This window comes from Apteryx mantelli, chromosome Z (genome assembly GCF_036417845.1).
Source record: "Apteryx mantelli isolate bAptMan1 chromosome Z, bAptMan1.hap1, whole genome shotgun sequence".
Taxonomy (NCBI): Eukaryota; Metazoa; Chordata; class Aves; order Apterygiformes; family Apterygidae; genus Apteryx; species Apteryx mantelli.
Window position 1 is genome coordinate 38,840,497 of NC_090020.1, and position 121,966 is coordinate 38,962,462.

The 121,966-nt window shown below is 40.9% G+C and overlaps 1 protein-coding gene and 1 long non-coding RNA gene across 8 annotated transcripts; one reads left to right on the forward strand and one right to left on the reverse strand.

Moving 5' to 3' along the window:
* Positions 1 to 2,004: 2,004 nt before the first annotated feature.
* On the reverse strand, positions 2,005 to 22,992 carry LOC106485293 (uncharacterized). 2 transcript variants are annotated; one of them, XR_010886858.1, is made up of 5 exons: positions 22,714 to 22,992; positions 7,929 to 7,991; positions 5,869 to 6,015; positions 4,015 to 4,105; positions 2,005 to 2,075 (listed from the first exon to the last, which is right to left on the reverse strand). It is a non-coding gene; the product is annotated as an uncharacterized lncRNA (long non-coding RNA). The 2 variants fall into 2 exon arrangements; XR_010886859.1 differs by having other exon boundaries at positions 2,006 to 2,058.
* A 5,745-nt stretch (positions 22,993 to 28,737) lies between these two features.
* Positions 28,738 to 116,739, forward strand: MARCHF3 (membrane associated ring-CH-type finger 3). 6 transcript variants are annotated; one of them, XM_067315569.1, is made up of 7 exons: positions 28,738 to 28,823; positions 32,058 to 32,152; positions 32,936 to 32,982; positions 96,775 to 97,021; positions 98,210 to 98,417; positions 112,260 to 112,469; positions 116,312 to 116,739. In XM_067315569.1, exons 2-7 carry the CDS (start codon positions 32,115 to 32,117, stop codon positions 116,633 to 116,635), a joined length of 1,074 nt encoding a protein of 357 aa, XP_067171670.1. In that variant the 5' UTR covers positions 28,738 to 28,823; positions 32,058 to 32,114; the 3' UTR covers positions 116,636 to 116,739. The 6 variants fall into 6 exon arrangements, with proteins under 6 accessions (XP_067171670.1, XP_067171671.1, XP_067171676.1 ...); XM_067315570.1 differs by having other exon boundaries at positions 32,096 to 32,152; XM_067315575.1 differs by having other exon boundaries at positions 116,289 to 116,533.
* Positions 116,740 to 121,966: the final 5,227 nt, after the last annotated feature.

Genomic DNA, 121,966 nt, shown 5'->3' on the forward strand with positions numbered 1-121,966 from the left:
AAGGATTTAGTGCCTTCTTATTCTTTAAAGAAAGTGTGTTGTGGAACTACTTCTTTTAAATTGCAAATTTAGTTTAAGCTATTAGTCTTCCTCACTAGAAGGATGTTCTTCCAAGTTAATGCAAGCTGTATTTTCAGCTACATTTTCTGGCAGAGTTGGAAATTAAAAAAAAGAAAAAAGAAAAAAGAAAAAAGAAAAAAGAAAAAAGAAAAAAGAAAAAAGAAAAAAGAAAAAAGAAAAAAGAAAAAAGAAAAAAGAAAAAAGAAAAAAGAAAAAAGAAAAAAGAAAAAAGAAAAAAGAAAAAAGAAAAAAGAAAAAAGAAAAAAGTCTGGCCAGGCTAGAAAACCAGAAGTGGGAGATGCTGCCACATTCTTTCCAATGTAATTCCATAGCCTGAAGTCCAGTTATATGCAGTTGGTTATTTGTTACCAGCATTCTGCTTTAACTCAAATCCTGGATGCTTGTTTTCATTACGGAGCTGTGCATTCACAATTTTTAACACGGTGGAAATGCTGCCCACTGCCCTGAATGCAGCGCAGCAGAATGGCTGTATTGCAAAGGGTATGAGCAAATAGGATTGCACAGGACTCATGCAGACATTACCTGCAACCCTGAGACACTGCAGTTCTGTGTTCTGCACAGTCTCCTCTACTGCTGCACAAATGGATATTTAAGAGGAGAGAAATCAATAAGGTAATTGGATGCAGTCCTGCTAGCAAAATCCCTATGGTGTTGAGTGCAATACATCAGCCCCAGAAGCTTCGGTGTGTCTCAGACTGGAGAGAAACCACACAGAAGTTCAGTGTGCATTTACAGCTTTATTAGTCACCTTTGGGTTTTATTTATACATTTTTTTCTTTTTTATGATGTAGCCTACCCTCTCATCCCACTGGAAACTGAGCTACAAGCTTTACTTTCTTCCATACAAGAAAGGAAATGCCCTTCACTTTTTGAGAAGTGGTAATGTTTACTTTACTAATTATGAAGATCACTTTAAATTAAGTGAATATTAACTGATTTAGAAATGACAAACTATTTTTATATTTCAACATTTGAAAAATGCTGGAGCTGATGTGATGTCTGTTAATGTGTGTTATGTTAAGCATGTTACAGATCCACAACCAAAAGAGGCATGAAATAACAGGAGAGAAACACTTCCACTGTATTTTATTCTACAGTTCATTGTATTGTCTCAAGAGCAATGCAGCCACACCACACAGTGATGTGTTTAAGTAAATGTATCTGTAAGGAAATGCAAATCACAAGTTTTTGGTCAAAGGAGACACTTTCTGTGGGTCTTTCCAGGAAAAAGGAGACAAAGCTATGAAAAAGTAGCTTGAGGCACTTCCAGAGAAGATATCACTTCATAATCAACACTGCCGTCAAAAGTATCTAACAGAGATAATGTCAATGTTATTATCTGTGTGTTGACTTGTAGGTATAAAATGACCTGTACTTAGTAGCAAACGTTAAACTGAAGTTGCTCTACTCTGCCTTTGCAGGACACTGTTACAGTGGGGGTCTCCATACCTTCTTTCTCCTGGCCACACTCTCGATTATAGTTTAGAAGAAGCTAATATAAGGCTGTTCAAAGTATGTCTGAACTACATCTTTAAGTGTTGTGTAGATGTAAAACAGCTTAGGCACATCAGTATGGAGGTTTGCACAGGGCACTATTTCCAACGGGATGTAGTAGTCTAAGCAGAGCATCAGATGAAAATGAAAATTATTAGTATGCAAGCATATGTCCAGAGCTACCGGAGGTGTGTATGGAGGGCCCTGAACTGACTATGGAAAATGTTCCTAGATCACTGCCCAATGCAAAGAGATCAAGCAAAGCGACAAGCCTGAGCTAAGCCCAGGGTCAAACACTCACCTGACAAGAAAAACAGCACTTAACTGTTAAGGACTCCCCAAGTGCCCACATACTCCCAGGCTCATTTCATCACAGCCTTTTCCATAATTTAACCAAAAAGAGTACAACCAGAATTTTAAAAGTTACATGTCCTGGTCCTTTCAGCTGTATATCTTCTAAAATATGCTTCAAAGCAGGTATGCCTGTCTCATGTATAAGTCTAGGGGGAAAAAAAAAAAAAAAAAAGCTCTCATTTTGAGAGCAAGAATATTTCTTTAACATTTTGATACATACAGCATTTTGATACATACAGGGAAAGGATACTGATAAAGCCGTAGTTTCTATTCTCTGCAAGAGATTATGAACAGAATATTATTACTGATAAAGAAATACACTAATATTTATAAAAGTATTGTTATGGTGAAGCATATAGTAAAGGAGGAATGAGTCTACAGATAAAATTATATTCTGTTAAGCAGCTATTTACATTTTACTTTTGCAAGATACATTCTTTCCTCTTGAAATTTCTGAGGTGTAGTCTTCTACTGAGTAAAATTTTTGTGGAGCCATTTTTCAAATGAAGACAAGACTTTTTAAGCTACCAGAGTTTTAAGGAGTTTTTTTTACACCTTCAGAAGTTTTCAGTGCCATATACTATCCAAAAAGAAAAGCAAATTCTTTGTTTCTAACATTTCTAAAATGTTTCTGTGCTTTGCATGAACAGAGGTCCTGGTAAAACTTCCATCTCTTTCATTCAGCTCATCGTTACCTTTCCTAAAACCAAGGTTTGAGACTTGAATGATGGGCTATGCTCAACTCCAGCCACAAACTGTTATTTACAAGTATATAGACCTCTTCCAGTTGTAATGCATGGAATAGAACACAGTACTATTTATTTTTATAACAAAATTGGTGAGATGGTGATATATTACATAGCACAATATTTTTTCCATAGAATAACATGTTCAAAAAATAGCTGAGATTATGAAGAAAGCAGAAGTAATGCTTCTGCAGTTTTATTATTTATCAAGAAATTTTCAGACAGAACATCTAAGACAGAGTGAAGTTTATAGTATTGTTCCCATTTCTAAAACAATTGCTCGAAGGTTAGAACATGGCTGTTAGGCTTATATAAGAGATATATAAAAATCCAAAGTGATAATGTTCCTTCAAAAAGTAGGCTTATACATTAGACAGTTCAGGAAACTTCATTTAAGCTTTCAAACACACATACAGCAGCATAGCCAGCCTCTCAGTTAGATACCTCTTGCATGCTGCACAGCACAGAAAGCTATACATACTTGTAAATGATAAAATATCTTCTAAATTGAGATATAATACACCCTTTGAAAAGACCACATATCCTGCACACCATATTTTGAACATCTGGATTGTTTTTTTGAACTTCATTATCACCTTTGTACATTCAAAATTAAATAAAAGTGGGTTTGACCTAACACCTAAAAGCTCATCTATACCTTTTGCATCATTTTCAGACTTTTGTTAACGTTCAAGGAACCCATTTATACAAGGTCTTGAATTGCTGACAGCTCCATCCAGCACTGAACTACAGACAGGATCTAACACAGTTACTGAAATGTTATACTGCCAGATTTCAGAGGTTAACCCAAGGTTAATTTTAGAGGCCAAAATCACTTCTTCCTTTCACAAATCCACTTGAAAGGTAAAGACAATGTAATATTTCCATAATATCACTTCATTAAATTTCCTGCTATATAGTTCTACCATCCTAAAGGACTGGAGTTGGCTCCTAAGCCTTTGACAGAAAACCTAACAGCTCAAACCTGAAACACATTTTTGGTATCAGTAAGTATTGGTAATATGCACCTGTTAGTACTACTGATAAAAACACTAGGTATTTATTAGAATCTAAAAGATCATAAAAGATCATATTCATTAGGGCAAATTATTCCCCACTGAACTCTATAATGATGCAACTAAGCTGTTAGATATTCAGTGGAATCAGTTTAAAACAAGTTCAGGCATCTCTAGTCACTTGCCGCAGTCAGTTTTTTGCGTAAAAGGTTAATCTGATAGATAGCTGTCAAAGACGAAAAACAAAACATCCTCTCATTCATGCACATGTACACCCACCAACCTTCCTCTTTTCTCTGCCCTCTACCCCATTGTTTTCTTACTTTTGTCTGTCAAGCTGCTCTGGGATTTCTTGCTCCAGTACTGTTGTTATTGCCTTCATCGCAGTCACAACCTGACCATCGATTGCTTGCTCTGAAATGGTAGCACCATTTAAATATATCTGAGAAATAATGTTTGCAGACACTACTCAGTTCTTGTTTCACTATCTAAGGCAAAACCCAGAAACATGGGTGCAAAATTAGCATGCATTGGATGTGGGATAGGAAATAAGCACCTCAGGCATTTACACAATGTAAACACAACAATGAAAAGATATTGCAGGAAGTATTCACAGAATGACCTGGTTCTGAGGAATAAGTTTTAGATATGCCTTATTTTTACTTATACAACCAAAATTCCACCCAAACTCAGTCCAGTTAATACCCTTTATACTTTTCTGGGTGCTTTAAGCACACTTTACTCATCAAGACATACTACTATTGTTTGTATTGCATGACCAAGACCAGGTCTGTGGTTCTGGAACAGAATCCATTAACTAGGATTTCTGTTGTCTGAGCTCTGCAGAACATTGAAAATTTGGTGGCTAGCAAAACAGAGCCAAGTCATTGCTTCAAATTCTTCTCATTAAAGTACTTATCTCTAAAGTGATATCAAGATGGGCAAATCATTACATAAGGCTGGGAAAGACATTGCAGTGATTTTAAGGTTGGTTTACAAAGAATAAGTAAAACAATAGTGTAAAAACTCCAGAGTGCAAACAATGGCCTTCTTTGTCATTATGTCCTTGCCTCACAGTAGTGACAGCTGTGGCAGACTTTTGCCAAAATGCCATGGCTAACACAGACACTCAAAGGTGCCATGGAGATCTCCCCAACCCTGGTCACCTCAGCCAGCTGCCAATGTTCAGTAGGACTGATATGGGCAGTTGGGCAGAATTTGGTCTCACTGCAGCCCTCTGCACAAGCAGAAGTGTGATACATGGGGCCTCCAGAAACCGTACTCTGCACTTGCATATTATTCGGTATATAATGGATACTCAGTGGCTAGCAGGGACCTTATTCAGAACTGCACTTACGTGATACATACTAGATTTCTAAATACCAAGAGACTAGATTGGCAAAGCACTACTAGAGATCCAGATCAGTTTGGCTCAATATGATCCATTCAGTCGGTCATATACTGCTCAGGACTTTTCTGCTCTGCATGGACCTGGAAGATCTCAGTCATTGTTCATCATAGTCATGGCCAAGAACTACCAATGTCCATCAGTTTTCTATCACCTATAGGGCATGCAGAGGCCCACTCTCATCCACAGCCTCACAGCTGCGGCACAGATTGCTTTCTGTTTTCCATGTGGACACGCTCACATCGCACTGACAAGAGAGAGCCTAACACAGCAATGCGTTTCATGTGACCTGTGGTATTTTGTCAAGAGGAGAACATTCTGCACCAGCCTGAAAGAGTTTGAAGCCTATTAGTGAGTCAATTTTCTTTGAAGCAGCTTTGAATCCCCTTTGGCAGAGAAGAAACTTGAAAGCAGGAATTTCAAATCTTTCCCTACACCACTTTCTCATTAGCTCCCTCCTCTGCAAGCTGGTTTCTGTGGATCCCATTGAGAACACTACATTCAGATTTCTGGATTCCAGTAAAAGGAACAGATAGCTAAAAGTTAAGCATTTCAAAATACATATTTAAGTATTCAAGCCCTTTTGAATTTGTCCCTAAGCACCTACTGATATCAGAGAGGCAAAGCTAAAGCCATAGTGTGGGACAGCCTCTCAGAAAAAAAAGGATAAACATCTTTCCATACTTGCATGGTCATAAGTGTACACATGCACAGAACCACGCATATACATGCATGTATGTGCACATGCACACAAATATATTCTATTTACCCTCCTTGTCATCAGTTTGTGATGAACTGGCACATATAGTGTTTGTTGGCAAGACACAGGTGCAGGAAAAGAAAAGAAACATCTCCTTGTCCAGTTCTCCACAGCTTGGTACTTGAGATACGATGTCTTCTAAATGATCCATCATCTCTATCAGATTACACAAAGACAGATAAAATTATAAGGCATGTATTTTTTTTCTAGCTAGACTGTGTTTTTATATACCAGATCTAGTTCTAAACTCAAACGAGTGACTAAAGCTTTAGCAACCTGATATCCAAGCAGCACTACTACATGCTGTTATTTTCATATGAAAAATATGAGGATTTTTATATGTTAATATCTTTACTATGTTACATATTTTAAAATATATTGTTATAAAAGAAGATATTTGTATATAATACATTTATATATGTTTATATAGTTATATAATTCTAAAATACATAATATACTGAAAAGCATACAAAAATCTACATACTTACAATAATATTACACGTATCTGAAGACTATTACATGAGCTTCAGAATGATGGAAATTTGTTCTGAACCAATTAGTACTAGCTTATTCCAACAAAAGAATGCAGTTCATTACTTGAATGAACTTTTGAAAAAATAAGTTAGAATAAGTTATTAAATTAATTTCGGCCTTGTAATATCAATATAATAAAGCTAATACTAGTACTAACAATATTTAGCTTCCTTTACTATATACTATAATTAATGCTTGATTCAAGGCAAGATACGCGCTAGAATTTTTCGACAATTTCTTCTTGACAAACACACATGAATGTTTTGAAACCTGGAAAACTTTTAAAATTTATTTTAACTGTTTTTGTTCCACATTCACATACCCACATGGAAACAATCTTCATGGAGTGGTAGTTATGAATAGCAGTTCCTATTTTATGCTTCTCCTGATCTTTTGACACAACTCTCTGTGAACAGAAGAGGTTTGAAAGCTCCCAGTGTATAAACACGAGCCAGATTATTATTAGAAGCATACTAAAACATCAGACTCTTTCATTTCTACAGTTATTTAAAACAGCTCACTTTTTATTCAGCACAGCACCCCAGAGAAATCTGTGGCGCAAGTTTCCAGGGCAGTGGTGCGGTAGGCTCGGTAGAGGTTTCTGCCACCCAGCTGGGTGACGATTGCACAAGGCAAGGTCCTGAAGCTGCAAGCAGCCCCTGCAGAGACTTAACAGAGTTCACCTTTCCTGCAAGATCTAAAGCAGAGTCAGTGATTTCTTTGGCATCTGAATGTGTCCCTCAGTGAGTAGTTACAAGCAGAGCTATTATGCTTGGAGCTACTACTTTTCTCCTCCAGTCTGCCTCCTTAAAATACATAATGAGCTCAGAGCAGGCTTCACAGCTTTCTGTGAAAAATTAAAATCAGACACAATGTAGTGAAGGTCTAAGTTGGAGTCATATTCTTGCTCTGAATATACTCCATCTTGTACCTGGATAATCAAGGTTTCTAGACTAAAATCCTCCATCTTTCATGAGCTAAATTTATCTTCAGGTGTGTTATTACAACCAGCATGCAACAAAGAGAGGCAGGCAGAGTTTCTTGTAATATTTGAAACTTTAAAGAGCAAAGTCAAACACAATCCACAGGGTGCCGCTATTCTCACTGTGAAATAACCAATATTTTCTGGGTTTTACTTGCCTAATAAAGGGCAACAGGAAAATTCATAAATGATACACCTGGAAATACAGTTAGAAAAGGTAAGAAATTATTTTTTACTCTCATGACTCTCCTTGAGGAATTATGAGCTATGTTATGATTGCTCCACTGCAATCAAAATGATTAAAAAGAGGAAAGAAATTCAGTATAAAAGTAGTAACAATAAAAAGGGAATACAATGCCAAGGTACAGCAAGACAATTTCCAACTAATTCTTTGTTTCTTTTCACTCCATCATCACACAAAATTCTGACCAGATGCTTTAGTCTATGGTGTAGTTAGTTTGGGCTGTATATAGACAGGCTCTTACAATTTCAGAGTTAATCTCCTTAGATCATGGTGCTCCACCTGTTATGATACCATCCATGGACTTCTTACCTTAAAATCCATCTTGTCCTTCAATTACAAATACCTTCTGGCAGTCTTCTTGTCCTTCTGTATCTGTGAAGTATATGAACTTAAGCAGTTAATGGCTCTTTCCAGTGCTTGCTTCAAGACAAACTGGTCTGCACTGATTGGTTTAAAATCTATAATGAAATGGTCTTGGCAGAGATTAGCTCTTCCTGATCAATAGAAATTACTGATTCATTTGCTTTGTAATGAAAGGTGAAGGAACCTTGTTAAAGGAATTATAACACTTCACAGTTACTTCTTGTAATAACCCTGAAGTGCTTGCTGAAATGTTTGCTGACTTTATAATAGCTTACAGTGATAATCATCAAGAATTACAAATTCTTCTGTATTTTAGTAGCTACCTGGTTGAGAAGAATTTCATTCCTTCTCCATCAACTGCTGTAGAAACATGGCAAACAGAAGACAATCCTGCTTCAGCTAACTGCAGTACTAGGACCTAAATTCTTTGAATTTATTACTGCTGCTCACAATCCTTTATCTGCAGGTCTCTTATTTTCTAAAATAAAAACTGGAACCTATCTCCAATACCAATGCAGCTTTATTGAGATTCTGGCATCAGAATGGAAACCAGTGATCAGCACCTCCACATGGAAATACAAAGCCAACAACAAAGACAAATATAAAATTACATCAGTACAGATAGAGCATTGCGATATTTAATACCAAAATTGCTGCTTAGAAGGAATCACAGCATGCAGCAGAGAGAAATTAGCCTGAATAATATACCAAAAGCATCTATGTACAATCTAGTATAAAAAAATAAATGGTGGTAAATACTACAATAAGTAGAGAAGCATAAACCAATAAAATTCTTTTAGTCTTGTACTCATTCTTGTATAATCATCACCTTTACTAAATTCCCTCCTGTCTGCGTAACTAGACACAAATATCATTAGGAGCATTCAGGCTAATATAATATTTTCAGTATCATTCTATAATGTTAGCTAGGCATCCAAAGCTATGAAGTTGTTAGAGTACTTTTACTAATAATAATAATAACAAAAATCATAGTAACGCATTAGAGATTTTGTGTGCCAACAATTTCACTACAGAAAGTAATCAGGGCTTGGGATAATCATTAATTGGGAAAAATGTTATGCCACAGAACTAGAGTGCTTACTATACCAGCATATAAGCTCAAGAGATCACTAGAAAAGACGGTACGATATTCAGTAGATTTATTGTCTGGCTTTATAAGGGCAAGTTTGTACAGGCCTTAGGCTCATTGCTTAAGTTCGTAAAGAGCTTATGTGATAATTCTTACCATATGTTTACCATTATATAACTAGGAAGGAAAAAATAAATAAATAAGGGGGATCCTGTGAGCTTAATTTTGGGTCCCCAGCTTGGCACAGTTTTAAAGGGATCTAATTTTCAGACACACTAAAATAATGAAGATCACCCTTAGAAACCTCAGGTAGGTACTCAAAGATATTAATTCCCTTGGAAAATTCTAGAGAAGTTAAAGTTTAACACACACCTTCAAAATTAAAGCTGGTGAGAAAGGACTTCTATATTTGACCAAATTCTACTGCATTTATGTACTGTATCAATACATTACTCCAAAAAGTAGTTCTATTCTTTCAATAAAATTTGTTTTACAGAGAAACACAAACAGGCATGATTAGAAGTGGCAGAATGAAGCCCTAAAAATGTAATGTGAATCACATGATTAAACAACTATGGACCTCCACAGAATTCAGTAACTCCTCGCTGTGACAGGGCAAGTTTTGCCAATGGCTGGCATATTCAGCAGGATATCTCAGAGAACTGAACAAATTGATACAATAAGAGTACAAGTGACTAACTTAAATCAAAACTTAACTTTAACCTCCACCTCCCCCCCCAAATATGTTTAAGACATTATAAAAATATTCAAATCCATGGGTAGTATTTATTTTTAAATATTCAGTAACTAGTAATGAATTACTGTTGGTTATTTCTAACATGAGATATCCACAGGCTCCCTATGAACACCAGGCAGGTCAACAGAGTCAGAGCAATTACTGAAGACTACAGCTGCTTGAATGCAAAGATTGCAGAAAAGTTGGGAATAAAAGTAAAATTCACTAATATGTTGTCTTCAATTACTGTCAAAACCTTATGATGTCAAAACATTTTTTAGGCCTATCTATCTGATGAATTCAAGAGGGACAAATCTTGGATAGTTCATCAGGTGTGCAAATACATTTAAATTTTCACTTTGACTTATGATACTGTACATTGTTTTGGCACGGGCACAAATGCAAACTTGCTGATCACATGTCAGGGTGAGAAGACTCAACATGAAAGGAAAACTTTTAGAACAGTGGGACAGCTACCAACTTCTGTTACATTGCCTATACCATGTCAAGTACCCAGTTAATTTGTGTCTCAAGAACAGTCTTTTATCTTTTACCCTAAAATGACTTTTTTTTCCTCCAGACCATCGCTATCACCAAATGAAGTGCAGGTAAATTTGACATGTCAAAAGCAATTATAAAGATAGTGTACAAATTCTGAAGTAGTAGTAAGTAGGTCCTATATGTTACAATAGAAAAAACATTTAATCTCTTTGTAGTTGCCATTTGAAGGCTTTGTTTACAACTGCTTTCATGCAAATGGCTTGTTGTTGGCAGAAGAATAAAGCACCATAGTACCACCTCTTCTCTAATATTCAGTGTTAATTCATAAGCAGTGTTTATGGGAACTTTACGGAAGAGAGCTGGGAAGCACTGACAGTCTCTCCTCAACTGTTCTAGAGTTTGACAGCAAATGGTTAAATACACTTTAGGCACAAATAAAAGTTTAGAGACACATTCTCAGTTTGGATTTTTTTAAATGGATCCAAAATACATTTTTAAGGGAATTTAGCTGCCAGATGCTAAGAATTTAGCTTATAGGAACTGTTTTGCTTTGTTTTGTTTTCCAATAGGAAATAACCTGACCTAATTGGACCAAATTTCCCACAGGGATGGCAAGAGGCTCCCAAAATGCCTAATTTTAATTGCCAAAGCAGAGGAGTGTTAGAACTTTGCTAAAACTACTGTAATGTTGATAACACAGCTCAATGTATTTCTCAGTTATCTCATTCTCACAACTTTGAGCCATTTCTGTTAACAGTTTAAAAAGAAATGCAGTTTAACACACCCAGTGTGCAAAAAAGCTTTGTTCAAAGAGTTACAGTTTTGCATCCAGAATATTTTCTTTCATAATAGTTTTCAGAACTCCTCCAGTTTTAGTTTATATAACTACTGATGTGATAATGCTTACGTAAGGCCAAAACTTTACATCTTCTTTTAATTTGTCAACTGGTCCACTTTGTCCTTTAGATCGTAACTCTTAAGGCAGAGACCCTATATCTTAGTTTGTCTGAAACATCGTAATTTGTTTCAGATAGCTTCCACAAATAAAAATAACAGTTTCCAAAGGTGCTTTAGAAACAGGACAAGAAGAAACCCCATTCCTCTCTTCGGCAAAGTATTTCTGAGCCACATCACAATATCAAGAAGGAACAATGCATTTATTTTAGTTACTAGATACCAGAAGTCTTTTTCCGATTTTTCCTAAAATTTTGCTACAAAAAAGCCTGTTATAATTTCATGACCCTGTAGAGGTGCCCTTTGAATTTTTTATAAGTTATATGAGGATTTTTTATAAAGCAATAGTATTTTTTCAAGTTTTCAGGTGACAAAATCTTCCTCATTAAAGTAACCAAAATGCATACATACTGGTTATTGATTAAGTAATATTGTTATTGAACTGGTGATTTTAAGGATTTAAAAATAAGGATTCAAAGACTTTCAAGACTATTTTGTTGCCAGCTATTTAATTGTCCCATATTTCAGACACTGCTAATTTATAGCCAAAGTAAATGTCTGCAAGTCTGGTGTCATTCTTTGTCCATATTAGCACACTGTAATTATGATTAACCTAAGATTAATAATAAAAGTACTTAAAACTTTATATATCTTTATGGAAACCTGAAAAATACTAAAACATTCTGAGGCTCATTACAGTGAAGAATTGTTCATTAAAATGAAGTATTACACCTGCAAAAACTGATTGCTTATTTCAAAATCTTTGATTGATTTATACTGCCTGTCTGAAGAACCACAAACCCACTTTAAAAGAATCAGACCTGCACCAGTGATAGCCTTTGAATCATAGTGTATTGTTCTTTCCTGATAAACTGGAGGTCCTTGAACACATAATTAAATAGAAAATCTCAAGGCTCAATCCTCCCTACTTACAAGCACTCACCTTTGCTGAAACCAAAGGAACATCACAGTTTACCTTCAGAATGAGCTGAACTTGAAATATAAGGAAAATTTTTGAAAGAAACTGAATACTGCATCCCACTCACACCAGTTTAGTATTTACTTTTTCAGAACAAAGGAAGAAGTGACTACATTCAATCAGTAATACTGCAATTCAGTTTATCAGCATCACAGCAAATCCAGATTTGTTATTTCATTTGTTATTTCATTTCATTGATCTTGGATATATTGACTCCATGCAGTAGGTAGCCATGCAGTATTCTCGGTGCCTGACTATGACTTAAAATTACATAAAACAGCATGAACCCATCCTGTCGACACTTAACACTGATTTTCCAAAATACTACTCTTCCTCTGGTTAACAGGAAGATAATAACATAGGACCAGAGCTCTCCACCCCTCATTTTATCCAAAATTTCATCCAAAGGGATAAGTTTTGCAGCATGCCTGAGGGATTAATAAATTCCCTAAGTCAAGGAAGTCAAGAATTTTTCATGAGAAAGCTTTGATGGAGCTCCTTTTGTGTGTAGGGCTGATTCACCAAATCCCTATCTACATAGTCCCACTGAAGCCAAGGAAAGAGTTATACATTGCCTTTAAAACTTTCTGCCTGTTCTGCTCAGATAAAGCTAGCTTCTGCTTTGTGTTGCAGGACTGAAAATGAGTTACTTAATTATACTTCCCTACTTAGGAATCCTTTTACCTTATTCAGAACAATTTTTCTAATACCTTTTCCTCTCTTTCTCTGACAAAAAACAAATAAAATACAAAACACCATACTGAAAGAAAGTCTCCTAATTTAGCTGCAAGAAGCCTCTGCAGGTGTTCCCAAAAATCAGTTTTGTTGAGTATCTACTTTATTATTTAGATGCTTGTGCAGTGTGTAGTCACATTCCAGCTGTGCTTAGCATTATACTGACGCGTCAAGAGCATACCAACAGTTTTTCTTGGGGCTACAGGTTGCTTGGCCATGGGGTCTTTTCCTCTAGAATATGAAACAACAATTGAAAAAACATGGAAGAAAAGCACAGAAAATGAGGGAACATACATAAATAGCAGAGGTACCTACTGACTATGTGTCATGCACCCAGTGCATCTCTGAAATAATGAAAGCAGCTGTCTTCAGCACCAAAGTGTTTTCTCTAGAAAGTCTTTCTTATGAACTGTGTTATTGTCTTCAGCTAAGTTGAGAACGAGCTGTTGTGAAAATGTTACATTGTCAACACATGGATCCCTCTCTTGGCTGTCAGTGTACAACAATTAATATTAGTCAAACTAATATTGCTGAAGCATCTTAGCTGACCCAGTCAAGAGTCCAGGCTGACTCATATATAAAGATGCAATACAATGATGAACTCTGCTACAAAGATCTAACCTAAGTATAAGGCCAGAGATGAAGATGGATAGTCAGAGAAGCTTGGTTGGTCAATACGACTAAGCAGGCCATCATCGCAGGAAAGCAGAAACAAGAATAGATATCTTAAATTATAATAGAAATGAGAGACAACAGGTAAGCTTTGAGGGCTGTGCAAGTAAGGACATTTAACTTGCATTTGATATGACAGAGAAGTAAGAGTCCTGGGTGGAATGAAACTAGAGGGGTAACATGATGGAAGTGATCAGTTAAGAAAATGTTATTTACATTGAGAACAGATGCATATGAAACGAGACTGCATCTTGCCTCTTCTCAAGGCTGAAAAAAGGCTTTTGCAGTAACAAAGTTATAAGTTGGGGCTCCAGACAAGAATCTTTGCTGCAGACAGGAAAGGCAAGATCTAGGTAAAGCTCAGAAGTAACAACTGAAAGGGAGGACTGAGCTGAAGAGTTTGCCCAGTTCCTAGATCATAAGCACAATGGTGATATTCCACAAGGACAGAGAAAAAGGGTGGCAACAAAGAACCAAGAGAGACACTGATACTCTGTTTTAGCCCTGTAGAAGTAACAACAACACAACCAGGAAAAACTTAACAGGCCACATTTTCATTTGGACAGTAGAGACAGGTCCAGAGTAAAGGATTTTCAGATTAAAATGGGAGCTGAATTTGTGTGTGAGGATTAAATCACCCACACAGAAACAAGGTGTAGGGGAAGAAAGAGGTGCCCAAAGGTGTGTAGTGTAGGACCGTCCCTACCCTACCTGTTTTCAACCTCCTTCCACACACAAAAGTTGATCAGCAGTTGAAGAACCTAATGCTGAAGGAGCGATTAGAAAAAAAAAAAAAATTCTTTCTCCCCATACTCCCTCATGTCTAGCGAAAAACACACATCCTGCTGAATCTTACTCTTGGTTAATATTTTAACATGCTCACACTGAGTACCTGCAAGCTGTCCTTATAAGCTGCAGAATCTCCGATTTAACCTAATTGTTCAAATGTACAGAATTGAGTCAAATAAATACTGTGAAACTAGGGCAGATGGAAAGAATAGGAGGTTTTGATGTTACTAAGTTGATTAGGAATAGAACAAATAGCCTCTGATTGATGGCATCTATGCACAAATTATCATACAATTATTTTAACTGGGAAATGCTGATGAAATAAAGCTACCAGCCTTTTGGGCTGTTTATTTTATTAAGATCCCAGGGCAGTTTACAAAGCCCGGAGAGAAGCTTCACATCAGTAGCACCAACCAGATGTCACCATCATAGTCACCTTACAACATCTCTGCCATGCAATCATAATCACAGCAACTTCCAGAGCATGAATTAACCCATCACATGTCTTTTTGCCATAGCAGCAGCAGCGCTGCCCTGCATGCCAGGCAATACTACACTGCAGAAAAGATGATCACCTCTTGTTATCATCCTGTTTGGAACTGAAGTACATCTCTATACCTATCTCTATATGCTGTTTTCAGGACACCAGATCTTATCCCATGAGAACTATTAGTCAAGCTGGACTGTGGACTCCTTTTCATCAGTAGTCAAAGGAAAAGTCATGATCAAAATAAGCAGAAGCTTGGGACTACATCCAAACATGATCAAGGTTGGGGAGTTTACCTGGGTAGCACTTAATCTGGCCAGCAGTAGGATTAGAGTACAAGTGAAATTCAATACCATCCATGAGCAGCTCAATATTTATTTTGTTTGATTGATAAAATGCATTTGTTGAAATCAGAGTGCATGTGCATAAAAATGAGAAAGTAGACTTTTAGGATATTTCTTGATATTGATTTCAGTGTTGCATAAACAAGACTACAGCAATACAAGTAAATAAGTTGGCCAAGTCTGCTCTTCAGCTCTGAAAGCAAGGGAATTCATATGTAACTGAAGTTTCTTTTTCAGAGAACATGGCTTCGTGCCCACTCCCTGGCTTGTGCTCTCACCTGCCCACACCTAGCATTTTTTGGAAGAGTCCTCAAAGACACAAGCCAAAAAGGTGGCAGGGAGCAGGCTAAAATGCAAATAGTATGGATACTTGCGTGCCAATACTTGAACTGCTGCTGGGGCCCATTTTAGCTTAGCAGCACTGCCATGGCCTAGCAGCCTTGCCTGATGATGGCAATATGTTTGGAGCTGGCACTAAACCATGTCCCAGTAGTAGAGACAAGATTGAGTGAGGCCAAAAATTAAGTAGTGGAAGGTCTTGGAGAGGGGTTGTTTGGTTGGTTTTTAATCTTGAGAAGTAGAAACTGAAAAATGAGAGCATATTTCTCCCTTCTCAAGGAACAACATTCTGAAGCTTCACCAATATCTGCGTAACACTTTAGTTGTTGTATGATTCAGTATTTTTATTACAAAATGAGAATGTAAATTAATGGGATTGCCCAATTCTTAAAACTCGGTATACGTTGGATAAGTGTTTTACTGCATCAGATTTACACTTCACAATGTTCCTCTATATCTTGCAATCTAAAGCTTGAAATAATTTATAATTGTTTTTAAATCAACACAAAACATAATGTTACTGCTGTTATGAAGGGACAGAAACCTCTTATTTAATAAAATCCACAGCATTAGAGAAAATGGATAACAATATGGATTATGCTGGTAGTGAGCCAATTGTTAACATGTAGCAAAGGAGGAAACAGTACTGAGGAACAGGCAAAATATCCTTAAAAAAATACACGGATAGAAACATTTGTATGGTACTACAGCTTTTAATCAGTCAGTTAGAATTAAAATAATTATAATTTAAACTGTAAAAATAATGCTTTACTTTTCTATTCAGGTGGCACCGAAATTCTGGTGTTTTATAACATTTCATATTAGTTTTTTAGAAGAAAGACACAGTATAAATGACTCCTTCACATTTGTTATGAAGTGACTGGTTGGGAACAGCAGCAAAAATCAGGCTTTGCATGATGGTAACTATATTTTGTGTAAATTTGTGTAAATTTGAAAGGCAGAAAGGGTGAAAAGGTATTGGAAAAAAAAATTTCCTTTAGTAAGCTGAATCCTCAGAGAGGAAATAAGAGCAACACATTTTAAATTAAATTGTGCCTCATTACTTAATACATCATTACATAGCACATCATACCCTGAGACAGAAACTGTTTTTTTCTTCATTTGGTATTTGAGAAGAGGGTACTATAGTCTCTTGCTCAGTCTTTTTTCTCATTTTCTTTCAAAATGAAAATGCTTTTTCATGTGTAAAAGTGACTAGTGTTGTACTAAGATACAAGGAGAGGCTCTTTCTGCCTTAGAGGTCTGTCCATGTAAAACACAGGAAGACATTTTTCTAGATAATTCTAGATCACCTAGGGATTTCTAGATAGGATATGAATGGGTAGTAGTTAAACCAAATCTCCACTGTGCACCTTCTAACGTCAGACAACTGCTACCTGTCTACATGTCATTTGTGGGAGGTCAAAGGCATAGAACATGTCAGGAACATTTTAGTTAGAAAAATGATTGCTGAGACCTTCACATAATTTACTGAGGACACACAGACCAAGTTATACACATTATTTCACTGTCCTCTTGTTCTTCAACTATATGATCTTGGAAGTGAGGGGAATGGGACATTTACAGCAGAGGGTTTCAGAGCAGCCTTAAAATGTTTTGAGGATAAGGCTAGTGCCTATCCTAGCTCCCGTAAAAACGTCCATCTTCCCATAAATTCTCTTCACTGAGATAGAATTTGTAAGAAAATGTTACTACTAAAAAAGCTATTAAACGCAAACATTCTCAACAGAAAAGTCTTTTTGAGCACTCAGAACTAACATACCGCAATTCTTTTCTGTGCTACACGCAAATGAATGGTCTGACCCAAAGCTTTCTGAAGAGAATGGGAAGATTACCATTGACTTCCAGGGGGCTCTGGCTTAGCCTGTAACTAAGTGCTCTATTGGTGCTCAGTAAATTAATGTGCAGATATCGTAACAGGCATCACAGCAATGTGCCAGTAGGAATTAGATGTAGGATTAGATGTAAAAATAAAGTCAAAGTACTGTCCAAACCACTGTTACGCAACGTGTAATTTATGTGTCACTACATCTACGGTTCAAATGATCACTGGAATAACGGGCAATGAAAGTTCATATGCAGACAGTCCTCTAACTTTCATTTATATAGGTCATTTAAGAAATGAAAACGCTCTACAACTGACATTCATCATTTAAATAGGCATGCTGGGTTTTTTGAATGTATTTCTCAGGGTGTTTTGCTCAATGCTATGATTTCAAACTACCACTCCTTGCAGTTACACCTTATTGCAAGATCTTACTCTAATTTTACAGCCAAATTTACTTCTCTCAAATATGGCCCTGATGTTCCTCCATTCCTTATTGTACATTATTGGTGTCTGTGCCAGCGTGATTATTTTTGAGGCTGTTACTTTTTATTTTTAAATTACTTGAGCATTCAGAAACTCGCATTTAAACCGAGGGAGATGGCTCCAGGATACGGTAGCTCGTTATACCATACACAAAATGACTCCCTCTCAAATAAGTGAGAAAAATAGACATATATTTTCAGCTACCTACAACAGGCGGGCATGCAGCTGTGGCTGGGAGGAAGGGCTTCTACCTTCAGGAGCCCCCTGCCCTGCACACAGATGTCCCCCAGGGGCACATGGATGTCCCTGGGGGCACACAGCTGCCCAGCCTTTGCTGGCAGAATACAAATCAGCTCCAACCCAGAAGCCCTCTAGCTACATTAGCCAGCCCAAACTATACATCCTTTTTCTACACAGTGCCTAGTAGCTCAGGCTAAGCCCCATGGTCCTGTAAGCTAGCTGTGGTCCAAAGGCGTTTCCAGAGAGGTTTCATCACAAGCTTCCCTCTTCCTGACCATACTGCAAACAGAGCCTAGGCCAGCCATACAACAGGCACCTTGTATAACTAATTCTGCCCGAAGGGGGTGTGAGGCTAAGAGTCAATAAAGCTGGCCATGGTTCTTGCCCGTGGCATAGCCCATGCCCATGCAGGCTCCCTGCGCTGCTTCCAGAGAGCAGTACCCGGCCTGGGCTGTGCTCATGGCACGCAGGACTATCTGGAAGACTGCTGCTTGGCACAGGGGACCCGCCAACAGGTACAATATGGTCAAATGCGCGCCAGTGCCAGAGTGCATGCCCTGACCCTCCTTTTCTTACCAGGATAGACACAGCCCGGGAGTGCCCTGCAATCGCTGCAGTCACAGCTTCCAGCAGAAGGCGCTGGGGAAACCTGAACAACGGCACCAACACACTAGAAACTCCCTGGAGACAAACACTGAATTTCAAAGAAGGAAAATCTGTATTCCTTTCTATACTGTGGCATAAACTTCAACAGAAAATACCACAGCCCAGAAAGTTTATAGCCAGAGAGTATACCATTACAAACATACCACTGTAGAGACCTCAACACATTTAGGTGCTTTTTTTTTTTTTTTTTTTTTTTTATAACTTTTAACCCTTGACAATTTTCAAGTTTGGTTATTATGTGTTCATAGAGCTACTTGCAAAACACAAATGACCCAATAGAGATGACAGAAAGTCCACAGAAAAATCAGATTCTCTGTTGACAGAGCTGATTCGCTCTTTCTGTGCAGGTGAGTATAGAAAAAAGTATCAAAAGCACCATCATATGTTGAATATAGTCTTTTTTAAAACATAAAATAGCAAACGTAAATGCTATTAAACTATATTTAAAATAAAGTTGAAAGTTAAAGTCATTTTAAATTCCCCTCACAAACACTGCACCTGTTTTTTCCACTATCTGTTGATTGAAGAGAAGAATGCATAGTACATCTTTTAAAAGTGCTGTTTCGCATTTTAAATTCAGTTTTTATTAAATGTCCAAATAAAAACAAAGCATGTAAAGTAATGAAAAGCATATTGTGATATATACTGGATATAAAAATGTGAAGCTGCACATAAAGTCAAAATACTAAGGAAGTAAAAAAGAAATCTGGAAGAGAACCTAATTGAGGCCATTAGGAACAGAAATCCATCACAACATGAGTTCTTTTTAGTCCAAAATTATGGAAGCAAGCCCATACATTATTTAAGGGACATGCAAAAAAAAGATAGGAAGACTTGTGCACCATAGCAGGATGTCTATACAGACAATTTAAGCACTGAGTCATAGCTGCCCTCGATGTTCAAAGACATCCTATGTGCCAGAATGAAATATAGGATGGAATTGCACTACTTTCAGATCTCAGAACACATTTTAAAATAGTGAACCATAGAGCGATCCATCTTATTCCTAAGCATAGAGGTAGTGATGCAAGTTCTAAAATAATAATTCTTTCGCTTCTGTAACATTTTTCTTATCAAATCACTACAAACATTAAAGAGGATTAAGCATGTAACTATGAAGTATGTAATAAAACCAAAGCTAATATTGTGCGGAACTGTCCACAATGACGTACCAGAAACCTGCTCTGAGTGGTTAATTACGAAGCACACTAAATCATAAGCTCTGTTTGCAGAAGGTAGTAGTATAAGGACTCCTCTTTTCCTACATATTTATCCCTGATTATAAATAACTTTGATTAAGCCTGAAATCAGCCTTACACCAGATACACCCGAACACCAGCACAAATATATGCAGAAGACTGAAAGCTGTTGAAAAATGTTGTTCTACTGAAAACAGCATACAATGAAGTGAACGCAGTTCTGAACTAACCAGCTACATTAGCAGAGCCAATTAGTTGTTTGGTTAATTACCAGACTGAATTAGGCAACATGGCAATCACACTTAAATCAGGAAAGGAAAGTGGCCAGAGCACGGCTTGGCTTCAGACACAATTCTGTCTGAATAAACCAACCCGTTTGGGAGCTGTGTGCCCAACTCCCTCAGATTCCTTGGGAAATCCTAGACACAGGTCCCAAGGTGGGCTAGACTCCTTTGTGGAGGAGAGGGATAAAACTAACCTGCTATGCGAGACATCAACAGCATGCTTATCTCCTCGTATCTTTCCAAGCAGCCTCTCCTGAAAACGTATTCTGTCTTTGCCCCAAATCTCTTCCTTCCACCTCTTCTCAGAAGTTTAACGGTCCCGCAGCTCTTCCCTCCTCATCTCTTACTAAGGTTTCCTAAATGAATACCATGGGAAATAAACCAGCACACCCCTTAAAACTTTGCTGTTGGATCTTATAATTACAAAAAACAAACTGCTGTGTCCACACCGGTCTTGGGGTAGGCTTAAGTCATCCCTCTCCATTTTCTTGAGCACTCACAGGCAATACTCAGGTGTGGCGTGGCCAGGTGCCTGGCGCACAGAGCTGGCAAGCATCGCTGTGGGGTCACAGCTTGAAGTCGCCATGCAAGTACTTATGGGCTTCCCCACACCCCTCCGGGGTGCAGCCTGCCAGGGACCAACCCCAGCCACAGCACAGCTAAGGAGAGACTCCTCTGCCGCTCCGTGATGTACAAACCAGGTGCAGACCACAGCTGATACCTGCTGGGCAAGAGTCACATGGGAGCCAGTTCACTGGTTCCCTATCCCCAAGTGTGGGACTTGATGGGTCCAGCTTATACCACAAATGCCAAGTCTGATACTGCATTTTCTGCTTCTGACATTAAAACGAACAGCCCGTGTCAGCTGGCTGCATTACATCTCTGTTCAACAGAAGGGATTAAGATAGCAGTTGAAAATGAGTCACTAGGATCCAGAGTTGACTAATCCTCAGCAGACACATTAGTTTACTCTGCTAGTTAATTAGATATGCTGCTGAAGCAGGGTAAGACTGCTTTCCTGGAGGGCCTTCTCACTACTTCGTGATGTACTTCTTAAAGCACAGATGAAGAGAGGAAGCTGAGCTGAGTTTATACCCCAGATTTGTCTCCCACTCTCAGCATAGGAATGCTGAGCATCCATACAAAAGCACAACTAAAATCTTGAAAGAAACATAGCAACTAACAGAACATGACCCTGCAGCTTCCATTCCCTAGCAGTCAACACTTGCTATTTTTTATTCAAAACACTTTACCTGAGAAAAGAAAACCAACACACCTGACACCTAAAACATTGCACAGCAGTCAAACCAGGTATCAAAAGCAGAGAAAGACACATGACTCATTTTTTCATGCAAACAAATTTCAAAAGATCTTGGGGCCCTCTCTTGTGGCTGGCTAAGTATCTATCACACAGGAAGAGACAAAAGGCTCATGGCTTTGGATGAGGAATTCATTTCAGCAGGAAAAGAGCACTTCCTGGGATTGTCAGCTTGATAACTCCTTTTAAACTAATCTGTGTCTTGCTTTTATTGAATCCCATTGTGTTAATTTGAGCCCATTTCCAATTTAATTCCAATTTATTCATATGCTCCAAAATATTCTTGTTTGATCCCAACTTCACCTAATCCACTAATTTGCTTACCATACATACCATGTAATGCTTCAAGCTGTTAACGAAAATATTAGAGACTATTGTGTTTAAAATGGATTTCTATAGTCTCCCACTCTTTTCCCCAGCTTCACACTCAATCATGAATATATTTGCTGTCTGCATTAAATTTTAAAAAGTAAAAATAAAAGAGTAGAGTATCACATCTTTAAAAAAATCTATTTTATCTACACTGCTGTTGCTTGAGCCACAGGGAGCTGGATAGTCTCACTAAAACTGAAATACAAACTGACAAAAAGATAAACCTGTTCCACTGCTTTCTTTTATTACATTAACCTTATTTCACTTTCAAAAGATAGAAATTAAATTAAGGCCCACTTATTCCATTTGAAGCCAATGGAAGCAGCACGAGCAAAAGAATTGCAAGATTGGCCCCTTGCCTAGAAGAAAATTCTTTCTTTCAATCTGACAGTGCTGCCTACTATTTCTCAGTATATTTTCCCCACACCTTCCTCTTATGATCCCTGTGTGCTTTCCTTATCGTGTTCCTATATGCTTTACTGATATATTCTAGTAATTTTGTTTTTTTCAACTATATCTGAAGGTATTCCTTCTCTCATCCGAGTAGGTTGCCAAAATCTAGCTCCTGGGCATCAACCCAGGAAGGACAAGATACTAAGGTAGCTGGCTACTTTTTAGTAGAATAGCATTTATTTACAGTTAGGTATAACCCCATTTTCTTTATGCATAGAAGAAATCAAACCAGAGACATTACCTGCTCACTCTTCCAAGCTTCTTGCAGGTAGCAAACACTTTGTCTCAGGTCCACACTCGTAGCCTTTATACTTTCCTCCATGCTTTCTTCTCCTTTTTGGTAACCATTTAATGGCATTTTCCTGATTCCCTTTATGACACCATTTCCCTTACAACCGAGTATACCAGAACCCTATTTTGGGCTATATGGCTAGAACTTTATATGTAACATTGTGCAGGGCAGAGGCCTCTACCATCCCACTCCCTACCCTCAGTGCTCACGTATGGAAATACAGGGAAAAATAAAAGAAAAAAAAAATAAGTAAGTAAAATAAGCGCGCGGGGGGTGGGGGGCTGAAACTGAAACCGAGCTACTCTTCCCCTCGCTGCTCGGAGCCACGTCCCACCCGCTCCTCCAGAAACTCCTTCCCACCACGTGAGCGCCGCAAAGCCGCGGGCGGCAGCGGCGGCCCGAGCGGGCCCGCGGGGGGCGCCAGCGGGCAGCGGAGCGGGCCGCGCCGCGCAGGCCAGGCTGGGCCGGGGGCCGCGGCGGTGAGCCGAGGCGCGGAGCCCTTCGGGCCGCGGCGGCGCACGGGGAGGCGGCGGCGCACGGGGAGGGGGCGCCTGCGGCCCCCGGGAGCGGCGGCGACAGCGCGTCCCCGAGGCGGCCCGGCAGGTGCGGCCCGGCGGCGGCCGGCTGGAACCGGCTGGAACCGGCGGGGGGAGGCGGCGCGCCGCAGCGGGCCCCGCGCCGTGAGTGTGCTGCAGGTAACCCCGGCTGCACCCCCCCCCCCCCCCCCGTAATCTGCTAGCTGAGCTGGCCGCAGCAGCCACAGATGGGGGGTTGTGTGTGTGTGTGTGTGTGTTTTTTAAGCGATCTTTGACTCTTCCGCTCTCTAGAGGTCGTTACTGATTTAGAAAATGTCTTTAAAGGAAATCGGGCTTTCTCGTAGCGGAAGATAACGAGAAGACGTGCCGCCGCCGCCCCTTGAAGCGGAGTGGGTCCTTTCGCTAAAAAGTGAAGAAAGGAACTTTGATAGCTCAAACGGAGACATTTAAAACGGGCTTTTAATCGCTGTTACATCTTATTTATGATAACAGTCCATTGCGTCTGCAAGTTCTTTAGCCTTCAAAAATGATTTCATAGCTGTTACAGCGACCTACCAAATGTTTGCAGAATGGTTTGAATTTGGAATACGTGTCCCAAACCGCAGCCCAGAACGGATGTGCTTGTAGCCATTGCACTGAACGTAAATTGCTGCAAGTTAGGATGAAATTTTACCTTTGATATTTTGCGGGATGGAATGCAATGGCTTTATGGCATTTACCTCAGATTGCTGTAGTTTGGAGGAGAAAATGTATAGAAATATGCATTGCTTGGTATTTAGCATCACCTTACAGCAGCGAGTGGTATTCCTGAATATGTTTATAAGGAGCTGGTGTAAAACTACTAAAAACACATTAGCGTTTCTATTCCTCTGCAAAAGAATTGCTCAAGATTCTCCTGTATTTTGAGAGCCTCCTCTGAAAAGCTTCTGGGGTAAAAACCCTGTGGGGATCCAAGCAGCTATAGGACACAGTATACCACTTGCACATGCTCCTTGGTCTCCTGTTGTGGCACCCTGTTTTATCATTCAGTATCTACCCGATAAATACCAAATTAACAAGATCAGATCACTAGCAAGTGCACTTTCGTTGGTGACCAGAGCTGGTTTTGAATGAGGGTCTACAGAAGAAAGGCTATTTTAATGCACCACTGACCTGGGCCATAAGTGTGTATTCTTCCATTTGCATCTGTTTCCCATCCATTTCTGCTTCAGTTTATATCCCTTTGTCTTACTAGAATGAGGAATAAATGGAGAGTAGGAATCAGTTTTATAGATATTCATAAAGTTCCTTTAAAAACAAAGAGCTAAAACGTTCAGGGCAGTCCTGCATTCCATTTTATTCAAATTTAACTGTGTTTTCATGTTTCTGATGTGTTACTGTTACATTGCAGAAAGAGATACAATTTTTTCAAGCAGTTCTGCTGTCAAATCTGCCTTAGAGTTCCAAAATCAAATATTACTTGCAGAAATGGACAGTGTGTATAGACAAATGCCTGTGAGTTCATAATAATTTCATTCTCATTTTTACAGATACAAAACTATGGAAATCAGGACATAATCATGTCTAAATGTGTTTAGAATTATGCGTACAAAACATCCAGAACCAAAGAGCTAGAGTATGCTGATGACCTGAAGTTGAGATGATTTAAGAGTATATAGCATCATAAAAAGGTGGGTAGTTGGAAAAAAAATCAGTCATGCTTATCTTTGCATGACTGATGCTAAGATAAGGTTTTTATACAGGTAATTATCTAGCCTAAATAATGGCTAGTTTTAGTGTCACATCTTATCTTTGCAGCAGACCAGGATTTATTAGCCAATGGAAATTCTATTTATAAGAAATTAGTCCAATTTGGCTTTGCAAAATACGGCACTGGCCAAGTTTAGACTTTCAAGCATCACTTGTTAGGTTATTGTTTACCATTATAGTATGAGGGAGGGTGAGTTTGGGAGTTCCCAAGCTTCCTGGCTTTTCATTTACATATTAATAGTGTCTCTCAGACAAGTCTCTGTAATTACCTGGGGGTAGGCTAAGGAGAGCTCCAGAATAGTCATGTTGAAAGGTTTTGCGTGTGTTGTTAGCAGTTTAGCCTCTTCATAATAAAACACAGATATGATATAGATTCTTCCATGGCATGTGAAAGCTGTGGGGCATCTGTGCAAAACTTCCCTTTTTTTATGTCAGTGGTGAAATCATGATGCTGGAGCTCAGCATTACAGAAATTTCACTCAGCCCAGTGCAGGCCAATGTTTGGGAACCCACCTGGTCACACGATGGCAATCTACGATGTGGCTCTGGGATGCTGCTCAGATAAACTGAGCTGCTGCAGTCAAATTGGCTGATGGATGATTGGATTTTCCCTTTGATCAGCTTCTGATCAATTGCAACTATACTTAACCTGTCCCAATGTAATTAGAACCCTTCAGTATTTATGCAAAGCCACAGCTCTTTTGTTTTATCCAAATAACCCAATAAATAGGATTAGTAAATCCTACTAATTTAAAAGCAGATTTCTATTGGAGCAGAACATTAGTTATGTTCTTGTGAAGCTGAAGCTGCACTATGCTAGGACTGTGCTTTAGCACAGGTTAAATGCAGCTCTTCCACCCACCCACCCTCCTTCCCAATGATGCTCTCTGGCAACTGTGGGCTTCAGAAGCACAGGGAAGCCAAGCTGCATCTTCTGTACTGTGGCAACACGATGCTGTCTGACAACATCTCACCCTCCCTCAGGGCTAGATGTGTCAGACTGCTCTGTGGTGGTGCAACAGCACAGAATGACTGGAGTGTGGACTGAGACTGGGGTCATTTTTAAAATCAGGATTAGTCCTTTGAATCTTTCTGTAACTGGCAAAACTGTAGGGCTTTAGCCTCACTCTGCATAGTAAATAAATTGATAGCCAGGACTCTGTTTTCAGTGCAAATTTCATGCTAACATTATTGGATGCAAATTTGAATTTGCAGTGGAAGGGCAAAGTTTCTTTAGTCCTACTGGCTGCATCTGACATCTATTAACAACTAACAATGTTTAGGCTCTTACACCTCTTTATACATAAGTGAAATACTGAGTCCACAAGTATGAATACTGCTACAATTTATAGGTACTTTGAGAAACTTAGAGTAGAGGAGGAAGATCCAAGTAAATACCTCTCCTGAGAGGAATGCTTCCCTGTGAACTCAGCCGTCACCCCCTGCGCCCAGCCTGCTGTCAGCTCTGCCCATGGCCGTGGCTGCCTTGTACTTGTCCGGTCACCACGTGTGCTGCTCTTCTCAGCCAGTATTTGGGGCATCTGGAAGGTACCTGAAAAGGGGGGGATAAAGAAGGGAACCAAAGTCATTTTGTGCACATATATGTATATAGGGGGGAATAAGATTCATGGAAATCTAGGCTTTATTCATTCTGCTGTTCATACAGCAATTTGGGTTTTTTTTTCCTTGTTTTGAAGGCACAAAATTTGGCCTGCTAGACTGGCAACAAAAATATTCATTTAAAAACTTGCCAGAATGCAAACTATTTATTTTGACATTTTTATTTTGCATGTGAACAAGCCCACATGCTGCACTTTGTTACGCCAAAAACACATCCATTCTGGGCAGCTATTTATTGTGGACGTAAACATTTCTAAATATGACAAGGCTAGTTACTGTCATTCAGATTTGCATTTTTACAAAAGGTTTCAAGCTTATTTTTGTATTTAGTAGGTGAAATCCTGGACAATTAGATTTCCACCTGGCCAAGTAAAACAAATTCAGTAGTTGCCAAGGACTATCATCAACGGCAGCACGTGCTGCACCAGTCACCTGGAACTTTGCAGTGACAGCAAGGATCCCACTCAGCTGCTGCAGCTGACTCTCTTAGTGGTATAAAGCACAAAACACAACTGAAGAGCATTTTCTGTCCCAAGCTAAACAGTATGTTACAAAATTAGCAGCCTGTTCATTGCAGTATATTCTATTTTAGGCCACATATTTTATGTGGTCAAAGAAAAAAATCAGGTTCTTTCCTAGCATCTGAAATTTGACCATTCAGTTACAATTTTCAAAGGGCAATACCTTTCCTTTGCACTTCTTCTGTTGAAACTTCTGGAAACGTGGCAAGTTACCCTTACCTTAGTCTTCTGGAAAAAATGAGCATCTTTGACAGCGTGGTAAAGCTGGTGGGGCAATGTCCTGTCATCAGTTTGATTTTTTTGATAGTTATCGGTTAGAAACATATCAATTAAATAGACTTAAGTTCAGATTGCACTGCAATGTTTTGTTCTTCCTTAGAGGGTAGATTGGCAAAACTGTCTCTCTAAAAACAAAATTATATAGTATTAGTACTAAGAAATTCAATGGATGCTTTAAGCTCTTTTTTATTGAACATCGTAAAACATGTTTATCAGTTGCAACTTAGTCCTGCCCCTGTTCTGTATTGTATATCACACTGAAAGAGTTTAAACTTGGGCAAATACAATGTGTGTTTGTGGTCAGCTGTAGTCAGTAAAAATACAGATAAGCCATTCCTGAACAGAAGCTGTGAAATCTGGCTTTATGTAAAGGGCGTTGATTGTCCCAGTGTGGCCCCTGGTGACAACTTTAGAATTAGATAGTATAAAGATGGTCATCTTTGCCAGCAGTCTCAGTGCAGACTCTCTTTTGCTTCTGTTCTAGAATGTCTTGTAAAGATCCCATTAAGATGCATCTGTGGAAGCAGCACTGCTGTTATTAGTGTTATTATGAATACATGACTGCAAGTCTCCAATATGGCACCCTTCAACAACACTAAATTGACTTAAACCTCCCCAAAGAAACCACAAACCCATCACCATCTTTCATAAATTAATTTGCTGTCACAGGAAGGACTCAGGGTAATGTGCATGCTTTTAATATTACAGAGTTAAATCATCTTGGCTGCAGCTTTTTATTCACTGCAGGAAGCATTATTTTAACGTTCTGATTAGGTACAGATTAGTTGTTTGATGGAATAATTTTGAGTAAGTAGAATATTTATGCCAAGCACTGCAGTAAGATTACTGAGGTTCAAAGCACAGCGCTTTGCATTTTTGTTAGTATCATGTAATTCTTACTGGCACATGTCTAGTTGAAACAGCGCAATGTATTTATGTCAGCATTTATGTTAAAAATTTTAAAAGAAGCATTTCAGCAAGAAAATATAATATTCTTTTTAAATTGAGCTACACTTCTTGAGATATCCGAAATTGTTTCTGGCCTGCTGCATAGTAAACTATTTTTCTGATTAATGTGTTGAGACTGTGAACATAAAAATGCTGGGAAAATGGTTTGACTGTGTGTATTTTAGAACTACTGTTGAAGCACCACATTTACCTTAAAATTGAATTTCATGAGCTATAACTTACCACAAAACAATTAAACTATACATTTCATTTTTGCCTTAACAGGACAATGGTGCTTCGTTTTCTGAGCAGAACAGTGCAGCTGGCAAGACATTCTTCTAGTCCACTGGGGAGACCACTCTGTTCAGCCAGCGCAAATAAACCAGTGTTGACTTTGTTCACCAAGGTAAGAGTTAGTTTACAGAATAAAGCTATGCAAGAGTGCTTATCAATCACCTTTGATGTACATGGATTCCACATGAAATGGTTCTGCCTTACCTTTTTCCCCTCCAGATTTGTGAAGCTTAGTATTATGCATTTTACCTTGAGGGTGTCTTTTGCCCCGGGCCTCACCAGTCACTGTGACCATAGCAAGCAACTAGTTACAAGCAGCAAATGGAGATTTCAAGTTTGCTGCATCTCAGTGACACTACAGTCCATTTACTAGTAGAAAATAGTCTCCAACTGCCAGTGTTTCATGCTGGAGCTGGAGAACAAAGATGAGTTCCTTCCTTGTCACATCTAATCTGCCCAGGACAAGCATGAGTGGCCAAGGTAGACTCTTCAAAGCGTTCCTGTTCAATTGCAGCACTACCTATGAGACTGAAAATGTATCAAACTAGTATTAATAGTGCAGCAGAAAAAATAAATTCTGGTTCACTCTTTTTGCTTCACTAGCTGTGTAAAGCTAACTGGAATAAAATGCAGGCAAAGGTTTATAGTGTGAACGGAGAGGACTCTAAGCATACGTGGAAAACAGATCTGATGAGCAGGAGTGGTCATTTGTGGACTGTCACTTTCCAGGATGGAATTATCATCGAGGGTCAGTGTTCTCCTCAAAGCTCTTTTGCACTTTTAGATGGATTGGCACACTGCAAAACCTAAACTGCCCTCCTTCTGCTTCACAGCATGCTGGCTCTGCTGCATTTATGTAGTTTATATAGCGTTTGAGGGGAGAATAACTAGAAATGCAAAGTACTGTGAATTTTGAAATCAGGAGGGTGGTATTTGTTGGAAATGGATGCAATTAAAGCAATTTCCTCATCCTGCACAATGTTCATGCTATCCCTAGCTATGTTACCTAGAAATAGGTTTAAAAAAAAAAAAGCAGTTGTTTCTTAATCAATGGAGTACATGTTATATGAAGAACCATACTGTAAAGTTACAGTTCTCTCTCTGCTGCCTGGTTCGGCATCAACTCATTCACAATCCAAAGGTGATAAGGTAGGGAATAATGAACTTGACTTTAGAGTTAATAATTAGAAAAAAGCTCTTTTATGATTTTTGTGTTATAAAAATTTCAAACTACTAAGACACTGTATGCAATCAAATTACTGTGAGCAGAGTTCAAGTGATTTTCTAAGCTGTCCTCTTTTGTTAAATATACTCTTAACTTAAAATGCTCTTCAGGTCTGATATCACTGGCAACTGCAGAGCAAAATGCAGACTACTTTCTAACAAATCTAATCTGCACTCCTAGTTTATGCTAATTAACTCAATTTTTTCCCCTCCTTGCTATTTTTAAAAATAAGGAGAGAAGAGGAGGAGAAGGAAGGGGTTTGCAATCTTCAAATGGTTTTCCTCTCACAGACTCCTTTTATGCAGTATGAGCATTCATGCAAGAACTGATCCAGGTTAAAAATTATCTTTTCTTTTTTCTCCCCCCCTCCCCCAAGGTTGCTGTTAACTGAGATCAGTTCTCCTGTCTAGCTGTACTATGCAGCTGCATGAGTGCTTAAGCCAGCACAAAAGAATTGGTGTCAGGAAGATGGGTCTGTTTCCTTCAGTATCACTGCCAGCTTAAAATGACCATAAAACTGCAGTCTAAGCCTGCAGGATAAATGGGGATTATCTGCAGAAATAAAAATGTCCTTTCCACCTTGTGTATTGTCTAACAGGTTTAGCTATCAGCATAGCATATGTCACTTTGGCAAGGGTTTTTTACTATCTCAGCAGTAGGATTCCCTTTTGCTACTGTAACGTACATCTCAGGTAGGAGGTTATCTGAGAGAGCTCTGTTCAGGCAACGCTATTACAAAGTAACATAAAGCCTGGTAGACACCTACTGTTACACCACTCTACTTTAAAATATATACTGATTTTAAATCAGTTCCAGTTTTATTAGTACCACATGCATGCTTAGGCTTGGCATCAGAGCAGGAGCAAAATCATTTTCTTTCTCAAGAGTCAACTTAGTTTTTCAAATGCTTTTGTGTAACTATTATGTTAGAAAGCTTTCCACAATCCTAGGAGAACTGAACGTGTCCTACTTTCACTGTAAGGAACCTGGCATGTTCCAAAAGTGATGTGCAGGATTCTGGGTTGTTCCTCTCCATCACTGATATGTGTATCTTCAGGTCTTTGGCACTTCAGTCCCTCCAAAAGTGACAAGCACTAGCAAGAAAAATACAGAACTGTTGATCTTCAGCATCTTGCATAGGTTTTCAGAGCAGAAGGACTTCTCTATACAGGCAAGAATTTTGATCAGAATGTGAATTAAAAGAACATTTAACCCCAATTGATGCACACACAGGAAGTAAGAAACAGTTACTTCAGATTAACTCCCTGTTTAAACAAGCCCCAAGAAGGCCTTAAGTGGGGCGGGGGGAGCAGTATTTCATGGCAGATGGACAGAGCCATCATGTTCATCACTGTGCATTTTGTTATGTGAATTATAGGCCAAATTGTGGCCAAATATGGAAGCACGTGCCTCCATGTGAATCACATTTTCAGATAGGCACTTGCTCTAACAATCACAGTGCATGACAGCAGAAGTCAGCTGTATAGCTATGGCAAAAGACGAGGGAATTTTCAGAAAGGAGGATTTGGGGTTGTTTTTTTTTTTTGAAAACTGACCACATAACAGGTCAAAACACTGCAGCTGTTTGTCACTTCCCTCTGCTGGAAGTTGCTGTCCCTCCAATTCTGCAGGTGGAAGAGATCATGCTTAATCCCTTTAGGCAAAATCAGCCAGGTTATCTCAAGCCACCTTCTTTTGCTATTTGAAGTGACCCAAGTGACTTGATCTGGAACAGATCAGAAATTACTCACGATTCCTGTATTCCCTTCCAACAAGGGCGGTACTGGCAGTTGTTTCCAGCTGGTGATGGCAACATCTTCAGTAAGCACTGCTGCTTACATGAAGGGATCTGTGTGCAACCTTCCAAGCCATGTCCACAAATCAGCTTATAAAAAACTCAATTGAAAACTATTAATTTGTACCATGAGGATATTAAAAAAAAAAACCAGCAAATGAGGAGTGCATAAGTTTTGTGACTGATGCAAGTTTGTTCTATGTTCGTCCATGCTGCACTGATAAAGTGGAGATTTACAAAGCAGGAAGACAGAAATGGGGTGGATAGGGGGAGGGAACCCACATTTACCTTAATGATCACTCCTCTCTGTGTATTATACTTTACAGCACAAATGATGGGCATATTTTGCTGTATTTTCCTTCAGAAACCATGCCCTCTATGTGATGAAGCAAAAGAAGTGCTTGAGCCACATAAGAAAAGGGTAATGTATTACAATACTATGTACATTTTATATATAGAAAGAATAGCTATCAGGATTCTTTCTTTGTAAAAGAAGATTGCTTGGATTTATTTGCATCTGTTATTCTTTCATGGGTGACTTCTTCAAGACAGTTTCAGCACTGATTTCCATAAAACTCATTATCCAAAAGCATTCTCTAACACTGCAATTCAAATAAGTCTTAGCAAACTAAACCAACATACACTTCACTGCAAAAATTTTCAAAACCTGTGCTTCTGTAAATACTATTTCCCTGGCCTGTAGCAGTGTTTGCAACTTTCATGAGGCAGATAACAATATTATTTGGGAAGAATGTTGGGAAGAAATTTCTGAGGGACAAGGAACTACAAATATTTGAATTCATGGCACGGTTTTTGGTGCTCAATCAGTTTTGATCTCTGTCTTGAAGGAAGAAGTTTTTAACAGTAGTATTGAAAAGATGGTGCACTCTGCTGCTCAACAAGAAGCTGCTGTGTTGCCAGCTGCATTTTGGTTGTGGCTGATGCTCACAGGAGAGTGGTTCTGCACAGGGGATCAAGTATCTCTGGCAGGACTGGAGAGAGGGTCTTTGCAGACATACAAAGTTTGTGGCTATATATGTTTTATGCCAACAAAATGGGCATTTGTCCACAACATGGAAGAATACAGCTAAACGCCCAAAGAAAGTGGTATTGCACATCTAAAGCAAATCTTAATCAACAAACAAGCAGGTATTGTTTTTTCAGTGTTCAATATGTACTAACATAAATTTCTTGTTTGTCACAGTTTATTTTGCAGGAGGTGGACATTACCCTTCCAGAGAACTCCTCATGGTATGATAAATACAAATATGACATACCTGTTTTTCATTTAAATGGGAATTTCCTAATGAAGCATCGAGTAGACATTCAAAAGTTTGAGGACCAGCTAACAAAGCTGGAGCTGCAAAATGATGGAAACCAGTGAAGAAAACACAGCTGTGTTGGTGTGGATCTGAAAGGATTTTGCACCATCAGTGGTGTGAAAGGGCAGTATTCATTATCAGGCCTTACTTTTCTTAGCATTTATGTTACTTGTTTCTTGAAAAAATTGATAACCTGTATTCTATTTTGTATTAATAGTCCTGCCCAGCTGCCTGAGTAGCAACCTTTCCTGTACCGTTCATCTGCTGCTATGCTAAATTGTTTGGCTTTTCATTGACAATAAATGCTGCTCCACAGCAGCAGATAAAATGAAATGTGCTTCCAGCTTGTTAGTACCTGTAAGCTGTAGGTCTGTAAGAGGCCTCCTTGTAGAAGCTCAACAATGTATCCTAAGTGCTCATTTTGAAATGGAGAAGAGGGCAGTTATTGTAAATGAAAAGGACACTTGATTAAAAGAACACTAACTGAAGCAGAGTCATAGTTAAACATTCATCACAATTTGATATAGTTATTACTCATACGTGAGTGCTGAATGGGTTTTTTTTCTTTTAATGGAATGAACATGTTGCACTTAAGCCTGTCACATCTACCACAGTGAGCTTTGAGTTCTTCAGTACTTAACCCCAGCCACAGCTGAAGGGGGGAAAAAATTAGAAAGGAGTGAAGTGTAACTGAGCCAACAGAACCAAACCTATAATGGAAACAAGATTTATTAACTCCAAACATGACTTTCTAATTTCAGAGTGTAAGATGGAAGCAAGAAACCTGAAGAGTTTCATTAAAAATTTGCTGGCCTAAGACAATGCGACTTCTCCCTTAGAACCCACCTATGTTCCTAAAAAAGATAAAAATAAAAAAAGCTAATATATGGTCTATTCCCATGTTTAGGGATGCATGTGGCATAATTCTCTGCCCTTACAAGCCCAGTGAGCAGAGAGTTTCTCTAAACACATTACGAGAATGGTTCTTAGACCAATGGGCTAGAGTTCTGTGGTAGTTCAGCCTGGTCTTTGTGCTTTCTGACAGACAGGAATCACGTTTCAGTTTACTCTGCAACACAGCTGCAAATCCATTCAGCAATGTCAAGAATACTCTTTTATCAAGAGATACTGCAGTTCTGTTAGTGCTTCACTGGAAGGATAGAATGCCAATGTTAAATATATTTTCAGGAGAAGAAAGACTGATTAAGGGACAGTCAACTGTTTTAGGCTGAATAGTCTGTAATAAACACTGAAGAAAGGTGTTTGTATTTTTGGTCTACTTAATAGATTCTTCTAAACAGAAGGATCTATTGCATATATCTCTTGCATTTCTGTTCTTTCTGTCATTGTGATATTCAATTTTGTCTCATAATTAGAAATGTAAACAAGGACACTTACCGGACGTGGTCTTCATATTGCAAAGAATCCAGGCACAACACTCAGTTAGGCCAGCAAAGAGATTCACTAGGAATCATTACAGACTTTAGCTTTTGGGATATGATTTGACGAGAACCCATGCAATGATAGTAGGCAGTTTCACTCCGTCTCTCCTCTGTGGTCCCGTCCTGCTTTGGCTTTAGCCTTTGACAGATCATTTGCTAAGCCAACTCTGTTGGATTCTGCAAGATGAAAACTTCCTGGGCAGATGGGGGTGAGAAATTAAAACCTTCTGACAGTTCAGCAACTGGAGTCCACTCTGCAAGGGGTCTAAAAGTATCTGAGAGCTCCCAGAGGGAAGAACTACATCCTTTTTATACCAGAGAGCTTTAGATAAGTTCAGCCACATCATCAAACTATAACATGAGGTTTATAGGACTTCAGAAACTTTCACTTCATAGCACCTCTCCTCCTGAAGAAGTCTGCAGGGAGAATGGCATCATATAGGAAAGCTTTACTAGATTTGCAAGAACTCAAGAGCAGCCTATCAGTTTAAGCACCTCGTTAAACCTATTTTGAGGTTTCCTCTCAGCCATTCTGATTAGCTGTTTGACCCAAAACTGAAATTATAGCCAACTGTTCTTTCTATAGAAAAACCCTCTGTATGACTTTAAGTAATCTGTTTGTTTATTTTGTAACCTTACTTTTACCTCCAGAGCCTTCTGTTTTACCCTGATGTGGTCATATGCACTGTAGTGGAGGAGTAGGTGGAGGAGATTGTCAAAAAACAAGCTGAAACTTCCCGGGGGTGAGTAACTGCACCCAGGGTAACCCAGCAAAGCATTAAGTATGGTGCTTTCACCAACAGGAGACAAACAAGCAAAGAAAAAAGAAAAAAAAAGGCAAAACTTGATGTAGCAAGATGCTTCTTGTGTTGCATGCTGCAGCATAGTTTTGCCCTACCCACAGTGCTTTTCATCACTTTTGAAAGGGAAGAAGGGGAGCTTAGGGGCAAAAACTTGTATACTTTATGCAGTTTATAATGCTACAGTCAAATTTTTAAGTTTACTGCAATTTACTGTTAACTAATAGGTCTGAATTAGTTCTGTATCAGCAGGCAAGTGCCATTCTCTTCCCTCCTATAATCTGAGATGGTTTCAGAGTGACAAGTTTTTTCCTTATAAAAGCTTTGTAATAGATAGCTATGACATATAGCACTTTTCAGCCATAGTTCTTCAAGTGCCTTTCAGAATATACCATTATCATTGCTAAGATACTGAGGACACAGGTCATGTGGACTTGCCCCATTTCCCAGTGTGCATCACTGACAGAGGCTTGAATAGTCATCAGAGAGCAATTTTCCTTTGTTTTATTTTTAGTAAGGTCTGTTTTGGGGAAAAAAATTGGAAACCAAAACCAGACTTCTTAATCATACAATAGATGATAAATCCCTTGTTCCTTATTCATTCAGACTGGGGCAGTTTTCTTTTATAGCTAGTGCCAAGTTTTCTTCCTTTATTTTGTAAAGTGAATGATAAGAGAATTTTCATAATAGCTTTTGTCTATGGCCTAGCCTTTATCAGTGAGATAGAGGTTTTCCATTAGTTTTGGCTGAGTTCTGTTTGCATATAATGTAGTGAGAAGGGGTGACTGCCTCTTCTTCCAACTCTTCCTGCCTAGGATCAAAAACAATCCTGCATTGTGCATGCCCCAGCCCATTCTCCTTGTCAACATAAGTGGCAGATTTAGGTGTGCGAGGAAGGTCATTGTAGACCAATGTGCATGCAGAGGGCCTAGATTCTAGAAATTGGGAAATTTCTACAATATAGAAAGCTCTTTTTCAACCAAACATCTTCAAACCCACCCCATCTTTCCAAAGCCATAAAACATATTTAGGGGATATAATGCCAAAACCTTCCAGACGTATCTGAGAAGATGTTACTGTTCTCTTTTAAGGGAGGGGAACCCCTCTTCTCATCAGTTTAGATGCAAAGACAGGAAGTGGAAACATCTGAATTTGGAGCATTGGTGGCAGACCTCAGGTAAGAAGCTGCTATAATCATTTCCAGATGGAAACACTGCAGGACAAGGTGACTGTGCAAAGGGCTGCCACTTCATTTTGGCCCACAGGTGCCACTGCAGGCTTCTCATTGCAGAGTTAGGTTGCATTAAGGTTGCAAAATACGTTATTCCCCTCTCTGTTACATTCACTAGTTCTCCCTGGCAAATACTGAAACTAAAAACTCCAGCAGGGTATCAGTTCTTCTGAAGCCAGCCTCTCTGCTCAGTGGAAGAATAATTTGTTCAATGACTAAGATTTCACATGTTCTAAGTAGATCAGAAGGAAATGTTTCAGAGTCATCTTCCATTTCCCTGACATTAGCAGTCCTAAAAATTGTAATGTGAATTTGTGGTCCCATTGGCAAAAATTATATTAACCTCAGTGGGACCAGAATTTTGCCTCAAATAGTTAACTATTTCCAATTTCCTTTGATATTTTGGGAGACTGAGCAAGTGACATTGTGACTTAGCGTAACTAGCAGATGTGCCACCCTCATCTTCCAAAAACAAGAAGGGAAATATCATATGTAAAATTGAGTGGTTTTTCTTCTTTTTGTATATAATAAATACAGCAGACTCCCAGCACATGCATCTCTAATCACATGTGTTAAAGTGCAACTTTAAAATGAGAAGGCATATGCCCCTGCTGCATATATATTTATGGAGGCATATGCAACTTTGTGAAAACTGGCAATTTATTTTTTTGACAGTGAATGTTGGCAGGAATGCAAAGCCCCATAATGTACTATCTCTATAATGTAAAAAGAGCTTGAATACATGAGGAAGGAACTTATTTCCTACTTCTGCCCAACTGAAAAACACACACACAATGCCCTATCTTCCTCCAGTAACTATAAATAACAAATACCTACCAGGCTTACTTGCTTATATATACTACTTCTCCAACAATTTGTGTGTTTAAATTGCAGACACTCCATAGTAGGGTTTATCTAGTATAGCACTTCTAGCACAGTGTGCTCCCAGTCCAAATTGGGTCTGTCCAAAGACTCCTGGTTCCTTAAAAACACATTTTCCATAAAGCATAGAACCCTTTTGATTCCTGGCTTCTACACTGGCTTCTACACCTATTAGCATCTAATTCCCAGAGTAACAAAAATAAATGAATCTTTATGTAGACTCAGCTGATTCTGAAAGGTATGAAACTCTATTTCAGCCTTGTGCATGCATTTATCTTTAAGCACATGGTCATCTATATTAGCTACAAGTGCAGCAACATGTGGAAGCAAACACAGGCACACGTGCAAGTGTTTGCAAGATCATAGCTCATATTTTTGCTCAGTGACAGCACCAGTTTCTAGTCAGCTTTGTTATACTGTACCTGCATGACATGGGCTTTCTACCACCTCCTGCTAGCGAGAAGCTTCTGTCCCATCCTTGTGAATAGTCGCTGGACCTTCAGTGCTCAAACCTGAGTTTCTGCTGGGCAGGGCGGGAGCTGTGGCATACACCTCAACAGGAAGGATCAAGGAACAGCCATTAGGGAACTCAACTGAATACACTGACTTGTGCTTCCCTGGCGAAAAAACACCCTCTGCCCTCTACCCTCACCTCTCATAGCATTTCAAATCAAACTCTAGTTCTTGGTCTTTGTCTTCAGGTTAAAAATGGCACATACTCAGGATATCTGGAAACTGTGGAAGACTGCAGAGAACAGGTACACTCTTGTAATTCTCCAAAAAAAGTAAAGTGAGTTTGTCCAGGAGACAAACATTTTCAGATGTCTATTTTGACTGTGAAATGAACTGCAGGAACTAAGGCTACTCAAACCTTCCATGTTTTTCCTTGATAGTGCCTTCTGGACTGTATATGATTGATCAAAACTACATAGACAAAATATAAAATAAATCCCCTCCAAACATATGCACACACAAATCTTCCTGAAAGCAAGACACAACTACACCCACTTCTCCTGAGGAGAGGATTAAAGAACAGCATGTGACATGCATTACTGGAATACATTTTAGATACTATGGTGATGAGTGTATATAGACTAGAACTGTCAAGTTTAATTCTAGGATTTATTATAGGGCATATATTTTTAGCCTGTCTCCTAAAGAAATGAGACTTGGACCATATAACTACCTGTCAGCCCAGTTCTTTCCCTTCCCTTCTCCCCTTCCTCTCTGACACCTTCCCAGGAGCTTTTGACCCAGTGACCAGTTTGATAAAGGGGTCAAAAACTGGGCATAAAGCTATTGCATTCCTATGAGTTTGCTGAAGATCTGCTTTCAGGAAGATAACAAATCTCTCCATCTACTTCCCACACTGGGGAATATGCAATTAAGCCATCATACATTTTGGCCAGCTGGTGGCTCCCAAGCAACCAGCAGAAATGTCTGGCTGTAACATTTAACATCTCTCATCCAGAAGGGTATCAGAGGAAGTGTGCAAAGGAGCTATGTTGCTGCATCAGGGGGAAGTTTATGGTTATTTCATAAACTCCCCAACCTATTGGTGACCAGGCTCATTAGTTTTGTTACTCACAAACTACTTGTTTAGTTGGAGACCTAATGCCTGAAAATGGAGATACAGCTTTAAAATTCAGATGCTTTAAAAAAAATGCAATCAGAAACCATATTTATACATGCGGATTTGATACATGTCTAGGTCTATGTGCACATTTAAGCTTCTACCCTAGGAGCTGAGGCATCCATTTCAATAGGGTCTACATAGTGGTAAGCATCTGTCACTGCAAATCCAATTGCAAAACCAGATCCTAAATGATTTTATTAATGTTCCTATTCCAGTGAACACCTACATTTCTGCTTAATTTAATTCACCTGCATACTCCCAAGGTTAACTGAGTGATTCAAATAACCAGAGTTAGGCTCTCTTCTTTTATTTTAATATACAAATAGCACCTGTATACAGCTTCCATTTTCACCTGGAAGAGCAGCAGTGTTATCAGAGGCTAACACACAGTCAGGTGCAAAGCTAGATTCTTTTTCCAGTTGAACAGAAAGCAAACCAAGGACAAAACCTCCAGATAATTAGACTCCTACATAAAAAACACTAAGATATACTTGAATTTTGCTAGAAATGTATTAAGAGAAAAAAGTTACAAAAATGCAGCAATATGGATATTATCTCAACCCTGCAATGTTCATTTAGTTTTGAACATGCAAACCAAGTTTTTGGGGGAAGGACTACTAAACTGAGTACTATACATATACAAAAAAAATTTAGCTTTTAATCGTACAAGATTTCTTCAGGTCTCCTTTAGATTAGTCATTGCTAGCTTAGGGAACCTGGAACTGTCATTTTTAGATACAGCTCTAACTCGGTTTCAACTTCATTTTCACAGATATCAATACAAGCTTCGCAAGCCCACAGATACAGCATGCTTCAGAGAAACTTTCTCTAGGACTGCTGAGAGCAGATATTTTGAGGTTTTTAACTCCTTTGCAACAAGAAACTGCTGGGAGGGATTTTTTTTTCCCTCGGTTTTAGTCCGGACGTAGGTCTAGCACCGTTCCCACGAACACCAGAACACGCAGCCTGCGTTAATCCCTCCAGCGCTGCCTCCCTGCCCGAGCCCCGCAGCGGCAGAGCGCCCAGACCCCGCGCGCTTTGCTGCCCCGGCCGGGGCCGGGGCCCCCGCACTGCGGCGCGGAGCCGCCGCCGCCGCCGCCGCCGCCACCGCCGGGCCCCGGCCTCCCGCTGCCGGGCTCGCGCCCGCCGCCGCCGCCGCCTTTGTCTCGCCGCCGCCGCCGCCGCCGCGGGGCCGGGCGGGGGGCGGGCTCGCACCGCCCCCCCTCGCTGCCGCCGCCGCCGCCGCCGCCGCCGCCGCCGCCGGGCGGGTCAATGAGCGGCGCGCGGCGGCGGCGCGCGGCAACCTCCCGCCCGGCCGCCCGGCCCCGCGGCGGCGGCGGCGGCGGCGCTGCCCCGCGGCGGGGCGGGGCGGAGTGGGGAGGGCGCGGCGCTGTGCGGCGGCCCAGGGTGAGTGCGGTGGCCGCGAGGGGGGAGCGCCGTTTGGGGCCGAATATATAGGGCGGGGGTGGGGGGAACCGGGCCGGACCGGAGCGGGGGCATCCCGCGGTGTTTCCGTGCCCGTCGCACGGTGCGCACGATGCCCCACACTTACTTTCTGCGGGCGGGGCAAGTTGCGCCCTCTTGCCGCTGCGTCGCTCCGCACGGCTGCGATCCCGCGCAGAGCCCGGCCCCGGCGCGCCCGCAGCTCTCCCGCCGCTGCCCCGGGGCGCCGCGCCGCGCCGCACGGCTCCGAGGGCGGCGGGAGGGCGGGTGCGCAGGCAGCGCCCGGCCCTGCGGTGCGCGGCGCGCCTGCCCCGCCGGCCGCCGCGCACGGCCCCGGTGAGCGCGGGCCGGCTTAATGCAAGGCGGGCGGTGGTGGACTCGCCGCTGTCTTCACGCGGCTTCACGGGAACGGAGCTCTTTGAGTGTAAGCCAGCCGGAATAGGTGATGAAGTGGTATGTTCGCTTCGTTGCGGCTTCTGGTTGTAGCTTTTTGCTTATTTATTTTTGTTTGGTTTGTGTTTTGGAAGGGCGCTTGAGAGTCCGGATAAATGAAATAGGTATAATTAGACGCAGACAAAAATGGCTAGCTCTGGGAAGTACTTTATCTATACTGGGATGAATTATTACTTCTTTTTTTTTGGTTGTTCATATTTCTGAAGTGTAATTTTAACTCTATGATCAGAAAAAATTGCAGTAGCAATAGTAAAATGTGTGGATTAATTAAAGTGACTGTTCTAGCTAAAGATTCTTCAGTAGAATTAAACTCTCTAGCTATTAGAATTAAGGTTTCTTCAGGATTTGTTTAAAAAAAGGAAAAAACACAATTCTTCAGAGGTCATAGCAAACCCTGACCATCTGAGATTCAGCCTTGGCACTTCATATCCTTTTTCTTTTCTATTTTTTTCTCTTTTTAATAGCTGGGGATTGCATGGCTCTTTGCAGATATAAGGAATTATGAAACTGCTCAATAATAATGTCCACATATGTCAGAAGAGTTTAACTTTCAATGTCAACAAGTTTCTAAACTTAATTTTAACCCTGTGTCTCACTCATCTTTAGACATAGGTCTGATAATACTGTGTATGCAGGAGGTATGCAGAGTAATCTGGCAAACTCTGGCTGCACATTCTAGCTGTTTCAAAGTTATGAAACCAGTGAACACAAGGGATACTCATCTATCAGAAGTGACTTTTTTGACAGGGATATGTACAGCCCATCTGATGCCCACTGAAATAACCAGAAAACTCTCACTCATGACTCACATCTGTGGGCTTCAGATCAGGCTGTTGGTGCCTGGTATTGGAAACTGTCCGATGTTGATCCGGCACAGAGTACTCCCATAGACAAACCTTGTGCAATCCCTACGGATTTAAAGGGAAGGATGAGGTGTGGAGCAGACAACAACTAGTGAGATTATGGCTCGATTTCTCTAAATATATTCGACAATTAGAAATAGTCTGAGATAGGCTTTTTTTTTTTAGGGTTTTAAGTGTTGTTGACCTTTAATTAATTGGTAATGACTTAGTCTGTAGCTGTCTATTAGGTTGATGAAGCAACCAACTTGTTTTTCTGGGTTAATGGCTATTGTGAGAGTACCCTGGGTGTACAATGCCTGTTTGGAAACTTTCAGATGATGGACTGGTTGAATGCAGTAGGTACAGGCTTACTCGGGTAATAACCTCATTTTGGAACATAGGGATTAGTTGGTTGCCAGATTTCTAAGCCTAGAAGGAGCGTTTTTCTATCATCTGTTTTATCTCTTGCTTAATATAGGCAGTAGAATTTCACAAGTAAATTCTGTACTGAGCCCATAACTTCTGTGTGGCCTTCACTTGTTGTTAAAGGCAGGCTCCATCCAGAGCAGGAGTTCAAGCGTGTCTAAAACTGCCTCACGGCTCAAAGGTTTGAGCCCTAAATGAGTGGGTAATATCTACTGCTTCAAATATCTGTAATTAGGATGAGAGTTATTTTGGTCTATCAAAATATAATTTTGTACATAATGCTTATTAAAATGCATCAGCATAATTATACTTCTTGTGGCCTACATACTGGCAGAGCCTCCTTCTCCTCTCAGCATGAGGATGAAACACTATTGAATGAAGAGGTAGACATGGCTCCTCAAAGTGACTTAAGACTTTGCTTGGAGAAGGGTCTTTCTCCTCTCTGATCAGTGGTGCAGATGCATACCCTGCTTGACAGCCATTGTGCTTCCTGTGAGATGGAGCTTCTCAGAGGGTTGCCACTATTTTTCCCTCTTGGATGGACCTTGCCTTAGAATACGCTTCAAAGTTACCAGGCTGATGTAACACAGTGTCTCTGAGCAGCTAATTAAGACTGGGAGCATGTCGAAATGGCATAGGGCAGTGAGTGCTCTGATGCCCAAGAGAGCTCCTTTGGTGTTAGCACAGGTAACTAAAGCAGGTATGATAGCACATCCTGCTTTTTAGCTGCAGATTTCCTTCTAAAATTCCTCCCTCCACCACTAGTTAGGTGCAGATACCAACATTCAGGACCCTGTCCAGGATGAGTCAGTCTGTCTGCAGTGAGACAGCTGGAGCGTAGGGAGGGATGTTACTTATTTTGCATCCTTCTTTGACACTGCTAGAGTTGGATTAGCTCTAAATGTTTCATATGCAGCTGCAGACCAATATTAAAGAGGTAACAGTGACTGTACAACAAGGACCTCTAGCAGAGTCATGAGGGCCAAATATTACAGAGTAGTGTTACAGTGCTGGGAGGGGGGTAACACTGCCTATACAAGAGACAAAAGGAGTAAACATGGAAAATAAGGGGGAGTCTGGGAGAAAGTTTTCAAGCTTGCTCAACCACTCTTCCCCGTGGCTGAGGGCCGGTGTGGTGTGTGAAGGAATTAGGACCTAGTGGAAAGGAAAAAGCCAGTGCTGCTTGCCTGATCCGCTGGCTGCAGCGCTAGGTAGAGACAGGCAACCTCAGGTACTGGCTGTGCTTTTGCCATGGTGATACTGATTTTCACACTGACTAATTTATCTTCTGTACTACTCTGCCTAGACTGCTTCTGGTGCCCAAACTGACTCATTCAACTCAGTCCTAATGTGTACGTTACACTATGCTGCGAAGCGGAGCTGCATTGAAGAACATTATAAGGAAAAATGGGAGGGAAAGAGAAAACAGTGAAGACAGTGGGGAAGAGAGGAAATCTGGCATGTTGCTACTGAAACGTGGCTTATCTAAAAGGAAAATCAGTGTATGCTCTGCTCCCTCTCTGCCAACACATTTCAGAATTTCTTCCTTCTCTGCAGTAGATGTAGTAATCCAGCTCTTTCAAAAAATATGCATAGCATTAGAAACTACATCTACAATTGAAAACACGTCTGGCAGTTGTATAGCTGTTCTTTGCAATTAGTTTTTCCCTAGGTCCCTTGATACAAACCTTAGAGGCTTTTTTGCCAACCTTTTGAATGGATTCATCCTCAGACTGGCATTGATCGAATGATGTATTACCCCGAAGATGACTCCAGCTAACCAGAACAAGCCCAGAAGAGCCATTGTGGGCATCCTTCATTTAAAACAGAACATAGATTATGGAGTGAGGAAAAGAAAGTGAGAGTGTTACAGCAGTACACACAACAGATTTCCAGTGCTGAGGGGGTGTCTTCCTTTCCTGCTGAAAGTTGTCAGGAAGAAATACTGCTGCTGCTTAGAGCCACAGTATTAGAGGGAGGAAAAATATTAATGAGACTGTGCAGGAAGGCTTGTCACAAAATCGAAGTACTGAAAATCACCAAGGTGATAATACAAAGTAGAACACTTATCAAGGAATTCTAGCTATACCCATATGTCATCCTTGCTATGGCAGTCCACCGTGTGCTGTAGTTATTCCTCATTTTCTTTATAATGATGCCCCCTCCCACAGTACAGTGTCTCATATCTCCCTTCCTCTTGATTACTGAACCTACTTTCACATATATATAAAATAAGAGGAAGGAAAAGAGTTAGTAACTCTCACTTCGCTCTCTCTTAAGCTTCATGCAAAGCTCTCTAGACCACAATTAATTATTAATTCCAATTATATTTTGTGTCTTGAAGATATTGATGATATTTTCAATTCCAGAATGATGCCTTTCCAATTTCCTTTTTTTTACTGCAGCAACAAAGCCAGCAAAGCTCTTAAACACAAGCCTATTTTTAAGCCTGCCAGCAGTCCCTTTGACTTAATTCAGCTGAATGGCCTGGGGTGGCTAAGGGCAGTCATTTAGTATAAAACGCTGGCTGGCCTGATGGCAGTCTAAGTTGTTGTGGTTTTGTTGGCGTTTTGCAGGGGGAGCAGGGAAGGAGAGAAGGAGGAGTTGTTTAACTCTGTTTCTTGCTGGAGACTAGCTTGTCTCTGCCATAGCTCTTCTGTGTAAATTCTCCAAGCAGGGACATTTGTCATATTAAAAATTCTGATATCTTGATACTTCTTTCTGTTCTGAAACCAAAGGCTTTAGTGGAAAGGAAATTCTAAAAATTTCACCTCAGAAATTTCAGAACATTTTGTTTTGACGTTTCTAAAGTGAAATATGTAGTTTCCAAACTTTGCATTTGAGGTCAGCACTAACTCCTGCGTCCATCTCGGCCCAACATGGTGCTGCCAGCCCTCTCGGGTGTCCCCTCGCAGCAGCGCTCCTGAGCAGGGCTGCCTCTCCCATGGGGCACTGCCATCCCAAAACTTGGGTACTCACAGATTAAGGGTGCCCAGAAACTAAATGCTGAGATTCAGACTAAGACTGGAAACAAAATGCTTCGTGAAGATCTTCCCAATACAAGGATCTGGCAAAATGCATGGTGTCCTGTAGGAAAGCTTTATTCTGAAAACCTCCATTTTTGACAAGAATATCATTCATTCAAAATAGTTTTACCAGACCTTATTCATTCTCACTGAAAAATCTGAAGAACATCATTTTAAGATGAAATCTATAGTAGTTGCACCCGCACAACACTTAATTATAACAAAACCAGATGTTAAGTTTGTCTCACGTATGGCTGTTTCTGGCCTGGAATAAGTCTATATCCCCACTCTTACTGCCTTAGCATCTTTCCACATTTCCCTTTCTTAGCCTTTTCTGTCTTAAGCTCTTGCACTTTCCTGTTTCTCCATATAGCTGCTTTACCTTACACTTTTTCTTCCCTTGTCAGCCTCCCCCTCCAACATGTAGGTGGTAGTGACAGTCTGTTTGCCTCCATCACTGTTCTGCTTTTGTGTTTTCCTTTTCTCCACTCAATGCCTGTCTGACCACTCTAAACAGTTCAGGGCAAGGATTTAAATCATCGTTCTATATTTGTACAATGCCTCATGCAGTAGAGCCCCATGAGTGCACTGCTGCAGTAATCATGGTTAATGGTGATATATCTTAGACTATGACAAGGAGATTAATAAAGTGGATAAACTTCCATGTGAAAATTTTCTGTTTCCCCTCATTTGGTATTGATTGTCAGTGGTCTTCCCTTCTCAGCAGTGTGCTTTCTTTAAAAAAAAAAAAAAAAAAAAAAAGCTTTATTACGGAGGGAAAATTGCAAACAGAATCATGGCACAGAACTTGTGTTTGGAACTGTTGAATGATATGAACAGCTATTCAATGCCCAAGAAATTTCTACTTGCAAGGTATGAAACAGGAACGGGACAATTAGGCTTGGCACCATGAACTGACTGGTGTCTTTTTCTACATCCCAGCAAAGAGGGCTTTTGAGGGTGGGAAATGGACTTTTAGAACAGTTTACATGAGGAATGTCTTCTTCCAATGATACAGAGAAAGGAATGAGCATACATGGAATATAAGCTGATGGAGAAACTGGTAGAAGATGCTTATACCACAAGAGCAACCTAGGGCTGTCCTTTAATCTCTTCCCTACAAAACCCTTGTTTTGCTGGGATGGAGCCAGTTTTGAAGCTTTGTGGAATGCTGAGTGTGCCAAGCTCAGCACCATGCTCTGCATTTGTCTCCCCTCACCTTGGGGCAAGGGAGTCATCGAGCATCACCCCCTCTTGGGAATCCTTCACACCATCTCTAGAAGGAAACCCTTCTCCCTTTGGGCCAAGTACTCAGAGAAGTTAAAGCAAACTAGCTCTATCTGAGGCTGGTGACAAGCTTTGCATTCGGTGCCTAGAGGACTCAGAGGGTTGCTTACAGGAAGCAAGGTGGCCCATTGTAAGTGGGAAGGAAGTTTGTCAAAGGAGCTAATCTGGAGAAATGAAGCCAAGGGTGTTCATCCGTCCTCTCTGAGGTCAAGTATCTTCCACTTGTAGTTGGACAGTTGATGCTGAAACCTCTTGCTCTAGCATACTAGACAAACATTTCCCAGAGCAAAAATCATTTATCTTTGCCTCAAGCTTATGCTTCTTCATAGTCACTCTCCAGCAACCAAATGGTTGATTAGTGCTTCTTTGAAATTCAGGTAAGTTGGGGCAGTCAAGAAATAATTATTGATTGACATCCCATGTACTCTGATTCATGTGGTAAGCATTAAAGAGAGAGGATGTTATGTAGACTAGCCCTAGAAATGTGCAGTTGATAAACGACCCTACTCCCATAGTAATTGAGAACTTCAGAAAACTAGCAATATTGGAGATTCAAACCACGAGGGAGAGAAATGTCATTTGTCCCCATGTAATGCATGACAGACAAAGGCAGAAGGAAACTTAGGATACAGCTCCATGTTGGTTTAGATCAGCCTCACCAGTGATGCTATGGTCCTGCCACTTCTGGCCATGTGCACCTGCCTTTTCCTTTGGGCCAGCTCAGGTGCTCAGCTGCCCCTGTGGTGAGCTGGCTCAGGGAAGCCCACCAGCAGAAAACCACCAGTTTTCTAATTTTCTAACAGGATTAGTCTGTAGTTTAGCACCAGAATTGGGTCATTGTAAGTGCCAATGAAAGGGGGAGAACAAGAATCACTAGCAGGATTAAAGGGGAAATGGGAGGGCAAGTAGTTGTAACACTGTCTTAAGGTGGCTTAAATTGTGAAACTACAGCCTGCATGATTTGCTGAGTTTCACTTAGGAAATCTCTATCTCCTGGGAGCTTAGTGCTCTAATCGCTAGCTACACTGTCCTATTCTTACTTTTTCCTCTTAGTAGTGATGCTATTTAAAATTAAGTTGGAGCATGCTGACAAATGAAAAGGCAGTTCTCAAATTTATACTGCTCAGTGCAAAGTAGCGGCTAATAGTGTCATCCATAAGGTAGTCATGGATAAGGCAATGAGAAACTGGCTAGTGGAACTTAATGAACCTTGCCATTTTTTTTAGCCACAGAAAGAAAGACTGTGGCAACAGCCTGGTAGCTCAGATGTACAAGTAACTCAGCTCTGCGAATGGCGGCTCTTTAACGGAGCTGAGCAAGCTCAGGTCCTGGGTGGGGGTTAGGCTGGGAGCAACTGTGGCGTGCTTGAGCTTCTGAATTACTCTTCCAGCCAGTTAGGTTTTGGCCAAACAGAAGTGGAAAAAGCCTTTATTTGCTGGTGAAAACCACAGCTTGCTTAAGGAGTGTTGCCAGTACAGCTGGCGTGTAGGACCTGTGGGCATGGGTACGTCCTGGGTACGGACAGGCATCTGCTCACTCTCCTGGTGCTTGGAGCCGGCACTACTTCAGAAGCTGTACAGCCATATTAGCTTGCAACCCTGCCTAGACTAATGAGTCCTGTCCCTTAGGGTATGCTTAAGGAGTTTTTTGCAGGTAGGGGCAAAATTGCTCTGCCTTTACTCCAGGCTGAAGTAGAGCTATTAGCTCATATTCTCCCACGTGCCAAAAGCCAGTCATACAGTTGCTTGGCTGGGAGCATAGGAGGAGCAAGGTTCCTCTTTGCCTGCAAAAGCTTGTGTAAACATACCCTCCTTTGGAGCCATCACTGCTGGCGGCATCCCATGCTGACCCTGCACTGGAGCTTTTCCAGGCTCCTGCAGCTTGAAGCACCACCAGCAAGTCTGCGTCTGCCTGTGAAACTAGCCTGCCGCTGCAAGCTGTAATGCATTCACCCTTTGGGGAGCGTGAAACCCTGCTAATCTCTTGTCATCTTTGGCTGGACTAATGAAACATAAGGTAAAGGGAGAGGGCAAAAGGCAGCCCCGATCACACGCAGGAGAAGTGACCATTTTACCTGTAACCAAGATGTACTCTTCATATCCCAAATCCATGAAACAAGACTCATGGCATGCCATGCGGTGCATGTATAGGGACACAACACTGAAATATGTAGAGAGCGCTCTACAGTTGTCATGGCAGCCATCAAATTATTTGGAGAGGGATCCCCTGCATGGACACAGAAGTCACTGTCAGTACGTCTCAGCACCTGTGGTAGCAAGACTGGACAAAACCATAACCTGGACTCAAGCATTTTCCTGGGCCCTGCCCCAATGCAAATAAGGTTTTTTGTTGCTGCTGTATTTTCCTCTGGTTGTTTCACTGTGGTATTGTTGGTTTGCTGCTGCCAGACAGATTCTTGCAAGCTGAATTTTAAAAACAGGCCACAACTATGTAACTGTTATTTGATATGTGTGTTGTAACAAATTCTCATCTAACAACAATGCATTTGTTATATTTCATTCCTGATAAGTGCTGATTACTAACATGCTTCTTTCCCAAACAATCAGCTTTCTTTTCTAGTTGTCACTCAGTCTGATTTCCTTATACTGCAAATCAGCATTAACAATATCAGACTCATTCCTGCTGGTGAAATACAGTGCTTGACACTACGTCGTGACATCTCAGAGTACACAGGCAGGACGTCTGACAGACAAATAAGCAGGGGGCAATTTAAAAAATACATCACGGCCAAAGTTTTGTAATCAGTATGGACTGACAAAGAAAACAAGGCATACTTGAAAGAAGTGGTGGCAAAAGCGTCTACAGTATATCAGTCCTTGAATTCATTATTTTCATTAATAGAGGTTATGAACAAATCCGTTCTTGATAACTGCCATGTGGTAGTATGCATGAATACCTGTACATCTTTCGGCTCGTTTGTAATGTTCTTCCATTTTTTAGTAAAATCCTAATTAGGCCTGAACATTGAAAGTATTGTCAGCATAAGAGAACTGTATCAATTTTAAAAATATCTCCATTCATTTTAACAAACTAAAATCATTTTCTGAGAATGCAAATTATTCTTCTGGAAACACTGTTCTAGAAGCATGAATTAGATTTTTACCCTTTTATTTCACAATATCTAGCAGACTGAAACCATTTTTTCTGACTGAGAATAGCAAATGCATTTTTCTAGACTTTGACAAGTGGAGTATTTTCACTTCTCTCCAGATTCCTGAGTGTGTTGCCAAAAATGATTATATATGTCTCTTACCATGTCTGTCAGAGCAGTTTAAGGAACATCCTCTTCTTCATTAAAGTCACAATTCTGGGAAAGTAGAACCGAGTCCTAAACAAGAGAGGAAGAGTTAAAGCCGATTGTCTCAACACATGTATTTTGTGTTATGTATGAGAAAATTTCATGCTTATCATGATTTATTTTATTGCCAAATATCACACTGGGGCAATTTAACCAAAGGCTGTCAGAACATGGTTTAATTTCTGTAGGTTTCCTGGTGAGAATTTACCACCATTAAACATATTATGTAAACAATTTTAAAATGTGGTTTCTTACTGAATGTCATTAGAAAAGGCAGATACTAGAGCACCAGTAATAACAAAATGTTTTTGCTAAAGATGACTTCAGCCTCTATATGCATGCCTGCGTGTTCACGTCTGGTGAGATAGCCCTGTAAAGTCTGACAGGAAAGCATTTTTACTCCACAGGCAGTGTGGGTGGGAAACAGCATGAGCTTATAGAAAATGTATAGCAGAAGCAGTTGCAATTAGAAAGAAACCATAATGGTTACACACACATAGCTGAAATACTTCTGAAGTAATATGAGTGAGTCTTCTCCAGAGCTGGGCATGTGTGAATGCCATGTGTGAATACTGTGCTTTGAAAGCTCTTTTATGATTCACAAAAGCAGCTGCTTTAGAGCTGAAGTGGCCATAGAGTTTTTGAAATACATTTAAATAGGTATATTGCAAGCTGCTCCCATCTGTTTTGAAGATTTGAGAGAGCTGAGTTTTGGGAATGCATTTGTTCAGTGGTAGCGATGACAAGGGAAGTACAGCGCCGTTAGTCGTTCAGAGTGAAGTAGTCCTTTCTCAACTCACTTAAGGTCTGCAGATCACAGCCAGAAAAGAAAATCAAATTTTGAGTAGGCTTTGCTAGATAAGTAATCAATCTAATTTCTGCAAAGTGTTCAGAAAGGTAATTTACAATTAACTGGGTATTTAAAAAACAGAGAGGGAGAGTTCTAAACTAGTTTTTCAGATATTTCTGATAAAAGTTATTAGCACTTAATGCAGTCTTTTAATTTCAGTGATTAATTAAAATTAGTTTTTAATCCCTTCATTTTGTTTTCCAAGATTGTAACAATTCCTTTTCTTTATACTTCTGTCCCTTTGGATTACATTTATGCTGTCTGTACTTCCAGTGGCTGTATGAGAAGGTTTGCTTTTGTGCAGCCATGGCTAATGTAAACCCACGTGACAATTTTAGGACAGTTTTGAACATTGTGCCCATAATACTTTTTATCTAAAACACATGAAAATTTAAATTCTGCTATCTCCATAAGGATGATACTAGCAGAGTTCTCATCCTCTTTACACTGTGCTTACTTGGGTTTTAGCTTTGTGTTAAGAGCTCTTATGGAAGTATCCTATAAAACCAAACAGAGATGAAAACTAATTGGTTTCTATATAAATTGCTGTAAAAATCTGAATAACAAGTTGAGGAAATCATCTTTTCTGTGATTTTTTTATCCTGCTGTTTAAAAACTTTGTCACAGAAGAGCTTTTTCTTACATTCTGTAGGACTTTTCATGAGGGGAAAGATCATGCGGTATGCATTTAGAAAAAAAAACTCTGAAAAACGATGGGAAGAAGAAGTGATGCAGTTATTGAGAGTCATTTGTATCTTCAGAGTTTCAGTAATACAAAAGCAAAGTACAAGAGCGCTTCAGGTGTCTTAGCTGAAGATTTTGCTGACATTGTCATAGTGGGTTTCTGGCCAAGAAGTAAACAGATGTAAAATGCAGTTTTCAAATTTCAGATCTGAGCTTTAAGCTTTGAAAATCCCATATTAAATTGAACAAGGAGGTTACTCAGTGGTGTAACATGATACAGGAAATGTCTCAGTTAAGCTTAGAAGCCAAACCGATGTATCTTGCCACTCTATGCTATTGTCCATTGTGCATATCTGAAAGACTGCATGGGCTGAATTTCTCAGTTTAACAGCTTTAGGAAAAACTTCTGTTTGCCATTCCCAGTTGTCTCCAGACAACTCAGTTCCTCAGTGAGAAAAGGTAAGAGTGGTCTAGGCTTGTCCACTGCTGACAAACTCTCTACAGCAGTATCTTCATTGAGTAAATGTATTAAGCCTTGATATGAAAACAAAAACTGTCAGTGTGTGCGTGTGTACACACACACACACACACACACACGCACACACACTACTGAAAAATATTCTATGAATGAAGGAAGGGCAATCCTCAGACAAAGCGGAGGACTTAACTCAAAATTCAAGTCTCTGCTGAGGTTTTGTGCAAGTCTCCTCATCTCTGCCTCTGTTTACCTGTGAAATAGCTGAGCCTTGTTATTCCTACCTGAAAATACATTTAGGAAGGATTACTTAATGCATGCAAGTCAAGACACTATTGAAATGTGCAGCATTATTATCTGAAATAATTCTATGCCCTTGTAAAGAATAGTTTTTAATCTATTGACTATGAAAAGAATGGAATATTCTATCAAGGGAAAAACTACTTACCTACTAGCTAGCTACTTTTATGTAAATTCCCAGATTGCTCAGCATACTGTTTTACTTAAATGATCTGCTGTTAGTCTTCTATTGCCCACCCCAAATATTTGGCTCGTATGTAATTGTGTTTAATTCCAACGTGTTGACTATAAATAATTTGTCAGTGTTTTGTTTGTTCACTGTTTAATCAGAGAATCCCATGACTATTCAGCTGCTTTTTTCTTGAAGATGTATGAATCCCAAATAAAAAAAAAATACTTGCTAAAAACTTCTTTTTATATATGATTTCTGTAATGGATTACAAACTGAACTGTGAGTCACAGAAAAGGAACAGGCAAAAGGCACATACTTTCACAAATTTGTGTGAATCTTCAAGGTTTTATAGGAAGACAAAAAAATACCAAAGAGTTTATCTTTGAAAATCGTAATTCTTATATATATGTTTATTTAAGCTAAATTTTGGAGCAGAACAAAGCTTTTCTGCATCTGATCTGCTTATAACACTAAATTTGATGGTGCTGGACTGAGACAACCTCGGGCACTGATAGAAGCCATCCCCTCATGCTAGATTAAGCAGTTGAACACATGCCCGAAAAGCCTGGGGTTATGTGGATGAGTAGATAGAGGCGTGCAGCGATGATTGAATTTGAATCTGTTATGAGAGCAAGTATTCATTCACTCCCTAAAAGTCCTGAACAGAAATAACCTAAGCTTATAAGTATAGGGTACATAGCACAGATGGCTGCTGCAGTAATTTACAGAAACCTCTAGGCTCACATTTTCGGGGCAGTTCTATGAATTAAATCTTTACCTTTAGCCAACAGGATTCAGATCACTCTCTGACAGCCTGTTTAAAGAATCTTTTAGAGGACATTTTACATGTAGGGAAGCTTCAAGGGGCATGCGACCCTTCAGTTAAATTTCAGATCCAAAATCTTTGTCAAGACTATATGCATGACCTAGAATTCCCTCCCTCAGCAACAGCTTCTTTTTAGGACTGATAGAGGGTATGGAGGTCTCGCAGAAACCAGCCTTGTGCGACATGCTGGTACGGGTCATTGAGCAACAGTGGGATTTTACTGCTTGTCTTAATCGGGCTTTTCTCAGAGAAAATAGGAGACAGGTTGGTAGTGCTGTGCCCGTGAAACTCCTTTTATAGCCTGTCATGACATTGCACCTCGCCCTGTGTGATTTGGGGCTATAGTATGTGACATAAAAATGCTCTCTGCACAAAATGATCCTAATTGGGATGGGGCTACTCCAAGTCTGTGGCTGGCCACTCGACTACTTTGTCACGTTATTTTTTGTGTTGCATGAAGGAATTGGAGAACAAGCCCATTGTGGAGGTAACGAGATTGATCTCCTGGGAAGATGCCAGTATTTCTGTCGGGTGATATTCTTTCCTAATGGAACAGAAAGTGGTGTGGATAATGGTTTAATCTGGGTAAGATAGAAGGCACAGGATTTCTCTAGTCTAGACGTTATAGTCATTAACTGGGTGACATGACGCACATCCGCATTCAAGCCCTGTCCTGGGATCTAGTGCAGCCTAAGATCCTGCCAGCCTTGGCAGCATCTGGGAGTCACCCCAGGAACGTGGAGGTGAAACAAAACCTGGGTTTTCTTTGCTCTAAGTATTGCAGATAAACACAAACTAAAACCTGTTTCTGTTCTGTTTTGTGGAAGTGAAGTAAATGGATGACAAGTAGTTAAATAGATTAGTTAATTTGAATGCTGTCCTACATAGTGTAAATATGCATTTCCTAATGAGGAATTACTAAATTCTCCCTTTGGTGTATATCGCAATCACACTTACTATTTACAAATGATACAGCATTTTGGAGTAACTGTGCCTATTTAATCAACTCATTTTTTGGTTTCCTTATTATGAATTTGCACAGAAGACAAAGAACAGAGCCTTAATACATGTACCTAATATGCAGTTGCTGTAAATGAGTGATTAATTTGATCTATGGCTTTTGCTGTGCTAATGATCTCTTTAAGCTACAGCAGTGCCTTCATTTTCCCTACTTTTTCACTGGGAAATTTCTCCTTAGCTAGTTTGGTTGTTTTGACCTCCTAAAGCTTTTGACATTGTCCCCAGGTCTAAAATCAGAAATAGTGCCACAATAGATAAAGGTGACAAAGTAGGAAAATCGGTTAAAAATGACTGAATAGGCCTTGCTCCCTCCGGGAAGGAAAGGCTTAGAAATCTGAAACCTTGTGCAATTTATTCCTTTATGAATGTACTAAAACAAGAGATATCAAATTGGTTAACTACTTGGAAGGAGTCCCCAAACTTGTCTTTCTGACATTGGTGTCACCAAAGCCTAATGGTAATTGCTCCATTTTCAACCAAGCTCTCAGATGTATCTTGTAGGCAACTCCTACCCTCCTGTCCTCTCAGCTTCTCTTGATGATATTGATTCCATCTTCCTCTTTGACAGCACATTGATATAAATCTCCTGGGACTTCTCTGGACAATCCCATTGTCTTCTCTTCTAACAGGCTGTCTTTCTTTTTCCCTTGGCTCTGTGTATTTGTCTGCACTGAAGGACAGTCCTGGTTCCCTTTGGACGGAAACTTTGGCTACAGGCAGGGGGTGAGGGCCAGTGTGACAGGACTACAGGGAGTCCTTGTTTGGCCATCAGGCTATGTCGGGGCATGCACAAAGAGCCTAGGACTACAGGGCAGAGCACTTCTGCCCTGTTCTGCAGACACAGTCTATTTTGAGTCCTTTATGGCCCTGTCCTTTTCCCTCCACAGGGTTATTTAGAATGATCCCTACTGTCTTCACTAATGAATAACAATTAAACCTCTCTCTCCATCTCCTTAGTGTTTAGCCTTCTATCCAATCATCTTCATTAGCCCATGTCTCTGAGGCTTTCTGGATGAGGGTCTTTTTGTGAACTTGAGCATAAAACATTAGACAGCCCTTCTTTTCCCTCCTATATGAACTGGGCTGTTGCCTTTCCTTCTCCTCATTTTCAGTCTAGATCGTCAGACCCCTAACCAAGACCTATAATCACTTGCTTGCTCATCCTGCATGCCAAGCACAGTGCTGTTAATTCTTCTTCCATGATCTCTGTGTCTGTCCATTTTCTCTCTCACCCTATGCTTCAGCAGGCACTTCACTTCCAATTGCTCTTACCTTGTTCTTCCTGATGGTACATCACTCCTTGACACAAATTTATCACCTCCTCTTTGGATACCTCTACTGAACCAAATTCAAATCCTCTTTAAAGTCCCGTGTTACTTCACCTTCCTGCTATCTGTCTTCTGTACTATGTTATACCCACTTCTATCATCTGCTTGACCATTCAGGCTTGCCTCATTACATCATTTGACTGAGTTTCTTGTAACTGTTTCTGTGTTTTCTTTTATGCTTCCAATTGTGGGAAACCATTCTTGACCTTGTCCTCAAAGGTTCTTTTCCCTTCTCTTCCAAACTCTTTGTGAAGATAAATGTCTGCCACAAAGCCTACAAGGAAACTTGCTGACTGATAATGACACATGAAGGGTAATTGCAAACAGTTCATATATTCCACTTGGAAGAATTATCCTCAACCACCTGTGCAGTAGTTCTCAACATTAGCTATATATAATTAGAGCTGACAGTCCGTTGTAGTTAAACAGAAGCCCCATCTCATAAATAATCACTGTAGCAAAACAAAAGGTGAATTGCCTAGATGTGACCACCCTCTACTGAAGTAACTTTTCTTATATCTTGTTCTCCTCTTATTTGTGCTCCATTGCTTTTTTTTGGATTTGAATGATGAATGTTTTCAGAGAAGTAGTCTACCTTTTTTTTTTCCCCCGTTTGGAAAGTACCTCATATATTAGCATAACCAAATGCAAACAAGCAGCAAATCATCTTTGATTATAATGCCACTATTAATATAGAATAAGTAGACCCAGCATTCCATAGGCGTTCTGTTCTAATTCTGCATGTGATGTGCTTGTTATCACGTGCTGCCAGATTCTGGAAAGCCAGAACAAAACTGCAGTCTCAGAGCTAATCAAGGCTAAAGGTCTGCACGTGCACTGTTACTCATTACACTGTCAGATAACAAACTGCTTCAAACCAACCGGGTATTTTGAGACGCTGACTTCATACATTACCAAGAGGAACACCAAAGCTAACAAAGGTCGATACGCAGCTCTGCAAATGGTAAAGTTTCCTCTTACTGTCTAGAAATTTGAAAAGTCATTGAGGCAAAGGAAAAAAAATGGAAGAAATGGTTTGGGAAGAGGGAATTCTTATTAATGTATGTGTCCCATTCTAGGTGCCTAATGTTTTTGATAGTAAAAAAGGCTGTGGCCTCATTTAGCCTGCAGAAAAAAGATTGCATTGTCTCTGAATAGCTGAGTATTCTGTTTAATGTCTGAGGTGGTTAAGTAGCAACATGCAACAAGGGAAACTTAACAATAGTTCTGAAAAACACAGCTTTCAGGGCTGTTGACTTGGCTTCTGTGGGGCCCATTTTCAGTAACTGTACTGCAAAGGCTGAGTATGATTTAAGTTTGTTCACTGAGGGAGTTTGTAGCTCACTGGTGTCTATTGGTGATTAATATATATGGAGAAAAATATATAAAGAGATTGGTAAACAACTAAACATAGCTTTTCTTTTGCTTGTTTACTATAACAAAAACTAAAATCATCATCTGTTTTGCTTCATTTCTCTACTTATTGATAACGCTAAAAACAATTTTGACCTAGTGGCATTTGTTACAAGGATAACTACCAAAGGGGAATCCTTGTGAACAAACTGCTAATACTGGTCTTAGGATTTAATGTATTTCTCAGCAGCAGGCATAATACTGAAGAATACTTGCTATTTCCCTTCACTTTAGCTTGAACTGTGAATCATGGGCAACTTTCTGATCTGGGCCTTTATTGCATCAAAGTATCTTCAAGCAGAGATCAAGGGCTTTGGGGGAATTTGTAAATATGACAGGGGAGAGTGGTTTTTTTTATTTTCCCTGAGTAGTTGAGAATGTAGCCATATGTGAAAACTCTGTAAGAATTTCAACAATAAACCTTTTCCACAGCATTCTCGCACCTGTGTAAAGAGCAATTTGTGGCCAAATTTGCAAATATGTAGAATTTACTGTCACAGCAGCTGCAAGTTACAATACAAATAAAGCAATATGTCCCGCCTCATTAAATGGGCAGTTTTGTTTGTTATGTGATCCAGATGGTCTATTAAACAAAATCTGTAACTCCTCCCCTTTCATGTCTGTTCATCTTTTTTGCTTCGTATTGGAGCAGTCACCAGAGAATCTAGCACTAGAAACAATGTGGACTTTTAAAGTGGGATAGGAAATCTCAAATAGGAAAGACTTCCAGAAAACTGTCAATTAGTATAAGAAGAGATCCTGTCAACAAAAACACCTTAATCGTTTAGGAAAGATTGAATTCTGACTCTGTCCCCGATCTTCCCATCAATTTATTGTGGCTTTACAGATAACTGTGGGAAACAGCAGAAGTTAGGTTTTTCCTCCCCTAAACTTTTGTATATAAATATTCTCAACCCTCTCTCCCTTCCTCTTTATCTGACAAAGGAAATTGCCAGGATTGCATCTGAGCATTTTGCAAATTTCTTTTTAACACACAAAGTAAAATACCAGATATTTTTCCTTCCCTATCCTCTTTCAGCTCTGAACCTGAAGCTTCCTTGTGAAAAAAGGGCTTCAGATCAGACACGTATGGTTTGATCCCAGAAGGAATCTGAGAAAGCATGTAAGGACAGGCTAGACTGGAAACTGGAATTCAACCTTAACAGCAGTGAACGTTAACTGTGCTTGGCAAAAATTCATGTGGAAAGCAAGGTGCTGTCTAGAGACACTTCGGATTTGTTCCTGTAATATTTGTTTTACCATTGATCTCAATGGGTGTTGGATCAGCTCTTCACAAAGTACTTCATGCTTAATCTTATTTGGAAAGATGGAAGAGATGTGGATAGAAGTTTAAATCTGCTAGTCGCATTGATACTTACTAGCAAGGAGGCATTTGGAATCTACTGATTTGTCCACCCTCATATGTTTTAATGCTGATACCAAGTTAAGACACCAGATACTTTGTTTTGACTCTCCTCCTCCCAGTTCCTGTCTTCAGCCAATATTTTTGCAAATACGGATTCTATATTGTCTGGCTCAAACAAAATTTTTCCTCTATCACTTGCTTCTTGTATCAGTGTAGACTTGGAGAAAACATTGCTGGCCAAAGTACACTGGAAATATTTGAGACTTCTGGGGCTTGATGGCAAAATCTTAGGGTTTTTTTGAGCTTTTGCTGTGCTGTTCTTATGCACTTCATGCTGTTTTCTGTCCTCTCTCACGACATGAGCCTTTTACACACAGCTCTCAGTGCCTTTCTCTGCAACACTGGTAAGTGTTTTACAGTCCATTCTCCAAGCAGTGCTTTTTCTTCAGCTGGTTTTCACATGAAGAGCAAAATAGGTATAGATGTTTAATCATCAGTGGTAAATCTCTCTGCTATTTTGCTGAGGAGAACAGCTGAGATTAAAATACACCTTTCCTCTGAGAGGTGCCTGATCCTGCAAGATTTGGGCACTATCATGCTAACGTTTGTAGTGTTACGATGTTTGGAGCACAGCGCAGGACACATACACGTGCTTGGTGCTCTCTGAGGTGCAAGCAATGAAAGTGATGCCAGATGATCCTTACAAGCTGGCAGAGCCCAGCCATTGTACTATCCCACTTACTTTTAAACTTCTTTGGTTATATCGAGTACTGCTGCTGTGGTAGCATAGCTTCTGGGAAGATCAGGTTCAGTCTAGCAGTTAAAACAGGAGACTTGGCAGGCAGGACTTCTTATTCCTGCCACTGCCACTTGTTCTCTAGGCAACCTGGAGAAAGACAGGCAGTGTTTCTTTCCACCTAATTTTTATTATTTGTAAAATGAAAATGATTGCTTTAAAATTATGATTTGAGTAATATTTCAGAATGGAGATCCTTTGCTAAAAAGGAATTGTAGATTTTTCTACTATATATAATTTTAATAAAGTGAGAATAGCAGTGTTTTTTGTCTGTAATGGTTGAAGGACCAGATTCCTTCAGGATATCTTCTAAGGTCATACTAAGTAGGCCAGTTTTCTTCAGATGGCCTGCATGACACATCTGCTGGTAGATTATAATCTCTCTTGGCATTAATCACCAATCATTAGATTTTCCTTAATGGTAGCCAAAGGGAATGGTGATTTTTCTTTTCACTAGCTTAGCGTTTTACTTCCCTAGCTGATTCAATTGCACAGTTCTGTTCTTTTCAAGGTTGCTTCAGTACTTGTACGTAAAATGATTGTGATCAAAAAGCTTCATTTCAGAAATAAGTTTGAAAGGGTCGTTAACAAGGATAGAATACAATTTCTTGATTTCTAAACTTTGCAGACCTAAGTTGATTTTTATAGCTTTATAAATTTATTCCTTCCCCCTCAAAAAAGCGTATTTTTTACTTTTTCCTGAAGTCTGGTTTGCCGTTTGTAATTGATGAGATATTGTTACTAGTTGATTATGCTTTTATTGTCTTCCTTTTCCTCTCTGTATCTGCCTTTGTTATCTACTTTCTCTCCTGCTTTCCTTTATCATACTCTTTTCTCCTATCCTTGGTGGTCTACCCATCAAGGGAGCCCTCAAGGCTTCTAGCACCAGATGCTACCAGCAGTTCTCACTAACTCCAGTAATTCCCATCGGGTAGATAAGCACTAGATTTAGATGCTGTCTGGAGAACCGTACCACGGCATTTTTCATGCTGACAAAGAGGCTCTTCAGATGAACAAGGCGTTCACCCATGAAATCAACTGCATATATCATAAATAACGGAGGTAGCACTGTGGTCTTCATGTCTTAGATTCTCATAGGCAGAGCTCTGGAATAGCCTTTGCATACTGCTAAAGTTATACCCAGAGAAGTAAGGATATGTAAGTTGTAAGACTTCATCATTTGATCTCTGTTTTTTAGCTGAAAAGAGTCAGAAGTCTTAGAAGGCTGAAGCAAATCTAACAGTGAATATGCAAGGTAGATAAGGTTAAGAGGCTGTATCTTTATGAACGCAAGATGCTGACAAGAGGTATCGATGTGTCTTTTGGGTCAGGTGACACGCAGTCTTGGAGAACAAACTGGCAAGATGACAACCTAATCCATGAACATTTCAGAGCTGATAAGTAAACCATTTTGTAGTATATGCTAGTGCCTCATCCTATTAGAGACAGTGCGGTAAGCAGAATTTATTGCATTATCTATTACCAAAAAAAAAAAGAAAAGAAAAAAATTGTCCTCTATAGCTGCCTGCTTCTGATAAAATCCTGTTATGGATCTATGGGCCTTTCAGAAACTGAGTAGGAATATGAGCATGATGTATTTTTCAGTGACTGTGATCATGGATCCAGGCTCTCCTCTGTAGAGGATTCACTATTTTACACGTAAACTCCTGCTGTCTGCAGTAGGTCTATCCATAGTGAAAGCAGATAAGACTATGTCATCTCTGAGCAAGGAGCTGGCCAGTTAGAGATGATGCCCTTAGATCCACAGAAGTTTTATCAGCTGACCTGCTTTTTGGCAAGGGGGCCATGTCCCTGCACAACTGTTTGACACACTGAGCCTGCCCCACATCTGCTGGCAGACTGCAAAACTACAGTTAGATTTTTGGGCCTTTTTACTTGAAGGAAGGAATGACACAGGTAACCAAGTAAGAATTTTCTCTTCTCTAAGACTGTTACAAACATATATCAAATCCTCATTTGAGAGGGTTAGGATTTTGTGGCTAATCTGTAGGTTTTATTATTTCCTCTCAGTACACGAGAAAGGCAAGCTGCAGATGGACGTGCTGTTAAATTTGTTATCCCACTGGAGCAAGCACATCAGAAGATTGGCAAGTAAAAGCAGTATTTGGCATATTTTCAAGGCTAGGTTTTTTTTGCTGCATTTTGAATACAAATTGATATAAGATGACTTTTTTTCTTTGTGCGTATCATGCTTTTGTGTTCAAGAATGAACTCATTCTTGAATCTCAGTGTTATGTCTCTTTTATCTTGCACCACTATCATGATACATACTCTAGTATGGAGGACAAGGACACAGAGCAGAATGTCCTGCTTTAGGAGACATGAGCAAAAGTACTTTGGATACCACTATATTCTGATCCAGCCTGGCTAATAGTCGTTCAGCACATATTGTTAAAGTATATGGCTGACAACCGGAAAGGAGATGAGAATACCATTTGTAAGGGGTTCTGAATTGTTTACAGAAACAAGAATAACGCTTACAAATCCTAGGTGTTAGAATTGAGGTTTAAAGACAAATTAGCAGTAGCATGCATGTGCTGGTGTTTGGTTACCTCTGATTATGGATCTTGCACTGAAAATTTGTAGTAGATCTATAAAGAGCCAAAGCCGGAGTAATTAGCCTTGCACCATACACAGAAGTAAAAATAATTCTGTGCTCGTATTGACTATTCTGGCTCAGTAATAGGAATGGAGCCATTTTATTACATTGACAGGTGTTAGATGAGGGACCAATACTCTTCCTTTATGCTTGGTAAACAGTTTTTCTAGAACTGTTAATGTTTTCACAGGAAGTAAAGTATATGGCTTCTCTGGATTTCACATGGCATGAATAGAGCGCCATGGGCACAAGCTGTAAGTCAGTTCTGAATGGTAGTACACTGAAAAGTCTTAGGGGAGTTATGTTAGCTTGGTGTATTAAGCATGCACTGTGCTAGACACATTTGTCACTCTGGGGAATGTATTTAACAAGGAACATAAGACAGTGCTAATGAATATGAGGGAAAGAAGCAATAATGGAAGTAGCTGTCAGCTGTTAATTTTTGTTATTTAAGAAAGACAAGTTTATACTATACTAAAGATTTTAAAAGTGTTACACAATAATATAGGAGTGTTTAAAACTGTATGCGAGGATGCTGTGCTAGTGCCGACAGCATTTTCATGCCAACAGTATTTTTTCTTCCCCTGTGTGCATTACATTTTATGGTTTGGTTCACTTTATCAGTGCTACTGGCAGCTCTCCAAGTCCTGCACTCCATCCAAAAGAAGCAGCCAAAGTGAAGCTGTGCCAAACCACAACTAATGCAGTGTTGGTTCATTCAGTGTGGGTTTGTGTTGTTTTTCATTTTGTTTTGTTTTTTGTTGTTTTTTTTTTCTACAGGTAGTATTTACAGTATTTAGCAAGCAGTCATTTACTGACATTCACAGTAGTGGTTGAGTTTCTCAGTATATATGTTGAAATAAAAAAAACAATTATAAAAAAAACACAGGAAGGGCCTACAGCAAAGCCTTGGACCTTAACACTACCTCTGTCTTTGGTGTGATATGAACCTGAATCCATTCTGTGCATTTTGGGTCTATTCTGCTTTTGTAAGGGACAGAAAGTGAGATTTTGGAATTTCTCCTTGACCTGACCTGTTTTAAATGCTCGTTTTTTTGTGTTTGTTAAGATGGTACCACTTGTAACATTGGGGGTGGTGGAGTGGGGTGCAAATCACTCCCTTGAGCCATATCTTACCTCTCCATGCTACAGCTGCCATCGAAATCAGTAAGATAGGAATGTGGATCAAAGGTAGCATATTGTATATGTCTTAGATATTTTTTATAATAGAGGAAACACTGGCAGGTTTTGTTAGAGTTTGAGAAGCTAATTACAATATTTGTGTATTCACATTTGAGCATTTTGCATCTATAGATTATTCTAAACAAAGTTGTCTGATCTAATTTAAGGAAGGAGGGAAATGTGCTAAAAACAGACACATGGAAGTGGAAAAAAGTCACTCCCAAATAAAGGTATGAGACTTATTTCACAGGCTGCCTGCATCTTGGCAATCATTCTGACAAGTGCAAATGGCAGTATGTTATACCTGCTTTTCACATACATAATTATGCAGAGAAATGTCAACGGTATCTCTAACCCAGTGTTTGTTTATGAAGAAAGTAGCAAAAGGTACATGAATAATTTAAAAGACCACCTCCAATTTTTCCTCTTTAAACACTGCAAGGTTAAAATTGTAAACTGATGCTAATTTTCTCTCATATTTTCAAATTAAAGGCCTTGGTATCTTAATACCTGTGGTTCAGTTGTTTATTTTTCCCATCTTTTTTTTTTTTTTTTAATGAGTGTGTAACCTTAAATAAAGTACGAAATAACTGATCAAGGCCTACAGCGTTCACTATTTAGTCCTCCAGTCTCTGTTAAGAGAACCCTAATGCCTCATCTTTTTATGCCCTTTGTAAGCTAGTTTGTCTTAAATCTGGTAATGCTGTGATATTGCTGCATGCTAAGAAGAGGATTATAGGTGAAGTGAAGCCAAGCCTGGAAGACTAACCTTTTTCAGAAGGGGTAGCTGCAACCAGCTGATTTAGAGTTGCTGAGCACCCCTATTCCTCACTGGCTCTGTTTCAAGTTGCCCATTCCTTTTTCAGTGATTAAGTGCAGAAAGCTCACAAAAGCTAGGTTGATTCAGTGCCCCTCTGTACCCTACTAACAGAAGATTAAAAAAAATACAAACAAAAAAACGAACAAAAAAACCCACATCCAACCAACACATCACTGGGTGATGGGGCGGGTTTCTCCAAGGTAATGCAGGCAAAAGCAGATCCTAGCATTGTAACAAAACGCAGTTTTCTAGGGCCTTTCTGCACGCTGGCCCCCCCACCTAACCCTCTTTATTGAACTACACAACAGTAACGGGCAAGAAGTGCCGCAGAATTTGAACAGCCTGACTTTAAGGCAAGGAGCAGAGGCTGTCGGAGGCATTCGGGAGCGTAGCAAGAACACAGTGAAACAGGAAAAGGTAGAAGAGATAACTGAAGTTCAAGTAAAGCAAGACTTTTGTTTGATACCAAACTCCAGATGCGTGCAAAGGTTCAGACCAAATTTCCTTTGTCTTGCTGCCTGAGATGTTGACTGCATTTTGGCTGGACATGTGTATCCTCTATGAAAATATATATAAATATATATATATATATCTTTAAACCTTGTGCAAAAATACTTTAAGCTAGATTTACAGGATGACGCAGTGTATTGAAAAAACAGAATTGTGCAACAGAAATGAGAATATATTTGAATTCCCATGACATCCTGGTCCTCACACTTAAAAAAAGAAAAAAAAAAGAGAGGGGGAATTCAGAACTATAACTTGGCAGGAGATAGCTGCAGATTTTCAATACATTCTAACAAAGAAAGTTCTTCCTACACACAGACAGAGTGTTAAAAGAGAAGCAAGGAAGTGTTTTGTGTCTCCTCATCTTCTTCTCACGCTTAAAAACAATCTGAAAGGGTTTTTATTAAATGTCTGGGGTGGGGATGTGGTATTTGTTTTCAATTTCCTCTTGTATTACTTGTTCTCAGCGGAGGATTCATTGAAATGGTCATAAGTTGGAATAAGAGTTCAGTCAGCCTCTGCTTGGAAGAGCAGGGAACAGTCTTTCACAAAGCTCTCTGTGCACATTATTTTTTATTAAAGGCTAGTTAGATTTAAAATGTCCAAAGCCAGTGTTTTAAGTTCTTTTCCCCTCCTATTTGCTTGGGTTTCATCTTCAAAATGTTATAGTCAAAGTAATTTTTTTGTTCTCTGAGGATTCCTGATTCAGAAACAGAAAAGTCCAATGTCTAATTTTTTTTTTTCCCCTAAAAGCAGAGAAGTACTTTCACAGTGATACTGCTAAGTCTTTCTATGTGAAAAGAGAGACCAAGTGCATCAACACATTTTCTTCTCATTTATGCATCTTTTTTATGGGCTGAGATCCATACTGGCAGCCTTCCATGTCAGCCTTAAGTCATGGGTAATTTCAGTCTTGCCTTAACTCTGTTTTCCCTGGAAACATTAACATTTTTCATTATTGTAATGAGGGGCAAAAATTTTCAGTTGTTTGTTAGAACCTTTCTAACATTTACATGTAGATTTTAGGAAGAAGAAAAAGACAACTGTACAAATGCAGAAAGATTTATCAGAATATTTTCTCTGCTGGCAAAGACCACCTGTCACACGGGATGAGGTTGAGCAGCTCTACCTCTCCGCGCCTTGGACAGCTCCAGGGCCACTAGCCCAGCTCACACCATCCCTAAACCTCTGCCCAATATTAACTACATGAGTGTAAGGATTTACAGGTGTGGTGTGTTAAAAACACGACAGCAGCGGTGCGGCTGACAAGTCAGTCTTCTCCTGCCTGTCCCTCCAGCTAAATCGTGTCCTGCTCTAACACAGCCAGTGTGAAGCTCCTGTTAAGCTGAAATAAGCTTGGCAGAAGTGGCGAGCTGCTGGTTGTTTTTAATCAATCATTCACCAGGGAAAATGATTAAAACTAGCCTAGGGAAAGGCAGCGTGGTGGAGACCCGTCCTCCCCCTCCTGCAGTGACCGGAAGATTATGTGATGGAAAAGGGATGTGGGGGGAGAGAAAAAAATGGTCTGTGTTGTGATAGTCAGATTAGGATGTGGGAGGTTTAATTTTTTCCTTAGAAACTTCCTAACTAGGAGCTTCTGGGAAAGAATCTTGAAAAAATCCATGGATACAGCTTAGGTTCAAAACCTAGTATCTTGCTCTTTTTTCCCTGAACTAGATGGTGGGAAAGAGGCTTAGCTTTACATATGTTTGCATACATCTGTTTTTTCATAGCCAAATTGGTTGAACTCTGACTCTAAGATGCCAGAGCTCTTCTGTGTACCGCATGTATGGAAAGTGGGAGGAGGGAACTGTTGGTTGTCAGTAACGGGGGAAGAAAAACCCTTACAAAACAGAATTGCAGCACACAGAGGCAAAGTTTACACTTGAGAGGGGAAGGAACTGGGAAAAGAAAGAGAGGCCACAAAAATAAAGTAGAGAAAAGGGAAAACATGAAGTCCAGTGAATTTAACTGGGGAAGAAAGTCACTCAAAAAAGGGCGGGGGGGGGAAATAGGAGCAAAGAATGCCAAGGGGATAGAGTAAGTTGCACATCTAAATTAAACAGAAAGCTGATTTACACGGTGTTGTTCAACACGCTACAAATAAGCCTATAAACTTCAAATTCTTTAAAGGATTTTTGTCCTTTAAACTAAGAGCAGGGAAGATTTTAACAGGAATGGCAGCAGAGGTGATGATCTTTCACACGCTTACTTCCCAGGCTCATAGGAACTAGAGTCACAAGTCCTTCGTCACTCACTAGTCCCGAGTATTGTTTTATTATTACTGCTCTGGGTCATTTTTAAGGACCTTCCCCTTCTGTGTGCTGTACAGGGATGTGCAAGTACGACAGTGCTCAGTGTCAGAGCGCTTTCCACCGAAAGAGAGGAAGCTTCCTCACTTCATTTTGCTCATCTGCTGGGTAGGGATGTTGCACAGGGCGGCTACTTTTCACTGCCCCTTTGAATTAGGTGTTGGCCTTCACCAAGTGCTGGCCTATCAAAATCAAGGGACAAAACATTGCACGTGCTCAGTATGTTGAAAAGAACAAAAATTTTACTTCGTGTCTGGAATTTTTCTCTCCTCAAAGAAGTGAAAGGCAAAAAAAAAGAAAACAAACTGATAAGAATTCCAATTTGTCTCCAGGTATAATTTTTACAAGCATGTATCACAACTTTTCATCTGAACTTTTATTTATTTTTTTTAAATAACCACCTCGAAGTAAGCCATTACTGCTTGCTATTCAATAGCTTTTGCATTACCTAATCATCTTCTACCCTGCAACACTAAGATGCTGTACCTGTGGTAGTCCTCAGGGTAAATTATAGCAAGTAAAAGTTGCTGTCCAAATTAAAAACAACATTAACAACCTGTTTTGAAAAATGTCTCTTTGGCTATCAGTAGGTATGACTCACTGCCTTGTAAATGTGTTTGTTGCAAAGTGACCTGGCAAAATGAGTTATTTTGGTTGAATTCCCATCTTTCCCACCGTTATTGCTTCAATAAGGTGAAGATGGACAGGAAAGAGGATTCTCAGCGAGCTGCCAGTTCTGCCTTGTGATTTAAGACAGATCTACACACACAGCACTGCCTGCATGTGTAAATCTATGAAAACAATTAAAATCAAGATTTTAACAGCCAAAGATACGTACATTTCCCAGTGCTTCCAGGATACGGTCACAATGCATGAGATAAAACCCAGCAGACATTCATTCAGTTGCAGGAAAATACACTTCTGAGTATCTCAATCCTGCAGCTGTCTGTACTTTATGTGCGTTACCACCATGTGCACTGGCTCACTGGCTAGATTATAAGGAAGATGGGAGATGAGAGAGTGAATGAAGCCAGCAGTCCCAAAGCATAACTTTCGACTCTAATTTATCTGCTAGCGAAACTTATGCTGAGAAGCATGTATAGTAGATGGGCTCTGTACAACAGTGGAGTCTCCGTTTCCTGGAACATGTCTTCTATGGCCTCAGTTAAAAGAAAATTAAAGGTCTGGGGGTTCCAAAAAAGATTATGTAAACCTTTGAATATTAAACTTCCTTCAAAAGTCGGTAGTTTGTAGCTGTCATGCAGTCACCTGTGCAATAGAGTCCTTAGCATGACAGATCACCTCACTCGTGACTGGATACACTCTAAGTGGTAATAATAGGCTCCAAAACGTGCTGTGAGGCTTTGGGGGTGAACTGAGGCAGGGGAGGAATTGTGAAGAGGCTGAGAAAGCAGAGAGGACCTGCTTTAATCTGTTGTTCAAACTGGATAATGTGACTTGTTTTGTCAGGATGAAGTGCCACGAGCAGTTGTGGTGTAATATTTTGGCTATGGTTTGATATTTAATGGCACTAGAAAATACCTGACTGTGAATGGGGCACTATTTTTTCTTCTTCTTTTCCCTCCTCCTTCATAGAAAGGAAGATAACCAAATATTACAGATTGTGCCATAAGAGATGCACTTACCCTCTGGGATGGATAATGCTGCAATTGCCTTTTGCCTTTTCATAGCCCTCTTTCTGGCCATGCAGTTTTCTTAATGGATGTCAAACATCTAACCCTTTCAGCTGAAAGAAAAATTGCAGCCTTAATGACTAGCAAGGAGCTAGAGCTTTGCGTGCACAAGCAGGGCCTTAAGAATATAGTGGGAGGCAAATATAAATGCTCAGATGATTGTGGCTCTGCTAAGAGGGTGAGAAATCTGTAGAGATGAGAGAGGATAACAAAATCTTAAGTGTTTAATAAAATAACACAAGGTTACAGTTAACTTCTGCTTCCTCTACCATATATGTGGGTACAGCACAGAGATCTTCAGTTTATCAAATTTTTTTTAATACTAACACAAGCCAGATATCCATACAGAGCGTAAAACTGCTCCCAGCTGGAGGAACATACTCAATTGTTTCATCAGTTCTGTCCTTTCTGGAGTTTATTGCAACTGAACTCATTGAGCTGTTAGTTGAGACATCTGCGTGCTAGAGCTGGTAGAAAAATTTCTGTAGTAATATGCTTTTTCAAAAACCCGAGTTATTTGGAAGGGTAACGCAGCTCATGAAGAATTATTTTTTCTGCATTTGAAAACCTTTGCAGGAACAAGTTTACAGGCCATACAGTTTGTGTGCACAATTAGTCATTGCAGAAGTTTCACAGGTATATTTTCCTCAAGATTTTAATGTACTTAATTTATAAAACAGCATGGAAAAAGTTCCAAAAAATAAGAAAAATTATCAGGAAAGCAAATGTTTGTTTTTGAACTGCTAACATCCAGAGGTGCTCAGGGCACTAGAGCATAAGAGTTGTCTGTCTTCCTTTGGTCCAGTTGCGATTTAGAGGAAAAGAAAAAGAATAAAGCCAGGGTGATGCTTGCCTCTTGGTTTTACTTTACATACATTACTTTTCAGATATGAAGTATGTGACTGTGGTTTGGGGAGCAAAGGATTTCAATCTACAGTATTTGTTCTTTTAAAAAAAAAACTTTAACATATTCAAGAAAATGGGTTATATAAGATCTTCCAAGACAGCTGGGAGAGGAAGGGAAGCTGTTTCTGAAAGTGGGAAGTGCTCTTTTTTTAGGCATACTAAGCTTTGAAATCTCCATGCAAAGTTTTCATGCCAGTATTGTCAAGATTTTGTGGAAATAAATGTAGTAGCTTTGTAGGAGAGGAATGGTGGTTTCCGATAGCTGTGGCATTTGAAATTTCAGAGTTGAAGACCAGACAGAGAAATGACAATGATGTATAAACCTGTACAAGTTTGACTAGATATCATCTAAAAATTGTCTGTGTTTTGCTAGAGTAAAATTTCTGTTAAAGCACATCAGCTCATGCAGTCTGTATAACTGCAGAGGTAAAATTTCTTAAATGATCAGAATTCAGGAGGGCAGAGAGGGTAACAGCCTCATCATGCTGAATTGTTAGTTCAGAGTCTCTAGAGTTATATAGGCTCTCCTCTTCATTATATTTAATAAGGGCAAGAAACTTTTCCCCTGTAGGTGTGAATGCCAATTTTATTACTAGGCTTCTCAAGATACATTTTCCAGTTTTGAGGTGTCCTTCGTAATATGATATTTAGTAGCCATCTCATCTGCTCAGAAGTATAAAGAGCTCCCACTTTAGTACATTACTTAAACTTATGCGAAAGGACTGGAGAAGACACATGCCCAAAATCTCAGACAGACAAGAGCGTTAGATCCTCTCTGGTAGGAAGTGGTGCATCTAGATAGGAGAGGATAATCGTGTATCCCTGCATCATGTATTTGATTTCTGTATGGTGAGTACTCACTTACATGTTCACAGCATAAACGGGAACCCTGTATTTGGCCCTATAATAATCTGGAGGGAACAGCACTTTGGGAATGCCAGGTTATACAAAACTAAATGAAGGAAATCAGTTTTGTGCAGCGCCAGTATAGGCACATGGCGGTATGCCCTGGTGCGGACACGTGGGCACAAACTCGATGCTGCTGCAGCCGTTTGAGCTTGTCAGAGAAGTCCACTGTATCCATATTGAATTGGGTTTTGTTAAATAAATAAATGTTATTTATACTGAACTGCACAAAGCTTTGTGCGAGCATTTGGAATTCAGCTAGCAACAGAAAGAGCCCCCAAAATGCCGTCCTCGTCCACACACGAGTCTCAAGGAGCTTAGTTGCAGTTGGCAAACAAAACCTCTCTGTAATTCTGTGGAAAACACAATGCAAATCGTCTTTGGATTTTACTACCGCGAGTTCAGAGAAGCTGTTTAGGAAGTATGGAAGAGTTTAAATAAGTAAATGAATTACAAGTATTTGGCACTTTCTTTTGTATTATGCAACTGGACACACACTTCTGCTTCTGCAGTGTTGAGTCAGGATGTTCCAGTAAAGCAGGATGCATTCATAAACAGAGATACTAATTCGGATTAAATCATCTTTCTGTCCTTTTAAACAAACTGTGGCCAAGAAACAGTACTGTTCATAGTTTCCAAATGCTTTTCTGATACTACATTACAATTTCTAAACAAAAAACAGGTATTGGGTATATCAGCCTTTCTTGCATTAAAAATTTAAACTCCAATACAAAAAGAGTAGCCAGCTGATCAGAAAAAAAAAAAATCTCCAGTTACTTGTTTAAATATTTAGTCACTTAGAAGGGTTAGGTTTACCCACCACAAGTCTGTTCTTCCACCTGCTATTCTAAGGATAAGTTAAACTGTAACATGACATCATTGATTCCCAAGGCCTTGAAATCTTGTATCTGTTTTACTGATCCATTTCTTTCCTCGATTCATTCATCAGAGCTCCCTTATCAGTCTGTAACTTTGTAAAATGAATGCCAGAGTGATGTGCCAGTTTTTTTCCTTCTGGGAATATTCTGGAGCAAAGGGCAGGGAATTAATCCTCTCAGAGTTTGGTTTTCATTTAAGTACCTGCAGAAGATCACACCATAAAGCCAGTGGAAGAAATAGTTTTTCCCAACTATGTCAGCAAATGCCAGCATGTTAAACTAAAGGAGACTTCTCTTTTGGATCCAAGAGATCCAGTCCTCATTTAAAAGTTTGAGATGATGGAGACGAATAAAACCCCTTGATAATAATCCAGTGGTAGTCCTTGCTCCTTAAAATGCTTCTCATTTTGAGTTTGAATATTTTCTATCATCTTTAACTTGCAGCCAAAACATCTTGCAGTATCCTCATCTGATCTGCTAAAGAACCCCTCTCTGCAGGAGGTAGGAAACAATTTTTCCCCTCTACCTCTTTACCACCCCAAACAAGACTCAGAGGCAAAAGCAAATCTCACTGGGAGGAAGTTCTTCAGCTGCTTCTCTAGTAATGCAACCTACCTTGTCCTCAGCACTTTTTTTTCCCCGACAACATCTAACCAAACAAACTCAGAAGTTCCTCAAAGAATAACAAGAATAACAGGGTCTCCAGTGCCAACAGGACGCAGGCCACCAGGTGCACAAAGCGGCTGCTTCTGTTTTAAGCTCACAGAGATGCAAGGGGGTTGATTTTTTAAGAGCTTTTAACCAAGCAATTGCACCAGCCTCCCCAAGAGCAGAGCACTGCTGTTACTCCCCATTTCTGACAGTTGCCCACTTGCATTGATCTCGGTCTATGGATTTAAGGGCCTAACTTTGAAACAGGTGGCCTGCACGCTTAGTAACTGAACAGCTAGGACAGCATCACAGACACACCTCTACCTAACTTTTTTTGGGCTGTGTCAGCCTTCTTAGAAGCCCTGTGATTAGTTACTGTGAGCATCAGGGGAACACGCACAGTTCTTCATTTGTGCGGAAGTGCAGCTGAAGCAACAAGTTCCTTTTCATTATCAAACACTCCTACCCTGGCATAGTGAGGACTCCCTTCCTGCCTGTGCGCAAGGAGCCAGCACGGTCACTGCCAGCATGGCCTGGGAGGAGGAAACGCGCTCTCTCTGGTGCTTGAGCCGCTACATCCCTTTGAACCATCCTGAGCAACACTCTCCATTGCAACCCCAGTGCCCATTGGGAAAGCAAAGGCCAAATTAACCATGCATGCCTGAGACTTCGCCTGGGACTAACCACTTATATCACAAATTTATCCTTCATCAGTATTAAGTAGCTACTAAAACTAAATATTTCTTTTACTGAAGATTCCAGAAACATTAAGGTTATTATATTACAAACCATTACAGCACCACCTGATGTCTCCACATAGAAAGGTCTCAGATACCACTTCTTGCTTCACCTGGTCTCCTTCCCCAAGGGGCTTCATCCTCCAGCAAGAAGGGAGGAGAGGAGCACTCCCAGCTCACTGGAATAACAAATGTCCTCTGGAGACCCCAGCAGCAGAACACCCACCCTGCAGAAAGGAAGTCAAGGCAGCAAGCATCTCCTTTAGGTGCTTTTCAGCACAGAGGCCCAAGCCCCACCTTTGCATTCCCGGCTTTCCAGGTGCTTCTTGGTTACTTCACTGATCAAATGCATTTGTGCTCTGCAACTCAGCGATCCCTGAAGCACCTGTCCCTCTGTTGCGCAAATGCCACTGACACAGCTGCAAAGCCAGAAGAGCACAAAGCTAAATTTGACTGTTTTTTTTTTTGTAAGATCAACTAGATAGTTAGCTAAATTGTGTTGCTACAAGTCCTTGTCCCACTCTGGAGCTGTGGCAGCTAATCTGTAGTTTGGCTGCAGCATAACTTTAATTTTGCTATTCTCTGACCTAACAGAAACTGCTAAAAAACATACTCTGTCTGCCTCGAGCCTGATATGTGCAGTTTGTGGCTGACTTGGAGTTTCCAAATATTCCTAAACTTTCAGGTAGTGAAAGTAAAAGTACCCATCAAATATTTGTCGACACAGAATAGCTGAATATCAAGGGCAGCTACAGACAGAAATAGCATGCTATTAATTTAGTCAACTGGCTCAAAGGAACTAAGTTTATCTGGTATAAATTCTATTTTTTAGGATTATTAGCATTTCTCATTAGCTTAGTAAACTGGGTTTCTAAGCCTATTCTGCAGGTATCCAGAGTCTCTGATCATGCCAAGAGGCTACGGACACACAGACACGGCCCCATTAGAAGCAGTAGGATGATGGTGACCAATGTATTGAGGCCTGCTTATCAGCAGGGAAATGTTGGCTGAACTGAAAGTTGTACCAAATCTCTCTTTAAAGTAAGCAGGGCCAGAGTTTAATTGTAGATGCCCAATCAGAGCTGATGTTTTCCAGCTACTCCAATAAAATGGAAGATGTGATGAAAATTTTAGGAAAAAAGAGATGTAGCACAGGAAGGACCAGTGTGACTGAGGTAGCCTCTCAGCGGTTGGAGCTAATGGAGAACATTTAAGAGTCCATCACCTTAATTACAGAGCCAAGTGAGCAAATGGGTTTGCTAGGAGCGAGCAAGAGCCAAAGTTAACGTTTCAAACATTCAGGATGGCAGGTGTGTGGAAGAGTAACGCCAGGGTTTGATGGCCATGCTTCTTAAATTAGGCAGGGAAATGACTGGCAGCCTCCTGCCCTGGTGCCCAGCACATCCCTAAAGGGATGAAAGCGCTGAGGGCTCCTGCAGAGAAAGAGGAGGATCCTGGGGAAATAGCTAGACTTTGTTGAGTTGGTCACCAGAAAAGGAAGGTTTTATTTGTTCCCTTCTTCTGCTTATGTTACCGCATTGGATTTGTGCCTAACTAAACCCTCTCCTGCTGAGCATGCCTCAGTGTCTGCTGCTATCCTTTGTTCCTATCACGCAGTTCACAAAAATCTGGGGTTTTCCCAGTCTGGAGTTTTAAAAAAGCTGTCTTTCTTTGTTTTCAGGTGTTATTTGCCTCACGCTGCTCTCGGGCCAGGTCAACAGCCTGTCACAGGGCCAAGCTGCCAGGCTCCTCTCAATTGCAGTGAGCTTTGGAAACAAGACAGGCTGTTGTTCTGTATTATATTTTATTGTATGGTGTCTTGGGATGCAATTATTTAAAAATCTAAAGTCTGAAATTAAAAATAGCATTCTTTTTGTTAACTTCAGCCCTTGTGGAGAGTAGATAAGTACTTACATATGTAATCAGGTCCAATACTGTTCCTGAGAAATACATACATCTGTTTTTTAAAGAAGAGGATAAAATAAAGGAAAATAAAATAAAAAATCTGTGCTTGGCAAAAGGACTGAAACAATGGATTACACCAGATATCAATTAAAGAATATAATACTAGCAGAAACAGTATTGAAACTAGTCCCCCACAACACCATAGCAAGCATTCAGGGAGAAAGAGACCAAAAATCATACATATGGACAACCCCCTGCCTCTGCCCACAAGCCCGAGCTCAGACTACTTCCACCACTAACAAACACAAAACCTCTCATACAAGATACTGAAAGCCTCCCAAAATGCCCATAGAAAGCAGATTTCTCTCTGAAAATAAATAATCCTTATTAGTCAATTAAGCAATAAGTTACAGTGCTTACCAGTGAGGGAAGAAAGCTAAAAGTAGTTTATCAGATATTAAAGGAAAAGCGGTACATGATAACTAAGAATCCAAGTTAAGTTAATTATTTTATCTGCTTTTCAAGCAAGCTCAAAAGTATCCAAACGTGAAATGCTTTATTCTTTCCTAAAACTTGGCATACTGAGATTCCAGGAAAGTACTCCAAAACTAGAGCCAAAATGAGTGAATTGGTAACTTGATGTAACAGTCCCATCTCTGGCTCTCTAAACGTTCCTGGGTTTTCCAGGAGAGCCTGTCTTCTCAAAAATTTGCATGAAAGTAGCCATCATGTTGCCAAAAGTCCTAGTTCTGCATCATGCCTTCCTTGCAGTTTAACTGTAAGTGCTTCTAAAAAGTGGTGAAAATGAAGCATAAATAAGCGCTATTTGGCATGAGAAAAATGCCTGTCTTTCTTCCTCTGTTATCCTTTTAATTTAAATACAAAAGTTAATTTCCACCAGCTAGGGTGTAACAGAAACAAATGTTCCTGTATTGTAAAAACAGGTTCAGAGGGTCTGTGTGAAAATCCCATTGACCGTAGCGGAAGTCCTGTCTCAAGGTCAGTGCGCACGACAGCACTATGAACAGTGGGATAATGCACGCGTGCTACTTGGACGAAGTATGCTGATCCTAAAACTCACCTATTAAATGGGTAAAAGACTGTAATCAGTTTGGACTCAAACATGAGGTTTTATGGGAGGGAACCAGCCTTTTCCTCTGTAAATGCTGCTCCATGGTTACATGGCAGAAAAACTACTTTACAAGTGTCCAAAATGCCCGCTCAGGCTAACTCAGAATCAAGCTCTTTCATGGCAATATCATTAGAAGAAAAGCTGTATGGAAAATTATAAGTTTCATGGATCTGGGATTTGATTCTTTAATAATAATAATGAATAATCAGCAGCTCACCGAACTGAGGATTTTATTATCAGCAGTGTCTGTTCTTTGTGGATGAAAAGCAGAATTGGTAATAGTTGCCATTCAGTTTTATTTAATAGAGTTGTGAGCTTTTTGGTAGCAGAAGGCAGTAAATGAACAATCTTGTTAACATGACCTGTTCTAATTTGTTGGTTGTCATTGCAACACTGCTCCGCCAAGGACAAAATAATAGAAAATAACTTAGGATAATGTAGTCTATAAATTACATTCACCTGAAGAGTTAGTATATTCCTGTTCTGAACAGGAAAGAAAAATGAATGTTAATTAACTGGCTGGAGGACATTTATTTTAAAGGAAGAAACTAGCAAGAGAAAATAATGTTATTAAAAGAAAACTGAAGTATCATCTGGTTTTAATTATTGAACAGTTTTTAGTGGTGATTAATCATTGCTGACATTACCATACAGGAAGCAAGACAAAATATTTAGTCTAACACTTTCTAAAAAAATCTGAAAATGCTTAGGTCACTTCATCTTAGGTCCTTTTTCTTGATAGTTTGCAGATCTTTACAGAGCTTTATCTTGCATATCAACATTGCTAGCGAAATTAGAAACTCTCACCACTCACATACACAACAAGAATCAGCATGATATTATCCTGGCATTACATAGTATCCTCTTGCTTAACTTTCCACGATCACATTTGTTTTCCAAAATAATGCACTGATTGATTCATATAATGATATTTCAGGCTATGGCATGTTCCCATGTCAATTCCCGCAGCTCCTGCAAGGAGTTTCGCACCGCTCATCCTGTGAAATTACCAGCTGCATAACATTGCGCTATTTCTGCTCCAGACCCCATGACTTTCAAACCCGCAAAGCCTTTTCAGGGTAATCAGGTGAATGCTTTCGTAGGATAACACAGACTTCTGGCTGCTGCTTTCATCAGTATTTTTTCCTGGGTTCGTGTACTTGGCCTAAGCTGTGGAAACTGAGTGAGCATCCTTTTTTTTCCCTTTTTTTTTGGTAAGACAGCATGATTCTGGGTTGATTTGTTACACAAAACTTCTGAATTTTGAGAACCAAATATCCTTGTCTAACTATCGTGGCTACATGCAGAAGCATAGTGGCTTGGGTAGGGCACGCTGACTCGCATGGGGTCTTTTATTTGATTTTACTTACTATTTTTATGTTGATTGTTCTGTGGGAGAAGTGGACACAAGTCATGCCCTGGGGCAATCCCTGCAAGATTGATGGTTGCCAGAGTGTAGGAAAATAGTCAAAGCCATAAAATAAATCTGCACAGGTCATGCTGGTTGCTAGAAGACCTTAATAAGCTTCTGCTAGAGTGTCGCATGTCTTTTAAGAGGAGCAGTTTAAGGAAGGAGAAGCAGCTCTTTCCTTCCCGATGGCAGAGATGGCCACTGGTGTCACTTGGCCCAGCTTTCAAGTTCATGACCTTAGAAATGAGCAGGCACAAACTCCTCTTTGGGAGTGGGTAGAAGAGCTCCTTTAGACATAGCTGACCATTGCTTTTGTCAATAGTCTGTTATATTTTTAATAGTCTGCCGCACAACTGTGGTGAGACTGGGCACATATTAAAAACTTAACACATAAAAATTGTAAATGTAGTTTCTGCATAGAAGTGCCTATGATGAAAAAAACAAGCAAGAGAGGGAGAGACTGGTTTCTGGCTTAGCAATGACACTCATGATGAATATGCAAGCCTCACACAAGGTGAGCCGAAGGATGCAGACAATTGGTGTAAGACTTTTATTGACTGTGATATTTATTAGGATGAGATAGTAAACACAAATGAATAACTGCTGTTATGAAATTAGTACAGACCGGGCAGTAGGAAGTGTTTTGATTTTGGTACTTTTTAAAAAGCTAATATAGAACAAAAGTACCATATCCCCTGTAATGGGATTATATCCTACATTTTAATCTTTATCTAATGATCAGGATGTAGTACCATGCAGTAACTCACTCTTCATTGGGGCTGTCTTCCTCATTCCTGTTACTTTTATCTCGTCCCTCTGCAGGGGCAAAATTAAGAACTAATGCTCCTGACACTGGGGAGCCAAACATCCCCATGGGCAGTGGTGCAGAAACTTCTAGGGAGAGCAGCTGCTGGGGATAGGGTTTGAGGACAGTCAAGACCATGGTGCAACAGCAGCGGTAGATGCAGTTGTGTAGCCTTCCTTGTGATTTTTTTGTGGACATCCAACCAGCACCTTGCAATAGGATTCATATAGATCAATGTGTGATTGAGATTTTGCACCTGACAAATGCTTTAAAATTGTACACTCCAACACGGTGACTGTCGCTCTGGGATGGTCAGTGTGTGATGCCTACCTGTAGCTTGGTTTTCCTTGATGATGATGAGGCAAACATGCTGCACTTCTTCCATTAAACTGCCATCAGTGAAGTGAAGGAAGAAGAAATAATCCAAGATGTTTGGATTTCAGTTGAAATGTAAGAGACCTTCCTTTTCTTATGCCACAAAACTGAGCTCCAGTATGCCCATTCTAAATCTGGTTGACCAGTGCCTTATCTCAGAAAAGACAATGGCGTGAGGTGAGGACATGGCCACAGTAGTCTGTAATGTTTTCCTATCTATATGGCTCTTCCTATTAGTGTGTGAGCCCCTGGAGAAGGTTGCATTGCCTCAGCTTCATTTTGAGGCCTTTTTGAAGCTTTGTCCCCTTTTTCTTAGGCAGAGAAAATGGCCCCCAGCTGAAGTTGAATAATATTGATCACATAAGTCAAGGATCTGATCCATCATTTATTAGTATATGTACAATTCTTTGCAAATGCAAACTGCAGTGTATCTCCTGCATATTCCTGCTCTTCTGTAATACTGCAGGAGTAGCTCCAGTTGACTGGTGGAGATTTTGTTGGTGGACTTCAGCAGTTGATTTTTGCCAAGGGTGGAGTGAAAAAAAAAACAGAAGCAGCTTGTTTTGCAGTTGTCACATTAGAATAGTCAAGGGCGGTCTTGTTTCCCCCATGGCCAGATGCTTTACAAGCCCCAGTGGGCTGAAGACTGGAAGATTAGTCTTGTCCTAAGTAGCTTAGGGTTGAGATAATTGGTTTTCTGAAGGGTTTTAAAAAAAGAAATCATAACTGTGACACAAGGTCAGTGTTAGTTGTTTGCTTATCCACTTTAGGCTGTTCATGAAAAGGATCAAATGCGTTTATCTATAAAATGTTTGGAAATAAAAAGCTGTAGCTGTTCACGTTTGTAGCCAGAATTAGTAAAGATACAGGCTGTGTTTAAGCTTCTCAGTATTGACAAAGTCATCATATTATCTTCACACAAGGACAGCATTACAACCTTGTCCTTTGGGCTGTTTGGACCATTAAATTACTCTTTTACATTTGATTCACTTTGAGCTCAAATCTCTGTGGAACAGAATAAAATAACCCCTGTGGACACTCTATTGGAGACCTTATGAACTATTACAGAAATTCTCAGATCGCTTCTTCTTAAGTCGAGCAGCACGAGGGTCTGGCAGGGGCCGATGAAGCTGCTAGTGCCCATCCTTGCTGGGGGAGGCTGTCCTGCGCAAAGCGCTCACCTGGGCAGTGGAAATCAGAAAAATCCAGTGGGCAGCCACAACTCACCTTGGCCAAGGCTAGATTGGGCAGTTGGGCCCTGGACCTTCCAAAGGGAATATCTCCTTGGATCTCCCTGGATATTGGTAGGAGCCATGCTGGGTAGGGATGTGACTTCAGACCTCTGCACAGGCTGCTGCCCTGCACTAAGGAGCCTGGCAGAGTCAGGCTTCTTTGGGAGAGACTTGTGGCCATCACCTAGCATGCTGTTTGTGATATCCCCTTTCTGAAGGATGCGCGAGTAGTAACAGTTTCTAATATTAGAGCTTAAACCACATCTGAGGGATTTTGGAGCTGTCGCGGGAGGAGAATTACTTTGTGTGAATGAGAGTATTAATAAGACAAAGAATAGGTTTTGTCTTCTAAGACCAGCTCCCAAAGATGATCAGATCTTAATCTTACGAAGTTGGAAATTGAATCCTCTGTACATTTTCCCCTTCCAGCAAAATGGTTAGCCACTTTTTCATGACTGCAGAAACTAGCTTCTCTGGCTCATTGCCTGCTTCTCTGCCAAGGTGGAGAGGAAGATGAACGCAGCTGCAAATCTTCCCATTTTGACTTTCCCCCACTGTTGCCTGTAGCTTCTCAGTCCATGCAGCTCAATTGCAAAATAAAGGGATAGTTTCCCATATAGAAGCTTATTTAAAATTTATGCTGCTCTAAAGCCTGAAAGATCAAAGTATTTTCAATAGCACAGGAGGAACTCCTCCATAATAAAGCTCTTAAAGCTGACTTTGTAGCTGTAAGCTGGCTTCATTGCACAGGGACAGTCACTCACTGTGACCACAGGGCTGTCTTCCAGAGGCACAGTAATCCTACTTTTAAGGACACATCTTGCACTGGAAGTAATTGTTGGCTGCAAAGCTAGTGTGGGCTTTCAACTGTGACCGACAGTTTAGAGTTAATTCATAACTGCTCTTTGACTGCCTGACATTCAAGTGCTGCCCAGATGAAGAGGCAGCATTTTACAAGAGCCACAGAAAGTGTGGCAGGGAGAAGAACTGGAGGTATTTCACTTGACATTACTATTGTAATCATACTCCAGTAAGGTTTTAGAAAATAACAGGAAACTCTTACAGTCCTCCAAGAGATTTTATACACACACGTGCTTTTTCCCTCTTCCCCTGCCTCTCTCTTGCTCTTGCTGTCTCTCGTTTTTACAGGTTTTGGATAGGGTTTGATCCAGGTAGTTTGATTTGTATGCTTTGCTCAACTAAATCAAAGTGAAATAATGAAAAATTACAAACTTGAATGACTATGGCTCAAGTTTTGTCACAGGAATTGATGTGTTTAATATGTCTGTGTTTTAAAACCAGACCATACAAGGACATCTTCATCCAAACCAAAAAGATCTCACACATGAGTAGCAGTTGATAGACCGTTACCATTTTTTTGTTCACAGTTGGTTAGGAGCACAGAATATTCAGGAACATAAGCAGGTACATCTTTTTTTCTCCTCAAATGGCAATGATTCAGTTAATGACTTGTAGTTACATAAAAAATTTTAACAGGTCTGGCTACTGTCTGGATTCCTTCACCTCCTCCTGCCTTGGCCTGTTGCACTTGCTTTCTTTGAGCATTAGACTCCTACCAATTTCCTTTAGACAACGCACCAAGCTCCGGTGGGGGCCTGGCTTGTTCAGGATTTTGGGGCTGAGATAGGGAATTTTTCACCTCAGTTTTGCATGTTCAGCTCTGCTTGGCAATTACAAGCTGGTGGCTATATGAAATGAAATGGATAATCTCAGTTTAGTTTCTGGGAACACCTGGTCACAAATACCTATCCACAATTAGTCCAACCACAGCAGTAACCAGGAATGTAATGTGCACGAAGCAGGAACTGGCTGTCAGAAAGGACAGTCTCCCAAACATTGGATGCACGTATGTGTTTTAATTAATGTAAGGACTGGACTGTTCAGCTTTGGAGAAGAGCTGCACCGAGAAGGGGGTTGAACAATACATCAGCTTATTTTTAACTAATTTTTGTCCTGGTTCTGAATCAATGTTTTTCTCTAGGGTTACAAATAATTTGTATGCCTGGAGGATATTAGATAGACAACTAATGTCAACGAGTATGCCAGGTCATTAAGATGTATTTTATAGAATGGTGTGGTATCAGGAATTCATTCTGCATCCACAGCTGTGGAAAGAGATAAACTAGGAGGTAGGAAGGAAGGAGAGTTGTTGGAGGATGTAAGCTTCCTAACAAAAACAGCAGGGATGCTTTTGATGGAAAATTGAACAAATTTAAGAACAAGTATGACTGAGAACAAAGCCCAAATGGGATGGGAAATGTAATTAGCCACTGGCAATGCAGCAGTTTCAAATAGAAGAGACAAGGATTCACAAACTACTATACAGTGATTAGTTTCCCTACCTCAGTATCAATGTTACTGTAAAATGTGTATGGAAAATACGTCAAGAGAAAGAAGCAACCATTTCAAAAATATAGTAGCCAAAGACAAGAGAGGTAAAAACAGTGGACATGGCCCAATCTAAAACAGAAGATGATTGGCCAGTAGTTACCAAACTCGCAAAGTGAAAAATGATCCTTCTGGCAGTAAGGAAAAGTAGGAGACTACCTAATGAGGAAGCTTGTTTCAGTGGTTCCCCATAACAAGGTGTACTTTCTTCCTGACCTGACAGGCTGATAAACCACAGGATGCCATTAAACTGGTAATGAAGTGCTATGCTAAAAATAGCTTGTTTATTTTTTTTCTGGAAAGCCAGAATCAGCTGAATCATCTGTGTAATCAACTTACTCCCTGAGTTTCAGCAATCTCTGCACAGATCCCTGGGACGAGAAGCATCACCTTCTCCCTCTCTGGCTCAGAGCAGAGCTTTGTGACCATCATGTAATGAAGAAGCAGGTAGAATTGGAAACCGGTTGTTTGACCCTGTTTGTCTGCTAGCCATGTTGGAGTTGTTGTTGCATGTGCTTTAAAAGTTTAAGCCTGAGCATTAATTAAACCAAGGAAAATGCTTTTCATGGAAAGTGTTGTATGCTTGTTTACTCTAAGTGCCATCCAGTTTCATAAAACCTCTATGGAGCCAAATCCTCAAACTTCACATTTCATAGGCAATGTAACTTTATAAGTGGGTCTCAATTAAGAGAGACACAAGGGGAGTATATCAGAACCTGCAGCTAGAACCATAGTTCAGGACATTTTAGGCTTCTATTTTCAGGTTTCGCTGATAATGTCTCTAAATATACTTGACTTCACTGTTACGTGTAGTCACTGGGCCATGGGAGTGACAACAGAAGACAGTCACTGAATATCTTTTAGAAATTTCCATGGTCTTAATATGCGTAGGACTGAGGGAATCCTAGGGCAGGGTCCTGGGGAAAGTAGAAGGGACATAGATCCACACAAGCCTGCTTTGTGGAAGAAAAAAATGTAATCCACAAACCAGTTTATATAAATCCATAAACCAGCTTACAGAAGTCCTAGATCCACAACCCGGGGCAGAGTATTCCTTCTTACCTACCTCAGCAGTAAGCAGCAAAAGGCGTCTTGTCCTGCTTGGGAACCACGTAGGAGAAAATTTAATTACTTCTTTTCTAAGAATGGATAATGCTGTGGGGAGTGAAGTAGGTTGGCATTTGTGCTGAAGGCAGAAATGATTTTGTCTTAGCTTTTATTCTTTGCTATTCACAGCATCTCCAGAAACCCCAGAATTTTGCAGCCTCTGGGCCTAAACTTTGAGCTCCTTAGTTATCTTGCCCTTTGGCAGCAGATTATCTTTTCTTCATGTAGGTTGGCCTGCAACAGAGCCAATGTGCTCTGCCAAAGTTGTAGTGTTTCCATGCTCTTGGATGCTCTCTGTGCCATTAGTGATGCTTTATGATATGCAAAATGGTGCATGCACACACATTTTGATGAGATATCAGTGAATCTGTAATAAGATACTGCTTTAAAAGGGTAGCTGAAGGAATTTCATAAAGATCGCATCCCAGGACCTAATGGAACTTGGCCTTTTTAAGCAATTTGGCCAGAGTCCCTTCATCATACCCACACATTTAGGATGAGCTCCAGACTAGAGCACGTTGGCAAGCTAATGGCCCACTTCTCTCAAATACTCTTCTCTGTCCCTGCACATATTAGGCTTGACAGGAGTACTTCATCTTAGAGAAGGGGAAAGTTATTGCTTAAATGATAAATATACTTTAAAAGAATTCATATTCAGTGTACTTTGGTTACTGAGAAGGATGAAGAAATGACAGATTAATGTGACTGGATATTTGCTGTGAGTTGGTGAATGTTCCCCTGTGGATACAGTTATGTGTGGATTTCATAAACTCATTCGGACCAAAGGGACATAAGCAAATGTTTCATGATTGTAAAGCAGCGCGTATTCCTGTGAAATGTGAGGTGAAGTCTGACATAAGAGGACTTGAAAGAGTTGTTTCAAGGCCATTCGGAATGGGCAACTAAACTTTTCTCATTTTGTTCTTTAAAATTGTCCCTGACCCAAGTGAATATGATATTTTTCTCAAGGATCTGGTACTTGCCACTGCTGAATGTAGTTTTCTAGACCAGTGAGACCACAGCTGCCACTGCAGCTGTGGACAATAGGTGAAGACCACAGTTGATGTTACCTTGTGAGGTGATATGGAGCCAGAATCTGACTACAAGTGGCTAGCCAGGAATTTCACCAATGGAAAGAGAGCTATGCAGTGGTATAAATGAGGAAACTGTACTGTAAAAGTCTTAATCTAGTCCCCTAAAAAAATAGATAGCAATGGTGAAGCTTAGACAGCAGTTGACTAGACTGCTGAGTTCAAGTGGGACTGGCACAAGCTGAGATGCCACCATCAAACTGTTTCACTATCACAGTCCTGTACCAAGGCAGACGCACAAAGCATCATTGGCACACAATAAAATCTGCACCTGAGGACCAATTTCAATGCAGAAGTCAAAATAACACTGAGAGATTAAAATCTCAACTGAGAGCAGCACATGCTCCAAATTTCCACTGCCTTTACTTCTCATAATATTAAGACTAATGTCTAATCTGCTTCTAATTCTTGTTATTATTTTTGCATTTTGGTATTTCTCTAGGCTTCGGATAAGGAGAATAAAGTTGTCCAGTTTAATTTTATCTATGAAATTTCAATTAAGTTCTGTCTTGTGGTTTTCATGCCCTAGTGCAGCGTTTCAGTAATTTGCTTGAAAATTATCGAGTAGGAATTGCTTTGTTTACAGCAATTATTTTTCATCTCCAGGTCTGAATGTCAGGTCTGATTTATTTGACCAATCAATCAAGTTTATTTGACAAGGACTAAAAGCATTCTTGGTGTGCTTGTTGCAGGAAGGGGAACAGGACTCTCCAGTCACCTCACCATATAGTGTTACACAATAAAACACATATATGTGTACAACACTAGTCAGTACAAGGAATGATCACTTTTTTAAATTAACTTGCAGTATTCCTATTTACTCTTAGCATCTGGAGTGATTTCTAGAGTGCAAGCTGCACAGTTTGATGAAAGACCCCAGAATTCAAGTTCAGAGGAAAATCTTTATGTAAACATGCTCAAAGACCAATGAGTCTGCATTTTGCTCTTGCTGAGAAAAATAAACTCGTTTTGTTCTCATATTAGAGCATCTTCCTGTGTGGAGGAAAACGCAGTGGGAGTATTTTTAGCTGCTTTTGTCTGAAGGGTAAAAGAGGAAAGGGAAAAGGAAAAAAGCTGAAATTTTAAGTCGTTTTTCTTTAAAAAATTTTTTTTCTTAATATTATTTTTGGAAGACTAATTCCCTTGTCAGTAAATATCAGAAGTTGGCCACTGCCAACTAAAACATGACAAGATAAAATAATACAGTCTAAATTCCCTTTAGTGAAAGAGAAGGGCTTGTTAAATGGCACCTTCAGAAACACATGGGGTGATCACACAGCCTGAGAATAGGAGAAAGCTTATGTTTTACATATAAATATGTTTGTTTGGAGCATGCTTTGCAAAGCAGCCCATACAAGCTAAGTTTCATGTATTTACAAAGTGTCAGCAGCTGACTCACCCTGAATAAAACATTAGAAGACTTGAATCTACCCCAAGGAGTTTGCAGACATGTTGTAATACTGACAAACAGTCTACAGGGCAGAAGGGTGGAAATTGTCCCTTCCTTCCACTTAAGTTTCCATCGTATTTAATGCACATAAGCTTCAATACAGAATCCCAGATGATGGTTTGTTTCACTAGTGCAGATATCTTGCATAAAGCACTACTGAAAGCCTGAACAGGGTAAGATGGTTGAGGTTCATAGGATAGGAGGGAGAGAGGTGCTCAGTACAGGAAATAAATGTTAAGTATTTATGCAGATGAAGACTAGGAAAGAAACAAAGGAATGAATACAAAAATATCTGGATGATTTCAGGTTATATTACAGTGCATCAAAACCCTAAGGTATTCAGGGTAAGATAAAAATAATCTTTGTTTTCTTATTTCAAAACTTAAAGTCTTCAAAAGAAGTCATATTCATCATCTAATAAAGTTTTTGTTAGCAAGTGTAAAACTGACATAGTAAATATTGCTAAAATCTAGCATTAAAATATAAAGCTATTAAAAAGGAGAAATGTTTTTAATATGCTAGTTTTTTTATTTGGATGTGTTTTTAATTTTATTTTAGTTTTTCATATGTTCAACTGTTTTTCCTTTAACAGCCAGAACTAGAAATGTATTTTTTTTAATGAGATCATATTTGAACATAATCACACAATTGCAAGAGCTGCTGCTTGACAAATATACTAAAAATGTGCAAATAATTGAGTTAGCAGCAATGACCAAAAGAATTTCTATTTTAATGAAACTATCTGTAGAAAATCTGTAACCGTATTTCTCCGAGTATTCCATCTTTATTAATCAAAAGCATTTTCCTTTTCATCTCTGGCTCTATTTGCCCCAAAGTTTCTCAAAAACTTGTCTCCATTGCTAATCAGTGTTGCCTGTGTCCTCTATCTTGCAAGTGGTTGTATAGAGAGGTTGTTCAGTCATATCTCGTTCAAGATTTACACTGGCTAGACCACTGTGAGCCACTGAGCCATGTAAAACCACAGGTTTTCAGCCCACTCCAGTTTTTCAAAGATTTCCATTTCCACCAGCTTTGCACAAGCAGGAATTCAATGCTGTGCCCAATGCAGGAGGTGATGCAATATTTACAACATTGAGGTTTGAGCAAGTCATTTTTAGCATGACCTTACCTGGTCAGGAAGAATCGGATGAGTTCAGCTACGTTTACCTGCATGAGTAGAAAATGAAGCACGGTTAGGAATTTAGTATGTGGGACAGGGCTATAATTCACACGATGTTAGCAACCCTCCTTTCAGCCTTGCAGTGGAAACAGTGAGGACTATTTTTGAACATTCCCTGGGGAAAACATGACCTTGGCTGTATGTGAAGATTTCGCTTTGACCATTCTCCCTGGAGCTTCATCCTACAGCTGATGAACAGTTACTAAGAGTCCAACGCAAAGTTGGATCAAACGCAAGAGTCCAAAGCTCAGTGAAGTCAACAGTAACTTTTCCTTCAAGTTCAACAACACTTGGATCAGATCTGACTTGACTTGTTCTCTTTATGACTTTCTATTTAATCAGGAGACATTGGTCCTCACACTGTCTTGCTGCAAGGCTGAAAAATAGTTAGCTAGAAATCATCAGGGTGTAATAAGTGTAATTTCGATGAGTTTCTTTGGGTTGCTAGCTGTGCCAGAGAGCATAGATGTCCTCTTTCTGTTTAGCCTGAAAACATAGAAGTTAACATGAGGTCGGTCCCAGAGAGCACAGGGAGACGGGCCGTGTGGACGGAGCACCCCACGTGGCTCCATTATGCTTGTTCTGACAAGATGAGCACCAAAAGTGAAGGATGCAAATAGAAGAGAGTCCAAATAGAGACCAGAGGAGGTGTGTCTTGCTATTACCAAGGGTAACTGGGAGAACCCTTTTTGCCTCCCTGTAATCCTGCCCATTTTTCTACCTGCCTCCTGGGACAGGGTCGTGGAGGCCTTGAGTGAACTCTGACTTATCCCAATAAAACTGCTATTACTGGGAGTTGCAAAAGATAGATTTTCTGATGAAATCCTAGCTACTTGCAGAGAAAAGGGATTATTGAAACTTCTGCAGTTCCTGTCTTAAAGGAAGTGCAATATCTGTAATATACGTATTGTGCAAAAAAGATTGCTCTCTTCAGAACAAAGTACTCACCCTCTGATTTTCAGAGGTCAATCCTTACGTTACAGGAGTGACAGGGAAAGCCTAGTCCTTCAGCCTTTGTTGAAGGGAAAGGAAATCTTGTGGTGCAAGCTGCTGCTTACAGGTTTTGGGCCAAGACGTAAACACGCGTGTCTGGCATTTGGTTACAAAATCTGCTTTTTGCATCTGCATAAAGTGACCTAATTTAGGAAAATGAAGGAGACTCTAGTGCTTATTTTTTAGTGGAAAAATGAGCTTCCAGGCCTCTAAACTTGTGAGCTTTCAGTGTATTACTAGATATTGATTCTGTTGCTGAATTTCAGTGCTGAATTTCAGTGCTGAGGTTGAAAACACTTGCTGTTTAAACTACGGCCTGGAATGACACAATATCTAAACAAATCACTTGGAAATAGCAATTCTGAGCAATGGTGACCCCACAGCCTGTGGCAGGAGGCCTCTTCTGAGATTCACTTTTAGTCAAACTTACTTATATTTATTCACTAAGCTATATTTTTTCTGTGGGAAGGGAAACTTTCCAGTTCATACAAACCTAATCAAAAGAAATCAAAGGAGTGCTACTGCAGCACTTCTGAACATACCATCGTTTTGCAGCCTTAGAGTTAGTCTTTTAATAAAAGTTGCCTACGGTGTCTATCAGAGCAATAGCTAATGCAGTTGTGGCTGCTGCTGCTGGGACCGGTATGGTGACCTGTGGGGCTGCCAGAAGAGGAAGGAGCCAGCCCAGGGCAAGCTTTGCCTCATCCTCCTTCTAAAGATGGCATTTCGCAGGGCCAGAATAAGCAGAAGTTTGTGGGCAGGGGTTGGGAAAGAAGGGAGGGGGGTATGAAAAGGACACGGGGGTGAATAAAGGGAATTTGGTAAGTGTAAGGGTGAGTCCTTTCCTCCATCCGCAGGGATACAGCCTGAGTGCAGTCACCCAGCAATAGGTGCAGGCAAGCCTCGGCCTCCCATTGCAAATATGCTTAGCTTTGCCAGTTAGGGAAGCCTAGTAAGATTTTTACAGTGGCAAGCAACATAAAGGAGGTTGGGGAAAGAAACTGAGAAATAATTAATCATTCTGACTCCTCCATTCTAGACTGCCAGCTAAACGACGACATCCTTCCTCACTGAGGATGCTTATTTTAGAACAGCAATTTTTTACAACCCCCGTCCAGAGTAATCTTTACCATTCACACTCCTGTCCTCCTTCCCTAATCAATCAGGCAGAAGGCATGGACCAACTGATATTGCTCCCACACCAGGGAGCTGAGCACTCTGGAAAATCATAGCCCAAAGGAGCCACATTAGTACACAGCAGCTTGACTTGAACCCCCAACATGCAGGCGTGCAGAGCAGGGGTAACTGGGACAGTGTTACAGGGGGCCGGCGGGCAGAGAGATGGTCTTCAGCAGAGCTCGCTCCTGCATCCAGTGCCCACGACCGGCAAGTACAAATTGAGTGGATCTTTTGGGAGGCTGGCTTGTGAGAGCAGGCTCTTGCCAGGAATTTACAAATGCAAAATTGGCAGCATGTACAGAAACGCTAGCTTATTTTCCTGGATTACGCTTAGTAAGAACGCTAGTAGGCACATGGTGTTTTACTCATGTCTTGGTGCTACCAGCTTCTGCTGGCACCAGAAAGCCCATTCAGGCGAAGGGTGGTTGTAGAAACACAAGTTGTGCTGCTGTCAGCTTGTCCTGCACCAGAGAGCCTGGAAGCAGCTGGTCTGGCTCAGGCAGCACATAGCCAGGGCTGGGAAACTTGCTCGGGGCACCCAGCATTTATGCTGAATCACAACTTCCTTCTGTTTGTCCAGTAATCCAAAATGTCTTCTAGGAAAAATGAGACAGACATGTCTTGCATTCCTACTCATATTAGGAAAGACGTTTCCACTAGAAAAAACTATTATTAGAACAGAAAATTGAGGGCATCATTACTATTTATAAATAGTTGTGAACTATATTTGCATCTACTTTTTTATTATTAATGCAAGACTAAAATGGCACCAAATTAAGAATTTATGGCATACATTATCATGTTTTCTTAAATGCTTCAGCTGGCAAATTTTATGAGATCTCCTTTTCCACTGGTGAAATCTTCCACTTTTGACAACTAGTGAAAAAAGAAAAATCTTAGCAAAAGGCTTAAATTAGCAGCTATATAAACATGTAAAGCAAATTATTAAGGTCCACAGTGCCAGAAAAGGTAGTCCATTCCTCTCATGAAAAGTGGTTCAAGGTTCAGGGCATACAAAAAAGGAATCATTGATTTATGGGTGGACAGTGATTTTTTAAATGCAGGGAAAGACTGTTAAGGACTATTCATGCTAAATTGCTTTGTGCTACTGCTTCAGACTAGCACTCATTTCTTTGATGTGCATGTTTATAAAATTACACTTTAAATGCAGCCTACTTCATGGTAGTTTTTAAGAGACCCTGGAGCTCTCTACAGTCAGACCAGCTGAGTGGAAAATGTTGATCTACGGCATGAAAAATTAGTAAAGCACGGGCTGAAACAGCCAACCTGAAATTGCCCAATATCAGTGAAGTTCGGTATTGCACTACTTACTATATGTTGACATGGTTTACAGTGAAATCTTGCAAGGATCATAAAGTTTACCGCTCTCCTCAATGGGTAAACAAGTATTGCATTTTCCTCTTGCAACATTCTCAACTGTCTTTCGTAGCTCCGTGGAGCTGTATTTTTTTTGTTAAAAAACGAATGCTATTTAATAGGTTTTATGGATTTTTAACAAAAATTTTCTTGAATATCCTACTGGTGTTGTAGTGTTCCAGAAACACTGTGCCCTTGTGTTAGTTCTCCTCTGTCTTTCTCAGCAATATCTTAATTTTAGTGTTTTGCACCTCTACAATTAACAGTTTAGATAGTGTACTATATAGCCTCCTCTAAACTAGTCAACATGTGACTATCAGACGTAGGAGTTTTTTCATCTTCTCAAGATGCAGAAGATCATTTTTAACTCTGAAGGTCTGAAGACACTTACGTGAGCCTCACTCCTCCCTGTGGGGTTCAGATGTTTCTGGTGAAAGTTTCGGTACTTTTGCAGAGCTGAGCATACTGATTGTACTGACACTTATGTCTCCTGAGGCTGTAGGAGAGCATTTCCCATTATAAATCATGGTCTTAGTTGCTTTTTTAGGCTTAGTTGCTTAAAAGAACAACCTTGGCACACACAGGAATAAGATCATGCAACAAGATCAAATCAGAGTTGAGAAGGAAAAAGCGAGAGTGGGTAATGAGCTGGGATCTGGGAGGGACAGGTGCAGAAGAGACAAGGCAAGGCCAAATGCAGGCTGAAGAGGGCAGGCAGAGGCAGGTGGGGAGCCCAGGCCTTGCGTGTCCATCAGGCATCCTGGTGGCACGAAGCTCCTGAGCCTTCCTCACTGACTGCTGCCAGCTGATTTCTAAGGGACCTGCTGAAAGGAGTATGGATCTATCCCCCATGTCAGCTCACCGCATCTAGGGCAACAGCTGTAACTGCCCATTATTCCGTTAGTTTCTTCCCAAAGTAATCCTCAGTGGGTTTGGGATCAGGAGGGAATCCATGCAGTTCTGTATAGTGCAGCTTGGACGGAAGAGCCCAGATACGCTTAAAACAGCAATTCCAGCTATGAGCGCCTTGGAAATGACATACAGAAAACTCCTTAGGAAGAATGTCGAAGTTACAAACATGAGAGTTACAGATCCCCAGAATTAAAAATTGCTTTTCTCATGCTGTTTCAGAACCTCTGTGACCATGCAACTTTCACAGTACTCCAGGATCATTTCTTAACGGGTAAAAAATTAGGAAGTTTCACAGTACACTGTAGTTGGGAATTCTGGTTCTTCTTTTGTGCTCTCAATGGGAAGGTGAATCTGAGAGACAAACCAATATGTCCGGGGCCATAGAGCAAGTCATCCGTCACTACAAAGCCTGTTTGAGTCCCTGGACCATATTGACATAGCTGTTGTGGGATGTAGCTTAGTCACAGCTGGCATAACCATATGGGTATTTAGCTCTTCATAGTGGTTGCCAACCTGTGCTGACTTCTGTCCTATGGTAGCTAAACCAGTAGTTTCATTAAAGCAGAGATCTTTTGTGCAGTACTGGTTTATCTCTCTAAGGATCATACAAAATCAGAGTAACTCAAAGAGGGACATTTTCTACAGTGAGAAACTCAAAAAGTTGGGACTCTGTCTTAAAAAGCTGGATGACACAATAATATTGCCTAAAACTGAATGAGGGAAAGATGAATTCGTATCCTCCATTTCAAAAACAAAGCAAAACATAGAATTTAGCTGATAAGCTTAAAAGCTAGTGAAGAAAACCTTTTTCACATGGCATGTAATAACTATATCAGAAAACTATCAAATTCAATAAGTTGCATTAGAATACAACAATTTTCATTCTAAGTAATTAACTAGGATTAAGTAATCAATCTAAAAGTAATTAACTAGGATTGTTAGAAGAAATGAAGAAATAAAGGCAGAAGGCCCTTCCCCGAGAACTGGACCTTTCTCCCAGATTGCAGTATGACACGTTCCAATGAGACACATGAAACTATGGCCATCCCCATCACCATGTGTAACAAAATGTGGTTGACTTCCTTGTCAGTCAACCAAAGATGTGATTAACTCCTTTAGCCTTCCAGAAGATGGCTCGTATTTTCTTGCTGTGATCATTGCCCAAAGCTAGCAATCCCCTGGGGAGGCAGTAAACTAGACACAAAAGGTACTGGGTCTTTAAAGACCTAGCCCACTGTCTAGCCACATCTAAATTAGGCTTTCAGCTTTACACTGACATGATTAAATACTCTTATTTCCTGATACAGAATTGTATCTGTGCTCCAAATCTATTAAACTGTCCTGAAATACACATCTGTGATTTTTATAATGGTAGAAGACCATGAACACAAATCACTGTTCTTTGAATGCCACTTTTTTATAGAATCATCTGTGCAAAATGGACTGGTTTGTACCTGCAGGATCTGTCAAGCAAACTAAGGGACTGTCATGGGCCTCTGCAGGACATGTGCCCTGTCAAATCACACAGAATCAGTATGTGACCTGGTTTCACTCTTAGCCTTTAGCACAACCCGTCTGCCATTTCTACTTGATAGCAGGTTGTAATTTTATATTGAACACTTGGCTGTGGATAGAATAGAGAAGGAAATATTCTTCTAGTGTGTATAAATACATGAACAGGAAACAGAAATAAATTTTCAAAGACTATTTTTAATAATGGCTGCCATACTTCTAGGAGAACTTTCTCCATATAGCAACATAGTGTTTTTTGTGCATGCTTTTAAGTCTTGAAGCTGATTGATGCATGCTTGAGTTGAATTTCTTGAAACTAATAGGGCGACTCATGAGAGTATGGAATAAGAAAGGTGAATGGCTTGCCAAGTTTGAAACTGTATGACTATGACGGATGCATTATGTGCTATTTTTAATAAAGGTGCTGAAAAAAAGGACAAGCAGGCAATTCACACAAGAGCTCTGTGTCAATATTTGTGTAACTTTTGCATCCCACTGCTTGAAGCATAAGATCTTTTTGTCTCATGCGGATCAAAACCACTTAGGGTTTCAGCAAAAAGAAGAAGAAATCTCCCCTGGTTAAAAATAATCCACTATGGTAATTAAACTCATCAGCATGATAATGCTTTGTGGATTTTGAGAAATGAGGTCAATTCATGCACAATAGGCAAAAGCGTAACAAGAATTACAGCTGTAGGTGCTTATTGTACATGCAGATGAGTTCTTCCTGAAATTCCTTTCCAGCTTAGCAATGCTAGTTTTTGGCATCTCCTTACATTTGAGTTTAATTCAATAAGAATAACTGTGCCTTGCTCACTGGCATTTGCAGGATCTTGTGGTTTCTCTTGATACAGAAGTTATAAATCTCTTAGAAAGAAAAATAAACACTTCATAGCACATAAAGAAATGGTTGCTGAGCTCAGTGGGGGAGTACTGTTAGCAATAATCAGGAGTTAGGACTAAGTCCAGAAGTAGTTCGTCTACGAAATGAAGATTACAAGTGCTTGGTAGCATCTGTTTGTGGGGCTAAGAGCCACTTTTCCAAAATATTGCATTTATTGATACAATGCCAAGAAGAAAAAGACTTCCAGGTTTCTTTTGGTATCCCCCAAAGCCCTAGAAAGCAGTCTGGATTTTGGAATGATTGGGGAAAAAAAAAAGGAGCGAGCAGACAGGAACGAGATAATAAGATGTTGTTGACCTTATATTTTAAACACTGGGGGTGGTAGCCAGCAGAGCAGATGAAAAAAAGAGAGCATAAGTTATCACTAACATTTGCTGGAATAGCATTCTGTAAATTATTAGGGGCAGAAGGATACAGCTTGCACTTGAGTCTTCTGCCTAGCCCCAATCTGACCTCGGACAATTTACTTAAGTACACTACACCTCAGGTCCCTTCTGTAGTTTCTTGCTTCACAGTGACAATGAGGTTTAATTTATTAACTGTACGCATAGTTCCTGCAGTTTTTTGGCGGAAATAACATAAGTAAGTGCAAGCTACTGTGATCATCTGCATCTCTTAACTGTGCTAATTAACCACAGGAGTACACTTGTTATTGCAAAACTTGTGCTTTTCACATCTCTTAGGTAAACCAGAGCACTGAATGCAAAAGTAGTGCTCAAGAACATATGCGAGACTTGCAGTGCTCTCTGAGGAGTATTTAGCCTATAAGCCAGGGAGTGAAGAGCATGCAGTAAGTCGTAACTAGGAGACAAGTAGATGCTATTCCATTTTGTCCTTCCATAAGGAAAACTTGTGCTGATTTCTTTCAAGCCAGAAATTTGAAATTTCTGAAGACGCAGAATGTCTCCAAGAATGTGACAACTAAATTGAAGGCTTTTTTTTTCTTTTTAATTTTCACACTTACGGTACAAATGAAATACATGCGATACCTCTTGTTTTACTTGTTATCTGCGAGGTATAACACACTGAAAAAGAATTTCTTCTTAGCTGAGATTTTTTCAGTTTGTGATCATTAAACAGCCCTGAAAACAGGATTCTTGTACAGCTAATTAAGGTAATTGCACAAAAAGGTGAAGAGAAGAAATATTCCAGTTGCACATACCAAGCACACTATACTCTTAACAGCGATGGCTGGAAATGGGAGGGTCACTCTAAAAGGCAGTTATACCTTGCCACCTCCCATCAGAAGATCTCATGTCCTGAAAGTGAGAAGAGGGAGGCAGAGACTGGTACCAAAGGCAAAGTAGAAAGGCTAGAGCAGCGAAAAGATCTGGGTTAAATATTGCAGTAGTAAGGTAGTCTTAAAATAGATTCTGGATAGACAAGAGCTGTGCAAGGTGAGTGGGTGTAGCAGCACAGAAAAGAAAGAAAGAGCTAATCACTACATTTCTTCGAACATACATCCATCATGCCAAATCCAGCCCCTCTCTGAATTTCCTACCATCTGAAATAACCCTTGGTATTCTGGTTTCTCCCATCTGGTTTTGCATCTCTCCCTAAATACCATCTGAACACAACCTCCTGCTTTCAGTCTTCATTTCTGCTCTTCTATTAAGAGATCTGTGACAGATTTCCACCTCTTTGGGGTGAAAAAACATTCAGACAGAACACAGTACGTACATATAGGTGAATACTGTCTTTCTGGTTTTGTGGGTACACAGATCTGGAATTCCTTGAAGTCAGCTTAGACTTCAGATTTGCTGTGTGCTTCTCAGGACAATTCATCTTCATTATTTACCAAAAAGTTTAGTATTATATCACCCGGTATGTAATTCCGTAGTTGTATTACTTGCAAGCGCATACACTAATTTTGTGTGAAAATGACTCTTCTGAAATCGGGAAAAAATGTGTGGTTATAACTTCCAACTTTCTAACAAAAAAGTTAGAAAAGGGTAATTTATACTTGCTGCACTGCGCTGGGATATCAGTGCAGTACTGTACCCAGGAATTTGGATTAACATCATTGCTGGGATGTAGCTACATGGTAAGAGGCCTGTGCGCTTTAAAGTTCTGCACTTATTTGCATCATCTGGTGTTTCAGCACATGCTCTTGAACTCATCAAGTGGCTAATGGATGTGTTTGTAAAGGCTCAGCTGGTCACTTTATACGCAACGATAAACCCGCTGTTGTGCTTAATGAGGTCAGTGAAGCAACCAGAAAGGAAATACATAATTCTGTAGCATGGGTCTGTAAGCACAGTACTGCCTTGGCTTTTTAAGTTTAATGAAGCAGCTACTCAGCAGCTGAATATTCTTGCTGAACAGACAGCATGGATTTTAAAACTGAAATGTTGCTGGAATTCACATCCCTACATGCTCTCCTTGGAGAGTCCATGGCTCTTACTCTCTTACAAAGTCTGCATCTTTTATGTGTTAATGGTTTTGAAATCAGCCATTTGCTTCATTTTCATTGTAGATGTGGGCCAGGGTCTGATTTCCTCCCTTCCCTCTTCCCTGCACGTTATATCCACTGTAAGCTGGCTCAGCAGCCTCCTGTTTGCTCTCTGGGGTATGCACTGTCTGGGAAGTAGCTGAAGCGATCCCATAAAAAGGACACGTTCCCAAGCATTTCCCTACTTCAGACGCCTTTCCAAGAGTATAAGCCCCCACACGAAAGCTTGCATCGGACAGGGAGCCTTCAGAAAGTACGTACTGCAAGATCAAATTACATGATTTGGTCCAAAAGCCCTGGAGAAACGCCTCTGCTTAAAGAATGGATTAATGATTAATTTTTAAACACAGTGTTTGTCTCCTGCCGCAGCGGTACGATACAATAAGAGCGGTGCCTGAGGCAGAACGGTCTTTCTGGGGGTTAGCTGCAGCGCGGGCAGAACCGTGTCCGCTTTCGCTGGGCAAACATCCCCATAAGAAACCACAGCACTCAGAGGTAGCTTTGCGCCCAGGGGGCTCAGGGCGTGCGAGCAAGCCTCTTCCCCCTTTTACAGACGGATTAATCTGCCCAGCCAGTACGTTTTTGGTGCCGGAGCTGGAGAGCGTGCCTGCAGGCGCACAGCCCCGCATCGTGCCTCTTAAATCATGCAGCCTCGTCTAACTTACACATACAGCAAGCAAGCAGCGTCACGCGAAGGTATCGGGAACTTGCGCTCACAGACTCTTTGTCACCAGCATGATCCTTGCCTCCCAGTTACCACAACATCACATAAAATACACTTTCCTTAAATGATGGGAAAAAGAGCAGCGCATATCAGGGAGCCATAGGCAGCGATGATATCCGCCTCGCCCGGTGGCATGAATTATTACGGCACACCGGCCATCATCAGGGAGGTCCGTGCCAGGCAGACGCACAGGGTAGCGTTATGTGCCGGGTCGGCGCCCTGCCGCGGGCCGGCGATGTAACGCACCGAGCAGCAAGGCAGCATTTCCACGGAGGGATCTCGGCTGCTAAGCTGCGGCGCGGCGGCCCCACACTCATAACCCGCCTTTTCTCGCTCCCTAGATGGGGACCCTGCGGCGGCGCGGCAGCCACTAGTGGCGAAATTGCTGTGCGTTGCCATGACGATGAGCCGCTGCAGCCACCTGCCCGAGGTGCCCCCCGACGGCCTGGCCCCGGCGGCCCCCGCGGGCAAGAGCGCCAGCGGCCCCGGGCCCGGCCCGGCCGGCGGGTGCCCGCACTATGTCATGCAAGTGTCGGCCAAGGACGGGCAGCTGCTCTCCACCGTGGTGCGGACGCTGGCCACGCACAGGTACCACCGGGCACGGGGCCGGGATGGGGATGGCCCTCTCATGGGGTTGCGTTACACTTTGAAACCACGCAGGCGACTACAGGCAACATGCGTGGCTTTTTGCTTAAGAGTCACCACTGTGAGATGGTAATTAAAATCTCATTCCAACTTTGTAATGATCAACAGTTAAGTTCTCATGATTGCACTTAAATTAAGAAGGATAAAGCAAGCTATCTAGGGATGCACCTGGTCAGGTGAGTCAGCTGCAATAATTTATCCTGGTTGGTAGGAGGAAACAGCAGGAGTCCTGCTCGGGCCACCGGTGCAGGCCATCCGCTCCCTCCTGGTGAGTTCTCATCCCCTCCATGCTTTGTGCACATTTCATCCCCAAGGCGTTGGTGCCCGCTGGGCACAGAGTACGGGGCAGTGCGGCGTCTCCCTGCCTCCCTTTCTCCCTCCTGCTGTTGCTGATACTTCCACCACGGCACATTTTACTCCGACTTCCGCTCCCAGGACAGCTCCCTGGGCAGGCAAAATCCATTCCTAGCTCCACTGCTTGCGCCAGCACCCAAGTGACAGAGAGCAGCTCTTCCTCCTGTTGATGCACGACGGCAGATCACATGGTGAAATAAATGCCAGAACTATAGCCTTCGAAACACCAAGCTGCTTTGGGTTGTTTTGTTTTGAATAAAAGCAAGACAGACTATTCTTGAGGATTTAGCAATATGCAGACTGGATAGTCTGGTCAAAATTCACTTTCATTTCACCAGTGTAACCCTGGAAAAATGGCCCTGATCTTGAAGTAGACCTGAATTTTAGCAAAACAGCAAAGAAAAGTTGATCTACTGCACTCTTGGGAAGAGTAAAGTTATTAACTACTACTGCATGTGTGACATGGCAGCCTGAAAGAGCTTTTCCCCCATTAGTTGTAACAATTTTTTTAGAGCCATGCATTTTGTCCCTGTCCAGGCAGGACGCGCTAGCTCACATGTGCATGCAGAGCATCCCCATTTCCATGTTCTCAGACTGCTGTAAAAGCAGGTGGGTCGTAGGGAACGGGACAGTTTCCTTGCACTTCACTGCAGTTACACTTGAGTGAGATCCACTAAGGCACCAGGGGCAGAGTCGGAGCACATACACAGAGGGAAGGAGGGATACCCCAGATCGCAGGCCCGTACGCTGACTGGCAACTTCTCTTTCCTCATGCAGCAGCCCCTTCAACGACAGGCCGATGTGCAGGATCTGCCACGAGGGCAGCAGCCAGGAGGACCTGCTTTCTCCATGCGAATGTACGGGGACGCTGGGGACGATTCACCGCAGCTGCCTGGAGCACTGGCTGTCATCCTCAAACACCAGCTACTGTGAACTCTGCCACTTCAGGTTTGCAGTAGAGCGCAAACCCAGGCCCTTGGTAGAGGTCAGTAAATGGGGGCATGTCCTCAAAGGCTTAGCTTTAATGAGTAAATAATGGCTGGTTTTATACAGGGATCACAAAGCCTTTGCAGCTTCACTGAAGCAAAAGCAAGCTGTGAGTTTTGGGCTTTGGGATATGAGGGCAGGAGCTCAAGGAAAGGGAAAGAATAACAAAACCTTTATTTTGAAGCAGATCAATACAAGTGATAAGAATGAGATTGATGTTTTTGCTTCACTGTAAGCATAAGTGAAAGTTGTGGGAACAATGTGCAGTGAATACCTACTGTACCAAGCAACCTGGAAGAGGGTGGTAGACAGATGTGATAGAACAAATTAATAATTCATCTGTGGAATGCTAGACAAACATCAGTATTCAGAATATTTAATATAGCTTATATTTAATATATATTATTTAATATATAATATATATTTAATATTCCTATAGGTAGGAATTATCTTTTTCCTTTCTTTGAGAGAGGGAAAACCAAGAAGCCCTAGAAACCTAGCTTCTGCGTCCAGCCCACAAGAAGGAATTGTTCTTGCTCAGTGTCTGGCATTTTTAGCAATTCTTGAATGGCCTTTTGGCCTCCTCTTGCCTCAGACTAGACAGTGAATTGGACAATTATTTCTCCCTTATCAATTTAAATTCAGTTATTGCCAACTACAGATGTTTTAGTGGCTGCATGACACTTTCCAGATTTTTTTTTTTAATCCTCAGGGGAAAAAAAAAGAGACAGCCAAGATCACTATCTTTTTTCTGTTAGTGATCTTTTCTCTCCTGTACTTTCATTTGAGAAAAAAAGTAAAATTTGTAGTTCCTTTTAGAATCAAAAGTGAATTACAAATAATGACATTTTATAAAAATAATGAGAAGCATCTTATTGTACCAGTTGGTGACACAAATACTTAAATGCTAAGATTGGATTCCATACAACATATCCTTCCTTTACATCTTAATTGTCACAGTAAACTGTAGTAGAAGTGGTTGAAGGAGACACAGTATCAAGAATAAGGGCAAGGGGGAAATCTTGTTTTCCCGCTTACTCACAGATAAGAGGATACAGGGTGAAAATGACTTCTGGAAAGCAGACAAGAGGCTTGCGTGGAGAGTGGGTGAAAAGTCCTTACTGAAGACTACCAAAAATGTTTTTTGCTGGATTAAGTAGTCAGACACACGTTTGTGTCTAACCTAAGGATATCTTTATTCTTCTTTGGAATCAGCAAGACAGAGATGTGTAATACTGTATTTAGTGCAAGATCTGCAACCTTGTCAAATCCAAACCAAGGAAAGGCTGGGCCAGCTCTGCTCCGACTGCCAGTTGCTCGTTGACACTCCTAGCGCAGCTCCAAGCCCTCCCAGGAAGCTGGTCTCACTTTGAGAAATGCTGGTTTTGAACGTTCTCAGGCCATCAGTGACTAAACAGGGAAACCATTATGGTTGAGCAATCTCCTGTAAAGGTAACATTTTCTTTTGGCCGGCTGCTCTGAGCCTGCATCAAGCAATTTTCATTTGCACATAGGTGGGGTTTTGGTGCAAGGATGCTACCACTTGGTTTGCCTTCTAAGACACGAGATGTTGAGACAGCACAAAGTAAACAATTTGGTTTTAGAATCCAGCCTCTTCAGGCTGTTCCCTTACAACGACCGCTCATAAAGTTTTCTTTGCACAAATGGAATATGACATTTTTCAGAGCTAATGACAATTGAAGAAGTTGAAAGCGAGAGCTACCCCTGCCCAAGCTGGGGGAGTCCAGCCGCTTGATCATTCCTTGATGAAGTGAGCTTTCTTTTTGACAAAAAGCAATAATAAGAAAAGATGTCTTTGGTTGCTCGACTGAGGACAAATGAGAACCAGGTGCAAGAACATTTTGAAACATAGTACACATTGTTAAATGATGTTTTTCTCTTTACTACCTAGTCTTTTCTTGTTTATGGGCTACCACAGCTGCGTTTTTTTTTTTTTAATGCAGTGATCAACAGTTATGTGCAGTTGCAGGAAAGATCATAATAAAAAAAAAAATCAGTTCATTTCTATTAGTATAATTTAGGTTTGTACTTAAAGTTGTGCTTATTTATACACATAGTACTGTTAAATCTGAAGACCTCCCCATGCAAATAATCACAGCAAATCTGAAAGTTTGCAAAGCATAACCAAAGCAAATTCAGGGGCCAGATTCTCTCACTTTGTGTCCTGAAAGCACTGTGCTGTCCGTCTCCCTGTATTGCCTACCAGGCGAGGGAAGGGAGCGAGATATGTCAGTCCAGAGATGTGGTAGGACCAACTGTCACAAAAACCTGCTGTAACGCTTGCACTAGTGCCAAAACAGAGCGAGCACCTGCTTTTGACTCCATCCTGTATTGACAGCTGGGGTGGGAGGAAACCAGGGAAGTATAACCAGCTCTCTGCCACCATCACCCCCCACTGTGCTCTGGCACAGCTCAAAACATGAAGCCATACCTGAATCAAAGTTCTCTTCATTTGGTAAGATAATTAGTTCCTCTGAACTAGATAACGGAGACGGTAAATGGTCCTTTCAATGGAGGCGAATGATGAGTTTACCTATGTATTTGAGGAGGTCAAGAGGGACTATTACACTCAAAGTCATTTGTAGAGCATAGCCTATAGAAGCTTTACCCCATAGTTCCTCAGCAGGCTATATTTTATATAGAGAAAATCCCATCTGTTGGTCAGTGATAAGTAGTATAAAAATGCTTTAAGCAATCAGTCATCATATTCTTTTCTCCTAGAGATTTTCCATTATAAAAAAACCAATGCTTCTGTCTATTCAAAGAAATATTACTCACTTTCTCAAAGGGGCCAAACAACAAACAAACAAACAAACAAACAAACAAACAAGGTATTATATGTTTTCTTCCTACCCCTTTACTGCATAGATCACTGCTTTTACAGGGCTTAGCCATAAGTGTGGGGGAAATCTCAACAGAAACAAACTGAGATACTTCACTTGCTCCATCTAGAAATGTCACATCTGACAAGCATTCATGCTGTTAGCACCCAGGAGATGCTGTGGCAGTAGGGGGCTTGAAATGCAATGAACAGTAAGTGGCATGGCTGCTTGTTCAGCCATATTCCTTCCTCCCCTGTGTACATTAGTATGGAAGCAGCAGAGGATTTCTTGCTGCACTTAATGATTTGGTCAGAACAGGTTAGTGAACCCACTCCATTTCTTCCCCCCATGTTGCTAGTTTGCTGTTAGTTCATTACTAAAGGAAAGCAAGTGCTCCATAAAAATTCATTGTGAGATGGCTTTTTGCTTTTTTTGAGCAATTGCCCATGTTCAGTCTAAGGATGTGGGCCCATGCACTCAAACAGGAGATCTCCACCTCAGGTAGAAGGGACATCTCTACAGCTATATCCTGCCTCCTGCATACCTCATGTAAAAATACAGTGACCACACACCTTTGCTTTCTGTCTGATATCCAGTTAAGTTAAAGCCTTTTTTCTTCCCTACCAGCCTATGTTATGAGTAACAGCCTAACTTTTCCTGAATTTTTGGTTGGGGGCAGGGGGAAAGCAGTCCATTTTGACCTCTACTTCCCCTTTTATCCTTTGTATCTTGCCTCCATGACAATCTTCTCTGGTCAGCTGAGTTTCAAGCTACGTACTTGTTAAGGGAGACATCCCTTGATCTGTGACATATGGCATGCTTCTGTTGTTTGGGGGAGAAACATATCCCAAGAAATGTACAATCTGCTGACTGTCTTAGGCCCAAAACTCAGCCAGAGTGACAGAAAATGCTGTAGTACAGTCTGCCAGGCAGATTCATCCTCTCAGCCTTGAATGTGGAAAGCTTCAGACATTCTTGGTCTACTTCTACTTTTTTGACCCAAATTCTTTTCCCCAAAAGAAATATATTTCTGAACTATGAATCTGGCATTACAGCAGGAGATTGGCCCCATCTTCAGTATTCAGGGAAAATGATTTGTTCATCACCATCCACCTCTTGTGGCCCAAGACCTGGTTCTGCATAGCAGCATGTGTGAGCTCTGGTTCTATGGCTCTGACACTGGGAGATGTGGACTGTCCAAGAAGGAAGGAAGAAAAAGAACAGATTTTGCTACCTCTGTGCCTCACTTACTCATTCCAGCTACATGGGATGGAGGGACACTGTACATTGTTCTTCAAGCCAAAGCAGCACACCCCAAGGAAGTGCCTGCGTGTCTCCTCCTCTGCAGGTGTTTGCCAGAGGTTGGTCAGCCAAAAGAAGTTGTCTTCTTTATATTCTTCCTAATCTCCACACTGCTGGCCTAAATCCATTTGTCAGGAGTGCCTTGTGTGATTTTTACAGTCATATGTAAGAATTGCTTGTCTTTAGAGCCTTCACAGATTAGTTTGAGTGGCTAATGCACTATAGGTAAGTGCAAAGAGAGTACAGGAGCCCCCTGTGCCCCACCTGATGTTCAGCATTTACATGCCCTGATTTGGGTTGCCTTGCCTATGGACCAAGCTAACTGCAAACTGCTGTGCTCCCACCAGATGATCTTGCTTTCAGTGGGACTTCTGCTCAGTGACTGGATGGATGCTCTCCACAGGACCTGAGACGTTCTCATTTCTCAACTACTCATGAACTTGCTTACAACAGCAGCCCTGGAAAGAACTTGATCAACTGTTGTAAAGGAGTAAGAGATGGGCTGTGCTAGAAAAAGCATTCTGGGCAACTATAAATTTCTCTCCCTGCTCCTCCTCTCCCTGCTGGAGGGTCCCTAGCAAGTTCTGGCATTGAGAAGAATGAAACCACCAACATCAAAGATAATCTACCAGAGCATAAGCTTTCTGTAGCACCTTTGGAGTGGCCATTTAGAGTCATATTTCTGCTAGAGACCATGGTGCTACTGAGGCACTTAGCAGGCATCAGCAGAGCAAGTGCAGCCCCCTTTCTGTTGATTTCAGAGCTTCTCCTTCAGGAAAGGGGATTGCTTGGAGTCACCCACAACATTACAATCACTTAAGAAGGGGCATTTGCAAGTAATCCAATGTATGTTGTGCACGTGCACATTCCCAGTCCACACACCTTCCCCCAGCTGCACGGCTCACAATATTACAAAGTTCAATTCAAAAAGTGCACCTTGATACATGCCAGATCTGATCCCACCTTTTCTACCATAAGCTAGATGTGCAGCTGTACTTACTGCTGGAAATAAGAGGTCTATAGCACAAGTGCTTGGGAACACAGGTATCTCCTATTGTGAGTGTGCCCAGCAATAACAAATCCCAAAGAAAAGCAGCTACTGGTAAGCAGCCCTACTTCTTAAGTGTCCTAATTACATCACTGCTAGTGAGATCTTAGCTACATTTGACACAAACCAACCAAGCTGATGTAGCAGAAACTCTGGACACTGGAGGGGAAAGAATAAGGGGAGGGGAAAAAAAACAAAACAAAACACCACACACACCCCAAACCCCCCAAAACTCACACACCTATAATATGTGTAGACGTGATGTTCTTTGCGATAAACCTGGAAGGATCTCAAAACAAACCCAGTGAAACTAAACTGCAGCAGTTAGTGACTTTATAGACCTCTCTTTTATATAAGCTTCTTTTTAACACTTCCTATCCACAGCTTCTGTGACCCTAGAGACATGTGACGTTATTAGCGTAGATGCTTCTGCTGTATTTCAACATAAAGTTTAGACAAGCTTGATATATCATCTTCTCCATTTTAATTTCCATATTGCATCTATCTTGCTTCCATTTGGCTTAGTATAGAAACAGACTCAAAACATGGCACTTGCAAAGTACTTAAGCTCAATAAAGTGTTGCTAGAAAACAAGCAGATACAACATAAAGATGGCACAGCAGCATTAGGCGACCACATAAATCAGACTAGTGTTGCTTGTTATTTACACATTTTAGACCAAGCTATATTTGCTATCTAATGGTTTGGCTTTTTTTAAAAAAATAAATAAATAAATAAATAAACACACCACACAACACTTCATTAACAATATAAAAACAATAAGCAAGACAGCATGACTAGGAGAAAAAAATAAATAAATTCAGAGTAAACATCATAATATTGGTTAGAAGTGAACTTCGGTCTTTTCCAATCTATTGTTGCCTATAGAGTTCATACTAGAAAAGAAAAAAAACTAACTAGGCATGATATGATTAGGAAGGGCTTACACTGTAATTTAAAACTTCCAGAAGCCTAACACTGAAATATGAGTTTACTTTCTGTGTAGGGCTTTAAGTCATGCTTTTTATCTACTATGGTTTTTTTTTTTGAGCTTACTTTTCCTCTCCACTGCCCAGTGAAGTAAACTGTTAGCATTAAATTACTGTAACAATGAGACACCAGATCTGCAGCACATGGTTTGTGGAAGGATCACTCTTAAGCCCGGAAGAAAAGCAGTGACTTTGCACAGTCACCGATATGGGAAACGTGCTCGACTCTAGGAGCCTGGAGGCGCTGCAGCAATATGGCACGCCAGGGCAGGGGGAAGGCGACTTGGTGACCCACTGCCACGAGGGTATTGGCGCTTGTTTCAAAGGTGAGAGCAGAGCACAGAAGAAGAACTGGCAACAGAGAAAGCATCCATAAGATGGGCAAAAAGGAGGCTGGCCAGGAAATAAAGTGAACCACTCCAACTAGCATTAGTTCAGGTATGCCAAGAAGGCAGCCTGCACGATGCCCAATGCCAGCGGAGGGTTCCTCGCTGTCCTTGGGACAGAGGCTGCAGCTGGCAGGTGCCTCCTGGAGACCCAAGTCACCCAGGGAGAGTTTAAAGCATCCTGGTAGCATTGCAGGAGAAATGCATTTGAGTTAAAGAAAGTATGACAAAAAAAAATAATAATTAACCCCACTGCACATACAGTTTTGGGAACATAACCTGCTCAAGACTCTGGCATTTTACACTCAGAGTACCAGACCCCATTCATTCCTCACGGGGAACAACCCAGAGACCCAAACAAGCTGCTCACACTCCTTTAAAGAGAAGCAAAATGGTTCCTTCAGTTTTACAGAAAAGTTTTGCTCCAGTCCTTGACTTTTCCCAACGAGCCCAAGTCTTTCTCATAGTGCTAAGAGCGAGAGTGCAAACAAATCAAACCAAATAAAACTAACAACTTGAAGAAAAAAGGCAAAAACTACTTACCAGAGACCAGACTGTGAGATCAGAGCGCTGCAGCTGTACCCCTCCTTCCTGAATGTAAAGGCCAACTATCAAGGAGGAAAAAAACTTGAGGAATGTTCCCAGAAGAAAGTAACTGAACAATCAGAGAGTAAAGGGCTGCTATGGAAGAGGCCAAATGCTATTCTTTAAGCACTAGTAAGCTGGAGGGGAGATACTGTAGGTTTTCAAAGGTGCAGTTCTTTATGTTTTAAATAACGGTATCAATGCCTTTCCTTTTGAGATCCTGATTCTGGAACAGAGTTCTCAACTGCCTCGTTGTCAGCTCTGTCCTGCCAGTAGCATCTCCTATCACCTGGGGTCAAAGGCTTCTTCTTCCAGGAAAATAGGTGCTTAGGTGAAAAGTTGTGTTGTATTTCTGTCTTTTGGGAGGTCTACCAAGCTCCTATTAACTATCCCTTTAGTTCCCACACATTTGAGCTTTTAGATCAGGACTTTCGCGATGTTACGAAATATGTGTTGCAAATAGCAAGTCTACCTTGCTTTCGATTTAAAATGCAAAACATGATTTTTGTTGAGTGATTTTCCTGAATGCTTACTTTTGTCTGCCTAAGTGGGAATAGCAGCGTCCAAAATAGAACAGTGGCTATGCCAAACATACAGTAAAAGGAAATATTGTTTCTCCAAAGCACCAAAAAAATCTTTTTTCTTGACACACCTTGAAATCTTTTACATATTACAAGTATCACCTGAAATATAAACTAAAAGTGGGTAATAGGAAAGTTGAATAGTAATAAACCAGAATAATGTTAGAGGGTACAATATTATTTATTTGGGCTGCAAGAAATTTCATAGATTTTACAGCTCAACATGTGTTGTTTGTTCTCACTATCAGATAATTATCAATCCTGTTTTTAAACGTTAAAATTTTATAATCCGGAAACCTACTGGCCACTGTGTTATTGCAGCTTGGCAGAGTGCTGTATGTCGGACCCCCGTCCTCCGCTCTGGCGAGGAACCCAAGGTCTGGGCTGCAGAACCACAATGCTCTGACAGCAGCAGAGCCTGCAGCACCCTGCTTGCTTACGCAGTTACAACCAAAGGTTGGCTACTGCCTGCACTGCAGTTTATTTGTCTAGCAAAACAAACAAAAAACCCCCTAAAAAACAGTATCTTACACTGCCCTCATAATAAACAAACCTGCTCTCTCTGCTTTTAAAGACATGCAAAGGAAATTCTGCTATTTTAAAAAGTAGCTTTGGCTCATGCAGGCATCGACAATTAAAACATTCCCTGCGACCTTACTTAAAGTAAGGGTGAAGTGCAGACCTGGCTATGAACAGGCCATCACTCTAGCGCAATAAGACTACGGAGCTCAGATCTTTATCTTCTAGCTGTCAAATAGACATTGTGGAACATCCTGGTTAGCTTCACTCTGCCCTTTCTAAAAGCAGCCCGTGGAAGACAATAACACTGTGCCAGTAATTGCATTTTTGATCTAGGTAGGAAACCCCCAAACTGAGTATTTTTTCAAGACAGCTGAAAAGTAACTGTCAAATGTTTGTTTTCCCTGGAAAAACATTAACCTAGAAAAGTTTTGAGTCAACCAAAATGTTTCATTGCCCTGAAAACAAAACAAACCTACTATTCTGGTCCAGGAGGCTTTAATTTTGAATTGTGTATGGGTAAACAGTCTCAAAACTTTTCACTGAAAAAAGGTTAAAGTAAATATTTCAAGTAAGAAAGTATTTGATCAAAACTGTCTGTTCAGATTTCCTTTTCTTCTTTGGTGAATAAACGGTCTGTCTTAAAAAGATGTCATTCGTCCAAGAGAAATACTCTCAAAAACACAGCCAGTATCAGTCTTTCCTCCCTTAAAGCTGAAAGCAAAAAGCACCCATAGGTCACTGCAGGAATGAAACAGAAACAATAATATTTGCTAGCAGTTTTGCTTGTTTACTGAGTGTTTTCATCAAGCGACGCTGCAGAGCTATCGGCACGGAAAGAATGAAATGAACTGATAAAAGTTTGATGTGTAGTAAGCTATTTTTAGTTCAGAGGGAAATAAATTTAGGGAGGACAATTCCTGCCTGTCTGCACCACCCGCCTCCCCCATTTCATACGGGGCAACTATTTAAATACCTTAACTAAAAAGCAGCATGAGGGATTTTCTTCATAGTCTGCAGAATCTTCTTTGCTGCTGGTATAACTCAAGCAATAGTTATGTAAAATCAATTTTCCAAGCAAAATGTATAGAATTAAAAAAGGGCTTTCTGGCAGAAACTGGTAACAGCCTTAGGATCTGACCCAGAAAATACTGTGCACACACATTATTTAGTTTTTGTGAGTCATCTAATGGAAGCTAGACCTATGAGGTAAGTGCTTCCAGGATTTGGCCTTTGGCAAGAGTGAAGTGGGCACGTTTGAGTTCATAAATTTGGAGGTGTTTTTACAGTGGTTTTCTGCTGGCAGCTCTTTTTATTTTGTTGGAGAAGTTCCCAGTGAAAGCATTGCAAAGGTGCGCCAGCGCCCAGGTGCTGCTTGTTGGGATTGTGCCCTTCTCCGAGTGTAGGACTGCACGTTCCCGACATGTGGCACGGAGCGGCTCAGCCCCTCTCACTCCTCAGAGGAGCAGCTCTCCGAGCTGTTCGGGTCACTGAGACACGACACAACCTGAGCCAGTTAAAGGAAACTGAGCCCATCTGTTTGTCCCCAGGGTTTGAAGTTTCAAATTATTTGATGACGTCAAATAAACATCTCAGTGTATTCACAGTGAAAGGGGATTTGGGGCAGTTTTGGAGATCTGGTGGTGTGTGCAGTTTTTAAATATCAGGTTAAGCTTTGGAATGGAATTATATTAGATTCAGAGACGTATCCTTGTACTCCATTAATTGGCTAATAGACCAAAAGTCCTCCGGGGACTGTCGCAAATCCACCTTAAATTCCAGAGTGCTGGAGTGTGCGTTTAGTTGAAATATGTGCGGAGATCCTCCAATGAAGTTCAAAAGTTCAATTTAATCTTTCCGAGGTAGCTAATCATCTAAATTCAGCTCTGCTTTGTGAAGTAACTGCAACAAATCCTTCTGGGTGCGCCGTATGCGTCACCACGTGAGATGCAGGAGCCTCGGATGCGGTAACAGTGTTTGCTTGTGTCAGATGCAGGATGTCAAAATCCCTTTCAAAATTTAAGCAAGCTCCTTCTTAAAACTGTATCAGCTTTGGGGAGTTTTGCTTATATTACGCCTCCTGGGAGGCTGCTCCAGAACTGGATCCTCTCCGACAGCTGAGAATTTTTTTCTGCTTCTTACCCTAAATTTATTTACAGCCAATTACAATCCATTTGTTCTCAAGCCAGCATTATCCATTAGCTTAAGTAGTACTTCTCCTTCACTGATGCCACCCTCCAGGTCTCCCCTCTCTTGGCCAGCCCCGAGATGCTTTTATAGAGGACGGTTTTGCTGGGATAAATGTGTCAAACTCTCTCAGTCTCCCCTTGTGATGGGGGCTCTCAGTTTTGCTGGTCCTTTTCTCCGCTTCAGCTGAAGCGATCCTTTCCTGGTGGGCGCAGGAGACCATCGCCAGCGGGTCTCAGCGGAGGTTTTGCCCGTGCCTGGGGGCTCAGAGCCTCTCTCCCTTAGCTCGCGCCGTGCTCCTGGCCGCGCACCTCAGTCGCTCCCAGCGCCGCAGTCCCTACTGTGCTGCCCCGCTCATTAATCCGCTCAGCACTTTGGGGGAATCGCTGTGTGGGCTGCAGTTTCACACGAGGATTTGCTGACCTGGTTTTTTAGCTATAAAGTAAGTTGACAGTGCACATTTTAAAGCAAAAGACCGAAACCCAGAGTCTAAAAAGAAGCATATTTAGAAATTTGCTACTTCAAGAGAAAAATACACGCTGTGACTGAGATCCATATAGCCCTTGAAATTATTATTATTGAAATTATTCATTGCTTTTGACTTTTATTTCAGAACTAGCTAATGAAATTTCCCCAGCTTCTAAGGTTAGACTGTGGAATAGTTTTTTGGGTTTTTTTTTTATCTATTATTTAATACTGCTCTTATCTATCCTGGCCTCATCTAATACATGAATTGCTCCAGTAAATGGAGTTGGAGACAGTGCAGTGTGTTCCTCACCACCCAGTTAAAGGGGGGACAGTCCCCGCTGGTGCTGAGATAAGGAGATATTTAGCGTTTTAGGGTCTGCCCTGGGAAAGTGGTGAACACCTGCAGTTCCCACTTAGACCAGGGAGAAGTGCAGGTGCTCAGCAATTCTCTTGCAGGTCACCTTTTAAACAAATACTTTTCGCAAAGCCTTTTGACAGTCACCTTTAAAAGCAAAATCCCAGCTACCAGGCACTTTCCATTCCTCTCGTTTTCCTGGAGGTTTCTCATTACAGGGATTCATGGAAATTGAACGAGGTGAAGGTTGCAATCAGTCATGTCTAGAAGCAACCAAATACAATGTGGAACTGGTATGCATGCACCCTTGGGAGTGTTTTTAAGTAAATGGAATAAAACCTCCAGAAGGAAGTGGTGTGAGCCTTGCACATGTGACTTTATAATGCCTCAATAAATTAAAAACCTGTTCAAATGTACCTTAAGCCTCCTTATTTTGTATAAGCTCTGCCCCACTATTCTGGTATTTTAAATAATCTTGAGGTTAAGACAGTGCTTGAAAAGAGGAAGGCAAACCAATATTGCGTCTCCCTCTTTAACCAGCATCTTGCCTTACAGCTTCTTGCTGGCGTACCTGGTAGTAGCACATAGTAGTTATGAAGCACTTTGCACTGTCACAGGATTTTAAAAGTACTTAAGCAATTTAGAAGCCTACATTGTACATAAAAATCATTTATAAATAATTTTTCTGTTCTCCTAAATTCCTGAATCATACCTGAAAATGGATCTTAGGCTGCCAAATTACCCTGTTGCAATTAAACCTTGCAAAAAACCTTGTGAAGTAGGTAATTTGTTATTTCCATCTGAGAGAAGGCAAGGCTGAAGCAAACTTGTCTGCTGATTTGTGTCCTTCTGCTAGTGCCAGATGAGAACAAGTGACTGCTTATTCCTGGTTGCACTCAATTTCTTGACTGTTGTTTCATCCCAGATTAAGCTGGATAGATAAATGCTGCATTTGTTTTAGTGGAGAGGGAGAAGTGAAAAAAGATGAGGCAGGTTTTGAAAATTACGGAGGACCAGGAGAGCTAGATGAGAAATGTTCATCACCTTGCACAAGGCTCTTAGCCTTGCCTTCTCTTTTCAAAGCTGTTGAGTCCTGCTGTTCCCCTGGTCATTGCTGTAATACAGTAGGGAGGAGGGAAAAAAAAACTGAAGTGACTGGGAATGAAGGGATGAAGAGTTGCCTCCCCAACCATATTTTGTGGAGCTAGAAAAAAAGACTTCTCCTACTGCCACATCATCTATTGGGAGGAATGAGAAGGTCAAAACAACCTGTTCACCACTGGCCCAGGGATATGTGGTGCTGAAACCACATGCAGGACTGCCAGCTCCCTTGTAAGAATGAGTCCTCTGTAGCAGAAAAAACACTACTGCAGATTAAGGATGCATGAGTCTTATCAACAGCCACTTGGCACAGAGCTGCCACGGCTTTATTTTCTGTTGCCCCGATGACAGATAATAAGCATAGCACCCAGGAGGAACATGACTTTTCTTGCTTTTGGCATTGCCTCCACGCTTGGAGCCAGGGGCCTGGGAGGGAATCAGCAGCCTGTCCTGCTCCTGGCTCCTAGCGCTCGGGCCGCCTGAGGGCTAGCAGGTCTCTCGGTCCCTATTTCCCATGCCCAGCTTTCACTCCTCTGCCTGGATTTGAACTCTTCAGGCTAGGCATCGTCCTGCACTGTATGTGGTGTGTTTGTCCTCAGTCGCTGGAGTAACAGGTACGGCTCCCAGTCCAGTTGGGGCTTCCAGATGTCACGATAACAGAAATATTTGCTGTCCTAGGCAATACTGTGCACATGGCCGCACTCGCAGAGAGTTAAAATAAAACAGTGCTGCAGCAGTCACAAAGTGTGGTTTTGACCGACTCCTACAGCTTACATTGGCAAAAGTTGCCAGGCTTGGTAGTTTTCCCGTTTAAACATTGACTTGAGTGATGAGGTTTTTTATTAAAAGATCTCAGTGTACTGTTGTAGGCTGAACTTCTTTCACCTCTGCTATCTAAATTCCTGTTTATAGAAACACGGGCATGCTGACCTGATAGCTGCTCAATCAACCTTCACTTCAGCAGTTGGCTTTCAGACACAGTTTTGCAAGATTAGTATCCTCATAATAAAATAACCATGTATGCATTCAAAGCTGCATGCGGGCGGATAGCTGAAAGCAAGTTAAAAAGGGCTTTTGCCAGCATTGTAAGTGACACGTAAAAAAGAAAATCTTAAAATAGGGTACAAAATGTGAACAAACATATTTTCTGCGCTCTCAAGCTGGCAGAAGAGTGCGCAATTCTGCCCATGAGAAGGAGTGCCTGAAAAGCAGCAGCAGCTAAAGGGCTCGTGCCGTGCCAGCCTTTTCCAGTGAAACGCTTCCCCTTCTCCAGTCAGCTTTTACTGGTGCTGGATAAATGCTGCCGGAGCTACGAATGGCCGAGGGTTCGTACAGCAGTGGCAGAAGGGAGGGTTGCCAGTGACGGCCGGAGCCACGGCCAGCACGTGGTCCGCAGCAAGCCCGCATGGTGCAGCGCGTTCCTGCAGGGAGGAGGTCCCCTTGCTGACGCTTGCTCTGTCTCCGTTTCACCTGCAGTGGCTGAGGAACCCAGGCCCCCAGCACGAGAAACGGACTCTCTTTGGAGACATGGTGTGCTTCTTGTTCATAACGCCGCTGGCGACCATCTCCGGCTGGCTGTGTCTGCGGGGAGCAGTGGACCACCTGCACTTTAGTAGTAGGCTAGAAGCCGTTGGCCTCATTGCACTCACTGTCGCACTCTTCACTATTTACCTCTTTTGGACCCTAGTAAGTATTGGTTTTCTTTTTAACTCTCAGGAATAAGGGAGGGAATAAATCAGAAAATGAATTACACCTCTGCTGCAGAGAGCTGTAGAGTGGGTGAACCACTCTATAGCGATTGTCACTTATATTTATGGTCCATCCTAATTTTTAAGTTACATCTGCAAGAAACCTCTTAGTTCCACACCAGTTAAGCTCTCTGGAAATCCAGAAAGACAGTTTGCCTTTGGGGTCTGTGATTCCCAAATCCCAAACACCCAGGGGGATTGCAGGAAGGAGCCAGGAAGCAACCTGGAGAAGACAAGTTCAAGACCTGCTACAGGAATTATCATCAAAGATACTGTGCAAAAGGTGAGGGTAGAGTGCAGGAAAAAGCCTTACATGAATAACCTGGCTCCCACAGAGGATTTGTATTTTATTCTAATCCAACATCTGGCTAATTTAAGTCTAACAATTTCAAAAATGCTGAATTGGGGTGTAAATCTCTTTCTCAGGGTACATTTCCCATATTCCTGGTGCTTGTGATTCTGTGGGGAAAGCCATGGTAGAACCCACTTTGCACCCAGGTCTGCAGAAACATAACTCCTCTTTCTTTCAGCAGCTGTCCAGATTAAACAGCTGCATTATTCCCACTGTGCACCCAGGTGTGCTGTCATTTGTGTGCTGAGCACTGATCCAGCTTAAGAGTAAAAATTTTTAATCAAGCCCTGGTCTAGCTGTTCATCAAAAACCCTAAGTTCCTGCAAGTTTAACGCTTAATACCACTAGCACTGGCGAGGGCAGAGAAAGGAAGGGTGGTTGTAGACAGGGAGTGCTCGCAGTAGCGCAGCGATGCCCAGGCAGTTGTGCAAAGCCATGCTGGTGCGAGGAGGAAAACGCATTCGAGCCTGCACTGCCCCAAATGGGGCAAGGCCACCCTGCCTGCGACACCAGTGGGGCCAGTAACCCCACAAGCAGATGGGGCTAACCACACATTGCATGGGGGCAGCAGGCCAACCCCTTCCAGCAGGTTTTGATCAGTTCATTAGGAAATGGTATGCTAAGACTTGCACTGACCTAGCTGCCCCAGAGCAAGAAACCCCTGCACTGAGTCCACAGAAAGCCTGGGGAAAAACCCTGTCTCATCTATAGAAGACTTCAGGCCGATTTTAGCAGCGCGCAAGAATAGTGAAAGCTCAGAAATCTTGCCTCGGCCTCCTGCAGGTTTGGGGGTATTTTTTGGTTGCTGTTTCTTTTTTGTTTGTTTTGCTTCTGCTTCCTTTTTTCGTAAAAAGCAGCCTCACTTCCTTTTTAACAGGATGGCCATTTACTGCAGCAGTGCGGTGGCACTTGGCTTTCCTGAGGCACTGTGCATGTAGACACGTCCTTCAGGGTCTCAAGCAAAGGTTGTTTAAATCACCTTAATACATGACTGTCTTAAAACCAGAGGCTGCCCAATTTGTTTACTATATTTATTTCACAAGCACTGTTACGGTTGGCAGTTGGAAAGGGTAGTTTGGCTGAACAGTTGGGTTTAATTTTATTATGGCATGGGGCCACATCTTTACAACTCATTACAACTTTTTCTGCAAATGGCAGTCACTAGCGCCAGCTATTGCACTTGCACTGGTAACGGTGAGAAGTGCCTCTGTTCACTTTATAGCTTCAGAAGCATAGAAATGTATATGCCCTTCAGAAGCTATTTGGCACTTGGACAACATGCCGATAGTGAGCTTGGTGTAAATGCATGTCTCAGCTGATTTAATTGAAATACAGTATCTCTCATGCCCATTGAGTTGTGCACAATGTAATTCCACTCTAATCCATTATTTAAGCCAGCAGGAGATGGATGGGCTAACGAAGCACTGTGTTGCTCAGGGAAGGGCAAGGCAGGAAGCCTTGGGGCAAATAATTCCCCTGGTCAGCAGGGAGGTAATTTGGGGTAGAGCAGAGAAGGGGGCCGCGAGCAGAAGCGCTCACCCCACTGGTGCTTCAGCAGCACCTGCCCTAAATTCAGCTTTCAAGGCTGAAATATTGCCCTGTTTCAAGGAAATAGGGGAATCCTGCACAGCTTGGCGGAGGCAGCGCAGGGAATATATCGAGAGCTGTGGGTGCCATTACACATAACATGATATAATGCTCTTTTAGGTCCTGGGAAAGTTAAGAAAACTAAAATTTCATTATGCTTGCAATAAATCAGCTAATATTCTCTGAAGGTAAAAGCTAGCATATGGATTGTTTACACACCACAGTACCCCAGTGAGCAGAAAATGGGAGAGATGCTATTTTTAGCAAAGAAGCTGTTTTATCTCTTCCCATAAAACAGCCAAGTTCTCCCTAACATACTGTTGTTTTTTCTCTGTATTTATTCATTGTAACTGATCTATACACAAAAAATGCTGCTATTCCCAAGAAGAAAGCTTCAGCCCCCAAATGCAGACTTCTACCTAAACTAAAACTTCAATTTCAACTAATTTCAACTTGCACCCTGTGTAATCCTGACTTCTGCAGGCCTGAGTAGGGGGACTGGAGCATAACAGGCTTCCCACAGAAAATAAGCGCTAGTTAAAAACAAAGGCTTGCTCCAGTGAATTCACACACGCAAATAAGCGAGATGGACAGCTGCTGCCCACCCTTGCTATGCTGTTGAGGAGGTGAACGGGGAAGCTGAGTGTGCCAAGGAGCGATGTAAAAACAGGCTCTTGTTCAGCCGCCAGGGTTTCACATCCAGAGCACCAGCTTATGGTGAGTAACCCTGGCTCTCGCTGCAGTTTGGGAGCTGACATCACTTGGAAACTGCCTCCAGGCAAGAGCCCGTTGTAAACAAGCTGTCAGACTTAACTAGGATATCCTGTGAAAATGGCTTAAACAAACAAACGGTTCAAGCCGGGCTCAATGGCGTGGCCGTTTCTGAAAGCATCTCATCCAATGCTACTTGAAAACTAAACCTGCACCCGGGCTTCACTGCAGCAGAGCCTGCATTTTGCAGGGCATTTGTCTCCACAGATGGCTCCTCCTGCTGCCACCACCACCACCACCACCACCTGATTTGTGCTGATACTGTGGTGCCTTTTTAAAAGGGATTTCCCACGTCCTTACGTTTAGGATGTTGCATGGAAAGGGAGGTGCAGACTGCTTGCTCTTCAGGGGGCGCGGAGGAGGCTGGAAGGTGGGCGAACCAGCTCCTCTCTTGGAAGGGCTGTCTTTGGGCAACGGCTTTGCCAACAAAAGCTCTGCAGGTTTCCCTCTTTAACGGCAGACAGCTGTATAGAGATAAATATATATATGACAACCTAAACTGAGATGGTTGTGCTAACACAGTGAACATTAGCAGATGGCTCGCACTCACCTTGTTGCACCTCTGAGGTCTTGAGACTGATATGTTCAGCAGTAAAACATTACAAGGTAGAAGATATGAGCCTGTCACTTTTTTTTTTTTTTTAAATACAAACACAGCAGCACTTTTAAGCTACCCTCAAACTTTCACCATCAAGCTAATCACATTATTTGTCAGTTTAACAACTCGCAGCATGACAGCGCTGCAAATACAGTATTGGCAGCCATTTACAACCAGATGAGAGTTCGCGGGAAAGACAGGCAGGATGGCTGATTTTTCATGCTATAGAAAGGGGCGGAGAGGTGGCAACAGCGGGAAGTAGGGCACGAGCTGCTTTTCTTTTCCGCTGCCGAAACCGGGGGAGCCATCCAGCTGCGTGGTACGTCTCACCTCGGCCGGCCTCTTTTTGCGCGTTTTCATCCCGCGTGGAGGTGCTTCCCCCCACGCCCCGGGCGCCCCTGCCGAGGAAGGTGGCGGCGCTGAGGGTGGCGCGTCTCCTCTCCCCGCAGGTGTCGTTTCGGTATCACTGCAGGCTCTACAGCGAATGGCGCCGCACCAACCAGCGGGTGATCCTGCTGATCCCCAAGCCGGCCGCCGTCGCCTCCGCCCAGCAGTCGCTGCTGGGCCTGCAGCCCGTCAAGAGGAACTCCAAGGAGACCATCGTCTGACGGGGCCGGCCCGCACCAGGGCCACGCACTCAGTAGGTTCCCTCGAGCCCTCGGGGGTCGGATGCCACCCAGGAGCCTGCTGTTCTGAGTTACAGACTCTCTGCAGAGGAAGAAATCACTGTTTTAATTCAAATCATGGATGCTGCAATCATATGATATTTGCTAAGCTGCCAAACATGTTTATTTAGCAGATACTGTATGGAATTCTCCAAACTCATGTTAATACTTGCATCATCGACCGATGCAGACTTTTTTATTATTGTTTAAAAATATTAAACTATGATAATTAACAATGGAAAACAGATGTAAAAAGTGCTTTGTTTTTATTATTTACTGCTACTACAGCATTACTTTCTTTGGATAGCAGCCAGTGCTGTATTTTTTTTTTTCCTGAATCACAGGGATGACATTGCCTTTTTTATATTTATATATATATACACACACACATACAATATACACACACATACACACACACAATTTTAAGAACCTTTTATACTATTACCTTGGATTATTAAAATACTTTTTTTTTTTTTTTTTTTTAAAGGTGATGAGTTCTACAAATTGGCATATGATTTAAACACTATAAAGTGATTAGAAAATGGTCTCCTGTTTCTTGTTTGGTAGGGAAGTTCTGATAGGAAAATTCTCCAGTAATAAATCTGAAATGTGTGAGAGCAACAAATTACAGATTACAATAATCTTCCTGCCCAAAAGTATTTTATTAATTAACTCTCAGAGGGGAAAAAAAAAAAAAAGAATTCAGGCAGAAGTAACAAATTAGGCATCCCATTCTGCACTGAAGCTCTACTGGTGTGAATTTGCAGTTAACCAATTTACTCTGTTTTTACACCAAGCAGAATTTAACCCTAATTGTATAAATTAATTTTGTAAGGAAAACTCTGCATACATAATGAATGAGATCATTAGACATGTCTTAGGAAGCAGGAACTTCTCTTGCATTATAATTAGCATTACTTTAAAGCTGCAGGATTTTCAGCTTGACAGGTAGATTTAGCAGAGCATACGTAAACCCTGACCCTTCACTGTAGCACTGAGACTAAGACTCTTTTTAAAAATGTACAACAGAGCCTACTATTGTGACCAAATTGAATTTGGAGTCTAAAGGCTCAGTTTTGTTCCTGGGTGGCTTTATCTATCTCCCCTTTGTCTTCACGACCAATTCATTCACTGATTTTTGGCTCTCAGAGGAGACATTCGCTTACATGGAGAGACTCATTTTACAGAATCATACAGAATTCTATTAACAAATGCTGCTAAAATCAGCAAGTGACATGTAGCCTCTTCAAATATATTATATATACACACACACACGCACACACACACTTTTTCCCCCCTCTAGAGTAGATGATAACAACACCATGTGCTGTGTTTCCCAAACTGTGCAGGAACTTAAAATAAAAGGAGCCCAGAGCAACAAGGGTAATGATTTATAATTTGGATAGATAAAGGTAATACAGGTGTTTACTGTTAGGCAAGAGTTTATTTAATGTTGAGCTCTAGGGAAGAAAAAGCTTCATACCCATAAACAAATCCGTTAGACTCTTTATGCTGTCTTTGGCTCAGTCTAGCTGTAGCCATATATGTAATGTAACAATATTCTCTGTGGCCATCAATTCTGTGGGGCTACAGGAATGAGTCGTCTGTATGAAGCAACACCAGCTTTGTTCAGACGTGAAACTGCATTTTCACAGCAACCCACCATCAACTCTTGTGTAGGGAAGTCACGAACCTGCAAGCCTGCACTCATCAGTCTGTAAGGTCAGGAGCTGCTCATGTGTTTGACAGTGGATACTTGCTTCTCTTCCGGAATAAGACTGTAGGAAAATTGTACAGAATTCTGAAGACACAGGTATCCGAAAACATCACAAACTCTGTGATGGCCTAAAACCTGTAGTGCTTTTTTATCCTCTTTCCAAAGAAAAGTAACTCTCTGGATAGAGGACAAAAAAAATACATGAGCAGAGATTTCCAGGTTAAAAGAAAATCCACTAGCCAGGGGCACAGAAATAAGCATGTCTAGCTGGGTCAGAACACTATCGGACTAGGAGCCAACCCTTTAAAGTCTATACATTTGCTTTAGGGAAGCTTCCTTCAAAACTGATGCTATTTCTGCTTCCTTGGGATATATCCAGAAAGCTGTGCCATGGAAGAAATTTAATAGTTAAGTCAGAGGCATTCTTGTTTTTGTTTCCTGAAAAATCAAGATGATAACAGAATTCAAGAAGTAACAAGGAACCGATTTTGCAGTCAAGTTACAAGTTATCTGCACACAGATTAGCAGAGTCACTCAGCCCAACTGGTCTGTTAGCTCAAATTTCATTTCTGAAGACTACTTACCATTTAAATGCAAAAGGAGGCATACTGAAGCAGCCAGACAGAAAATATGGTCCAGTGATGCAAGTATGTTACTACTCTGGTTTCTCTGCTTGGTGTGCAAGTGCAGCAGAACTGACTGGTGAAATCACTAGCAATAGTCTCCCATGCATTTTTGGGAATACCTCCCGCCCCCAGGCACACACTCACCTTTTTGCCTTATACCCATGAAAAAAGCAGCATGCTTCACACTCTTGTTTTTTCTAAAACGTAAGAACAGGAAGGTGGGTGATGCTGATGTCTTATTCCCACTTCTATGCTGAACTAAGGACCTAGCAGAAGGAAGGCTCCTCCAGACTAGTATTGCTTTTCCTTCCATTAGTTGAGGCTATTCTTGGTACACCACATCCAAATTTGGATTAACAATTTCACAACTGAAACGCTACAACAGAAATTCTACAACAGCAGTAGCACTCTATTTTTTTCTTCTGAATAGATGTAAGAAACAGAATTAACTGCAACACTAGCTAGAGCTAGCAAGCTCCTGGCAGTACAATGACATCTTTGTTATGCTGTCTTTAAAGACTTTCCAGTTAAGCAAAAATAAGTTAACTAATGAAAGGATGGGAGAGGTTTTTTTTTTTTTTTTTTGGGGGGGTGTTGTTGTTGTTGTTGTTTTTTAAATGTAGCTCAGTCTTTCCCTATCCTTTCTTCTCATGCAGCTGGTCTTGCCATTTACATTCTTTTTCCATAGGAGAAATGCTAGAGAGAGGGTAATATTCAATATTTTGAGCTGAAAATGATAAAGAAGCAGCAATTTAAGCTGTCCAAAAGAAAAGAGGGGAAAAAAGAAAAAGAGGAAAAACCCTCTGAGAAGCAATAGACATGATACAATTCTGTTCCCTTCTTTCACAATCCTGCTTTCTGATGATAAAGATTGCCATCCTAAGCGTGCAGAGCTGGCCACACAGAGTCCATTTCAATTCAGTATTAATGACAGGACTGCAATGCAAAATGAAGATGACAAATTTCACTTCTACACAACCTTTTCCCTGAAAGCTTAGTCTATCATATCATGCAAAACAACAGACAAGACAAAATGCAAGCAAGGGTAAAGCAGTGGTATTTGATAAAAGAATGGTGGTGAACAGACAAGAGATGCAAAAATCAGGAAGCAACAGTGTAACAGCTTCCCCCTCGGGAAGAAAGGAAAAAAGTACATGCTAATGGATGGAAGAAATTAATATGGAAGAACATAAGTGAATTTTCAGAGATAGAGCAGATCTCTGTTCAACTAGAAGGAAGTCACTGCATGAGTAGGATGAAGAGCCTTCAGGTTTTTGTACTCCACTATATAATTCTGTCAGATTAAGACTTCAAACTATCAGTTAGATTTTATTTATTAAAAAGTAGCTTTGCATCAGTTATAGTAGGAGATCATGCAGGGTGATTTGACAGCTTAGCATGTGAAGAAAGGAATCGGGGCCCATAGACATAACCTGCCTTGATACCACAAAGATGACCAGAGAGCTGCAATCAGAGTAAGATATGAAAAGCTCCTGGGAGGACCACTTATGCATAGAAAAAGAGCTAAAAACTTTCCCTTTCAAATGAAGGTAAGTTTAAAAAAATTACTGTTAATAATTCAACTCTTCATCTGCTACTGCTTATGAGACCAAGCTCTATTTAACACACAGCTGCTTAATTAAACAAGCATTTTCCTTACAGGCAGAATGGAGTATTGCTTATTTTATTGACAAATACTGGTTCAGGGCATTTGAAAGCATTCTGAATACCTTTAAAAAAGTATTAGAATATGCAAAATGTACAACTGAGACCCTGTAGCTTTGTAAATACCTAGGGGGCCCCTAGAACAAGGACGCCTACAGTATTTGTACTATGTAACATAATTGATGATGACACCACCCTGCCCACTGTCTCACTGCTCTTCCTCCATATTTCTAGTTTCCCTAGTTTTTAAAGACAGCAATAAGAAAGTGTTTTCAAAACCAAAAAGTTACATCTCTCAACAAACAGCTGCAAAGTTTAGCATTTGTGATTGCTTCAAATTCTTACCAATTTCTTACTGACAGCCTCTTAGGCCTCATTTTGGCCATGCTACAAAACATTTTTCCTCCCTTTGATGTTTAAAAGTTACAGAACTGATTAATTTTTTCCCAACTCTATCAAACTGTATAAAATATTTTCATAATAAAACTTGTTAAAAAAAAAAAGTTAATCAATGTTGGCATTCTATCCACAACTTTCCATTACAAAGACTACCAAAACACACTTTCTTCAGCAAAATAACACCTAACATTACATAAAAACCTGATGTTGCAATGTTATTCCATGATTTATATTAGGCAGAAAGTCAGAGTCGATTCCCAGCAGTCTCTTCTGTTCATAAAACTCAGTCAAGTTACTAGCTATGAAAACTCAGAGCCAAAAGTTAACAGATAACTAGAGGAAAATAATAAAACTCATCACACAAGCAGTTTAAGCTGAAATGCTCCTTTACTGGTACCACTGAATGTAACTTTTCTTTCTTCAGAGCTGGTCACAGAGAGGACAAAATCCACCCTGTATTTATGCAAATCCATTAAACAAACTGGATTTACCTATACCGCTTACAGTGTGGTATGAATATAAAACACACTGCTACCCAGATTTGGAGTTTCCCATAGAGCACCTTTTCCACTCCAGTTATCAAAATAATATGCTGATAAAACATTTAAAATTCTTCATGAGATTTTAAGACTGGTATTTTCAGACTGTTCCTTTTACAGAACTAGACAAGTGAATCATTAATGCCTATTGAACGGGAAGGGTATTTACATATCGTCAGCTATTAATATCTCTTTCCCTTTCTATCTTTTGCTGTCTGCGTGGGCAAATATACAGGTAAATGCAGCAGGAGGAAGGTCAGAGACATAAGGGAATTAGCAGCATATAGCTACAAATGATTACATTGCAGTTTATTAATAAACTTGCCCACTGTAATCATAGGATGCACCTTAAAGATTTGCTACTTTTGCTATGAACAGACCCAGACTCAAGCTTTCACAGAACTAAGATCAGCTGACAAACACATAACTTGCCTCAAGAGTATTCAAAAAACAATGCCAGGGCTGTAAAATCAAACCAGCTACTACTTAAAACAGTTCTTATTCTGGTTTTCACAG

What these genes read in the sequence shown, in the direction of transcription:
- MARCHF3 (XM_067315569.1), top strand. Translation starts at nt 32,115, where the DNA reads ATGAAGCAAAAGAAGTGCTTGAGCCACATAAGAAAAGG. An exon ending in CTTCCAGAGAACTCCTCATG is followed by an intron (nt 32,983 to 96,774) that starts GTATGATAAATA and finishes CTCGCTCCCTAG; the next exon opens with ATGGGGACCCTGCGGCGGCG. An exon ending in CGGACGCTGGCCACGCACAG is followed by an intron (nt 97,022 to 98,209) that starts GTACCACCGGGC and finishes TTCCTCATGCAG; the next exon opens with CAGCCCCTTCAACGACAGGC.